Source organism: Notechis scutatus, chromosome 5 (genome assembly GCF_049901735.1).
Source record: "Notechis scutatus isolate UNSWTSFEM ecotype Mainland chromosome 5, rNotScu1.2, whole genome shotgun sequence".
NCBI classification, from domain to species: Eukaryota; Metazoa; Chordata; class Lepidosauria; order Squamata; family Elapidae; genus Notechis; species Notechis scutatus.
Window position 1 is genome coordinate 55639462 of NC_142013.1, and position 144179 is coordinate 55783640.

The 144179-nt window shown below is 38.8% G+C and overlaps 3 protein-coding genes across 6 annotated transcripts; 2 read left to right on the top strand and 1 right to left on the bottom strand.

Moving 5' to 3' along the window:
- The first annotated feature begins 312 nt into the window (after positions 1 to 312).
- PDE9A (phosphodiesterase 9A) lies at positions 313 to 88971 on the top strand. 3 transcript variants are annotated; one of them, XM_087967568.1, is made up of 19 exons: positions 313 to 709; positions 19240 to 19310; positions 23176 to 23253; positions 24096 to 24139; positions 41425 to 41479; positions 44740 to 44810; positions 47478 to 47562; positions 53432 to 53513; positions 54880 to 54954; positions 58211 to 58297; positions 65782 to 65886; positions 68911 to 68993; positions 74128 to 74284; positions 76018 to 76131; positions 76979 to 77083; positions 78526 to 78654; positions 78895 to 79011; positions 83033 to 83100; positions 85399 to 88971. In XM_087967568.1, the coding sequence occupies exons 1-18, from the start codon at positions 533 to 535 to the stop codon at positions 83078 to 83080; spliced, it is 1683 nt and encodes a 560-aa protein (XP_087823694.1). In that variant the 5' UTR covers positions 313 to 532; the 3' UTR covers positions 83081 to 83100; positions 85399 to 88971. The 3 variants fall into 3 exon arrangements, with proteins under 3 accessions (XP_087823694.1, XP_087823691.1, XP_087823692.1); XM_087967565.1 differs by lacking the exons at positions 313 to 709; positions 23176 to 23253; positions 24096 to 24139 and having other exon boundaries at positions 19250 to 19310; positions 85399 to 87737; XM_087967566.1 differs by lacking the exons at positions 313 to 709; positions 19240 to 19310; positions 24096 to 24139 and having other exon boundaries at positions 23234 to 23253; positions 85399 to 87737.
- A 3692-nt stretch (positions 88972 to 92663) lies between these two features.
- WDR4 (WDR4 tRNA N7-guanosine methyltransferase non-catalytic subunit) lies at positions 92664 to 108722 on the bottom strand. Its single transcript, XM_026674008.2, has 11 exons — positions 107905 to 108722; positions 105942 to 106007; positions 105474 to 105617; positions 103018 to 103174; positions 102129 to 102241; positions 100806 to 100866; positions 100124 to 100222; positions 98963 to 99027; positions 97673 to 97856; positions 96836 to 96905; positions 92664 to 94243 (listed from the first exon to the last, which is right to left on the bottom strand). The coding sequence occupies exons 1-11, from the start codon at positions 108024 to 108026 to the stop codon at positions 94068 to 94070; spliced, it is 1257 nt and encodes a 418-aa protein (XP_026529793.2). The 5' UTR covers positions 108027 to 108722; the 3' UTR covers positions 92664 to 94067.
- Positions 108723 to 108730: 8 nt separating this feature from the next.
- On the top strand, positions 108731 to 124587 carry NDUFV3 (NADH:ubiquinone oxidoreductase subunit V3). 2 transcript variants are annotated; one of them, XM_026674010.2, is made up of 4 exons: positions 108731 to 108800; positions 110035 to 110125; positions 117026 to 117685; positions 121100 to 124587. In XM_026674010.2, the coding sequence occupies exons 1-4, from the start codon at positions 108753 to 108755 to the stop codon at positions 121264 to 121266; spliced, it is 966 nt and encodes a 321-aa protein (XP_026529795.2). In that variant the 5' UTR covers positions 108731 to 108752; the 3' UTR covers positions 121267 to 124587. The 2 variants fall into 2 exon arrangements, with proteins under 2 accessions (XP_026529795.2, XP_087823687.1); XM_087967561.1 differs by having other exon boundaries at positions 117182 to 117685.
- Positions 124588 to 144179: the final 19592 nt, after the last annotated feature.

Genomic DNA, 144179 nt, shown 5'->3' on the forward strand with positions numbered 1-144179 from the left:
AACCCTATATAATCTTTACTCCTTCCTTCTTTCTGGGCCATTAAAGCAGAAGTGTGCCTAAAAGACTTTATTTTAACTTTAAGAATTCCAAGTGCTGCTGTACCGTGCCCTTAAAATCAACTCGCTGACTGAATGCCATACTTTTTTTCTCTTATGTCTAGACAGACTGCTAAAAGAATGAATTCTCAAACCTTACTATAAAAATCCTTAACACCAACTGTGAGATAAATGCTGATCATTTGCTGAGTGTTAAGAGCTGCTTTGTGTCAAAGCAGCTAATCAAACCCTACTTTTCTGTACAACCGTGGCACATTGATTGCAGAAAGACTCCTTGATCTGAAGCCATCGAGAGTTGCTATGGGAATCAAGAGGGCAGTCGGCGACAGGGTCTGGAGTTTGGCTCCCGCCTGTTCCTTCACAAGAATGAGAAAACAAATGAAAGGAGGAGTAGAAAAGTGATGGGAAATGCATGCATATCTGAGAGGGAGGATTGTAGTTTGAGGCTGCAGAATGGGAAAGAGTGAAGAGACTTATGCATCTAGAAATAGTGTTTCAGTTTCAGTTTGCTGAACCTTATTTCTGCTGTAAAGTTAATCCAACGAATTACAGTCAAAGTCTCACTGTAGCAAATCTTAGGAAGATGGGATGCAGCTCATCGGCATACCAATCCAAGTGTATTTATCTGGATATTAATGGAAGAATTCAAAAGGTATTTGTTCATTCCTTTCTTGTTCACAGCTACTATCTTTATCTGTTTACGTTTGCATCTAAGTGGATTCATGACCTCACTTTTTAAAAAAAGCTTCTGTATCTTAAGCTCTATTCAGCTATAAGCACTGCTGCCTCTTTAAAGCAATCTTGAAATAAGAATTTAGGAACAAAATCCTCAGGATTTGGACAGCGTGAATGGATACTTGTCTCTTCTGCACAAATTTAGTATGTATGCCATTCTGTGGATATAAATGCAAAGGTTTTGTGTGAATGGTTTTCAGGGTAAATAGAAGTACCTATTTTAGTAGTTAGTAGAAAAATAGAAAGGTTTAAGTAGAGTATTTGGGGGTACATCAATATTATATTGAATTATTTCCTTAAAATGTCTACCTTTTGTAATTATTCTAAGGTACCTAATAAATATGTATTTGTGCATTTGTATATGTACATATACACATACTTAAGTGCATTAAACTTCTATTGTAATTCATACTATGATTTTATGAGTTACATGAATCTATTAATTAAAGAGGGAGCAAATCTATAATAGAGAAAGTGTGGCAAAAATACACTTTTTGTACATATATGACTCCTCTGCTTAATCTGTGATAAATTACCAGGAGATGGGACTTTAAAAATCCAGTTAGTTTCATGACTGAGGTGCTGTATGTGCTAAATCAACATGGCATGTGTTATTAATACATTATTACATCAGCTTCCCCAAATATGTGTGTTCTAAATGTGTTTTAGTCCTGTAGAGAATGGAAAGAGAGAGAAAATACAGCAAGCTGTTTGTCCATTCCTTATCCTGAATATGCTATTAACCATAAAACTAATTTAATAAAACTTTTCTCTGTTTCTATTATTATTATTAGTAGTAGTAGTAGTATTTGTAATTGTATCAGATTTAAGGCTGCAGGATTCTGCCTACTATTCTGGGATATCCCACTAAATTGAAAATAACATTTTTTAAACAAAGCTTGGGACTGTATAATAAAAGACTTTCTATATGTGATTTTATTACAAAATACGATTATATCTTCCCACAAAAAAGTAGTAGTTCAGAGAAGCTTTATTCTAAAGAAAGTGTCTTCTTAACTTCTTAAAAACTTCTTAACAATCAGAAGATGACAAAAATAAATATATTGCCATTTAAAATGATAGAGATGGAAGAAAAGTAAATTTTAGTATCAATGTAAATCTCTTGTTTTCCTTTACAAATTGGGGATTACAAGTTTGAAGCATGTTTGTAAGACATAGATTTGAGCAAGTTGATATAATATGCATTAACTATTCGCAGGCTTTACATATGTTATGATGTCACATATGCCATGCACCTGGCACAGGTACAACAGTGATAAAACATTCCCTGTAAAGTATTTGAAAATGTTATGTAGTGTGAAATAATGGGAATGGCATTTTAAGTTGAGCTTATATGATTTTAAGACTGTTTTTCATTTATTGTCAGTAGTTTTAAGTGCATTTCCAAGCACAAGAAGTATTTAGCTCCTTTAAACAGTAGGATTTGCCCATCCACTGCTAGAGATGGATGCAAAATGAAGCCTTTTCATTTGTCCAATTCCAAATTATGGAATTCTCTCTCCAGCACAAATTGGCCATTTATTTATATGGAATCTGTGACCTATTGTCAAGACGTATCTCTTTTTCCCACTCTTTTAACCCTGACCTTCCATTTTATGGTGTTGGTTTCTGATTTCCTATTTTTATTATTAGATTTTGTAAGGTATTTTTTTTTAATGTTCTGCTGTTTTAAAATTATATTAGTGCTGCTTTAGTAGCCCTTTAGATTCAAAGTTTTAAGTAACTACGTACACAATTATTGTAATATCTGCATTTCTTTTAACTCAAGATCACCTTTACCCGTCTTAGAAACCTACATATCTTCTGCAATATTACCTTAGCAAATGCCTGGTGGAAATTAAGCTAACAAATTGAATTTGACACTCCTTGACAAAGAAAAAGAAAATTTGATTGCACGTTTTTGATCGCATGATAATACACTATTCATCCCCCCACCATAATAGAGAGTTATCCCCAGTTGCATATGCCTAGATTCTCTTGGTGGCTTAAGTCTTGCAGAGGCATATTAAAACCTTCTGGGAGAAGACATATGAGTAGAAGATAGAAAGCAGTAGAAAAAAGCATCAGGGGAACTATAAACCTTATTTTCCGCCTGGTACTTCGAAATACATTAGGATAACAGATCACAGAATTTCCAACCAGCTGGGACTATTCTGATAAAATTTCTAGAAGGTTCTTGGTTATAGAAGGCTGAAATAGGCAGTGTGCCGAAGGGCTGCCAAAATAAGCAACTATCAGCCCGACAAAATATAATTTGCAGGACCATGGATAGTTCCAAGGCACACAGCTTGTTCCAGCAGTTGCTAGAATTGAACCAAATCCTTATGTATTAGATAGAAAACCTATATACAGTATAACGCAAGCTCCATCTCAGGTAAGGATGTCCTTCTAGAACAGGGCTGTCAAAGTCCTGGCCCATGGGTCAGATGCATTATGCAGTGTTTTAGCGAAGGGGAAAAAAGTTCCAATATGTCATGTGACACTGCCATGACGATGTGAGTTTGACATCCCTATTCTAGAAGCTTTGACTCTGAACAAAGACTCATTTGATACTCTACATGGTTTACTGGTGAGACCCAGGGGTGGGTTTCTACCAGTTCTGTCCACCTCTGTAGAACCGGTAGCTCTGAAGAGCAGCAGACATAGAACTGGTTCTATGTCTGCTGACGTTTTTGCCCACTTGCCCACCTGGGCTCTTACCTGATCTTTATTTCCTGATTTTTCAACTTCAGCTGCCAAACGAGGCACAGCTGCAGTTAAAAAAGCAGGAAAAGAGGGCTGTTTCAAAGGCTGCTTCTCTGCACACAGCTGCTGATGACGATTTACAGGCACGTGGCTCGCAGCGTGCAGGGAAGCTCATAAATCCCGAACCGATAGATAACCCTGTCGTATCCCACCCCTGGTGGGACCTACAGCATCTCAGGCAAGAAGGAGTCATCCCTGTGATTTGAGACCTCATGGGACCCAAATTGTGCTGTCTGCTGGTCCACTGGTCAGTGTTTTCTGATATATTTTCCTCAAGCAATTTTGAAGTCAGATAGGAAAAGTGTATGTAATTTGGCTCTAGTTAGTATTGTCTTAAATACATTTCAAATATACTATAAAATCCATAGCCACAGTATTAACAATGTATCATGACCTGCCCAGCTCTACAAACAATTGCCAATCTATGTGAAGGCAGAAACATCTTTTTCACCATGCTTTCTTAAGGACTTCCTTTCTGACAGTCCTTTCTGTCATTTATGTTCTTGGATACCCTACCATTTCTATGCTGAACATTTATAACATATTTCTGCCTTAACCAAAGATTTCTAATGTTAAAAATCAGAATTAAGTTATCTTTGCCTAGTTCTGGAAAAGTCTGAAAATTTTCAGAGAAGATATAGCAATCCCAAAACCTTCAATATTTACCCTCAGAAGTGCAAAATTAGAACGTTATGCACTGTAAGCATCATTTCCTTGAATTTGTAGTATTTTGTCATTTCCTTGAATTTGTAATATTTTTTATATTGTTTTCAAAAAGGGAATGTTACTATCTCATTTTAATTTTTTCCCCTAAAACACAACTCTGGTTTTTACCTCCATACCCCTAGTAGAAATGGTAATACTCCTAGTAGAATTTTATTGAGCCAAACTAAGAGAAAGAGGGGAGGGAGGGAGAGCCAGAGAGAGACACCCTTGGTGTTCTTTGAACTTGGTTTAGTGGAGGGATTCAAAAATTTTTACTACTGGTTCTGTGGGTGTGGCTTGGTGGGCGTGGCAGGGGAAGAATACTGTAAAATCTCCAGTCAGAGGTTAGAGTTAGGGTTTGCCGGTTCTCCGAACTACTCACAATTTCCACTACCAGTTCTCCAGAACTGGTCAGAACCTGCTGAATACCACCTTTGGCTTGCTTGCAGATGTTTCACTACCCAGATAGATAACATTATCAGTGCTAGTGATTACTTTCTATTTATATACATTAGCTTGCCCTGCCAGAGTTGTTCTTCTCGTTGTGTCTTCCCTTTGACAGTTCCTTGATTAGAGGATTGTTTTCTGCTTGGTTGTTTCTCTGTTTGATTGTTTTTCTCCTTAGCAGTTCCTTAACTAGGGTATTCTTTCCTGCTTGATTGTCTGCATACAAACAACCAAGCTCAGAGAGCACCAAGGATTCTACATTTGATCCTGAACTACATGAAGTATATTGTCTTCTACTGATAGATTTGTTTCCAAACCTTGATTAAATGCTTTCTGTGCTGTCCAGCCAGTGTATGGGAATTGGATAGTTAGGTAGCAGTTGTAAGCTGTCTCCTTAAGGGAATGCATCATGGTAAATGTAGTTAAGGTATCCTGGGAAATGTAGTCCATATCATGTGACCACATCTGTAATCCTGATTGGTCACTAAATTGACCCTCAAGGGGTTGGGGGAGGTTTTCTTCATTCTTGCCTGAACTCACGGACTCATGGTAACTGTTTTACTTTTATCGCTACAACATGAGGGAAAAAGGATAGAAGATAAATCATCTTTTTACCTATAAGACAGATGTACAAAGGATTGGTCATTAAAGAAGAACTTCATCACAAATGTGAGTTATGAGGATACCTGATGAACCAATAAAAGTACTTTGTTATGGATGTTTTGTGGAGTTATCTATCTGCATCTGTACAGGATACAGAATAGTAAAAAGATGATTTAATTTGAAATCCTGAAGCCCATCAGTATAAAGACTGTTAATTTGGATTTGTGATAAAGCAAGTAATGTTGAAGCCAGGAGTGAATGAAGAATACTAAGCTCTGTGCCTCAGTTTGAATTGCAGGGAGGCGCAAGAATCCCCCCCCCTTCTCCTTTTCCAATATCCTACGCTCTGGCTTTCAAAGACTATCAAATTTGCCTCCTTCGATCCTTTACTGAGGCAGGATTCTTTTGTCTTTCGTGTCAAGCCAGAAAGGGGCAAATTCCCCCTCCTTTTCTCTTCAGTGAAAGAAGTGCTGTGTCTCAAATTACAACTCCTAACTGGGAAGAGTCAATTTGTAAAACAAAGGGAGGAGCCAGGTTTTACCATCTGCCCTGCTTCTCCCCAGTTACTACCTACAACCTTTTTTTTTCAAATGCAGATGAAGGAACTCTAATCTCTTCTTGTGATTAAGAAAATAAGAAACTGCAGCTACAATTCTCAGCAGTTGGAGAGGGTTTGCCTTTTTTCTCTCTCTTTCTGTTCCTATGTTCAGCAGGAAGTGACCAATAAAGATACCTTGCATTCCTCGTCACCATAGAAACAGCCTGCCACAAGGCAGACCCCTTTGTTTCAAAACTCTATACAAATGCTGAAAGCGTTCCTTCGCTTGAAAAAACCTACAATGACTTCCTTTTTCCTCCCAAGCAAAGGAATTTGATCTTTTTTCTTTATCTATGCAACATATATTTTAAAAAGCCCGCTTGGCTGCTGGGAGGAATTTCCCCCCTCTTTCTCTATCCAACCACAGAGGCTCAGGAAGTCTTGCTGTCTCTGCTGACTTGTTAATGCTTACTCTCCAGAAAGGGGATTTCCTGAATCTTAAAGCAGCGGCTTCTGGGGCTCAAAGAAAAATCTCCCTGAGTTTTCCAATACGTGTTTGCATTGATAATTCCTTTTTTGAAACTATTGTGGACAATTTAATCAATTTAATTCAAGATTAACTGCAACCCAACAGACCTAAGCAAAGCAGCCCACAGCTACATCTGGGGCTCAAGGAGAAATTTCCCTGAGGTTTTTTTTTTTTTTTACACAGTTTCTCAAATTTGACCAGAGTGTTTATCCAATGACAATCCCTTTTTGCAACTATTGTAACAGCGTCTTCCAGACCCTCTGCTGCCACCTTGTGGAGCAAGCAACACTAACAGGCATATTTCTGCGTTCAGCCCTCGTCTTCAGACTTCGCGACACAACCTCTAGTGCCCCCTTATGTTGCAAGCTCATAACGCACTCTAGAAGCAGCCATACTGTGCCTTGTGCTAGCATCACCCAGATTTTGCAGTGCCACCTACGTGCTCCAGTATTAAATCCAGCAGCAATTCTACTTTCTGCTACCAGCTTGCAGCGCACCCTAGTACAAAAAAAGGAAATTGCACGGAAAATCACTAAATTTTTCCAAAGTCACCTTTTACCAATTTGAAACATGGCAACTGCTTCAGCCATGACGGATGTCCCTGCAGTACCAGAGGACTTGAACCCTCCACCCACCTTTGATGTAAACCTGGAGCCTGGTTCCCAAAACCCAGTTTCAGATGTCCAAATCTCTACGGAAGTGGTGATACCTCCGAAAGCCTACGACCTTAGAAAGAGTAAGAAGCTTACCGAACCCATGGAAGAACACTTGAGGAACAATTGGGAGAAGCAATATCGCTGCTACGCAGACTCATGGGCGGAGCTTGGGAAGATCTGTGATGCCCCAAAACACAAGCTTCTCCCCGAGAAACTCCACACATTGTCTACAATGACGTCATACAAAGAGATGACTTGCCCTCACAGAGAAGTAACAGAGAACCATCACTAAGGTGTGGAAGGTTAGACTTAGCAGTCAGTGGTGGGTACAAATTCAACGACAAGCCAGGCAGAGAATACCTACTATGGAAGTCTATTTTCACGAGCACCGCCCAAAGCGAACAGCTGCTTAAATTTCTGTTGGCATGGCTAGGACCACGGTCTAGCTACATGGTGAAACACATTTACACAGGCTTACTTAACGACCCAGACACCACTCTAAAACGAGCGTGGGATGCTTTGAACTGGAAATATGGCGAAGACACATTGATGGAATACTCGCTCCTAGAACGACTTTACAGTTTTCCGTGTATCACCATCCACGAAACCCAAAAACTAGTTTTCCGTGTATCACCATCCACGAAACCCAAAAACTAGAGGACTTTTCCAACATCCTTACAGAGCTGTGAACAGCCAAAGAATGTTCTGACTTACTAGGACTGACTTGCCTTGATCTCTTCATAACGCAAGAAGCAATCATCGCCAAACTCCCAAAAGAAATATTAGAACGATGGATTGTTTTGTCCAACGCCTTTCTGGCCGTGAACCGCAGACAAGACCCACCCTTTGCCTTTCTCCAAGAATTTGTCTTCCGGAAAACAGAGTCCTGCAACAGCTTCAGAAACCTTCGCCTCAGAAGCAGAGTTTACCAACCTAACAGAGACTTCTACTGCAACTCTGGACCTCTCCAACCTCTACTGCACATCTCTACAGATCATCACCAAACATCCACACATAACACCGATATCGACTCCTCATCCACACACAGTTGGGGAGAGAACTCATCAGATACAACCCAATTTAGATTTCCAAATACAAGGAGAATACAGTTTTGTCCTATGCACCACACTTGTCACACACTGAACAGATGCACTGGATTTGCAGCAAAATCACTGACCCAACGAAAAGAGTTGCTAAGGGACTACCAATACTGCTACAAGTGTTGCGTATCCAAACACCCGCCCAAGTACTGCACAGCCAAGGTGCAATGCGACTTATGCCATAGTGACCAACACCCGAATGCGCTGCATCCAGACTCCGAGCCGCCACTGCAGATATCTCATAACCCTCCTTTGGACAAGGAGCCTCAACGTAACACAGAAGCATGCAGGGTTCCTCAGCAGATTGACAAACCACAACCAAAACCAAGGATGAGTGTCAACTGCACGGCACTATGCGCTGACTCACCATGCCCTCGTTCATGTCTTCCCGTATGTGTAGCCAAAGTGTACCCTGAAGGATGCCCTGAAGATGCCATGAAAATGTACGTGCAGATAGACACTCAAAGCACCTGCACCCTGGCCAGACCTGCATTCTTCGACCACTTTGAGGTGCAACAGAATGAACTTCACTTCACTGTATCAACGTGCCATGGACCAAGAAGCATGGCGGGGAGGAGAGCTTCTGGACTCTGCATAGAGTCATTGGATGGAAGTTCCCGGTTCCCACTACCACCCGTATTTGAATGCGATGGGGTACCGAATTATCGCAGTCAGATCACAACACCTGAGATCATAAGTAGCATGCCTCATCTACAGAACCTGGCTCATCACTTTCCCGCTCTAGATCGGGAGACTGAGATCTTACTCTTGCTGGGAAATAATGCCCCACACGCCTTTCTCTTCTCCGAGTCAGTCAGCAGCCCTGTAGATGGCCCAGTGGCCATCAAATCTCCACTAGGATGGGGAATCATAGGAATTGTCAGTGACAATCGGATGCAGGCTCCAACCCAGGCAAATGCCTTAGCACCATCCATTCCAACAGCCTCCCGATGCCCTTTAGCACCATCGAAAACAAGAATGCCATTCCAGACTAAAAGGCTCTGGCAATCAGTACACTTTCGCTAGGATACTCTAAACAGCCGCCAGCAACCTCCAGACATCCACTAAGACACTCTACATGGGCATATGCCTATGCAACACCCTTTCCAACACCTACCCGGCTCCCGTTGACACTGTGGAAGCAAGAGTATCGTTCCAACCCTAAAAGGCCACCAGAAGCGACCACCAGACTTTCACCTTTGCCACCAAGAGTACCTGTACCACCTAAAAGGCCGCCAGAGGTGACCAGCAGACTTGCACCAAGAGGCTGAACTTCAAGATTGAACCTCAAGCTTTGCATGCTTTGCTTTGTTTGATGCTTTATTAATGTTTACTGTTTATCTTAGTTATATAGTTATATGCTATTCAGTTACTATTACTGTCTATTTCTTATCTTAGTTTATAGTTAATTTTTTTCTTCTTTGAATAGTGGAATTTACAATTCCAGGTGGGGAGTATGCTGTCCAGCCAGTGTATGGGAATTGGATAGTTAGGTAGCAATTATGAGCTGTCCCCTTATGGTAAATGTAGTTAAGGTATCCTGGGAAATGTAGTCCATATCGCGTGACCACGTCTGTAATCCTGATTGGTCACTAAATTGACCCTCGAGGGGTTGGGTTTTTTTTTCCTCATTCTTGCCTGAACTCACGGACTCGTGGTAACTGTTTTACTTCTATCGCTACAACATGAGGGAAAAAGGATAGAAGATAAATCATCTTTTTACCTACAAGACAGATATACAAAGGATTGGTCATTAAGGAAGAACTTCATCACAAATGTGAGTTATGAGAATACCTGATGAATCAATAAAAGTACTTTGTTATGGATGTTTTGTGGAGTTATCTATCTGCATCTGTACAGGATACAGAATACTTTCTCCATGGAAATTATACCATTTGGAATTTCTTTATATAACACAATCTAAACTGATTCCCCAACCCCCTATCATATTGGATTGCTACTTTTATTCAACAATTACTAGCTAAAGGACATTTTTATTGTTGAAGAAAATGTGGGAAGGATGTATGTCTGAAAAAGCATGATAAATTTTAATACAGAAACTTGCCAGACAGATTTTTATCTGTTTCATTTATTGATAATGAAACTTTATCAACTGGGACTTGGATTAAAAAAATCAAGGAAATGAAAGTGAGGAGAGTACTTTATTGAATTGGACAATGTTGTGTTCATAAAGACATGATTTGTACAATGTTAATTTCCATCTTTCAAATGCTGTGGTTTTGGAAAGAGCAGGTTAACTGAATTCTCTGTTGACCATCATCTGTTAGTTAGTTAAAATCCTTCTTTCATAATTATCTGAGACATATTAAAAGGTTTTACTTCAAAACAAACTTTAAACTTGGGTCATTTACTGAACAAATATAAGAATTATTCCTACATAATATTGTAAAGGGAGCTTTCATGACCATTTGTTTAGTGACCATTCAAAGTTGCAACAGCAATTCAAAAGTTACTTACAACCACTTCTCACACTTACATCTGTTGCAGCATCCCAATGGTCATGTTTACATGACTATTTCTGCCATGAGTCAGCTTGAGCTGGACATAGTAGAAATATCTGTAATAAAGAAATAAAATGAAAATATACCCTTGCTACCATTGACATTACATGGAATGTTCTATTTCACATAATAGTTAATGACTGGGCTTGGTTTGTTTGCTAAGTATTTGATAGATTTGAAAAAGACTCAAAGCAGAAATCCAAATTACAGTGTCCCTGCTGGTTAATTATCCAACTTCTACTTGAACACATCTGACAAAAGGGAGGAGCCCACTCCCACACTGATTTCATTATCAATCTATTTCCATTGTCAAGAAATTGTCTCTAACATTCACTTCACCTCTTTCAGTGCCTCTAAATTCTTTTTAAACTGAATCCTAAACACAATACTTGAAGTGCCAATGCAGAATTAATTTTTTTTTTATTCAATTCCATACTGGGATGGTATAGATTAGAATATCCTGCCTTGAGCAGGAGGTTGGACTAGATGGAAGACTTCCAAGGTCCCTTTCATCCCAATGACTCTATGATTCTAAATAATAAAAACATTTACCTTTTTTGTTCCTCACTTTCACATTTTATCAGTCAGAGTCTTAGGAGGCAAAGATATCTTTGTTGGATCAACAGGTGGTTCATCTACCCCATTTTTCTATCCAGGAACAAAATTCTATCAGAGTGGCCATTTCTTTTTTAATGTAATGTGACTCTCTTGTAAGGCTATTCCTTTCACATATGTCAAGAACAGCATTTGGTATATTTGAGCTGCATTCAAGCAGCAGACCCACTACTTTTAGATCCCAGAAATATTCCAGTTGCAATTGGTATACTGGATGTGCTTCAAGAACAGTTCCATGTTTTCATGTTTATTTCATGTGTGCATCAAAGCCAGCCAGTACTGAAGGGTGTACATTGTCATTGTGTAAAAAAAGATGATTTCTATAAAACAGCATGTGATAGGTTAAATTACAAGTTATTTTCATGATTCTATAATCTATAAGATACATTTCAAAGTGTTTAGGAAGCAAAATCTTCGTTGTCCAGTGTAACAGTTCCTTCCATCTCCCTTTCCTAGTTGTAAATAAAAATATAGAAGAAACAGACCAGAGGACTGAATTTGGGGGCACTCCAATATTATTTTAAAAATGCCTAGTAATTATGTCTTTATTATGACTGTTGTGCAAGTTTGTTCCTCTAAGTGCTGATCAACCTCTAATCAGACTTTTATAATGTATTTAATAAGTTTGTGCTAAATATCTAAGGGATGCCTCACAAGTTGCTTAGCAACGTAATCTGCCTGTTCCAACTATGTTTTCTGGCTCATCCCTTACATGCAAGAAGTATGTATGTACATATGTAGTTCATGCACTGATAGTTTCTTCCTGCTGTTTAATTGCTGAAGCAGGCAGGACATGAAGCAAAGATCAATGTCTCAACAGGCCAAACTGCATTTTCTTGAAAAGGAAATGTCTCTACAGCACAAAAACATCTCATTAAGGAAAAGCACCTAGTGAGTGTCATTATTTAGCAGTTTTGAACCCTGGTTTGCCCAGCTCTGTTGCAAGACACCACATTGGCTATGCCTGCAGTTGTGAAAAAGAGTTGCTGTAACTTTTGTAGAACATGTTAGAGATTTACTTACAAATAAGAGAAGAAGAGAAATATTAGAAAATTTCAGTCTAGGCTGAAGGAGATGAAGCTTATAAATGAAGATGCTATTTGCTGTAAGTGTCAAGATTTATATATATTTGCTGAACTTCTGTTACATCACCATTGAGATATATCTGGTAGCTTACTAACACATTGTTTGGGAATAGGAGCCCTATACTTTAAAGCTATTTGTGTTTTTCAATTTGTGTGTGTATTGGATTGATTACTCCAGTCCTTTTAATATGAGAGGAATCAATTTTATGTATTTTTGCAATGCTATTCTAAGTATATTTAACAGAGTTAACAGTGAGTATATTTAAAGATAACTTACTTACAAGTAAGTATATTTAAAGGACTTTAACTGTGAGAACAATTAATCAGTGGAACAACTTACCTTCAGAAGTTGTGGGTGCTTCATCACTGGAGGCTTTTAAGAAGAGATTAGACAGCCCCTTGTCTCAAATTGTATAGCGTCTCCTGCTTTAGTAGGAGGTTAGACTAAAAGTCCTTCAAGGCCCGTCCCAGCTCTGCCCTGATTCTGATTAAGACTATGTTTGTGAACATTATGAAATCATCATGTAAATAGTTTTTCCTAATCATTATTTTGACTGGTTTTATTGTTGCTTCTATGCATCTTTGCAGGGGTGGGATTCAAATTTCTTAACAACTGGTTCTGTGGGTGTGGCGTAATTTGTGGGTGTGGCTTGGTGGTCATGTGACTGGGTGGACATGGCTTGCTGACTGGGCAGGGCTTGGTGGTCATGTGACTGGTTGGGTGTGGCTTGTATGTAAATATTGTAAATGTTTATGTAAATATTGAATTTTTTATTTAAAAAAAGAACAACTTTTACCCAAAATCAGCCAAAGCAGGCAGTCAGATTGAGTTGCTTGCAGAATCGCAGATTCACTCACAGATCTACCTTTCTGCAATCTGCTGCCTGAGTCTGTCACATAAAATTTGCTTGCACATTGCAGGCAAGTTGGATGGCCTGCATGTGAGATAAGGAGTGACTGGGCAGGGAAGGGAGGGGTGAGTGGGGAGGGGCAGGGCTAGCCAGTAGCGTGATTTGCCGGTTGTCCAAACTGTGCAGAATGGTAACAACCGGTTCTATAGAACTGGTCCAAACTGGTAGAATCCCACCCCTGCATCTTTGTATTTTCAGCTCTGCCTCTTAGAGTGATCCTCACAAGCCAGGATCCTGATAAAAGAGTACAGAACAAGGATAGGTGTTATGGGCAGGTGTTATTGAGCTAGAATGCTATGTACAAGTTTGTTTTTGACTCATCAAGAGTTTCCTGGCTCTTCAAGCATGTAAAATGCTCACAAATTGCCCAAAGAAGGGAAGATTGCATAGCTATTTATTATCTCCCTTAAATTGGCAGCTTGCTAGTAGTTTGTCATTTCAGGAAACACAAGAACTGTAGCAGCAAGATGGAAACATGATCTCCCCCTCTTTCTAATCTGTTTGGAAGCCTAGAGTGACAATCAGGGCACTAATAATAATACCTGGGCTTCTTTTATATATGATTTGTGCATTTCCAAGATGTATCATGGACAGGAAATATAAAAGGGGAATGCCACTTCATGAACGGATGCAATTTCAGCTCAAGGATTGCCCACTATAGAAATACAAGTATCTCCCTTTTTATTTTAAGTGCAAAGTACAAAAAGGGCTTGGCATTCATTTGTCTGTTAGGTTAGGAACAAATTAAAATACTGAATGTTACTAGCTTCCTTCATTAGTTATATGTGGGAAGAAGTTCCATGGAATGGAGTTGCATTATGTAGCTGGATTTGTCCTAGTCCCCTTGGTTGAACTCTGAACTTCTGAAGTGAGGTCCGCTATATGAGAAGGACTTCTGAATGGCTGTGCCATTGGGGATTTGGTTATGTGAAGCTCCTAAGCATAAACCACAGTTGACAACTAGTCTCTAAGGAAAAAGCAACGTGGTGATAGTGCAGCAGATCCTGTGGCAAGGGTCTAGTGATGCCATGCTAATTTTGAGATATGTAACATTAGCAAAGGGCCTCCTTCAAAGCATTAGGTGGCACTTCCTAAAGTTCATGGATCACGAGATGCATCTAAAAGCATCTTGACTGCAGGACCAACCCCTGAAGACGACTCTTTCAAGATATAACCCAAATGAATATCAACTGCTTTAAACACTGAACAGGTAGACTTCAGTCTATCAAGATATCAATTGATCCATTGAAATTCAGTGAACCTATCCTTATGATCAATGGTGGTATTCTACTGGTTTGGCCCGGTTCTGCCCAGCTGGTAGAGCTGATGAGCAGCGGATACCAAACCGGTTCTCTCCGACACTCTGCTGTTGGGCCCACCCGCCCGCCAGGGCTCCCATACTAACCTTTATTCCCTGTTTTGTAAGCGCAGCTGCTTTGCGCGGCACAGCAGATTGCCACGTGGAAGCTGCTGAAGTGACAGGGAGAGTGCAGGATTGCAGGAGGTGAGTCAGCAAGCCTCTGCGCCTGTGCCAAGTGCACATTTGGTGCATGCACACACATGCAAAGTGTGTGCGTGCATGCAAAGCATGCCCACCAAGCCACACCCACTGAACCAATGGTAAAAATATTTGAAATGCACCACTGCTTATGATACTATCTATCCAATTTTAGCAAGCATTTGCAGATTTAAAATAATCCTGTAAATATTGTAATGAAATATTTCTAAAATTCCTTTAGTGATCCTCAGCTCTCATTATAGAACCATAGCATGAAAAGTTGCTTGAAAGGAAAAAAATGTTAAGTCTGTAGGCTGAAAAGGATTTTCTACTTCATCACAGCTTTTTCTCTGTCCAGAAAAGAAAAAAAAAAAAATAGAGCATATTATGATTGGCTTAAAATAATGTCCTTTATTTCATTTCCTGATATGCTTATCAGAATGCAGCAAGGATTTTATTAGGCACAGTGTTTATCTACAGCATATGCAGATCTTGGTTTTGTTAGTGAAGACCAACAAACCTTTATGAAAATGAATTGCATATCAAGATATTTATGCCAATAAAGTAATATGTTTTAATAGGTTCCTTGGTTTTGTTTAATCTCCACTGCCTATTGCTTAAAAAAGAGGAAACTATTCTATTATCTCTCCCACTTTGGTCCTTAACTAACCATGCTAACTATCTGACTTCCATTTGTTCCAATTATATTGCCATATCTCATTTACTTTGCATTCATTCTGTTCAATGATAATTGATTTCAAGGCTCAGTCCAGCCTATTTCAGAAGTTCATTCTAAGTTCATTAGACTGCACTGATTGCATTCTCAAACATTAGCAGGTGGTATTTTGCCAAACTAAGTATTTTTTTTCTGATAGTACTTCTTGCCAGTTTACTTTCTTTTCTGCCAAGGACTTCAGTAAGATCTGGATCTGATTTATTCAAACAGCAATAACACCCTGGTTTTGTTTCATAACTGCAGCTCCACAGGAGCTACAGAACCTATTGCTGTAATTAAGAGAAAATCAACCATTTTACCTTAATTAGTTTGTACAGAAAAAAAATGTGATAGAAAAAGTATACCCTCGGGACTTTGGTTATCCCAAAAGTGACAATAAATGGATGACGGTAAATGGATCAAAAATAAAGTCATGTTGTCCAAAATGTTGTTACATGGAAATGTTCTAGAAAGGAATGTGAAATAAAGATATCTATAGCACTGTTACATGATTTTAGTCCTAGGGAGCACTATATTGAAATGTATCTGTAACTTTCTATTCTTATTCAACTTTCCCAGTGAATGTTCTTTGATAAGAATGAAACTGCTGGAAATAGAACATGGAAGTTGGCAGTATCATACAGTTCTAAATCACTTCCCTTTCCTATTCACATTACATTTTTAAAATGTTCTTACAGCCTATCATTTTGACTGCTTCTATAGTTCTTGTTCATTTGCTATATCCAATTTATAAATACTTGCATATAGAATGTCAAGATGCCAATGCCAGAATTGTGAAATTGTCGTATGAATGAATAATCAATCAGCTTTATTTAGCCTTGCTAATTTATTACATCCAGTAATTAGCTTTATTGTTTGGCTAAGTTCAGAAGTTGCATTAAATAATAATTTCTTTTAATTGTATACACCACAGTTAAGAATTAGTGTGACATGTGGATCCAGCAGCTTTAAGTGATCAAACTCAATATCTTCCTTTGGGTTTTCCCTCTCAAGGATTTATCTTTGAATCATGATAAAAAATTTCCCATTATTGATTATACTTTTAATCTACCAAATAATCCATATTTCCTCAGAAGAGTATAACATTAATTAAAAATAATAAAACAGAAAAATAATTGCAAACCAATATTTTATTTAAAAGCAATTGTCCATTTCTGAACTTTTTTGCAACTGAATCTTGTGGTGAGATGAATGGCAAACAAACTTAATAAATAAAATATTATTTTTCTTAAAAGTTTAGTGATATCGGCCATACTTTTTAACCTGGCTTTTACCTCAAATAAAGTTCTGGAAATGATATCTATTGTATTCTTGTATACTGGAATCAGTGGTGGGATTCAGCCGGTTCGCATCTATTTGGAAGAACCATTTGTTAACTTTCTGAGCAGTTTGGAGAACCGGTTGTTGAAGAAATCTCCTTCCAACAGCCTTTTGGGTTTTTTTTTCCACTTTACAGTGCTAATCCTGTCAGGAAGGCAGGAAGGAAACATTCTGGTGTGCCTCTGTGTTGTTTCTAGCCTAATCCCTATCTTTATTGCCCTGCTTACAGAAACTGCCTTTCCGATTTAGCCTTATTACATTGTAATAGCTAATGGGGCTTGACTTTCTTAAAGACTTTTTACACTGCTTTAGTGGTTCCTGGCACTGTGCTTTTGGAGTGTACTTCCAAGAGGTAGGATGTAGGCTTGGCACTCTGTTTTTTTTTTTTTTACTGTCTTTCTGGGGGCATGTTATCTTTCCTTAAATCTGGATTATTTCCTTAGGATGTCTTGTGAGGTGAGTGAGACCAGCTGATATCTTTAAGTGGTGCAACTTAATCTAAGGATTGCTTCTCCTGAGTGGGAAAGGGTCCTGGGTGGGAAAGAGTGTCAGTTCATTGAGCACAGGAGTCTGTTGTCTATGGGGATTCTTCAGTCATCCAGGTCATGGTTGTCTCAAAGGTGCTTTTTCTCAAGAGGCAACTGGACTTTCTTGATTTCCAGAAAGTCCAGTTGCCTCTTGAAAAAGCACTTTTGGGACAGGAATCTCTTGCATTTCTTTGGAGTGGCCAAAGCACATAATTGCTCACTGATAGTAATTTTTTTATTAAAAAAAAGGAGGTAGGGATATGGATCCTCCAATTCATTTTAGTTTTCTCTTATGATAACAAGGCTTAGTGTCAGATCCATGTATCTGTCATTTCTTCGGTGGAAGAAGAAAAGGGGGGGGGACTGCTAAAGAAATCCTTTCTTGATGTAACCTGAATATATTTAATCTTATATCAAATTTGTATAACCTACACATGATACAATGAAGGGAGGAAACCCAGATGGCCGGAACCTATCACCTCTGAGAGGCACAGCCAGGAGATGAGAAGATAATAAAAATTCCACAGTGAGATGTGTCCTGGGAACCTCTGGAAAAGTTCGTTCTAAAAAGGGGGTGGGGGGAAATTAGGTATGCCCTGGGAAACTGTGAGAAAGATCGTTCCTTACAAAAGGGGTGGGGGGGAATTAACACACTGGCTTTTGTTTCACTAAATACACATCGAGATAAGGGGAGGGGTTCTAAACTCCCTTATCTCTCCCTGTATGCCTGAGAGACCTTAGACGCTGCTTTGAACTCCTATATGAATTGTCTCATCTCAATAAAGGATTCCTTTTGATATGTTTGGGTTTCAGAAGTTCATTCTTGTTAATTGAATGTGAAAAAGTTCTGTAGCCTGACACTTAGTAACATGGCACTGGGCTTGAAGTTTATATCTGTGGCATGTACTAATTTTATTGTAATCCTGACAAGCTTGGGAGACTTGAACCTGGATCCCCTATATACTTTGTTAATTTGTCTCTTTAGCTTGGCATTTTGTAGCCAAGTGTGCCCACCCACTTTCTGGAGAGCTTAAATGACCTCTCTGCTAAAGGGTTTCACCTTATGAGCAAGAGCTGCCAGCTGATAGCTACCATTGCATTTTAACTATTTTAATTCCTCAAAGTTCTCTGGCACCCTGGCTAATTTATAACTCAGGGTTGCAGGTATTTTTAATCTAATGATTGGTATTTAGGGCAGCTTTTTTCAAGCAAAGAAGCTTTTTGTATTTTTGTACAGATACTTGATTTCCAACAGTTCATTTAGTGACTATTCAAAGTTACAATGGCATTGAAAAGTGACTTATGACTGTTTTTCACACTTACAACCATTGCAACATCCCTACAGACATGAGAGGCCAGGTGAAGTGAAGTGCCCCTTGATGTGAGTGGTATCAAGTTGGCCACACCCACCTAGTCACATTACCACCCAGCCACACTTACCCAGCTGGTCATTAAGGCAGAGAATTGGTTGTTAAATTATTTAAATCCCACCACTACGGGAATACGTTGTACTTTCAAGAGTCCTTACAATGAGATTACAGACATTGATGGTCCTTTACTACAAGAAACAAACAAAACATCATTCTGAATGCAGGGAGCATGATTAATTGGGTAGCATCAAAGTCCCCCTGAATAGACACAGATGCTTTGCAGCTTCATATCTTGGAGGATTGGCAATGCAGATGGTCATTCATCACAATGAGAATTTTATAAACATGTTGGCTAGAAGTGTGTTTCTAAATAGAAAACACAATAAAGGCTTCAGAAAATAAATGGAAAAGAAACCAGATCATGCTTGGTTTGAAACAAAAATCAGACAATAGGCTAAAATTGCCATTACAAGCTCTTTCTCCTTGTTATGTCTTCACTAATTCTCTTTTCTTTGGCAGGTGACTTTCAGCAAGTATTGCAACTCTTCAGATCTTATGGAGCTCTTCTGCATTGCTACAGGATTACCAAGGTAAAAATATTTTCTGAAGACTATTTACGTGAACTACTAAAATTAAATTTCTCCTATCCATGAGTATAAAGAATATAGAAAAATATCATTATGAAATATGGAAAATATCATGTAAGCATATTTATGTATTTTAAACAATGCAAATATTGCTTTTTCATTTTTTCTTAAAAATTGGACCTATAAGCAATAACCCATGCACACTATAAAAATTATTAAAGAAAATGAGAGGCCACCAGATTTCATCACCAATTAAAAATCCAGAATTCTAGGTTTCTATGCTACTGAATTAAAATCCTTACAACTCTGTAAAGAAAGTCAACATTTTTCATCTTCCTTTTTTACATATGGGATTAAGTTTAAAAGAAATGAGAAATGGGTATTTATGGATTCATATTAGAGTCTTTTTAGCTTCTGTGGTGCATTAGCTCTGATAAGTATGAACCTATTGCTTTACCTCGCATCATTATGTTAAAAATGGAAAGGGTGTAAAACTTCTGTATTGATATTTGAATTCTGCCTTAGGCTTTATTCACATATGATAGGCATAAACAACTCATAAATATTCACTGTATTGAAAATTAATATAAAACCAAATTGGCTTGTGTAACCATGCACTTTGCACATTACCCATGTAGTTTCAGTCCCTGATGGTTGTTGCTTCAGCAGCTGTCAGCCAGGGAATTCACCTCTGCTGAGTTTTCCTCATGGTTGATTTTGAGGTTTGGTCATCTAGCTAAAATTGAATTATAATTTAGATTAAAGATTCACTTCAGATGTTCATTTTAATCGTTCATGGTTTTCATAAGTGGTAAATAATATTGAAAAGGTTAGCTGGCTAAAGATTGTTTTTCTAATGGTGCTCTTAAGACAGGAGTGTCAAACTCAAGGCCCGTGTGACAGATCTGGCCCACGGGGTGCTTAATTCTGGCCTGCAGGGCAGCCATGGAAATGGAGAAGGACCAGCCCATGGTGGAGCCGTTTTTGCTGGCAGAGGGCTTCAGGAGGCCGTCCAGGCCGAAAACAGTGCCCGGGGATGTCACAGGCAGCCCCCCCCCCCTGGGCTCCATTTTCGCTGGCAGAGGGCTTGCAAAACAAACTAAAAGCAAAACAAAACAAAAGGAGAAATGTTTCCCATTTTGCATTTGAGAATCCAAGAAGGTACAGGAAAGGAGAAAGGGAAAGAGGAAAGACACAGCAAAAGAAGGGAAGATGGGAAGACAGCAAGGAAGGAAAAAGAAGGAAATGAAGGGAGGGGAGAGAGGGAAGTCCTGCCTTAGCACTTGGCCACCAGCAGATGGCAAGGCTCTTCTGGAGGATAAAGGTTTGGCACTCTCCCTGATCTCACCTTCCTCTGCTGGAGACAATGGATCCCCCCAGCCCTGCCTGGACCACCACAGGTGCCCCCAACACGAGTGATGTTGAGCTGGCCACGCCCACCCTGACCATGCACACCTGCCCCCAAGGTTAAACACAATCCAGCCCTTAATGAAATCAAGTTTGACACCCCTGTCTTAAGACATATACTATTCACATTTGCAACAGGCACTTGTCTCATTTCATCTATATGCAATTGCTATCCTAGTAATGCATGTACCTCATAAATCTCTGCAGTACCCTTAAGCCAACATGTTTTGTTCTTGGTGCTGTCTATGACTACTCACTTTTACTTAATGTAGATCAAAGAATGTCAACACTCTGGACTATTGAAGCCTTCTTTTTCATTGCCACATAAGTTTAATTTAACAATCTAAAGAACTCATACATGGCTGATAAAAGCATCTTTCTCAACACACGCACGCACGCACTCACACACACACACACACACACACACAATTAACTTTCTTAATTTTCAGGTCAGAAATAAAGCTCTAACTGCCTACCCTGAAAAATAGTATTTCTGGTGTTGGAAGAAATGTCCATCTGGGTTCAGTTCCAAGTGGGAAGAAAGACACTGGAAAAATGGAGACTACTTGGAAGGATGGTTTAATGGTGGACAGGACCACATGGTTTTGAGGTCCTGGGAAAAAGAGAGCACATGGTTGAGAGAGGGAGAGAGATTTATTCCCTCTGTTGGGCTTTGAACTTGCTTCCTGTTCCTGTGGCAAGAAATGTATCCTGATTAGTTGTCAGACTCCCATGGGGCCATGCAGGGGTAACTTTGTAGGTTGACTTGAGTCTCAGGCTTGGTTGAATCTTGCTGGGTGATGTAATCTTCCCAGGTACCATGTGGTGAGATGGGTAGAGGTCTAATCTTATTATGTCCCGAGAGTAAAGGTCTTTTGTGTTATGGATAAGCTGGCCCAGCCTTTTGTCTTGTAGATAGAATGGCCCAGTCTTTCTGGGGCTGTTAACAAAGGTGTGGGCTGCTTTCCAGGAACATGTTTCTCCTTTTCTCATCCAGGAAGATATAATATTCTGCCTTTTAATATTTCCTAGAATATTTATTTCTTCTAGGAGAGGGTGCTAATTTTCTACACTGGCATATATGTGCATTTGCAGAGAAATTACCAAAAATGCTTCAAGATGCTCCTCTGAAGAGCTCTTGCAAACCAGCAGTTTTGATTCCAGGTAGACCAGGTAAATGAAAGCAGTATAGGGAACTGTACTTGTTATGTTTTTTTTCTAATCCATTCAATCTGTGAGCATTCTGTTACTTGAAACACTAAAATAATAATATAATCAATTGATTTAAAATAATGTAGGGAAATTATAATAAAAACACATAAAAGATTATCTCAGTATAATATCGGTACTTAAAAGTAATTGAAAATATCTGGGAAAGAAAAGTCTTTTCTTCTAACTGGAAAAGATTCTGGATTTTTATGCTTGCTGGTATTACATGTCAACTAAAAACAGGCTTTTACTCCTGTAAATAAGTGTCTAATAAAGGCATCTTACAACATTTCAAACTTTTAAAATATCATAAAATGTAATGCAAAACCATGCATTTCTTTAGATCTTAGGGTAATATAAAAACCTTTCATATTTTACCATCTGGACTGCTTTCAAAGGAAAGTAAACAGATTCATGCAGAGATATATCATCAACCATATCCGTTGCTTCAGAACATTAGCAGAATTGCATGCATTTCCTTCTTGAGGGAGCAGTAAGAATACAGATCTGTTTCATAACGTTATAATTAACTATCTGAATATAAAGAAGTGAATTATCTGACTATTACAGCTAAGAGATGAAAAAGTGAGTGTATTGTTGTATCATATTTTAACTGAATCATCATTTTCATTTGTATGAATAACAGGGTTCCAATTAACAGTGAGATAATGCACGCAATGAATATGTGATGCAATACCATGAATATTTCTGAAGTCATTTCAGGTGCAGAAAATGCAATTCAATCTACATTTATTAAGAAAAAATGTGTCCATTTTAGACCCACATGGCACTAGGGTGTATGTCCAAAACAATAAGATTGCAGTTATACTTTCTTTTTATTCTCCCTCAGATGCTCCTGCAAAAATCCTAGGCCATTTCTCTATCTGTTCAGCTGAAATCTATATGCATACATCTGTATATTCATTTTCTGCTGAATGTTCAGAGGATACACAAACAATAGTGGGGGTACCCCAAAATTATGATTACACTTTCCACTGCAACATAAGGTATTTATTAAATACGCCAGCCTTTCCTAACCTGGAATTCAGCAATCATATTCTGCCATTTTTGTTTTGACACTCTCCTTCTCTTAAATGATTGTAGTTCTTTGTCTCTTTAAGAAGGCACTAACTGTTTAAACTACCTGTCAAACTTCCCATTTAAAACATGAGATGTTGGGTTCTAACCTGGTTAAATAAAAGCTGAGTTCTAACCTGGTTAAATAAACCTAGCTTTAAACTTTGTCTTCCAGGAATACAACTATTTCACTCTTCACTGCTGATGACTGCATAGTATCCATTGATCCCACTATGCCAACCAATTCTGAAAGGCAGGTATATCTTATTATGGTTGAAGCTAGCTTTGCAGAGTGGAGTTTTTCACTCACCAGTTCTTTTGTATAGGAATACAAAAAAACATCTGGTGAGTGAAAAACTTCACTAATGGGAAACAGCAAAAATTACTATAACAAGTCTAAAGACCCATTTAAACTCAAAACTTATTTTAGTTTTAAGTATTAAAACTAATACTTTATTATTAAAGTATATGGAGTTTTATCTGGGGAGGGAAAACCATTCCACAAAGTATTAGCTTATATAAAAACAAAACATCTGACTTTCTCTGAGGCTTACAATGAGATTACAGACATTGATGGTCCTTTACTACAAGAAACAAACAAAACATCATTCTGAATGCAGGGAGTTTGGGATATGTATATTAATTAGTGGTCAGAAGCTAAGGCTCTCCTATTCCCCAAACTTCTCTTCTTTTCCCAGAACTTCTCTGTTTCTGGTATAATTTCCCATCACAGCTGTTTACACTGAAAGTCACTTTTACCCTTCACACTGTACTCCTCCCAGCCTCAAGCAGACATACACTATTATGTTCCATTAAAGTTTGCAGAATTATATATATGATTAACATGGTCTGATCATAGTCAAGATCTCCTGACTTTATTGAAGGCGAGCAGTTAAACTTTCTTCACTTAAATAATAAGCTCCTGTAGCAACCTTTTGTTTTGCAACATATTATTTAAGTCGGTTTCTAACTGTATATCTTGCCTTTTCTTCAGAAGACCGAGGGATGTGCATAGTACTCCGTGCTTTTTCCTCACAATAGTATTAATCATTTAGTAGCAGAAATAATGTAAGGGTTTTTTTTTCCTTCTTGTAGGACACCTTACAAAGTAATACCTGTGGCCACTGGACAGCAAACAGGTAAATTATATTTTAAACTGAAATAATTTTAAACCCGTATTGTAATATCGTATTGAAATTATATTTGAATTTCACTGATACAATACTCCAATCAGAATTGAAAATAAATTTACTGGGCATCTATGGAGATTCTCAGTCACCTGGGTCATGGTTGTCTGAAAGGTGCTTTTTTTTTAAAGGCAACTGGACTTTCTGGAATTTCTTTTAAGATATTTGCTTGGATGAGAAGCAAAACGTCTTCAAAGAAAAACAAGAAAGTCCAGTTGCCTCTTGAAAAAACACTTTTGGGGAAATTTTCTGGGCATTTGAAGCCCACTAATTTTAATAAGATAAACCCACTCTTGAGGTAGCATAACTGTCCCATAGGATATATCATTTTACAATTTCAATATTATTTTCATGTAGTTGACTCCTCTGTTTGACACACTTATTTGCCACAACACTTAAATTCTACAATGTACTTACATCTTTAATTATATTAAAGCAGGCCCACCATTCTGATACAACTTGAAAAAGTGCAAATTACTTGCAAAGAGAATCAACAATAACCAATTGTTTACATTCTTGTTCATCTTACAGCCCCAACAAGGTTCCGCTACTTAGGACATATCTACCAGTAGAATACATTCTCTCTCTTCTCTGTAGCCTTCTGTGTCTCTCCAAAATTTATTGGTCTTTTACTGGAGTTTGACATGCTATAGTGGGTCTTCCCATGGGAATAACAACAAAGAGACATAATATGAACAGAAATTAGTTGTCACTCTATATTTTGAACCCAAGTATAAAATATTTGCTTGAAAATTCAGACAAAGGAGAAATTCTCAAACAATTGCTCACAAAAACAGTGAGCCAGTAACACTGCTGTGCTGCTGCTGCTACCAGGGGTGGGATTCTACTGGTTCTGTCCACTTCTGTAGAACTGGTTGTTCTGAAAAGAAGCAGAGAGCATACATAGAACCGGTTCTATGTCTGCTGCTGTTTTGGCCCACCCACCTGCCCGGGTTCTTACCTGACCTTTATTTCATCCGTTTTCAACTGCAGCTGCTTTGTGCAACACAGCTGTAATTGAAAAAGCAGGAAAAAAAGGGCTTTTTCAACCGCTGTGCACCCGCACACAGCTCTGCTCAGCTGTCCAGGCAGCTAGATGATGATGATATACACACATGCACAAAATGTAAAATCACCGAACTGGTAGTTACACCGGTCGGATCCCACCCCTGGCTGCTGCTGCTCTTCCTCCTCCTCCTCCTCCTCCTCCTCCTCCTACTACTACTACTACTACTACTACTACTACTACTACTATTACTACTACTATAATTTCTTGGGAAGAACAATCCCTTCATTATCCCTTTCCTTAGAATTTAACGGAAGGATGGGAAACCAGAAGATATGGGTTGCTGAAGAGATTATTACAACTCGCTACCTATGTAAATGTATATATAAGAATATGAGTTTCTTACAACATTTGCTTCTCTTTCAGAAGGTTTGTTGGGAAAATATTTTTATATAAAACTGAAAGTGAACTGACTAAAAAAAGGATTAAGAATTCTGACTTTGCCCATTCAATGGCAAAATACACTTGTAGATAATAGACTTACTTTCTCATTGTTTGCTTTTTCTACATCTGATCAGCTAAAAAGTATGAGCTGATTCTTTTTCTTTAGGCAAATGTGTTTTAAAGACCCATGATACAAGGTGGATGTAAAGTTATCAAGTTACTGTCAGGAGCAAAACAAAAGCCAAGTGATCTCCAGAGGCATGACTAAGAATGTTGGATCAGCACAGATTTATACAGCTGCCTTAGGATGAAGTTCATATAAAATACAAGCCAATTTATGCACTTGGTAAATATGACTTCAGAAGAATCCCAAGGAGTTTGCTGAATATTAAGGATATGTCCTATTAAATTTGTATTTATGTCAAATTTGTAATGTGCCACCAAGACTATATTGTTTAATTATATAGTGACATAGTTCTTGGAATTTTTTTTTTTTTGAAGTGTTCTGGCAGCAAACCCTTTTTCCTAATGTTTTGGCCGAGACACAGCTGTGTTGCTAAGGGGAAAAAATCAAGAATTGTTTCATTGGCTTCTTTCCTGATTGTTGCTGTAAAATTGACACTGATAGGAATCCTTTATTCTTAATTAAACTTTCACTGATTGCTAAGAGCTGTCTGGGCAAATCACCTTGCCATGTTGCCTTTTGCTCGTCTAATTATGTCATTCTTCCACATGATTTTTGCTGATGGACCTTGTGGCCATTGTTTGCGTCAAGATCTAAGCCACTCTTTTGTTCCCAGGTGTTCTGGGGGCAAAAGAGGGCTTTTGGATTTTTATATATCTAGCGCTGAGATATTATGCTTCCCTGGGACAATTTATTATAACAATATAACAATATTATAACAACCCATGGAATACTACTTATATGACTGTCAACACTCTAAGCTAAGAGAGAGCTCTTGAGAGAATAGATGAGGGTTTTTTCCCCTAGAATTCAAGAAAAATAAGTACTTGAGCCAGTTCCAGGATGAGTTGAGAGTAGTTCAGCCAGCACTTCAGGACAGATTTAAGCAAATATTGTTAGTATTTCTAACTGGAGGGAAAGATTCAAATGTTTCAGCACTTCCATGGTCCAGTTTCCTTTGAAGGGACATCATAGGATACTAATAGTGTCTTATTTACAAACATTCATGCTGACAATTGAGGGGCAAATGACATAGCTGAAGCTGTATATCTAAATAACTTCTAAATGCCCTATGCCAGGGGTGTCAAACTCACATCGTCATGGTTGCATCACGTGACATATCAGGACTTTTCCCCCCTTCGCTAAACCAGGTGTGGGCATGGCCAGCATATGATGCCCCCAGCCCATGGGCTGGGAGTTTGCCCTAAGCCTTGTGTGGCTCCACACTCAGTATCACTGTTCTGATTCAGGCTCTGTCTTTCCAAATGACAAGCATTTTACATGTGGGTGGGAACATCTGAATTATCTCACTTCCTTGGGAAGGGAGAAGGAGAAGTGGAAGAACATAAAGCGTGCTGACTTCTAGTCCTGCTACACAATACTTACAACATGTCTGCTGCTAACCACACTGTCAAAGGTGAAATAATAGCTGAGAGCTAGACTTCAACAGGTCAGTAAAATACCTATTTATCTGATTATTCTTACCTTTTCACCCTCTTTTCAAACAGTTGCTTTGTTTGGTTTGAGTTCTTACACAAATGTCTAGAAATTAGTCCAAGGCCCTTATGAAATTAAATGACCCTAAGACTGCAAATTTCTAATTGAGAAATTGTTCCAAGAAAGGGCATTTCAGCAGGAGTTGTCTTATTTATGCAAAAGATAACACTTTTGCCCAGATTCTCTTTCCAAACGCTATAAAAGAAAAATTAAAAAATCCAAACCCCGCCGGATCTTCCTCTCAAGCTGATCACCCTAAGCATAGGAAACTACTGTACCTCTATAGTGAATAAATATGGAAAAGGAAATAGGGGCATCTATTTTTCTTTCTGATATTCATGCACAATCCTGTCCTATTGACTCATCATGTAAGACAGTTCAAGAATGCAATGATTTTTCATGATTATAAATATCTGCATTGTGCTGTTTAAATACTTCCTTTAGTGTGATCTTTCCTGGCATTTTGGAATGACAAATTTGGGTGCACAGGGAGGAAGCCACAACAAGCCATCTAACAAGGTATTTTCTGACATTAGTAACAGTTCTCCAATGTTCTAAGGTCGTCCCCTCCCCCAATAATTTCCCTTAATCATTTAAAATGAATTAAATGCAGGGAATTAAAATGTAGTATAAGCGGCAGGAATACATTCTCATGTTTTTATATAGCTCCTGCTCTGATTGTAACAGAATGCATTCATGAACCACACAATAGATTTTAGTTTGTTGCATTCACATCCACTGGTTTCCTGGCCAAATCTAAGGCTGAGATAATGTGACTTAAGCAAAGAGGTTAAATAAACTTCTTTGTTCTCACACTGCAGGTGTTGCATCCACAGCATGAGCCAATGTAGAATATCATGTACTCATCCTGGGAAGGGCTTCCATTGACGTCAGGCTAGGGACCTTGTGGAGTGCATAGCACACAGTTGAAGAGCAACTAAATTCAAGGCAGTCAGAGGGAAAACACTGCATCTGTTACCTATTAGTAATTTCTGCATTTTTCTCAAGGATACTGAAGGGTGGGGGAAGAATCTGGTTTCCATCCCTAATCCCCAGGTTTGAAAACAATTCCAACAATAAAAAACAATCCCTCAACCAACCCACACACTCCCACAACAAACACTTCACCTCAGGGGTGGGATTCACTTTTTTTAACAACCAGTTCTGTGGGCTTGGCTTAGTTGGTGGCCATGGCTTGGTGGTCATGTGACTGGCTGGGCGTGGCCAACTCAACACCACTCACATTCAGGGACACTTCTCCTTGCCTGGCCTCTCATGACTGTGGGGACGCTGCAACAGTCGTAAGTGTGAAAAACGATCTCAAGTCACTTTTTTCAGTGCCATTGTAATTTGGAATGGTCACTAAATGAACTGTTGTAAGTCAAGGATTACCTGTACAAAATACAAAAGGCTTTTTTGCTTGCAAAAAGCTGCCCTAAATACCAATCATTAGATTAAAAATACCTGCAAGTCAGAGTTACAAATCAGGCAGGGTGCCAGAGCACCTTGAGGAATGAAAATAGATAAAATGCAATGATAACTATCAGCAGCCAACTCTTGCTCATAAAGTGAAACCCTTTAGCAGAGAGGTCATTTAAGCTTTCCAGAAAGTGAACACCCAGGAAAAGCAATCCTTAGATCCATTTGCACCACTTAAAGACACCACTGGTCTCACTCACCTCACAAGATAAGGAAATCATCCAGATTTAAGGAAAGATCACATGTCCCCCCAGAAAGGCAGTAAAAAAATCAGTGCCAAGCTTGCATCCTGCCTCTTGGAAGTACACCCCAAAAGGACAGTGTCAGATACTACTAAAGCAGTGAAGGAAGACCCCGCTCCCCAGATAGAAAAAAGAAACCATGAGACAGGAAAAATTCAAATACAATACAAATAATTAAATCACAACAGTAGCTGTTGCTTGTTAATCCAATTACCAGAACAAATAGACACAGGAACTAGCCAGATTTCTCAACCCAGTTTCTTTTCAGGAACAGAGATTAATCTTTTTCCATCCAAACAAAGCTGAGTAGGGAAAATTATCCCATCAATAAACACAGGATTAAACATCACCAAGCACAGAATTAAATTCACCAAAAACCAGTTTTAGACCAAAACTCAGAAAGGGTATATAAACTCACATTTGAATGTCAATCTTTCTAGCTAGCTAGAAAGCTAGTTCTAGATTGCTGAATGTCACTCATCTTGATTCCTTGTCATTAAAAGCTTCGTTCTGGCAGCTCTGCTTTGTTATTCAATTATTTCTTTAAAGTGCTAACTCCAACAGGGGAGTATTTCCTCCCAACATCAGTGTAAAAAACTTAAAACAACTCTTCCCCTTTAAGAAAGTCAAGCTGTCAAGTTTCCAAGTGAAATGGCTATACATATGTCAATTTCAGGCTCTGCACAAGCAAAGTACCAGCAAAGGAGGAGAAAAAAAACTCCAGAGAAGCTCCAGAAACAGGAAGTCTAGTCCTGCCAAGAATGTACTAAGGGTTAACGGAGAGTCAGTTTCTGTAAGCAACACCAGAATGTTTCCTTCCTGCCTTGCTTACAGGATTAGGCCAGTAATTTCTTCTAACAACCGGTTCTTAGAATGTTATCAACTGGTTCTACCGAATAGGTGTGAACTGGTAGAATCCCACTCCTGCTTCACCTCCCAATGATCCTCACCTGACATGACCTCCCAATCACAAGACCCATCACAAGACCCTCACCTGATGTGACCCTCACCTGACATGACCTCCCCATCACAAGACCTTATAAGCAGAAAAACACAGACACTGACATCCCCTAAATTCTGCTGCAGATGTTATCTAGCCTGGTAACAAAACATTTGGAACCCAACCCACAAGCTCAGAGAATGAACCTTCTCCCTCATCCTATGCCTGAGCTATAGATATTTGCCACTATCACAAACAAAAATACATTACTTTTGAATTACTTAAATCTTGACATTTATGGGGAGGAAAAACCTACAACTGTGGTCCCCCAACCATGGAGAAATCATCGGTGCATGTTTGAGTCAGCAGAAATAGAGAAAAGGTTTGCATGGAAACCACTTGTTGTTTATCACCTTCTTCAGGACACAGTGAGTGGGATAGTCCAAAGAATGGCCTAAACAGATACTTTGGCACAGCATGTTACTTTTGTACAAGAGACTGCCTAACAGGATCATTACTTGTTTTCCATGCATTGAACAGTATCATAGTTGGTCATAAATTCTCACTGAACCAAAAGGTCATAAAAACATCCACTTTCCCACTTCCTGGGCCACAAATTGGATGATACAGATAGCAATGAATTATGCATGGAAAATTACTGTTTGCTGTCAGTGAATTGTTACAGGATTACCACGGATATTTTCACAGCTACGAAGATAAGAATATCTTAACCACTCTAAGGAAGATTGTAGCCAGACACTTTATGGGTTTTCTTTGGAAAACTCTGATGAAAATTCAGAATATAGCAGGCAATTGTATTTGGGTTAGGCCACCCATCCTTTGCAGCAGATTCACTGACTTTCAATACATTTTAAGCTAAATTTTCCTACAGAATTCACCTACACCTTTATGAAAGGATAATTTATTTATGCTTACACCTAAAATCTTTTTATCTAGAGAAAATTACTTTTTTGTGCTGATATATTTTCAGTAAGGACAGATTTCCCTCCCTCCCTCCTTCCTTCTTTCCTTCCTTCCAAAATAAATTCACTGTTCAAATTTTTGCCATGTTGGCACGTGGCTGGGTGCAGCCGATACTAAATCAGATCATACATTTCCCCCTTGACCCTGGTCTTTCCCCCACCCCCTGGATGTGACTTCTCCAATGGGGGACATCCATCTCCAAGAGTCATCCATCATGCTCTCCAATAACCTTCTTATGCTCTGACAACTTTGGGCTGCCGGGGTGATTATCTAGGCATTTCAAGAATGCCTTGTTTTCTCCCACTCCCTTTTTCTGGCAGCTAAAAAGACCAAAGGAATATATTTTTTAGTTGACAATATGCTTTTCCGAATGTTCACTATCACAAAAGCCCTTCTGGAGAGTACTGCAACACTCTCCCTTATTAATGAGTCCCAGACATCAATGTCTCCCATTTATAACCATCTCAAGATTTCTCACCATTGCTTCTATACAGGCAGTCCTATATAGAACTCAACCACAATTGAGCCCAAAATTTCTGTTGTTAAGTGAGACATTTGTTCAGTGAGTTTTGCCCCATTTTTACAACCTTCCTTGCCACAGTTATTAAATGAATTGCTGCCGTTAATAAGTTAGTAACCCAGTTGTTAAGTGAATCTGGCATCCCCATTGACTTTGCTTGTCAGAAGGTCACAAAAGGTGTTTTGTGACCTTCTGACCTTTTGTGACCTTGGGATACAGCAACGGTCATAAATATGAACCAGTTGCCAAGCATCTGAATTTTGATCACCTCATGGGGATACTGCAAAGATGGTAACTGTGAAAAATGGTAATGAATCACATTTTTCAGTGTCATTGTAATTTTGAAAGGTCACTAAACGAGCTGTTGTAAGTCAAGGACTACCTGTATTTTATCTTTAGAATTTAACAACATCACAGAGAAAAGAGTATTGCAACTGTAACAATATTTGTGATATAGGAGCTTGATAAAGCACAGAAACAGCGTTTTTTGTTCCCTCCCTCTACTGCCACAACATTGATATACAAAAAAATCAGAAAATCAAGTCAAAAACAATGTCCAAGGTATTTTTTTTTAATGTACATGGACTGATGTGCTTATATGCAGGCATATTAGGCTACTTTTATTTGAGCTGCAAAAATCTGATCAGCCGTTAGATGACTTGATCTCTGCTTCTCAAAAAAGTAGTGAGCAAGAAAAGATTGATTCCCCCCCCCCCATTTTTAATTTTAACCTACCCCCAATAGAGAGGAGCATCTAAACCAGAGGTGGTATTCAGCAGGTTCTGACCAGTTCTGAAGAACCAGTAGCGAAAATTTTGAGTAATTCGAAGAACCGGCAAATACCACTTTCTGACTGGAGATTTTACAATATCCTTTCCCTGCCACGCCCACCAAGCCACGCCCACAGAACCAGTAGTAAAAAAAAATTGAATCCCACCACTGATCTAAATATATATCAAATGGACGGAATCACCATAGCAATTAAAATTCTGGCATTCTTGCAGATGGAAAAGCAGACTAAATCAAAGCAACAAACAGACTGCATAGCCTACAATTGTTTGCCTATTGGTTGAAAGCATGGTCAAAAAGTAGAGGCTTCTCTTCCTCCCCTCAATGACTTATGACATATTTTACAGCATGAAGAATAACATATAGGTGGAGAAGTGCAACAGGAAAAATACAAGCACGTTGACCTGAATTTGACACTCTGGATTCCAATCATATGTCCCCTATTATGGATCTTTTGATAAACCACAGCAAATATTCCAGCTATGAGTTGGGAGAAAATAATACCTTCCTTTATTGAAGTTGCCAACTTTTTTATGGCAGAGGTTCTGTAAGTTTAATAGGAGAGATACAATTGTCAGATGGTGTCATAGCAGGCAGTGATGAGGAAATCTTCACCTACTGAACTCTCCTTGAAGGTTATATGGGAAATTCACATGGGAACGAGAAAAACTTGATAATACCTAGAAGTCTTCAAGCAGTTATGGCCAAGTTTGTAGAAAACCTTGCAAATTTCAGTAGTTGAAATTGTTCCCGTTTCACAGTTACTGATATGGGACTGTGGAATTGCATAAATAGTTAATGTGGATTCAGGAAAAGAGACCTTTGTCTCTTTAAGGCAACAGGAACTACTAGCTGTATATCTTTACTATGCTGTTGGGTCATAAAAACATACGTCCTCGCTGTTTTATTACATTATAAACATCAGTCTGCAGTTGACTGTTCCCTGGATTAGAATGTCCTAGGACTAAGGCTACATATATTTACCTAGGAGTAAGTCTCATTTAATTCAATGCATGTAGCTTGTGAGTAAATAACTTTAAGCTTTGCAAGTAAATTTAGAAAATGAGAGGGAAGGAAAGTACAATATCTAGGGCAGGGATTCCCCCTCCCTTTGTTTTAAACTGGATTGTTTTTATAGGACTTTGTCATGCTCATGTAAGCATAAACTAGTGCCAAATACTGAGAGGCAGTGGATGTGGGATACACAATTTATTCTTGGTTTGGCCTTTTATATCATCTGGTGAACGGTAAGCAGAAAAAAATCTTTTATGCTACTTTTAATTGAAAGCCCTTTTCATTCTGGTATAGTTGTAAGATTTCTAAGAAAAATAGGGAACGGCTTTCTTTTTGAATAGATGAAAGCTATTTGCTTGGGCTAATCTTGCTACTTATAATTTTGTTTGCTTTATTGAAATACAGAAAATAACTAATCTCTTGCACAGGATGAATCTGTTTTGAAGCTTTGCTTAAAACTTTTGATGATTCACATCCATCATCACAGACGAATCTTTTCAAAAATAAAGATAAAATATACTGTATTTTATATATACGGTGTATATCAGAAAATGAGTTTGAATGAAACGCATGCTTTAAAGCACATAATCTTGAATGTGTTTTAAATAAGTTTAACTCCTCATTCATGTAAGCATTTCATTATTTATTAATTTCAACAATTTCTGCATAATAATATTTCTTGCTTCATGAGAGTAGGTCTAAATATTACAGTTATTTAAAATAGTAACTTTTAATGGAAAATACATTGCTAAAGATAATTTGTGTATATCAGTACTGATCCATAATTTGATTAATCTGAAAGTGTTATGTTTTAAGGGATCACAACTTGCAGAAATTCTAACACACACATATTTATGAAATACAGATGGATGGCTATTCATTTTGTCTTTATATAAGGACCTTGCATTCAAATCCTAGCATTTAAAGGCAATGCTCACATGCACACACATATAATTTTGTCTTTTTATAGCATATTCATATGTTTTATAGCATATTCATATGTTTTATAGCATTTTCATTAAAAAAGAAAAAAAAACAATTGGAATTTCAGAGCTGTAGGCTACATTAGGAAACTGGAGAGATCATTTAAAATGGCAGTGGCAAATCATGGATGTGTCTATTAAGTCACCAGGAAGTTAATTTCACTTGAGGGAGTGTTTATTCATCTGTGAACACTATGTAGAAAGCACAGATTTATTTTTACTACTAAATAACTGGCTTCAGCAATTTCTGTTAGTTTCCCAGACTATCTGGCAAGCCATTATTGAGAGATAGTTTATTAACACCTTTGGTCTGTGACTTTTCTTGATTTCTCAAATCCTGATGAGTGAGAGAATGAACAAAAGATTCTGAAATATCACTTCAACATGCAACAATTAAATAAAGATCAACTTGCATTATTGCAGGGGTTCAGAAATAATCTGAACTTTTGTATAGTATATCAGAAACCTAGTATAACTGATTTTCTCCAATTTAGGAATAAACCTGGATTTTATGTAGTCCCAACTAATGCTGGGGAGATAAATAGGGCCAGATTGTCTTTTTGGCAGATTGGTATTTATTTATGTATTTAAAATATTTGTATAACCACCCATCTTAAACACAACTCTAGGCAGGTCACAACAATAAAATTAAGGATAAAATAATAAATCATAAAATTACTTTTTAAAAAGCAGCACTTCAAGTCCCATAACCCTCTCCAGATATCATCTATCTATCTATCTATCTATCCACACACATACATCTTTTAAAGGATTTGTATATGTTAAAATGCTGCATCAGACTCTTTTAGCCATATAGCTTTTTAAGGTAATTACCCCAAAGTAGCTGTATTGGAAACTTTTAACGTTACCAGAAAAATCTGTGTATTTTTTTTCAATATTTTTTTTTTGTTTCTTTCTTCTTATTTTCACATCATTGAGTGAATAGTGTGGTTCCAGGTCTTTTAAAACAAACACAATAATTTCATATTCCTACTATTAACATTCTTATCTGATTTAATATTATTACATATTATCAATTTTATCATTCAATATTCTCATATGTTACTTTATATCAATCTCGATATTCTTAATATCATTTTTAAATACATTACCATTATGTGTGCATGTGTGTGTGTGTGTGTGTGTGTGAAGTTTTCGCGGGTATTTATATGTATGGTATTCAGCTTTGTTCGGGTGTTTTCCCATCAGGCTTGATGATGGCAAATGAGATTCTGCCAAAAGGTTGCTACAACTTTAAAAGCACAACTATAATGACGTGGGAAAATACCCGAACAAAGCTGAATACCATACATACATACATACATACATACATACATACATACATACATATGCAGGTTTTGGCGTGTTCGAGTCTTTTCCCGTGTAAGATTGAGAATATCTTGGTGACGTTTCGACGAGGTCCCACTCGCCATCTTCAGGCTGGTGCTTTCGGCTTCATGCTTGTGCTTCACTTTGCTGGCACAAGCACAAAGCTGAAAGCGCCAACCTGAAGATGGCAAGTGGGACCTCATTGAAACGTCGCCAAAATACTTTCAACCTTACACAGGAAAAGACCCAAACACACCAAAACCTGCATGCCTGTACTCGTGAAAATCTATGAATATATATATATATATATATATATATATATATATATATATATATATATATATATATATATATATATATATATATATATATATATTATATATATGGATCTTTGGTTATTCGGGTTCTCTCCGCGTAAGATTCAAAGTATCTAGGCAACGCTTGGCGAGGTCCCACTCGCCATCTTCAGGCTGGTGCTTTCGGCTTAGTGCCAGTGCAAGCAGTGTGTGACCGGAGCTGCCATCTCTATATATACAAGTGGTGGGGGATGGTGTGCTGGGCTGGTTGGCTGTGCTGCAGCCTCTTGATTGGTTGATGGAGTTGATGTTGGTATAATGGGCTGTGTAATGGCCTTTTGTTGTAGAGATATCCTGGATCTTGTGCTGTCATCTCCTGGGTCGTTAGCCTCTTGTGTTTTAACGGCTTGGGTAATGGGTTGTGTGATGGGCTTGTGAGTTCTTTTGTTGTGGTATCCTGGGTCTTGCGTTGTATATATAATATATATTATATATTAAACAGCCAGATTAAACAGCCAGATCAAAACCTACGAGAAACTGGAAATTAAAAGAGCAGGAATACTATGTGACCTCCAATTCCTACGCAGCTGCAGAGATAACAATACTACACCAACCTGCTTCAAATTAAAATTTCATCAAAGCACAGCAGCCACCAAACGTATCCTGAAAAGAACTGAAATGGCTCTACTAAGGAACGAGCTCCACAGTAAGAGATTCCAATTAGATCAGTTAAACAAAGATTTGCTAGCACTACACCTGGAATTGAGCAGCAAAATCCACCCTCTACTTTGGGACAAGATAAAACAACTCACAACTTGGAGAGCTGAATCTTCAAGCACTTACAAACAGGCAAAGCTCTTGAAAAAATTAAAGAAATTAGAACATGACAAGAAAACCCCCAACAACTCACAACAACACCTGAAACAATTAGTGTACAATGTTTCCAACAGAGAACTCACCAAAACAGAAACAGAAGTCCTAACCAAAGGATTCAACTATGCTATAGCACCCCAAAAAATCCCCCACAGAATCCATCATATGTGCAGTAGAATCCAGCCTAACTAAATTAAATACAGATGAAGCTGATAAAATAAGACACCAAGTTACCAACATCCTATGCACAAGCAAACCACCAAAAAGCAACTTACAGCAAAATGAAATTAAAGCGCTACAAACCCTGAAAAGAGACAGCAGCATAATCATCCTCCCAGCAGATAAAGGGAATGCCACTGTAGTAATGGACAGAAAAGACTATGAAACAAAATTGACAGACCTACTTCAAGACTCCACATACAAACCCATAAACACAGACCCAACCACATATCTGGAAAAATTAACCAAGAAGAAAATTATAACCAGCCACATAAGCAAAGAGATCCAACACACGATCATACCCAGAGAGAAATCTTCCAGATGCCCCAAACTATACGGCCTCCCAAAAATACACAAAGAAGGCATATCTCTCAGACCCATAGTCAGCTCCAGAGGAGCACCACTACAAAACCTAGCTAAACACCTAGCAAAAGAGCTACAGCCCCATGCTGAAACAGCAGCTTCTCATGTACAAAACTCATACCACTTCTTGGAAATGATCAAAGACCTACACGTGGAGCAAGAAGATCTGCTTGTAAGTTTTGACGTGGTTTCACTATTCACTCAAGTCCCGATAAAAGAGACCCTTGAAATCATCAAAAATAAATACCAACCAGCTAAACACCTCATGGAACTAACAGAACACTGCTTAACCAACACATATTTCATATACAAAGGACAAAGATACAAACAAATAGAAGGAGCCCCCCATGGGATCACCACTGTCACCTGTCATTGCAAACCTGTTCATGGAAGAATTCGAATCCAGAGCCCTGGCCAATGCCATCCTCAAACCCAAACTATGGTTAAGATACATCGATGACACATTCGTGATTTGGCCCCATGGACAAGAAAACCTAAACAATTTCCTAACACACCTAAACAGCGCACACCCCAAAATCAAGTTCACCATGGAAACAGAAACAAACAAACAACTACCATTCCTAGATGTACTAATCTACAAAAAAACAGATGGCACACTAGGACACACCATATACCAGAAGAAAACACACACCAACCGCTACCTCAACGCCCAATCCCACCACCACCCAGCACAGATAAACTCCGTGGCTAAAACACTAATTACTAGAACCAAACGCCTGGCAGACAAGACACACATTAAGACTGAACTATGCACCCTGACTAAAATATTGACAGCCAACGGCTTCCACAAAAGCAAAATCACCAACTTGATCCACAAAAACACACTGAGACATAATAGAGACCCAGAAGATGAACAGACCCATGTAGGGCTGTCCTGCCCTACATAAGAGGCACTACAGACAAAATTAGTAAGATACTATACAGACACCACATCAAGACTGCCTTCAAAACAGACAGAAAAATAGCAGCCATCCTCAGAAACCCCAAAGACAAAATTGACCTGGAAAACCAAGGCATATACGAAGTCCCCTGTGCATCATGCCTGGCCACATACATTGGACAGACCAATAGAAGAATAAGCACCCGCCTGGATGAACACAAAAATGCAGTCAAAAAGCTGGAACACACTTCCTCACTAGTCCAACACATGGAAGCCACAGGTCATAGCATCAACTTCAATGGCACCAAAACCCTAGCCACCATAGAAAATTCCAGCCACAGAATCATCAGAGAAGCCATAGAGATTGAAAAAAGACCAGAAAACATGAACAGAAGAGATGATTCTACCAGGCTGTCAATCATTTGGAAGCCTGCACTCACAAACAAAAAAATCTCCACACCACAAGCCAGGCAAACACCTGGGCACAAACAGATCCCCCCTGATACCTCCAGCTCAAACACATCCCAACCAGGCACCCAGATGAAACCCAGCTTCCTAACTAATGATAGCCGTCCATTTACCCGAAGCCAAGCTGCACTAAAGACCTCCAATAAAGTAACACAATGCTGCCAGCCAATCAAGATACAAAAAGAGCCAAAAAACAGACAGAAGATATTAGAGACACCAATCAAGCAGAACACAGCAAACTCCGAGACCAATAAACACAGACCAAGACTCCCAACCAATCAGGATGAAGAAAAAACCATTCTGGCACAGCAATAGGCTGCCCCAAATTTAAATCTGAAACCACTGTAAAAGTCTGACTCACAGACGGACACAATACAGAAGCCTGATGATGGCAGATGAGATTCTGCTGAAACGTTGCTACAACTTTAAAAGCACAACTATAATGACGTGGGAAAATACCCGAACAAAGCTGAAGGCCATACATATATATATATAGCAGCCATGAAATAGCAACCTATACTCTATGAATAATATTATTTGTTAAAGATGTCAAAATCCAAGTGGCGTACAATGATTTTGCTAACAAAAGCAGGCTTTCAACAGAGAAAACAAGTGGAAAAGAAAAAGAGGCATTGGAAAAGTGTTGACTTTGAAAATAATCTGATGGTAAAAATATAGCCTTGAGAGAGCTTCTGGGAAAAAAAATAACCAACAGAAGAGGTTTGGAATACAATACTTTGAGTAAAAATGTAGAATTGGCCTTGTAACAATAGTCTTGGAGTTATTTAGCATTACATAGAAGGTGGGAGCATAAACAGGCAATCCTCAACTTACAACAGTTTATTTAGTGACCTTTCAAGTTACAACAGCACTGGAAAAAGTGACATGTTTTTCACACTTATGACTTTTGGAGCATCCTCATGGTCACATGGTCAAAATTCAGATGCTTGGCAACCGATTCATGTCTACGGCCGTGGCAGGGTCATGGGATCATCTTTTACAACCTTCTGACAAGCAAAGACAATGGGGAAGCCAAATTCACTTAACTGTATTACTAACTTAATAACTTCTTTGTATCACTTAACAACTATGACAAGAAAGGTAATAAAATGGGACAAAACTCACTTAGCAAATGTCTCACTTAACAGCAGAAATGTTGGGCTTAATTGTAGTTGTAACTCAAGGACTACCTGTAAGGGATCTTGGCTGATCTTGAAAAAGTAAGCATCAGGTATGATGAGAAAACCACTAGGAAAATCTCAGAATTGTAGATAAACTAGGAATTGGAGATGCATCCCAGAAGGTAATAGCAAAATATTTCCATATTATGGAATATATATGAATGTGACTCTGTTGGGGAAATTGGGAATGAACAGAACTAATAGTGCAATATTAGAACAGAACTAATAGTGCAACTGTAAGAGTGACACAGTCTGCTTCAGGCAACATCGAAGGGGAAGATAAATAAAAGCTGTTTGAAAGCTACAATAAATCAATATGGCCCTATTATGTAACTACTGGGTCTCAGATGTGGGGATATAATGAAGGCATGTGATAATAAAATAGTATCAACAACTAAGCGTCAAATGCCTTATACAGGCATCCTGCACAGAGATGCCACCTCTATGAAAGGCCTTTCCATGCTACTAGCTATTTTGAAGGTCTTACACTGTGATGTTTACAGAGGAGAGGAGAGCAGTGAGGAAAATGGCTTTGTATTTCCTTTCTGTTACTTTTGGCATTTTTGTTGCAGCAGGTTCTTGAATAGTTGAGACAAAATGGATATACTGTAGTGCAAAAGTGTGCCTACTTTAAGCATCAAGATTGTCCCAAAGGAATCGATTCTATCAATGGTTAGACAATAAAACATGGTAATGAAATATGTAGATTTTTAGAAAATAATAAATATATAAAGATGTATTCTTTTCTTATTATATCTACAAAATGATTGTAGGATAGATTTGAGATGATAATATGAACTGTCATAAAACAATTTAAGTAAAATATGATTATTTCGTAAAACATGAATGAATAAAAGTATAGTCAAAGGATTGATTAACAATGATATAATTGTATTTAATACTTGATTGAAAATATGAGAATATATACAATGTAATTGTAATTGAAGACTACGAAATGGAAGCACAAAACATTTTGTAAACCAACCGGCACACTGTATGTATATATATGGAAGATGGCTTGATGTTTTTATGTTTTGTTTGTCTATGTTCGTCTTAAAAACCAATAAAAATTAAAAAAAAAGATTGTCCCAAAGGTGCTTTTTCAAGAGCCAATTGGCCTTTCTGGTTTTTATTTGAAGTGTTTCACTTCTCATCCAAGAAGCTTCTTCAGCTCAGAGTTGAAGAGGCCAGTTGCCTCTTGAAAAAACACCTTTGGGACAACCATGACCTGGATAATGGAGAAAATCCATAGACATTAACCATCAAGACAACTTCAGATTCAATGGAATAGAGGTTCCCATGTTATAGCCATGTAAAATTCCTTTGTCACCATGGAGGGGAGGGGGATCTGAAACTAAAATTGTGTCTCTCACAACTGAAAGGAGTTGCCAGTCTATTCAGTGGCTACTTGCAGCCTTATGAGTTCCTAACTCTTTCTCTAACTCTATTGTGGGATGTAACTGGTTTCTTTTTTCATGATATCAACTTTCTTATAATTTGCCATTTTTTATTTTATTTTTAATAGAGAAAGAACAATTGTTTCAGAATTTGCTGGAGCAAGTGGCTGAGCAACTTTCAAGGTAATCCTTTTACTATATAATAATTTTAAAATTAGGGAGTTCCCATAGAGCAGGGGTGTCCAACCTTGGCAACTTTAAGACTTGTGGACTTAAATTCCCAGAATTCCTCAGCCAGCAAAGCTGGCTGAGGAATTCTGGGAGTTGAAGTCCACAAGTCTTAAAGTTGCCAAGGTTGGACACCCCTGCCATAGAGTATTTTGCTTCTGTTCCTGCCCTGGCTCTGAGGCTGATTTGCAATTTGCTTCCTTGGAGCTCCATGGAACTAGGAGACAGGGTTGTTTCCAGAATTGCAGGAACTTTTACCTCACCTCGCCTGTCCTCACTTGAACTTGGTGCTTATCTAGTCAATTTCATAGTAAACCAAATCAGCAAACCTGATCTTCTAGTCAGTTTCTAAATTCCTGCAAAAACTGGCAGTTTTATTTTCACTGCTTGTATAAAGAGTATTCCAGTATACTCGCCCCATCTCACTCACAATCCAACATCTGATTTCAGGGAGACCCCACATAACTGTACAATTAAAGATCCTACCCTACCATGGCTGTAACTAGTGGAAAAATCCCTGGCCGTCAGCTAGAACTTATATGGGGCCATCAGCTTTCAGGCAAAAAGGAGGCATTTGGATAGCCAGAAAAGAGAATATTTGTAGCTCAGGGTTGAACTCTGGGTTCCTTGGTGCTCTCTGAGCTTGATGGTTTTCTTGCAGATGTTTCGTTACCAAACTAGATATAACCTCATCAGTACTAGAAGGGAGTGGAGTTTGATCTTATTTCTATATACTAGTGGCTTACCCTGTCAGAGTTGACCAGTTGCTTCACAAAAAGTGTTTTGATTGGTGCCGGGTCTCTACAGCCTCAGGCAGAGAAGGGCTATTCTGCATCCCTCCCTCAAATGTTCTTTAAAATACAGTTTTCCAGCATTCCTTTAGGAACCTCCAACAAGTAAACTGTGTTTAGTCATCCTAAAAGGAATCCTCTTTTTACTTGGAGCTTCAAAATTTGCTGTTTGCTGGGAAGGTGTGTAGCTAAAAGTCAGTCTACGTTTAATGTACATCTGACTTTGGGGATATTTCTTCATAACGAAACAAAACTTCATTTTCTGTGCAGTTCACACCCCTTGCTTGCTGGATATGGATGTCACAAAGCAAAGCCCATGTTTTGTAATTAACCCCCGCACCCCATTTTGGCTGGCAGAGTGCTGCAGGACCCTGGCCATGCCCACACAGCCACAGCCACCCATCCGGTCATTAGGGCAGAAAACCAGTTGTTACATTATTTGAATCCCACCACTGAGCTTGTCTATAACAAGTGAAATATAAATTGATATAGAAATGCCAACAACATGTATTAGAAACATGGAAGAGAGGAGCTAGCAAGAGTGATATTTTACTTTTCTAAGTGGGACAGAAGTGAGGGCAGTTTTCTTACTCTAGGAGCTACCATAGCTTGGAAGAGAGCGCACTGACTGGCAATTTTTACATTGGTCTACTTGTTATTCAAAAGCTAGCAAGATTGAAAAGTACCATAAGTGTTGTGGCTCTGGGTTTGGATTCTGCTCCTGTGGCAGATATGAATTCAAGTGATGAGGACATGGCAGCAAAATATGAGCCGGCATTGCTTAGTGATTGGGATAGTAACCAGGATGAGGAGATGGATGTAACAAGGGAAGATAGACCTGAAGTAATAGAGTTATCAGGACCTTCGACCTCCTCTGGTTCTTTATCTGATCAGCAGCCGGGAATGCCTGACAGGGAAGGCATGAGAGAGTTTTCCAGTGGAGATGAAAATTTGAAGAACTTATGGTTAGACGTCAGAAACAGAAGGAGGCTGAGAAGACAAACTCAGCTAGAAAGGAAGCGTCGAGCTGCACGCTTCATAAGTGAATAAAAGGACACGGCTGGGCTGGTGGAATTCGCCAGAAGCAAAGTGACTAATTGGGAGTGAAGACATGCAGCAAACTCTCTGAGGCTTGTGATTTACTGCCACGCCAGGATTGCCGGACAGAGTGTGGATTTATTGCTGTGTATTGGAATTTACTCCAGCCGTTCTCTTGTGGGGGTTTGTTTTGTATTTGAACTAATTCTGAAACGGCTGCTTTTTGTTTTGCTCGCCTGCAATTAAAGGGGAGACATAACACATAAGATTGGTTTCAAAATGCTTTGGTGGTTTAGGAATAGAAATGGCGCTATCTTGAAGAGCCCTACTGTATATCCTTCCTTCTTTCCTTGCAGTTCTCAGTCTAATCTGAAGTGGGAAAATGGATAAGAATGAATTAACATTGAAGGTTACAAAGTTATGCATTGGGATTTGCTGCTAAGGAGACATTCCCCTGTTGCATTGTACAGGTGGTCCTTGACTTATAACAGTTCAGTTAGTGACCGTTTGAAGTTACAATGGCACTGAAAAAATGACTTATGGCCGTTCTTCAACTTATGACCATTGCATGGTCACGTGATTTACATTTGGATGCTTGACAACTGACTCACATTTATGACAGTTGCAGTGTCCCAGAATCATGTGGCCCCTTTTTGTGACCTTCTGAGCAAAGCAAAGTCAATAGGGAAACCAGATCCCCTTAACAATTGTTATTAATTTAAGAACTGCACTGATTCTCTTAATAAATGTGGCAAGAAAAGTTGTAAAATGGGGGAAAACTCACTTAACAAATTCCTCACTTAACAGCATAAATTTTGGGCTCATCTGTGGTCATAAGTTGAGGACTGTCTATATACACTTTCTTCATATTGAAAAAGAAAATTGTCTTCATTATAGATGGAGCTTTAGAAAAAAAATGTAGATTTAACTTGAATCAATTTCATAAAATTATAGCCAAAATCATGGCCAGTTTATTATATGGCCTATTCTAGAAGTATAAAACTGTACATGTCTGTAAGTTTATATTTATATCTAGCAAATAAAGCACTCCTAACATGTATACTGATTCCTCCATTTATTTCAGAGAAGAATTGTTTTACATGTCACTCATGGAAGGAACCTTAGCTTTCCTTCTAATCTGAATTAAATGGGGAACTTTTATGGACAGGAGGGGATCCATAGGTTGTGTGTAAGATCCTCATATCAAAAGCTGATCCTTAGCTGGGAAATAATAAACAACTGGACACCTTTAGTTGTTTATTTTTGAAGTATCTTTCAGTGCATTTAGCTATTAAATTTCAGCATTTATTTTCCAATCAACAAATATTATGTTTTTCATGCATATCTTCTTATTTAACTTTGGGACTGTTCTTATTTCCTCTCCAGGGTATTTAAAATTGATGAACTTAAAACTGAAGTATTTAATCAACTGGCAATGCTGGAGAAGAGAGTGGAACGTAAGTTTTTTTTTTTTCTACTAGTGTAACAGAATAGAAACTTTATTGGTTTAATCATCTGACCATATTAAAAATATAAAACCAATACAAGTATATGTAAATATATTTTAAAAAATAGTAAGACATATTCCTGATAAATTGTCACCCTATAATTAACCCCAATCTGATCTAAATAATCTGTCCTCTCCAAAATGGCCTTGAATATAAAGTCTGTGATCTTATTAGTGATACACATGTTCATTCCCTGCAGAAAGTAACATAGTTGCTCCTGGGTGCCCCAATATTTTTTGTTGTTGTCAAATACTCTAAATAACCAGTCCCTTCTGCAGAATACAGTTTGCAATCAATGAGGATATGTGCAATGTCTTTAATTGCTGCTGCACCACAAATACACTGTTTCTCTCCAGACCGAGTTCCATAAAATCTCCCATATCTTATCATGAAATCAGGTTGTTCAAAATGAACATGAGGGCACATATTATGCAAATGTTCTTCAAAACCAAGCTTGAATTTTTCTCTAACAAGCTGAAGCTAGAATAAATTTGTATTAGTGTGAGATTTTAATCTTTTTATGATCATACAGTACCTAGTGCCTTCTTTTTGGCAGGGTAAAATATAGTATTGAATAAAAAGAAGAGGGGAAAACAACCTTTCAAGTCTAAAATTCTTCTTTCTCATCTCACATCATTTGCACAGAAATGTAGTATAAAATCTTTAATCCTGTACAGTAAGTCTATATTCTGCTAAATAACCTGAGAAGATGCTGAGCTGGACTGCAGTTCTAGGTACGATCCTTCCGTTGTGATTCTTTCTCTGAAAAGCAAGATGAAAGCCATGTTCAAAGATGTTCTGAGTACTGTCTAAGTTCAGTGGCAATTTTGCTGAGAAAAAAAAACTGCAATATTCTAAGGTCCTAAGAAAACCTTTTTATTGGATCCTAGAAGTGCAAAATTAGGCATATTTAAAATTCAACTCTTTGGGTGGGAGGTATATTGAACTTGACTAGGCTGAGCCCCAGGAAAGGGTCAAACTTGTCATCAAACTTGAGTCCCTTTGCGCCCACAAGAGATCCAAGTACAGCCCACCTTGAATTCCATTGACTCTTATCTATTGCCAATTTGTTTTGACAGTAGTTCAGATTCTTGTAGAGAGCTTTTGTGTACAATAAACCTATAAATTCACTTGAACTGCCTGGACTCCTGATTTCCTGCACTTGACACATATTTTTTAAAGCTAAAAAAGAAGTGGTACCACAAATTCACATTATCTAATAGCTTTCTTTGTTAAGACCCTTATGTAGTAAATACTTTTTGATTGATTATGTACCATCAGAAAATCAATTATTATACTTTAAATGATAATTTTGAGTAATGGAATTTTTTTATCACTTTCACAATCTACATATAATAAAGGTTTGTGTGTACAAATCACTGCCTTGTAAAAATAAAATTATCAGAATTTGGTGAAAAACAAGGTTCTGATAGGAGGATTTTTCCTTTAAACACTCAAATTCATATGCAAATAGTATGACAGAGAATTACAATCATATGAAATGGTATTCAGGAATGCATTTCATTACATTAAAATTCATTAAAATTATTGTTGAAACAGACAAATGTATAGTGACCCAAAGGACTGAAACTTTCTGTCTTAAATAGCTTCACTGATTTCAATTAATTGATTTTCTTTATGAGTTTTCATATACTGTAAGTTTTTGCACAAATGAAATTTGGAGCCTCTAGCATTTCCATGTAGTGACATGGAAACACAATGTGTTCAAATTACTGCTGAGGAGTCTTAGTTCAATGTACGTTCACATCCTGTTTATCCCCAAGTGAGAATCTGAAATCTCTAGTTTATATATGTCTTTGAGACACATGAGTGGCCATTGATAAGTGAGAAGAGGCCCTGCCTCTCTGCAGAGACTGAAGTATTTGAAAACTACTAAAAATAAAGATTGTTCCAGTTGCTTGCCGAGGTTTGTTGCCAGTGCTGCCCAGCAGGAAACATGCATGCTGGTGTGATGAATGTCCTAGTCAGGCTGAGAATTTATGGCTGAGCAGTTCATAAACATTATAATGCCAGTGTAAAGGTAGTTCCAGCATATGGGAAGATCATTACAGGAAAACTGCCTCATAAAGTGATTCTGTACCAAGAATATCTTGGTTCTATCTATCCTCCTAATGTGCTAGTTAGAACACCAGGCTGAGAAAAAGTTGGTTCAGGGTTTAGTGTCACAGCTGGTGTTTCTATATAAAGAAATATCATGGAACCATTTTTTTTTCATTTAACATGCTGCTAATTGGAAACCCAATGAAATATTGTCACTATATAGTGCTTTGTATTAATATAGTATATAGTAGTGCCACAGCTTGCTGCTTTCATTTATTCCTATTCTAAGAAATAGTCCAGGGAAGCTGAAGAATGGCTGGATGTTGTTGCTGTGGCTCACAATAGTGATGTAGCTGCTTTTCTGCTACTTCTAATGTTGCTCTTAGTATTGTATTATTTGAATGATTGATTCTATTAGCAGCACCTGCCCGTTGAGAAATAGGTTTCAGGTTGAGGGGCTGCTGAATCACTGGCACACTGTTTGGTAGCTTTTGAAATTCTGCTCAATTACTACTTCTCCATGGTAACCCTCCTGTTGTTTTACTTTGTTGACAGTGGAGGGACTGAAAATAGTGGAAATTGAAAAGTGTAAGAGTGACATTAAAAAGATGAGGGACGAAATGACTGCAAGAAGTACCAGGTAAGCTTTGTATTTTGTTCTTGTGAAGAAAGACACTTCTGAATAACCACTTCTGCATTGCGGAAATTTTGAAGATTTATTTAGAAGCCAATCTAGAGATAGCCAGGATAGAGTGTGATGGTCAGTTTAGTCTTGGACATGGAGAGTCAGGGTCAAGTCTCCATTCAGTTATGGAAACCCCAAGGTGGCTTGGTCATTCACTGCCCAATCTACTTCACAGGTTTATTGTTGGACCAAAATTAGAGAAGAAGGCTAACTTGTGCTCTCAGAGAAAAGGTGGAATATAAATACAGTAAATAAATAAATAAATCAGTATTAAATTAATGTTCCCTAGAGCTCTGGGGGAGTGGTAGGATATAAATCTAATGAATCAATAAAAATTGATAAAATCCAGCATGTTTTTAAAATTTATTTAAGTAAATTATATGGCTACCCATCATTTAATAGGGACTGTGCAGCATGTAAGATTAAAATCAAGAGTGGGGCTTGCTTCCAGGTCAATGTGCATAGGACTGCCATCTAATAAACTAAATAATGTCTCATTTTCAATGGTCATTATTCACAAATTATGAAGCTTCTTGGTGTTTTTTTTTTATATCAGCATGGATAAAAGGACAAGATTCACTAGTTTTGTTTAAGAATATATGGCCACTTAATAGTTAACGAGTAACTGGAAAAATAATTCTTGGAAAGATTAACATCTTGGTTTCCCTCTAAGCCATCCGGTAATAAAGACTCGTGCCCTTGGTTTTATGCAGAGAACAAAAAAAAAAATCGGCCAAGAAAAACATTAGTTTGGTAACAGACTCACAAGAAGGAGACCTGTTCTGATACAAAATGTAATCTGAGAAAACATCACAATATATATACAGTAACTCCACTTGCACTATGAGAGAATGTGCGTGTTATATTTTAACTCCCCAAATGAGTTATTTCCTTTTTACGGAAGAAGCCAGTCAACTAATCTGATATATTACCAGGTTTGGAATTGTAATGAAAACAACAGCAGAAGCACCCATTGCTTGCTATGGCGGACTTCATGAATTTAAAAACATCAGGCTGTTCTGTAGCCACCATTCCTCATACAACAAGCACATAAGCAGCTAAACAGATATTTAAAATTATTATGGAAGGAGATGAACAGGAAATTGTTCTGAATCTTAGTCAAAAATGTTGTGTGTCAAATGCAGACTGACTTATATATCATAACCTGGGGTGTGGGGGGGTTGAGGGGTGAGGGGCGAGGGAAATATTAAATTACACTATTATCAATTGTGAAAAATTATGTCAAGATGTGAGACTTTGTACTATATTTAAGTGTGTTTCAGTTAATATTTGTGTTTCTTTGCACAGAATTTTACAATTCACGAAAGACAACATTTGTAGAGTTCTTCTGAACAAAATATTTTAAGGATTTCCTCTTTGTAACCCCCCCCCCCCAAAAAACTTTTCTTTCTACTTGTATCAATTCACTGCCATTTGTCTTATTGGAAAATGCATATACTCTAAGAATGAAATTGAACCTTAATATCTTTAACAAAAGTTAAACCACTCAGCTAGGTCACAGTTCTAAAATCTACTGGCTACATCACCAGTGTCTTTCAAGGTTTCGTTCTGTGCTCTTTCTTTTAATTACATTTAATTTGTCAGCACAGGAATATATTTCTTAGGCCATGAAAAATAGCAAGTATTCAAACCCACAAAGCCCCTATTTGCTTACTCTTGTAATACTCTTTCTTTGTTCTCTCCTTCTTTTTCCATGCTGGGATACATGATGTGATGACCCGTAGTCTCTCAAAATAACCCAAAACCCAAAACATATATTAAAGTCCGGTAAGGCCTTCAACTTAACTTCACTGTTTTATTAGGCACAGTTTAAAGTCACAAAAGTAAATGATGAGGCAAACAGAAAACGAAAACAAACTGCATTGATGAGAGTTCTGAAGCAAGTCAAGATAACTAATCATAAACTCCAGGAAAATAACCGAGAAAAGTCCATGGGAAGAACACCAGCAAAGATAAACCTCTTTCAAGGTGAACACTAAATTGACTCCTGCAAATTCTAACTGCGCAGTTGCAAACTTATATACATAGCTCCCACCTGCAAGCCACGAGGAAGATCATGGTAATCTCCTCTTGAGTAGACCTCGCTTTTCCCTGATCCTCTCCTCCCTGCGTGACCTAGGATGGATAGGGGATGGGCCTGGATCCTCCTCTGACTGCTCAGCTGGCCTCTGCCCTTCCTCAGCCTCCTCCACCATCTCTGGAGCCACACTCCCACTCCCTGTTGGCTGTTCCTCCTCTTCCTCAGAGTCAGTCTCCACCAGGGGCATGACACATGATAGCTTGCCTTTTTGGATTTTACATTGCCCATGAAACTAGTTTGTGGAATTTGCAAAGAGACTTTTCTGAACACTGTTATGTTCATTGTTGTTTTTTCCTTCCATTGTAATACATCAGCTATATTTTCCTTCTCTTGCACACACACACTCATTCCTGCAAAGACTGTACTCTTGGTGCAATTTCAAAAGCTGTATTATATAGCAATCGCCTCCAACCTGTTGGGCACCAGAGGGACCTGTTTTGTGGAGAAAGGTTTTTTAGAAGACCAGAGAAGGTGTGGTTTTGCATGCTTCTTGCATCCTGCAGGTGGGGCTTCACTTGTTTGCGTGACCTGGTTGCTGGCATGCCATGGCTCAGTGCTGGTCCACAGATTGGGGCTTGTGGACCTCTGTTATATAGCATCCACAGCCATCTCAGTTTAAACAGGTAGCTTTTGTATTAGCATCTGAATCTGGTTCTTCAGAACAAACTTAGATCATTGCTATGAATCATTCATATTCATTTCATAAAAACATCATTTGTGTGTGCATATGCACATTCATATGTACGTTGTCCTGAAAAGAGATACTTATTGAATAAAATGACAGTGTTTCATGCTTCCAAGGCAACATGATTTGATATTTTTCTGCAGTGATATTTACCATTTGGGGTAACTAATATTATGCAATGTACAAAAGAGAAGTAAAAAAAATAGTAAGCAAAACAATTTGAACGCACAAAAAAAGGAAAAAAGAAAGCCTAAAGTAACTAAAAATAGCATATACCATTACCATCCTCCAAATGTCTCCATACCATTTGGTTTTTGCAAACCATCCTTGCTCCTCCCACTTCACTACATCACAATCATACTTTGCATTTTGTGCTTTAGCTTTTTACAACATTTAAAAGTTTTTAAAGTTTTAATCCACTCAATCAAACCAAAATTTCTTCTTCTCCTACCACTTGGTCCATTCAGTCTTCATGCATATGTATTTGTTTTGCAACTCCATCTTCATTACTTCATACATAATGTTGGACCATTTGCTAACCTTTCTATTTATTTTTATGCACACTTTTCAACTCCATGTTTGTTTATTCATTGAATTTATATATGCTGCCTCTCTCATTATCTCAACTGATTCTCTGTGGCTTATAGTAGTATGAAAACATAGATCTAAAAATATTAAAAGCATGAAAATTAATATTAACAAGAACTAAACAAATAAAAGATTAAAACCAGGAGCACGGATTGTTACAGGAGTTGACATTTGATTCTCACTCAGTCAAACACCTCCAATGCTTATGCAAAACATTCTATAACATAGGCCTGTTCACTAGTACATATTTTTTTCAGACTCAATAAATATACAATAAACTTCTTTTCCCATATCCATACAGTGATCTAATGAAAAGCAAAACAACCACTAAGTATACAACAGACCTACAGGTCTTCCAACCATAGGAAATATGCTACTTCTACAGCTGGAGACATCCAGTCCCACTTCATAGGTTGCATTCCATAGGTGACTCTCTATAAAGTCCCCCAAATCCACCTCCTGCTTTGTCAGCCTTTTGAATGAAGTTCTCCCACATTTCCAATGTGCTTCCTTCTTGGATTTATGGGCAATATGTCTTTGCTAATTTACTGTATATACTCGAGTATAAGCCTAGTTTTTCAGCCCAATTTTTGTGCTGAAAAAATCCCCCTCGGCTTATACTCGAGTCAGATTCCCCTCTGAAAAAAAAAATGGTGTGGAGTCGCGGCTTCCGGCGGCAGCGACTCCCAACAGCCCCAGCTGGGAAGGGAAAGGCAAAAAGCGCTTTGCCTTTCCCTTCCCGAGGCGGCGGGACTGGGGCGCGCCGGCGGTAGTGACTCCTGACTCAGGGGGCCTCCGAGGGAGGGGAAGAGAGTGACTCCTGCCTCCCGCTGTCATCATCATTCTTCTTCTTTTGGGTTAGTGAATCAATTAAACCTTTCATGATAGTGAGATCGTTTCCCAAATTAATTATTTTTATTTTTGAAATTTACCAGTAGCTGCTGCATTTCCCACCCTCGGCTTATACTCGAGTCAATAAGTTTTCCCAGTTTTTTTGTGTAAAATTAGGTGCCTCGGCTTATATTCGGGTCGACTTATACTCGAGTATATACGGTAACTACTTGCCAGGCCCTTGTCTCCCAATTCCCTTTGACCCAGAAAAGCAGCCTAAACCATTAGGATTTACTGAGATAATACACTGCTGAACTCAGTCAGGATTGGGCCATACTTTACAAAAATAGGGAATAAATGGGCTCCCCCCCCCCCTTTTTTTTTTCTTTTGCAGAAAGAGAAGGAGATGTTTGTTACTTGACAGTACAGAGGAAGCTCCATGGCAAATGGGAAGCCAATGGGAAGTAGAGAAGAGCAGGCACTTATTGGCAGTATTCTCAACATTTAGCTATGGAAAGGGCAAAACCCAAGGACAGGATTGGTCCTTTCAACAGTGCCTCACTACTATATCCACTCCTCCCTCCCTCCCTCTCTGTCTCTGTCTCTTTGAAATCCCTGAAAACAGTGAGTCAGAATGCAAACTCCACTGCAGTTTAGGACATGATTGAGTTGCAAATGGCTGTGCGATCAGCTACCAAGGAATGCAAATTGACCTGAGGATTAAAAGAAGTTAGTTTGCAAATGAAATAGATTGTCCTGTGGTAGAATCCTCCATATCAGCTGCCACACATTTAAATAGAGAGATAAAAGAAGTTCTTATTTATCAAGCAAATTTAACAACCATCCAAAGATGTGCACAGCATTGTTTAATTTCTGTTGCTGTTTGGGTATACATTTTTCCTCATAGCAATATAAGACGCAGAGCACAAGGAAGAAACTGAATGTGCCCTTTTCTTACTAGCTTTGCAAGTGTTTTTATTATATCATTTACTATTCTTTATATTTCAGACTTATTTAGATACTGAGTTTATTTATCTTTTGAATAAAACCAGGATATCTATCTGTTCTTCATTCATCTCATTTCTATCTGGCCTTTGATCCTGGAGCTCAATGGATATAAAGAGTATTCCCTCATCAGTTTTTTCCGCAATAATCCTGTGAGAGACATTGGCAGCTGAGATTGGCCCAAAGTCACTTACTGAGTTTATGTAGCTAAAGGTGGATTGAATTCAGGTATCTTGGTTCTAGTTTAACAACTCAGTTGTTTGCCATTGTGCTGTAATAATAAGTAGAAGAATGGAACTAAGTTTGATTTTATACCATGGCTGAATGTGGTTCATGAAACCTGCACCCTAAAGATTTAAAAGGCACTTTCATGTTTGGCAAACATATCTTCAAATGCTACATTTCTTTTCAAATCTCTTGGGGTATTATGTTATTCATAGGAAAGCAATTTGGTTTGTCTGCTGTGAAAAGGGAGAAATTAATTTTGCAGGAGTTAATCTTTAGAATCAACAACATTTTGATTGTGTCCAATGAGTTTAAATGAAATTATTTTTGTATCATTTATTTACACATTTTCTTTAGATACTGAATGTTGGATTTTGTTTTCTGCACAGGACCAACTACCCTTATAAATACAGTTTCCTGGATGAAAACAACAAGCTAATACCCCGAAGGGATGTTCCCTCTTATCCTAAGGTATAATGTTACGTAGATACATTCAGAGTATCTTTAGACAGAGCTGATCATCACAATAACTAAAATTATTATTGGCATCTTTTGCTTTCCATCAAATAATGCCCAGGAGGTTATTATATGCAGGAAGGAAGATTCAGGATCATTATGTTTAAAATCACTGCCCCAAACCAGTCTTCTTACAAATCACTACAGTAGACATCATCTGGGAAAGAGCTGACAGATGTGACTTTAGATGTAATAGCTCATAATATTTTTTGCTTTAAGATTTCTTTAAAGACAGTAGCAGGACGTGTGTGTGTGTATGTGTGTGTGTGTGTGTGTGTGTGCGTGTGAATGTCGGTCTCCTGAACCCCATGCTTTTGGCTCCATTGGTCATTATGCTTCTAAAATTTGGTGTCAAACCGCTCATATTCCTATGTCATTTTTCATGTTTCAGATACAAAATATGTACCAAGTTTGGACCCAAAACTTGTTCAAACTGAAAAAAAGGGAAGAGAAGGCAAACCTTTTCCACAGTACAGCATCACTTTATTGTCCATGATTCTTGCAGCCCTCAACTATGTTTTCTTTAATAGCTGAAAATATGGTCATAGGCTGCAAAAGATTGCACATCCCAAGTAGATTTATGAATTTGCTATCATCAACATACTTCTGGAATATAATAAATATGTATAATATATAATGTATCATCAATATTGATTCATTTTCCTTGAAAATCTTACTTGCAATTTGTGAATTATTTTAACATTCCTTTAAATATTCCCACTAACAGTTCTGCGAATGGATGCTCTGATAAGTGCTAACACTACCACATTTTCTTGGTCTCCACTGTATGAGTGAGGGTCTTTCACCAGTCCTGAGCCTTATTCATTCTTGGTGCAGCAGAAATCCTTACCAGTATGAAAAAAATCATGTCCCATTATTGATATTTTCCTGCCACTGTTTCAAGCCCCTGCAGGCATCTAACTCTCCTCCAGAGTAATTAATGATGAACCTAACAGGCTTTATGCACCTTGAAGCAGGATTTGTTTATATCAGAATTGGAGGGAAACACTACTGTGACATATGTGTAGCTAAAGACAACTTAATGCTGTCTCACTTAAGAGCTGGGGATCAGATAAAGGTAACATCTCAAGCAGAAAAAATAGGCTGCAAGGACATGTTCCTGTTGTGGTTGCAAATGGGAAAAGGCCCATACTTTTTGTGTTTGGGTGGGTGGGTAGATAGATAGATGGATGTTTTGAGAAGATACCTGATATTTGAAAACAAGCATTTAGCTTAGAAAAAACTGAAGCTGAACCATCCAATTTACTGATTTAAAGATAAACAATATATATTCATAATAAAAGCTTGTTTTTCTCTCCAGTACATGCTTTCTCAGGAGACAATAGGAGCTCTTAGGAAACCAACTTTTGATGTCTGGCTGTGGGAACCCAATGAGGTAATGCAGCACTTTGGAAACAAATTCATGACCTCTCATCCTGTAAGGTTATTTTGTGGCTTTGTTCATGATTGCTTGAGGACTGGGACCTTGAACTTAGTATCATCCAGGAACTGCTCTGAAAATATACAGACAGAGTTCAGTGTCTAAAAGGACTGATTCTATATATAGAGATAGAGTGGAAAAACAAAAGAAATTTCAGCAAAGCAGTTATAATTACAGGATTTCACAAGAGTAGAAGGCAGCAATAGATCACGGACAGAGCTAATGATAGTTTAGCTCTGTCCTTGGTACAGGAAAGTAGAACTAGCTCATTCTCACAGATGGTTGTTGATCTGCCCTTTAAGGTTTTCAGTGAGGCAGAATTTATCTTGGTAACAGCTGCATTTGCAAGCTGCTCTTAGTATTAAGAAACCTCTCATCATGTTCAGCTGCAATCTGTCTTCCTGCAGACCCAGTCAGTTTAGGGCCTAGGCCTTCCCTTGAGAGCAAGACTTTGTCTCTTTCGGTGAGAAAATTCTTCAGGTCTTAAAAAAGGCACTGCTTTCTCATTCAATCCTGCTACCAATTTAGCCATGACCATTTTCCTTTAACATCTTCTCACAATATCATTCTAAAATACCTTTGCCCATCTTTTATATCAGGGGTGTCAAGCTGGCGGCTCCTAGGCTGGATGCATGTGCAGGCCATGCCTACTCCAGCTCCGTGAAGGGAAAAAAATGTCATGATATGTCACGTGATGGCAATGTGATGCCATGAGCTTGACATGTTTTATATTAAAAAAATACCTTACAGTGTTTTATATGATAATATAACTAATAAATCACTGCATTATAAATTGAAAAGCATTAAAACAAAGCTTATTAACAAGATTAAAATTTCATTATCCAAATAAACTACAGTAGAAATAAAGGGATCAATTTAAATTTGATTTGCACCAGCCATTGATATTTCATTTGTTTGATTAAATTTTCTGTTTAATTGTTGAAGGTTCTGCTTTATTTTATGCAATTTTCTTCAAAATATACATTTATGCAAAAATTATTTTGTACCAAAAGATACAAAAAAATTCATGCTGAAGGACTGCATCATTCCAAAATGTGGACTGTTCTGTTTGCATTTTTGGCAGAGGAGGAGGGGTGGTAGTGGAAAAATTAATTGTGTCATATTTCTGCTGCAATTGCTACTGACTTAGGTGATTATATAATTTAAATTTTAAGCAAATATGTAACAGATTTCTATTTCATTGTGTGATTTAGCTAGAGTTAAATTCAAAATGCACCCTCAAAAGGAATATGCTAATATGACTCTTTAAAAAACACCTATTGAAGTTCCCTTGAAGAAGCATTTCAAAAGTAGGGTTTGCATGTCATGCTAAAGCATAATAAGGTTTATTTTTTTAGTTTAGTCTAGATGCTATTTTAGAGCAGTAAAGCTTACTTTGAAACTACATTTTTGTTGGGTTAATTGTTGCAATACAGCGTTAAACAGTGATATGACAATATGGATAGATAATGTATTTATGGTTTCTTAGTTTATGTCCAGTTTATACTCCAAACTGCCCTTTAATCAATGTACTGATAAGCAAAGTGAGTCAATAGAAAATTGAGGGAAAACAAATCAAGAACTTGTTAAAAAGTCACCTGTAAGACTTATTCTACTTGTTTCTGGCTTCTTTACTAAACTATGGTTAAGGCAGATGATGGTTTAGCATGATGCATAAATACATATGAAGTCAAGGCATCACCACAAAGTATTCTTCATGCCTTTATGATGCACCTCTCTTCCAAAAGCTGCCCAAAGGAAAGTTCCTCATCTATGATTGTAATGCACAACCAAGTTGACATGGGAGGAGATATTATGAAAGAATTTGAATCCCATATTGTTAATGCCAAAGTAATTGTATTAATGCTTAAAGGGAAGAAATGTTCAGGTTAAGAATGCTGAATTTTCAGCACTCGCCACTGAAAAATAGAAATTTATATCCTATGACAAGGGGTGGGATTCAGCCGGTTCGGCCTGGTTTGGGCAAACAAGATGTTAAATTTACATCTGGTTTGCTGAACTGATAGTTGAATGACCGCTGGCCCCACCCACCCCACCCACCCCCACCCAGGAGTCTCCACACAGCCCATTTTGGGTGCAAGTAAGTGCAGGGTCCACAGCAGAGGCTCTGGGAGGGTGAAAAATGGGCCAAAACAGAAAATCTGGGCATCTGGAAACGAGCCTGTTTCCGGCTTCCGGAGGCCCTCTGGAACCCGGGGGAGGCCATTTTCGCCCTCCCAGAGGCCCAAGGGAAGCCTCCAGACTCTGGGAAAGGTGAAAAATGGCCGAACCGGAAGTTCTGCAAGTCCGGAAATGGGCCTGTTTCTGGCTTCCAGGGGCCCTCCGGAACCTGGGGGAGGCTGTTTTCACCCTTCCAAGAGGCCCGAGGGAAGCCTCCGGACTATGGGAAAGGCAAAAACCAGCCCTCCCAGAAGTTCCGGTAAGCCATGCCCACCATGGCCACATCCACCCAGCAATCAGGCAGAGAACCGGTTGCTGGGATTTTTGAATCCCACCCCCACCTATGACTGTCATCTTAAAACAACATTTTCCTTGAATGTGCTTTAAACAGATTATTCAGTTTCCTGCTCTAAAAATGAAAGCTAAGTGTTATTTCCTTACAGATGATGTTCTCTTCTGGGATTGTTCTCTAAACAAACTCTAAAGCATGAGTGTCTGATCTTGGTAACTTTAAGACCTGTGGACTTCAACCTTCAGAATTCCTCAGCCATGTTGGCTAGGGAATTTCGGTAGTTGAAGTTCACAAGTCTTGCCAAGACTCCCCTGCTCTAAAGCTTGATTTGAACTGTTTGTAGAACTGGGATTGATTCATTACACAAGAAAATGAGTTTTGTTATTTTTAAAAAAAATATTTTAAAAAAAGTCCTGAGAATTGGTCCCCTGCCATAGAAGAGGGATACTGAATCATGTTGCTGATTTGAACATATGTAAACATCCTCTGTTATTTTGGGGATTTCTTCCTTATTTGTTAAAAATAAAAAAGTATTACATAAAACTTAGAACAATGTATTATATTATAATATATCATTCAGTTATCAACTGGGCTCCCATGACTTGTAAGTTCAATGAGTTTGGGGAATTAAAAAAATTAAATTCATTATTTCTTAGCTGCATTTAATAGGCTATATGCAGTTTATTTTCAATGCGCAAAGAAAATACTTTTAAAATACTTTTTAATTTTTTCCTCCAGATGCTGAGTTGCTTAGAACATATGTATCATGATTTAGGATTGGTGAAAGACTTTAACATCAACCCTATCACAATGAAGCGATGGCTGGTAAGTTGCCCATGGGTTTTAAACAAGAATTTAAAATATTTATAACTACAGATTTATTTGTAAGTCTGCAAAAATATATTCTTAATGTAGACTCTAGTACATGAAATTAAGATAAAAGATAGCTGAATACAAAATAACCTCTGAAAAATTAAATGCCCAAAGTAGAGTGCATACTTAATTCTTGACAACCTGACAACATTGCCAGGTTGTCTATTACAAGTACATGCCACAGGCTATTTTTAAAGACCAGGAACAAACAACTTCATTCTCTATTTGTCCCCAGTCTACCACATGTGACTTCCATTTGTATTGTTCTACTCCATGTTAATGTTTTTTAGCTATTGCTGGCTTGAGTGTTGGTGTCTGGTTAGCTTTACTTTCTTCTAAGTAGCTCCCTGCACTATGCACAGAGGTTGGGATGCTCCCTCACCTGGCTCAATGACTGCTGTCCTGCAGTTCTCAGATTCTGATGCAGTATTATAAGCAATGGTGTGCAAAGAGCATAATGATTATCACATTTGCTTAATATGCATAAGGTCACCGGTTAAAACTCAAGGGAGACATTTTTAGATTAATATTTTCCTTTTCATAAGACAGCTTAGAGAGGTCAGTGGGCATTGGCACAAGATAGCAACAGTTTAAGGGTGCAGTGCTAAAATGTTCTTAGAACGTAAGAACTGCCATGGTTCATCCAATACTGAACTCAATAGTATTTTGAGAACCTTTTCTAAAATGAAAAAAAATTAAATTATGTACCCAATAGAGTGTTGGGTGTTAGTTTACATGCTGCCTTTTAACTGTTTAGAATTTCAGTCATTATTAACCCTATCTCTGATTACAATATGTAGCAGCCCGTAAGTTCTTTTATTTGAGTTGCCTTCCTGTTCCATGTCCTAAATTAATTTTGTATTAATTATAAGCTCTAGTTTGATTTTTACACATGCACCCAATATACGCCCAGCCCCAAAATAAGTCCTAGTTAAGTCCCCACTCACTCCATTGCACCTGGCTGCATGAGGTAGGATGAGGCACACTGGTAAAAATAAAGCTAGGATCAAAATGCGCTTGCGTGCAATGCCCCAGCCTCCATTTCACTGTCAGAGGCTTTCAGAAAAGGCCTCTGCGACTGAGAAACAAGCTCTGGATTGATGTGCATGGGGCTCCAGGTCTCTGTTTCACCACCAGAGGCCTTTCTGAAGGAGGCCAGGGGGCACGGCATGTGTCAATCCGGAGCTCGTTTCTTGGCTGCAGAGGCCTTTCCCAAAGGCCTCTGATTGCGAAACAGAGGTTGGGGGCACCGAGTGCAAGTGACGGCAAGAGGCCGCAGAAGAAATGGTCCAGCAGTGGCCACACAGGCTCTTGCTGGGTGGGGCTGTCGGTGCCACCATCGTGAGATGGACAGTGGAAGACACCCCCTCAAAATAAGACCTAATGCCTGTTTTGGAAGCAAAACAATTAAACCAGGTCTTATTTTCGGGGAAGCACAGTATTTCCCCAAGGTATGTGTGGATAGTATGTGGTGATTATCAGAGTGCGCACAGTATGACTCGGTAAGAAAACCCAGGAGCAAATATAGCACACAGGTTTGTATTTACATATAGTGGTTTTATTCCTACAAAAGCATATATACATACAAGTATTTTGATACAGGCCTTGAACAAACAGCAATCAGTAATCAACAGCACCATGGAAGCACACATGGAGAGAGAGATACGCCCTCACGGGGCCTCTCCTATATTACAGCCTCTTAAAGCGGTAGCAGTCAAATAACCCTGCTAACTCATTGCTACCATTGCATCATCATTACAACATTATAGCATTACAACATTAGAGCAGCTGCTCAGCTATTAAATCATCATTACCCTGACAGTAGTGCTGTATAGTGCTGTACCTCAGCCCTCAGGGAACTCCCCTCTACTAGACTCAGATGGTGCAACTCTCATTACTGAGAAGACTCTGATCCTACAGCGTTGGACTGAGCACTTCCAATCTGTACTGAACTGCCCACCTTCCATCAACAATGAGGCGATTGATAGAATGCCCCAAGCAGATATCAATCATAGCCTGGACACAGGTGGGATTCTACCGGTTCGGGCCGGTTTGAGCGAACCGATGTTCATTTTATATCCAGTTCAGTGAACTGGTAGTTCTGAAGACCAGCTGGCCCTGCCCACCCTGCCTCTCCCCTCCCAGGAGTCCCTATGAGGCTCCCTGTCTGGCTCCCAGGTAAGTGTAGGGTAGCCTCCTGGGAGCAAAAATGGGGCACGGGGGGTCCGGTGGGGCCCCCTGCACCCCATTTTTGCTCCCAGCAGGCCCCAGGGAGGGTTACTAGGCCCCATTTTGGACCTAAGAGGCCTCCCTGCAGCCTCCTGGGAGCATCCAGTATGTCTGTGTTCAGTGTTTAGCCAAAAGAACATTTGGAGTTAATACAGTATTGATTACTGCCTTGGGAATGGTCTAGGTAAAGAAAACTATACAGTCTCCTAAAACCGTTGGAGCTTTAAATGGCCACACCTAGAGCTTTCCTAAGGCACAAGGATTGGCTAATTACAAATGATATCCCTCCAGCCTGAACTGAATTCTTTCTTTATTCCATATCCTCCTCTTCAAAACAAGTAAGTTGCTCTGTTTTTTTCATGCCAGTGTGGTAAGTTCAGAGTGGATTTTGTAGAGAACAGCTTACCTTTAGCTCTCATTCGTTTGCTCAGTTTCAGAGCACACATTACACAATTTCCAAAGCACAATTCAGACTATTCAGCAGTTTGCCTAGCTGCTGCTTCATTACTTCTATTGCTGTTACAACCTTTATAGAGTCCCATGGCCTTTTAAATTTGACAAGCAAAAAACACAGTAAATATTTCTCACAAATATTTCCCTCTTCCACTTTGTGGTTTGATGTTTAACATACAAAATTATGTGCTGTGGCAAAATTGTGCCAAAATTCAGGAAGTTTGCAAACTTGTGTTTTTTGTTGTTAGAAGGCAACTCTTTAATTTGAAGATGGTGGTAAATTCTTGGTAATAAAATGGCAAGTAGAAAGTCTCACTTCTACTTGCCATTTAGAAAGGGTTAGAAAGAATGAGAAGATTAACCTCTGCTTTGTTTCCAATCTCCGTTTCATGACTTGGTCTTCATAAAAAGTAGCTTTGGAATTGAAGCCATATATGTTAAAACAAAATTATTTCTGTTTAAGTACAAGAATGCAAAAAGTTTCAAGATTAAACCAAGGTATTTAACAGCTTTAAATATTTGGGTGTCTTACTAAGGTTTAAGTAGAAAGAGGTTCCAGCTGAAAATATACCATGAATAGATAGAGATGCATGGTAGCTTTCTTTCTTTCTTTCTTTCTTTCTTTCTTTCTTTCTTTCTTTCTTTCTTTCTTTCTTTCTTTCTTTCTTTCTTTCTTTCTTTCTTTCTTTCTTTCTTTCTTTCTTTCTTTCTTTCTTTCTCTTAAAAGGAAGAAGAAAGAGGGAGGGATGGGAGAAAGAAAGAAAGGGAGGGAAGGGAGAAAGAGGGAAGGGAAAGGAAAGTGAATGAGATGTGGATGGATGAAAAAAGGATATAGCATACCCTCAGAAAGTCTAGTAATCCAAAAGATCTTGGATTGTGCAGAACTGGATAAACTCATCTTAAAGTTAAAAGGCAAGGAAGACTCAGAATATTGAGGAATATGCGGTATGGGAAAACTCTTATGAATGGATGGACAATAGGAATAAGGAGTGTAGAGATAAGAAGATATAGAGATGTATATGGATAATTAGAAATGTATGGAATTGTGTATATGTAACAAAGATGCCTCAGTACTGTTAAAGATGATTGAGATGTGGAAAGAGAAAAAAAGTGTAATAAAAATAATAATAATGATAAAAAAGAGGGATGGATGGATGGATAGAGGGAGGGAGGGAGGGAGGGAGAGAAAAAGGAGGGGAAGGAAGGACCACAAACCCTGGCACTAGACGCAGCTTCAGAGGATGCTTTGAAACAGCACAGCGATCCAGAGCTGGAAGGGACCTTGGCTCTGGCGGGATGAGTGGAGGGTCCAGTGGGGAGGCACTCACTGCCTTGGCGAGAGCTCCACCGCCGGGCAGGAGGGCCCGCCTGTCAGCTGTGCTGGGTGCCCCAGGCAAAACTCTTTGTGCTCTGCCTGGCGCCAGGCAGGGATGGCGGCTGGGCACTTCTCCCGGGGTGGGCCAATCCTGCGCTGTGGCCCTGGGAGATTCGCCTCCCCACGTGGGGTTGGGCTGCCCTCTCAGGCAGGGGAGTCTTTGTCGTACCAGTAGTAGGATGTCATTTTTAAAAGAATTGGCTTTGCCTTCGAAGGCAAAGGGAAGGCAGCGACAGGAGCGCCTGAAGCCGAGTGCCTCTTCTGGGCTCCGGTTGCAGGGAGGAGCCCTGGCTGGCCCCCATGGCTGTGTCAAACGCCGGCAGCACGGGGAGAAGGGAAGGCAACAGCGGAAGGTCTCCCGATACGAAGTGCCCCACCAACACTGAGGTCAACGCAGGTAGCACCATATCCGGATATGCAACAAAAGTACTTCCTAACGGCCAGCCCCCCTGCCATTCCCCCCCATTTCGCATGTTTAATATAGACCTTAATTTTGGGGGAGGGGCTTAATCTGATTTTGTGCCTATAAAGCATGCTTGGGCTTCCTATTGGGGGAGGCCGTATTGTTGGAGAAACACGGTAGCTACGCCCATCCAGTCACATGACCACCAAGCCATATCCGCAGAACTGGTTGTTAAAAAAATTGAATCCCACCCCTGCCTGGACACCCCACCATCAAAGACTGAAACCCTACAGGCCATCACCCAGCTGTCCAGTGGCAAGGCCCAGGATCTAACGCGATCCCAGTGGAAGTCTATAAGGATGGCAGTGCAGTGCTTGTGGACAAACGCACTCTGCTGTTTCAGTCCTTCTGGAATCAAGGATCCATTCCTCAGGAACTGAAAGATGCGTCCATCATACACTTCTACAAGAGGAAAGGGAATTGACAAGCCTGCAATAATCATAGGGGAATATCACTGCTTTCCATCACAGGCAAGATCCTTGCACGAGTGTTGCTGAACTGCCTGACTGACCACCTGGAACAGAGTCTATTACCCAAGACATAGTGCAGTTTCCACAAAGAGCGTGGCACTGTGGACATGATATTTGCAGCCTGATAGCTCCAAGAGAAGTGTCAAGAGCAGAATCGTGAATTGTACACTACCTTTTGTCTTTTGACACTTTTGACACTGTCAGTCGCAAAGGTCTATGGCATATCATGTTGAAGTTTGGGTGCCTGGACAGATTCATCCCAATTATACATCAGTTCCATGATGGCATGACGGCTCATGTTTTGGAGGACGGAGAAGCTTCAGAGGCCTTTCCCGTTACAAACAGTGTCAGACAAGATTGCATGTTGGCACCAACTCTGTTCAGCATAATGTTTTCAGCCATGCTGTCAGCCACCTTTCAGAACAGTTCCTTGGGAGTTAGCCTGAGATACAGGACCAATGGGAAACTGTTCAACTTCCGAAGACTCCAGGCTATCACCAAGATAAAGGAGACTGTGATACGAGACTTCCTTTTTGCTGATGACTGTGCCTTGAATGCTGGATCCGAGCAGGAAATGCAAGCCAGTGTGGACAAATTCGCAGCAGCATGCAACAACTTCGGTCTCTTCCCCAACACAAAGAAGACTAAAGTGATGCATCCCCCAGCTCCGAAAGCCCAACACTAAAAGCCCACCATCACAGTGAAGGGACAAAAGCTGCAAGCAGTGGACCAATTTGTGTACCTTGGCAGCACCCTCTCCCACGGAATGACAATTGACATCAAGGTCAACTGCAGAATCGCCAAGGCAGGCTCTGCATATGGCAGACTTCTGACCAATGTGTGAGACTGCCATGGAATAAGCCTTGCTACAAAGCTCAAAGTCTACCAACCAGTAGTGCTAACTACCATGGTGTATGCCAGTGAGACTTGGACTGTATACAGGAGGCAGGCTAGGCAATTGAACCACTTCTACACGACCTGCCTCCGCAGACTTCTGAGGATCCGGTGACAGGACAAGGTGCCAGACACAGAAGTCCTCTCCAGAGCAGGCCTGCCATCAGTTCACACCCTGCTGATGAAAGTCCAGACACACTGGTCATGCCATGTTGCAATGATGCCAGACCATCACATCCCTAAACAGCACCTCTATGGTGAGCTGCCTCAAGGAAAGTGATTGCAAAGGGAACAAAGGAAGTGATACAAAGACATGTTGAAAGCCTCCTTTAAATCCCTGAGCATCGACACCACCTCCTGGGAAATGCTGGTACAGGATCAATCCACCAAGGCTGCCAGACATTTGAAGACAGATAAACAACCACAGCACAAGAGAAGCGAGCACTCCACTAAGCCACAGCTGCAAATGCTACAACAATGGTGCCCACACAGGTGGCAGAACATTTTGTGCCCATATAGGCCTTACCAGCCATCTGCAGACACACCGTGGACAGCCCACAACTTGTTAGATGTCAAGGTGCTCTTCGAACATGATGGATGAACATCATCATATGGTGGTGCTGGTCAGAGTGAACGTTCAGTTGAAAAGAGCAAAAATTGTTATCTATAAGACTGTGCTTTTGGCTTTGTTTCATAGCAGTGAGAGTTAGACATAGAAGAGAAATACAGAAGTTAACATCCAGGTGGCATGGGTTATTTAAGAAATGTGTGTAATAAAAGAAGAGATAGGACTAAAATGGATGAATGCGGATTAAATACAAAAGTAAAATACAAACCAAATATAACAATACAATACCAGAAAAGGGGTGGGGGGCAGGAATACAGGTTGAAGACATAGGAAAGTGTGCAAATTATATTGGTATAAATTTGTGTCTGTTTTATTTTCAGCTTTTAATGGTATTCTGGTATTCTATTTCTTACTCTTTTTCTATACTATATAATGTTACTTAATCCAAAATGGAGTAGTAGAATGGGATTATATACACACCGTATATCCAGGACAATTTTGGTGACTCCAAATGTTTATTATAATCATATTTTCAGTACTTGGTGATTGACCTTTTTCAGGATAATTCTGCATGTCAGCCCCTCCCAGAAATGGGAGGTTTATATTTTCCCCTTTCCACACCACTGCATTTACTTTACAAACTATAGAGATACATGCCAATATTTCCAGTATTTCTATCTGGCCAATTCTATGGCTTTGTTAAGCAGTTCTCTGACTTATACCAGAGATCAGCCGACTGTTATTCAGTAGAAATGCAATATGACCCAAATAATGAGTGGAAACAAGCCTGTATGTAGTAGTAATGCAAACAAAATATATTACTTTCTGTTTTATCTTTTTTTAAAGTACAAAGATAGATTAGTTATAAAATTGTAATATTCTAGAATCTAAAAGGAGGGAATAATGGCACCAAAGAGTTGGTTATTGGGATTTAGTGTCACATTCTTGTTTTCTTTCATCAGTTTTTCCTCTTTATTTTTATAGATGTGTATTCATGACAATTACAGAAACAATCCATTCCATAATTTTCGACACTGCTTCTGTGTTACCCAGATGATGTACAGCATGATCTCACTCTGCAATCTCCAGGTGTGTCTTTCTCTGGCTACTTTTATTCTTTCTTCAGTTCTTCTATCAGAAGAAAAACAGACTTCATAAAACATCATTAAATCCATTAAAATACTCCCCCCCACCCCCGCTACAACAGTATTTTGTTAACCTAATATTGAAAGACCTACTACAGAGTATCTTTTTACACATCTCTGGGATTTTGCTGAGAATAACTGATCCCAAGGTCACTTCAGTGTGTCACTTTTTTAACATTTAAGTGAAGAATTGAAAGGTCTAGTGAAAAGGGGATGGTTAATAACCCTGGCAGTTTCTTACTCTGCAGGAGACATAGGAAACTGCCTTACATTGCATCAGATCATTGGTCCTTCTAGGCCAATATTGTCAACACTGGTTGGCAACAGGAGTTCAAACAGGAGGCCTGTCTGGAGGCTGGAGGTGCCAGGAATTCACTTTCAGATCTCCATCCTGCAAAGCATGTTCCTTACTTCTGAGCCACAGCATTCTGATGCATAAATCAGTAATGGCTCAAGAAGAACCACAGGTTCGCACATTGCTGTTGCCCCCTATGAAATATAAACCAACTTAGATGAAACCTTGTCCTATTTTTTACATTAAAAAAAACCAGCATGAAATTCAAACTTAAGAGAAGTTAAGCCTCTTGATACAAGTTTCTAATGACCTTCTCTCCCCCCCCTTAAAAAATGAAAATACTATAGGTTTAATGTGTCTTTGACTTACAGCAGAGAAAACCAAAGTATCTTGGCTTCCTCTTTCACCTAAATTCAGGGTGGCCAAAACTGCTCGAACTACTTGCACCATTCTCTTGCACCATTTCTTACACAGTACCCTCCAGATGGGTTAGGCTACAACATCCTGAATTCCTAATTTACCAACACCAAATTACTCAACATACTCTATGTCTCAAAACTGTCAGGCTCAGAGTCCAACACTTCTGGTTTAACATTTTTATTGAGTGATAAAATATTGTAAAATACAAAATACAAAAGTAAATATAAAAGTGGGGAAGGTTTGGAGGGGAAGAAAAGTGAGGAAAGATAAGAAAAGAAAAAGAAGCTTGACTTCCAACTCTCTCTGTTGCACTAAAATCAGGCATTTATATTAAATCACAGCTTTTTGCTTTTCATGCTTTTCATATGAACAAGCCATTTCTGTAAAGATCTATCAATCTACTTGGTAAAACCCAAAATCAAAGTTTCACTCTTTTCCTTTTCAAGCACTAAGTTCAGAAGTGGTCTCCAAGTGGAAACAAAATTACTGATGTTCTTTTCTTTAATCAAAGTAATCAATTTTGCCATTTCAGCCAACTCCATCAATTTCTGCAACCATTCGTCCATAGTAGGAATCGAAATGTCCTTCCATTTTTGTGCAAACAATAGTCTTGCTGCTGTCAACATATATAATAACAAAGTTCCAATTTTTTTCTTGAGTTCTTTTTCCATTAGACCCAAAAGGAAAAATTCTGGTTTCATTTTTATCTCCATTTTAAAGATTTTCTCTATTAAAATATGAATCATACTCCAAAATTTTTTCCTTTATCACAAGTCCATCATGGATGATAGAAAGTCCCTTCTTTACTTTTACACTTCCAACATTTATTTAACACTCCTTTTTGCAGCCGTTTTACAGCCGTTTCCTGTTGGGAGGGGGACTTGCAGAAGCCAAGCAAGGGGAAGCGGAAGGCAGACAGCAATGGCTGGTCTGGCGGGCGGGCAAAAGCAGGCTGCAGGCAGCAATGTTGCACATGTGCAATAAGGACTCACTGGGCAGGGAGGGAAGGGGAGGGCAGATAGGGGCAGGGCCAGCCAGTGGTGCGATTTGCCGGTTCTCTGAACTGCGCAGAATCATAACAACCAGTTCTACCGAACCTGTCCGAACCAGTAGAATCCCACCCCTGGGCACAATGGTTAGAATGCAGTACTGCAGGCTACTTCTGCCAGCTGCCTGCAATTTGGCAGTTCAAATCTCACCAGGCTCAAGGTTGACTCAGCCTTCCATCCTTCCAAGGTTGATAAAATGAGAACCCAGATTGTTGGTGGAAATACACTGACTCTGTAAATCCCTTAGAGTGGGCTGAAAAGCACTGTGAAGCGGTATATAAGTCTAAGTGCTATCATTGCACTTAGATATATTTAATTAGTAACACAATTGTTAAATGAATCGGGCTTCCTCATTGACTTTGCTTATCAGAAAGTCGCAAAAGGTGATCACATGATCCCTGGACACTGCAACAGTCATAAATATGAGCTACTTGCCAAGCATCTAAATCAGTGGTGCACTTCAAATTTAGAGGATAAAGGTGAGTATGGGAGCCCACCCAGGTGGGCGGGTGGGCCCAACAGCAGAGCAGCGGGGAGAATTGGTTTGGTCTCCACTGCTCATCGCTGCTACCGGCTCTGCACAACCGGGCCGAACCAGTAGAATACCACCACTGAGTGTGAAAAATGGTCCTAAGTCACTTTTTTCCATGCTATTGTCACTTCGAACAGTCACTAAATAAGCTGTTGTAAGTTGAGGACTATTAAATGTAAGTTGAGGACTATTAAATGTTACCCCAAATATGTAGAATTCACATTTTCATACAGAAGTTAATTGTGTCCATTATATTTGTGGGCATAGATTTGCAACTTGAGTGGCCAATACAAGAACAATTGTGTTATCAGATGAGACTTTTGTCACACAGTAGCTGTGTTTTATTCATTGAATTTAATTAATTTAATCCAAATGTTCTTTTTTCCCAGTTGCAACACTTCCATATTTTCCCATGACTTTTTTCTCGCAGATCCAACATTTCCTTTCCATCCTGTTGTTAATTATACATCACTGCCAGACTTAGATGATTAGCTAGACTGTTGTGCCAGAAAAAAACTTGCTACAGTACATATAGCCACTAAGTGTTGACTTAACTTTGTTTTATGTTATTTCTCTGATACTTAAGTGTGCTTCTGATGTTGTAAAAGCTACATTATGCAAATAATGTACAAAGAAATTATACAACTGTATTTTCTCTCTTTTCTCTTTTAGGCAAAGATTTCCCAAATGGATATCTTAATGCTAATGACAGCATCAGTGTGTCATGATCTGGATCACCCAGGATATAATAACACGTATGTATTCTTTTGGAAGAGAGTTAAAGGAGTATAGCATCTGCTTAGGGAAATGGAATACAATTGAAAGTTTAGCATGTTAAACATGGATCTATGACCATTCATTGCATCTAACTCACCATAGCCAATTTGTCACAGTCAACTTGCTGTGACCAAGTCACCACAGGATGACTCACCATGGCCAACTCATCGTGGGACCACGCACTGCAGGACAAGAGTTACACAAACATCAAATAAATGGTGGAATGGAATCATTAAAGAAAAGATGAAAAAGGAGGGACAGAATGAAATGTGAATGACAAAATTTAAAATATTTTTAAATTTATTTTAAATAATTAAATTGAATTGTTAAATTGTCCTGCAGCAAGTTGTCCCATGGTAAGTTGGCCATGAGGAGTTGTCCTGCATCGAGTTGGCCAGGGTGAGTTGGTTGTAGCAAGTTGGCTGCAGCAAATTGGCTGTGCAATCTTATGCAACATATTTTTGCAGGAATTCCACCATAAGATCTTCCACCCAATTCCTGAGGATGCTGGCCCAAGACATTAGTGTTCTGACCTGGCCTTCGCAGAAGCAAGAAACAGATTCCTCGCAAAGAAAAACCCCTCTTTATTTACATCTTGGGAATTTATTTTATTTATTTATTTGATTTGATTTGATTTGTCAATCGCTTACAAATTATAGGTATAAGTATAAACATGAATAAGAATACAGGAAATAGGTACGAATAAATGGGGACAACAGGACAGGGTGGTAGGCATGATTGTGCACTTATGCATGCCCTTAATTAATTACCGTATATACTCGAGTATAAGTCGACCCGAATATAAGCCGAGGCACCTAATTTTACACAAAAAAACTGGGAAAACTTATTGACTCGAGTATAAGCCGAGGGTGGGAAATGCAGCAGCTACTGGTAAATTTCAAAAATAAAAATAATTAATTTGGGAAACGATCTCACTATCTCACGTCGCCTCGGGAAGGGAAAGGCAAAGCGCTTTTTGCCTTTCCCTTCCCGGCTGCTGTTGGGAGTCGCTGCCGCCTGCCTTTCCCTTCCCGGCTGGGGCTGTTGGGAGTCGCTGCCGCCTGCCTTTCCCTTCCCGGCTGGAGCTGTTGGGAGTCGCTGCCGCCTGCCTTTCCCTTCCCGGCTGGGGCTGTTGGGAGTCGCTGCCGCCTGCCTTTCCCTTCCCGGCTGGGGCTGTTGGGAGTCGCTGCCGCCGGAGCGGCCCCAGTCCCGCGTCGCCTCGGGAAGGGAAAGGCCACGGCTTGGAAGGCCGCCGCTGGAGCGAAGCTGTGCGCAGTCGCGCTGCGCTAGCATCGGATCGGGCGCGCCGGACGGTTCCGACCGAGCCCCGAGCGTCGTCTTTGGTGCCCGCCCAGCGCCGCGGAGCTCCCTGTACCGGGAGAAGGGGAAGACCCCCGGGCGGGGCAGGGAGAGGAGCTTCTCCGCCCACCCTCTTTCCGCGCCCACCGGTGTCCCTCGCAGGATCGACCCCGCCCCGCAGTCACCACCGCTTGAAAGAGACGGGCCGGGGGTGGGTAGAAAGGCGCCGGGCGCCCTTGGAGGAGAAGGTCCCGCGTTCGCCTGTCTGCCCGCAGATGTCAGCGGAGCAACCGCTGCTACGGGAACAGTTTACTGCCATCGCCCTCAAAAGGGAGGCAACCGGACAGGGAATCCGAGGGCAGCGCTCGTTGCGTGCCGGAGGCGACAAGCCCCGCTTGGGTGGACGTGTTTGCCCAGAGACCCCGGACGAAGCAGCAGCAAAGCTCCGCTGACATCCGTGGGCAGACAGGAAGGGAAAGGCAGGCGGCAGCGACTCCCAACAGCCCCAGCCGGGAAGGGAAAGGCAGGCGGCAGCAACTCCCAACAGCCCCAGCCGGGAAGGGAAAGGCAGGCGGCAGCGACTCCCAACAGCCCCAGCCGGGAAGGGAAAGGCAGGCGGCAGCGACTCCCAACAGCCTCAGCCGGGAAGGGAAGGCAGGCGGCAGCGACTCCCAACAGCCCCAGCCGGGAAGGGAAAGGCAGGCGGCAGCGACTCCCAACAGCCCCAGCCGGGAAGGGAAAGGCAGGCGGCAGCGACTCCCAACAGCCCCAGCCGGGAAGGGAAAGGCAGGCGGCAGCGACTCCCAACAGCCCCAGCCGGGAAGGGAAAGGCAAAAGGCGCTTTGCCTTTCCCTTCCCGAGGCAGCGGGACTGGGGCCACTCCGGCGGCAGCAACTCCACACCATTTTTTTTTTCAGAGGGGAATCTGACTCGAGTATAAGCCGAGGGGGATTTTTTCAGCACAAAAAATGGGCTGAAAAACTCGGCTTATACTCGAGTATATACGGTAATTGCATTTACCAACAGAAAGTCCAGGCAAGAGTTCTGCAAGGAGTTAACTGAAGCAATAGTCCTTATCAGCTCATTATGATAAATGCAAGGCTGTGAACTCCCAGTCAGAAAGCTGCAAATTAAGTCAGAGAAATAGACAAACTCAGTTCTGGCAAGGCAGTCTTCATCGCATGAAATACACCAGGAGTAAACTTTGTAGAAATGCGAGCAGTTGTCTGCTACAATCAAACCACTTTTTTTTCCTCCTATTTATACCCAGCCAGGGAGGGGCCATTTAGCATCCACATTTGTTTTGCTTCTCGAGCCGACTCATTGTCCTCCATTGTTCACCTCTCCTATCTGCTCTGCACATATGCACATCTGGAACAGGCCCCAGCTATTCCTCTTCCTCACTCATCTCTGACTCCAAAGGCAGCTGCCTCTCAGGCTGGGAAATGCCAGACGGCCTTGACTCTATCTCTGTGTCTGATGTTGAGCATATACAGAGCCTTCCCCAGGCTCCAGAACTGGCCCAAGTTTTTCCTCAACCTCCTCAACATCCAGGTCTGCTGCCAGCACAACAAATAGTGGAATAGAAAATGCACTGCCTAAATTGAAATGAATAATACTAAAGGTTGTACGTATTATTTTGGCATCAGGGTAAAGAAAAAAAAAAATCCTTTCACCTTGCTTTACAAAAATATACACTAAAGTGTGCTCTTTCATTATCTTCCTGTAGTACATGGTGCCTATGAAACTTACTTCATTCAGCTGATAAATATATACAGGATATTAATTTCAGGCTATTTACATTAAGGTAAAGTAAAGGTTCCCCTTGCGCATACGTGCTACTTGTTTCCGGCGGGCAGTGCTGATCTCCATTACAAAGCCGAAGAGCCAGTGCTGTCCAAAGATGTCTCCTTGGTCATGTGGCCGGCATGACTAAACACCGAAGGTGCACAGAATGCTGTTACCTTCCCACCAAAGTGGTCCCTATTGCATTTTTTACATGCTTTCGAACTGCTAGCTTGGCAGAAACTGGGACAAGTAACAGGAGCTCACTCCATTACGCGGCGCTAGGGATACAAACTGCTGAACTGCCGACCTTTCTGATCGACAAGCTCAGTGTCTTAACCTCTGAGCCACCCCATCCCTACATTACATTAGCAGGATATAGTAATCTGCTGAAGTGTAAGAATTAAGCAAATTAGAGTAGCCACTAATATATCTTTTGAAAGAGGAAGTTAACCAAACCTCAAATGGGAGCACATGGCAAAATCAGGATTTTTTTTATAATATGCATACATTTTATTAGATCTGGAAAAAATAAATGTGATTTACTTTGGCCCTTGGCTTCAAATATGTTTTTAAAGCTGTCTGGTAATGTATTTGTAGAAGTATGTGTCACTCTATATGTACAAGTAAGAAATGTATTTTAAGAAATAATCTTGAGGAAGGAAGTAATATCTTATAATTGGTTTGCGTTACTAAAGCATCCAGAACAGACAACGCATGATGACTGTATCCTTGGGCATGTATCTTTACAGAATTATAAAGATTAATAACAAAAATGTTAATGCATGCACTTTTGTAAATAAATGGCATTGAAATGGCTGATTGGATTGTAAAAAAAAAACCATGAAGGAGCATTACAAAAATGAAATTAAACATTGTAGCTTCCAAATTAGCTATATATTTAATGGGTAAGGGTATTGAAAGTGTACTGTAAACATTTTGCCTCCCAAGTGCAACAGCAGCAGAATTAAATTGCGAGAAGTGAAAAAATGGCATTTGGACAAAAGGCAACAACCTGAGCTTAAAAGGAAATTGTATCAGAAGGTGAATATTAGTGAATGGCGACTACCACATTTCTACTTCCATGTGATTCCATGAATCTTTCTGAGAAACATTGATTCCTAGGACATATCTTGGCACTGTATATGATTTATTGGCTTATGATTATGTCCCGTATCTCTTTTTTTCCCTTGAAAAAGATTGTGGGATTTTTTAAAATAAATCTTACTTCAAGAGAGATCTGAAACAGATGTAACACTAAAGCCCATTATAACTGACTGCCCACTGAATCTTTGTTTCTCTTCTCATATTGGTCCTTTCCTCTGTGTATATTGTTTTAAAAGCTATCAGAAACTCAAAGGTAGAAAACTAAAAGCTTAAAATAAAGAATATGTATTGGAATAAATAGTTACATAAATAAATGCTATAGTTCAAGATCTAAGGCAAAGCAAATTCCCAACATAAAAGAATAAAAGTATATACCTGCATGCACAGGCACTCAGATACACATAGGTAAAACTTGGTTATTTTTGCTGCAGATTTACCTTCGCAGGATTTAGTTTAATCAGCAGTTTCCTCTTTGCAGTCATAACTGCTGTAGCAGTACAGTATGCAAACCTGCACTTCAAACATATGTCTACCTCTTTGTTAGATCCTATTTCTAACTCTGTGATTCTAATTCAAACCTGATATGTACAGAAAAACAGTTAGACTATATGGCTTTCCTGCTTCCCTTTTTTCGCTGCATCCATCAATATTACCTCCAAAGTTTTTCTTAAGAGCAGTCACAAAAACCAAGGATGCTGTGGTGATCTGGAATGGAGAGCAGAAGAGAGGAAATCCATGAAAGCATATGCCACATGAGACATATTAAGTTTTAAGATGGTTTTTCCCCCCCTATCTTATTTTCACATTCTGTTTTCTACATTTCCCCTGGAATTTATTATTTTCCCAGTTCTTTATTTTTGATTTCATTGTAGAAATAAACTAATTTAGCACATTTTTGTTTATGCCTTTGGTTTATTTCAGGTACCAGATCAATGCACGAACTGAGCTAGCTGTGCGCTACAATGATATTTCCCCGCTAGAGAATCATCACTGTGCAGTGGCTTTCCAGATCCTTGCACAGCCAGAATGCAACATTTTATCCAATCTTGATAAGGAACAGTTCAAACGGATCAGACAGGTATGGGTTCAAAGGTAGAGGTTCACAGATAATTGCAACTGAACTCAGCTGGCTTGTCTCAGGATTAAGAAGACTATGCCCTTCAAAGTTATATTTAACTATAATGCTCTAAACTTCTATTGGCCAGGCTTGATATCTGTGAAGATATGAGAGCTGAAGAAGCTTCTTGGATGAGAAGTGAAATGTCTTCAAAGAAAAACAAGAAAGTCCAATTGCCTCTTGAAAAAGCACCTTTGGGATGGCCATGCGTGTTAGAAATACAGTATATGGATGGCCAGAGATTCCCCAAATGTTATTTCCATGGGTTGAAAATTTGAGAGTTTAACATCTGAGCCTATTTTACTGAAATGTCTCACGTGCTCTCTGAAACATATGAAACAGAAAGAGGTCTAGATTTCTGAGCATGCTAAGAGCATGCTAAAAAGTTTTCAGTCTAGAGCTAGAAGGTAAAACCTAGCAAGAAAGCCAGGTTGGTCTAATGGTTAAGATATCTAGAAAGTGGTAGACCATGAGTTCTAGACCTGTCTTAGCATGAAAGCCAGCTGGGTGATTTTGGGCCAGTCATTCTATCTCAGCTCAAACCACCATCACCACCCAGTCACCCCAGGATTGCTGTTATAGGAAAAATAGGACAGGTTAGTGAAGGTTCATTCTCCAAGCTTGTAGATTGGTTTGGAGAATGAACCTTCACCCTCATCCTATACCGAGCTATAGATATTTGCCACTATTGCAAAGGAAAATAGTGTGATGAACATGTTCGCCACCCTGAGTTACTGGTAAAAATAATAATCAGGGGATGGTACAGATCCTGGTGATTAAGAGCAGGTGGAATAAAATAAAATAAAATAATATTCTCCTAGGAAACCTTGATAGCCAGCATCTCTCATCTGAGAAATTCAATAGAAGCATCATCAACAGTCAAACCTAATGAAATAAGTACCTCGTAGACAAGCTGGTGCCTTTAAATTAGATTAGATACAATACACATCATTGTTAGTTATAATAGGAATAATTCTTAGTAGTAATTTAACACAACTAGGAAATGATGCCAGTTTGGTGAAGGATATTGCAGATATATTTGGAAAAATATTATAGTTTTTATGTTATAATGTGTTAATATATTTATCTGGTTTTATTGCAAGTTTTTTTTTTTTTTTGTAAAAGTGCTAAAGAAATGCTAAAGAGAAGATGTATAACATAGCACAGTATAACATAACATAACACACATTAGTTTAAAAAAAATCACATTATGCTTTAAATCACAAAACAATGTAAAAAAAACATGTTATACTATACAGATCCTTGATATTTTGTTAAAGTAGTTCTCAGTTCATGCAAGAGCACCCAAGTCAGATCAACCCTCCTGCCATGTAGAAAAGGAGTTAAAATACATGTACATGTTTCCCCTTGTGTGGCTAATAGAAGTTTCAAGATATTTGTACTTAACATCGTGATTATACATCTGATCCAAATTTGCCTTCCATAGCTTATAAAAAAAGATAAATAGCTCGTTTAGATAAAAATAATGTGCTCATAGCTCATTAAAAAAAACTCCTAGCGTAGAGTTTCAGCAAACTTCTGTTCTATGTTTTTCCTCAAAATTGCTTCCTTCTTCAGAATATGTCATGTCCAAAAAATGGGAAAATTGAACAAAGGGTGATAATATGGAAAGTTAGAATAGGTCTGCTTCAAGAAGCATAAACTGTTTTTTTCTTTTTTCTTAAACAATATAGGGGATAATTACATTAATCCTAGCAACAGACATGGCACGGCATGCTGAAATACTGGATTCTTTCAAAGAAACCGTAGATGAGTTTGCCTATTCAAATGAGGAACATGTAACTCAGGTAAGATGCTTTTCTTTCTTTCTTTACATTTAGCTTTTATTCAGATGGAAAGGATTCTACAACTCGACTTAAAGATCAATAAAAAGAGACAATCTTGCTTTCAGGATTGGGCAACCTGACAATCTTTTTGCATTCCTGGAACCTCCATGCATCCAAAAACCCCAGCCTTGTGGTTTTTTTATCATCTAAAGATGGAAAAATGCATAAAAAAATGATAGTAAGCCTTAAAACTGAGCTTTTCCATGAATTATTTATAGCATCCCTGGAATAGCTTGGCAACCACAGTTCCCATGAAGCTGACCTTGTCTCATTCTGGGCCAGGAATAGTAATATAACTATTTCAGAGCAATCCTACCTATGTGTAGGGAATCTGTGACCCTTCAGATGATTCTGAACCACAGCTTCCCACAGCCCAACATTGGCTATGCTTATTTAAACTTCTGGGAGTTATAGTAGTGAAACCTCTGGTAGACCATAGAGTTTCCATTTATTGTCCATGTTCAAATGCTGAACTTCATATCACCATTTTGTTGAACATCAGTTTTTATCATTTTAACTTTCCACAGTGAACAAGAAAGCAGATGAGTTGAGGACAGGCTGCCTTGGCGGATATGTAAAAATATGCTTTTACTCTCTACAATTAAATGGAGGTGCAGGCAACCAGAACAAAATCTGATTTGGGGGCCCCTCCTGTTATACAGGGAGCATTACAGAGAGCCCATTGTTTCAAACAAATCTTATTGGTTCCACTATTAATTTCACTGCTGACTTTCCACAACAAAGTGGAAGAAATACTGGCAGATAAAATATAAAGATCTCACATTGTAAACTGTTTTGCTGTTTTCAGTTGAAGATGATTTTGATCAAGTGCTGCGATATCTCCAATGAAGTTCGCCCAATGGAAATAGCAGAACCATGGGTGGATTGCTTATTGGAAGAATATTTTATGCAGGTAAAAAGATACACGTTTATCACCATAATGATTTATATTTTTAAATTCCACCTGAAGTTTATTCAATAACAATGCTGCCATGCTAGAATCACAGGACTGTTTCTGTTATAAAGCATAATGAGAGTGGTAGTAGATACCAGGAAAGTGGAATAGCGGCAAGGGCAATCCCCACATAATCTCCCTTTCACATAAGGATCTGCAAGCTCAATTTGTCTTTCCCGTTATACCAAAATTTAGCTAGCTTCCCTCTATGGGAGACAGTAGATGTTACGTTCTGGTTATTGTTACACTAAGATTCAGCAGCCAAGCCGGTTGCCCTTCTGCCCCTGGATGATGGAGTGGGAAGTTTGGGACACCATTTTGTGTCCATTTGGTTTTTACTAGAAAAAATATGTTGGACTGACTCTGTGGGTACACTATATTGAAAAAATGCTTTCAGTAAGATTTCGGTCTAGCTGCACATTGCTGCAGTTTGCAAACTAGAAAGATGATAATAGTCAGATAGTGTAACTATTAATGGAAAGCTGCTTGCTCTCTCTTGCCAGTCAGCTCAGCATATAAAAAAAATTGAAACTCAAGCAAGTCAGACTTGAGGCAATACAAAGCACAGCTAACGAAGCCTAGGTGGGTCAAGTGGTAGGTGCTGTTACATAACTAAGTTAGTTACATAACTAAGCTTGTAAATAAGCCTGTAATCAGTGAAATAATGTTAAGAGAAAGAAAGGAGAGGAAAGTCTGGTAGTTTTTAATAGAATAGTCAAGTTAGTTCTGAAAGATCACTTTACTAGACCCTCTTTTGGAGGCCAATAACCTTGTTGCAGATTAATTGATTTTATACATTTATATTACAGTATGTATAAAAGTTTGTGTGTTTGTAGACAGACATTTATACATACTGTAATATAAATGTATAAAACCAGAAAAGAATAGCAGCTCAGATTATATCTTCTTTCAATTAATCTGCATCACCTGTATATTTATTCGCAGTACTTTTGATGTGGACTTAATTCCTACCTTTTATTTTGAAGGGGGAAAAAAAACTGATGCAGGGCCTAATTTAGTATCTGTCTGTCATTTAGAAGTAGGAACACATCAGTCTCCTGTTTAAAAAAAAAATCCAGACCCACATGAGTAAGAGTCAGAGATGATTCCAGTGGGAAAATGATGCATCCGTAGGAAAGGGTTAGGCCACTCTTCTCTACATTATACTGCTCCATCCGGATATGAGAGGTGGACATTTCGGAGATATTTATGACACAGTGATCAGTTGGGACTCTTGTTCGAAACTATTTATAATTCGTCTCTGGTTGAGCAGCGATTAGGAAATCCTGCCTGGGCTAAAAGGCAGGTTATATAAATTGCATTAGATATATAACTAAAATGTATAAATGATATGGATTGTATATTAACATTCCTATGATACATTGCTATATTTGTTGTAGAGTGACCGGGAAAAGTCTGAAGGCCTTCCAGTGGCACCTTTTATGGACCGTGACAAAGTAACCAAACCATCAGCACAGATTGGCTTCCTCAAATTTGTTCTTATTCCAATGTTTGAAACTGTAGCAAGGGTAAGGGACTTGGAATATATAATGAAACTCCATTTGACCAACTAAAATGGTGCCCTCATTTAATAGGACCACATACTTTTTTTAATTAATATTTTTTTCTCAGGCTTTTATAAAATATAGGTGTCCATTTCCCAGGGTCCTACTCCCAATCCTTCTCTATCGTAAACAATATAATGTTAGAATATTTTTTTAAATCAATAATAAACAACACTGTTCACTTTTCTTTCTCCATTATGTTAGCTTTTTCCAGAAGTTGAAGAAGTGATGCTCCAGCCACTTTGGGAATCCAGAGATCGCTATGAGGAGCTGAAACAAATAGATGATGCTATGAAAGAAATCAGGACAGCACCTTCTCAGGTATTGCTTTATCTTATTTGTATCCCACTTCTTTTCTAACCAGTCCGCCTGCACATAAAACATTTTCTTGAAAAAATTTCTGAAGTGTTTCTCTGACTCATTCTTCAAAAAAGTAGGTCACTTTGCTTTTCCAAACATTATTCAACCAGTGTATGTATGTATGCATGTATGTATGTATGTATTTATTTATTTATTTATTTTGTGTGTGTGTGTGTGTATATAATGAAATCTTATTAGATCTTGCCATGCCTATCTCATGAGTTTCTGATGAGCTTTGATCATTATTTAATTAGGCATCTGGTTCTTAATGCAAGATCACATGAAGCTGAGTTATTATCTGTCGGCCAATTAATAATTTTGATGTATTTGGTAGCTCACCTAATGACCAGGGGTGGGATTCTACCAGTTCACAGCTATTCTCTAGAACCGGTTGTTAACATTCTAAGCAGTTCAGAGAACCGGTTGTTAGAAGAAATTACTGGCCTAATCCTGTAAGGAAGGCAGGAAGGAAACATTCTGGTGTTGCTTACAGAAACTGCCTCTCCTTTAACCCTTATTACATTCTTGGCAGGACGAGACTTCCTGTCTCAGGAACTTCTCTGGAGTTTTTTTCCCCTCCTTTGCTGGTACTTTGCTTGTGTGGAGTGACCATTCAAAGTTACAATGGCACTGAAAAAAGTGACTTATGACCGTTTTTCACACTTATGACTGTTGCAGCATCTCCACAGTCATGAGAGGCCGGGCGAAGAGATGGGTGCCTCAATGTGAGTTATGTTGAGTTGGCCACACCCAGCAGTCACATGACCAGCAAGCCATGCCCACCAACTAAGCCACACCCACAGAACCGGCTGTTAAAAATTTGAATCCCACCCCTGCTAATGACAATTACATAAATTCAGAGTTCAGCAGTCAATATATCTCCCTTGAGTCAAGCTCACATCTAGCTGACTGAATGGGCATGTCCATTCTGTATTCTTGCCATTGACCTCCTGTTTTTGATTTCCCAGTCTACTTTACAGTCTTGGCCTTTATATTCAAATTTATTCCATTCCTAAAATTCATGTTTCTTCTTGGCTTTGAAGCAAAATTCTATTTTAAAAAACCTTATTATCTACATTCTGTTTGCTAAGGACATGAATGATATCAACTGTGCAACATGTATGATTTATTTTTGTTTCTATGTGCTGATCTGTGTGGGACACAGTGGCTAATATCTAGAAGGTCTATTGTTTGTCCACTCTGGAGGTTAGTTTAAATGACAGCTACAGTTCCCAAGAATCAAATTTTATGTTGTGCAACAGAAAGCTGAGCAGGCTCTAGGCTTCCTCCCAATAGGATAAAGTTGATTTTAACTGGCTGCTCCTTCAAACTGAGTAATGAAACAATGGAAACACTAACATAAAGTAGATTTCTGTGATGACCAGTGAAGCCAGCCTACTAATCAAGTAGGCTTGCAGAAGTTATATCCCACTTCTACCAGAACACTTGAAAGGCAGTATTTTGCTTAGGTAGCTAAAAATTCTTAGCAGGAAAATAAAATAAAGGCGAAATATTTTTCTACAATATTGTACAGGGCAACATACATGGTCTTTCCAATCTGTTGCTGTAAGACTTTGGAACTCTTGCTAATAAAATCAGGCTATTCTGTCTGATTTTTGTTGCATTTCCTTGATTTTCAACTTTCCTAAATTTTTCTTTAATCGCTTGTTATGTTTAAGGCTGGATTTTTCTGGAGAAAATTCTCCTTTTTATTTCATAAGGAAACTCCTCCTGGCAGGCTTCACAAAACTTAGGACAAAAATTTAATAAGGTTTGTAGTTCTAATTATTTAGTTACATGGCTTCTTGTCTGATTTCCTCTTATTTACCTAAGCAGTTATTGAAGATTTAAAAAATTAAAATCATGCTTAGTGCTATTCTCAAAGCAGATCATTAAAAAAAATATCCCCCACATGAAAATGTACTTGTGTTTTGGGGCACTTTAACTCCAATGAAGGTCGATATCTTGACAGGAAGACAGGTGTGTAAACATTCCATATTTGTGTTGTCCTTCTTTCTTTCTTTTTAATATATTTTTATTACTTACATATAGGTATATCGAACACAGTGACCATCCTGGCATTTCCTCCACCATACACACCAAAGTGAAAGACAAATAACATATGTACTATTTATACATTGCTAGTCTTGTACAATTATTTTTGACCAACATATTCATTCTAATACATATATAATATCTCACTCCTGATCTACTTAGCCTAGTTATTTCATGTTCCGACTCCTACCTCTTAATTCCAGCCATTAGTAATATCTGTTCCATGTGTCATAATATTCTGTCTCCCCTTTGTTTTTTAATTCTAACATTAATCTGTCCAATTCTGCACAAACTAATATCTTCTATATTATCTCCTTTTCTGAAGGAGTATTTTCACTTTTCCATTGCTTGGCGTATACAATTCTCGCTGCCGTCAGAATGTGTAATATTAGGTATATTGACCCTTTATTATAACCATCTATTATAATTCCTAATAGAAATAGTTCTGTTTTAAATTCTATACGTTGTCCAGCCATTTTTTCTAACCACATCTGGATTTGTTGCCAAAATTTCCTTGCTGTATTACAATGCCACCACATGTGGTAGTATGTACCTGGTGATCTTTTACATTTCCAACATTTCGGGAATATGTTACTAAACATTTTAGCCAATCTTGTTGGAGGAAGATGCCACCTGTAAAAACTTTTATAAAAATTATCTTTTTATGATGTGTCCAATGTCAATTTCCTGTTTGATTTCCAAAGTTTTTGCCAACTATCCAACTCAGTGTTATATCCAAAGTTTTTAGCCCATACCACCATTGTCTCCTTAGCTGGTTCTTCCTCCATTTTGTAGTCTAGTAAATAACATGATTGCAGGTATGATCACCACTCCAATTCTACCCCTTTTTCTTTTAATTCTAGTCTACTTTTCAGTTTGCCTTTTTTGTTTAATATATCTTTATATGAGACAATTTTTTCCCATGTTTATAAGGTTTGGGTGTACCAGTGCTTCTAAGGTGGAGAGCCAGACTGGTATTTTCATATAATTTTGTTGTTTGATTTTATTTCACACTGCCAATAGTGCATTTCTTATGTAATGCCTGTAAAATTATTGATGTGCCGTGCTTGTCCCATACCAAAGAAATTCAAACCACCCTAGTTGGATATCATGGCCCTCTAGTACTAATAATCTCCTATTCCTTAAGGTTATCCACTCTTTTACCCATGTAAGTAGTGTTGCCATTCTTTCTAAATTGCATTTCCACTCTTGATTATTTGAGCAGACTTTGTGAAGTCAGATTGAAATTTGGGTTCAGGAAAGGATTTTGTAAAGAAGTAAGAAACTTTGGGAAGCTTATGGGAGAAAAAGATTATAAGAGTGCTGAAAAATGGAGTTGAAAGCTCCCTTTATCTCTTCTCAAAGCAATCTTTGCAGATTATTTGAAACAATGTCAGCATTGTGAATCCAGTGATTTCCAGTTTTTTAAGCAGTGTGCAATTAATCCATAGAACTCACTTCCACTAGATGTAGTGGTGGCCATTACCTAAAATATTTTAAAAGGGAGCGGGTAAGTTCCAAAATGGCAGAATATTGGATTGCTGTTAGCATAATTGGTCTGATCCAGTGGGGCTCTTGCAGTTTTTATAGATATCTCTGATGTAAACATTATTCACATTTTTGCATCTATCGGTCCACTCTAAACTCACTCCAAAAAATTTCAGACTAGGATAACATACAGGAGCATTGAAATCTTAATTACAATGGATGTAACCCAGTGGTGGGATTCAAAATTTTTTACTACCAGTTCTGTGAGCATGGCTTATAATGGCTTTGAAATAGTCCTTTGCAGGGACTACTGAAAACTCCACTTATCTTTTTGGACTCCACACAGTAATAATTTTATGTGTGATAATTAATAACACAGTGGTTGAACTGTTGATTTGTGAAATGACATGCTTTCAATAAATCAGTTACTTTATTTCAGTTTCAGAAGAAGAATGAAAGTTTGACATGTGAAACCAGAGAGAAATGAAAAGCAAAGCACAAAGAAAGGTTACATATCAAAATAATTTCTACTTATTCTTTGAAGGGTTCTGAATAGCAAATATTTAATAGTCAAATCTTTGAAATATTTAAAATAGGAAATAGTTGTGCTAAAAGAATACAACCAATTTCATTACATGCATACATACGTATCTTCCTATTATGTTATAATATTCCTTTTTGAAGTAAATAGTTTTATACAAAGTGCAGAAAAGGCATAAACATAAAAAGTGTTTTAATAAATACATTTTAAATATAAATTTTAAAATAAATATTAAAAAAATAAATATATAGTAAAGACATGGTAAGAAAAAAAGAGAAATTTATCTAAATCTACTGGTAATATAAGCCAACACCAGCTAGTACACCTTTTTATGTCTTTATATCCTTGCAAATCATTGTTCTATCTTGCCCATGTACTGCTTTATACATTGCCTTTGGTTGCAATATATTCAATTTTCCTAATCAGAAATGCCTTGGGAAAAATCTCAGAATACCTTTTGTTTGGGTCAAATATTAATATAATAAGAGAATCAGTAATAAAAATAGTAAGTCAAATAGTTTCTGTAATTGGCTTATCAATAGGAAACTGTTGCAGCAAATATTGTAACAGCACAGTTAAGAATGGAAGAAACTTAAAAATCACAACCCAATGAAACACAAATACATTCAAGTACCACTGATGTCAGTGGAACCCAAATATCTTTCATTATTTGCTTTAGCTATATTAATATCAAAGGGTTTTAAAACAGACTAGATATGACTTGACTCTAGATATGGCAGTCTTTATCTTCTCGAAAGATAGTCATGCTTGACAAGATTTTATTGAGTGTTGCTTTGTCTATTCTAATCCAGGGGTGGGATTCTACCAGTTCGCACCTATTCGCTAGAACCGGTTGTTAACATTCTAAGCAGTTTGGAGAACCGGTTGTTAGAAGAAATTACAGGCCTAATCCTGTAAGGAAGGCAGGAAGGAAACATTCTGGTATTGCTTACAGAAACTGCCTCTCCTTTAACCCTTATTACATTCTTGGCAGGATGAAACTTCCTGTCTCAGGAACATCTCTGGAGTTTTTTCCCCCTCCTTTGCTGATACTATGCTTGTGTGGAGTGACCATTCAAAGTTACAATGGCACTGAAAAAAGTGACTTATGACCGTTTTTCACACTTACGACTGTTGCAGCATCCCCACAGTCATGAGAGGTCAGGCGAGGAGATGCGTGTCTCAATGTGAGTGATATTGAGTTGGCCATGCCCAGCCAATAACATGACCACCAAGTCACTTCCACCCAGTCACATGACCACCAAGCCACGCCCACCAACTAAGCCACACCCACAGAACCGGTTGTTAAAAAATTTGAATTCCCCCCCTGTTCTAATGCTACTATTTCCTTGGTTAGTTGTGTTACAGAGTATGTCCTCACAGCCATGCTACAGGTAGTCCTCGATTTATGACCAAAATTGAGCCCAAAATTTTTGTTGCTAAGCAAGAAAATTATTAAATGAGTTTTGCCCCAATTTAGCACCTTTCTTGCTGTAGTTTTAAGTTAGTAACATAATTGTTAAGTGAATCTGGCTTCCCCATTGACTTCACTTGTCAGAAGGTCGCAAAAGGTGATCACATGACCCCAGAACACTAGAACTATCATAAATACATGCCAGTTGCCAATTATCTGAATGTTGACCACGTAACCATGGGGATGCTGCAACTGTTGCAATTATGAAAAATGGTTATAAGTCACTATTGTAATTTTGAATGGTTGCTAAACAAATGGTTATATGCTGAGGACTACCTGTGTTTTCCTCCAGTCACTGAAGTAGCAGCACACTATACTTTGCACTGACCTTGTTGCAAGACCCTTTTCATCTCAATCAAAGTGGCATTATCCTTACATTGTCCAACTGCAATGTGGAACAAAAAAAAAATTAAAGAGATTCATGGATTCCCATGGGTTTGGTCTGCCCTTCCACTAAACATCAGGTCGGGATGGGGAGGTGGGGCTTTTTATTTGCCAGGTTTCTGATCCCACAGAGCAGTTCTGTACAACGAGAGGCTTGGCTTAGTGGGGAAAGAGTCAACATACCAACACCATCACTTGCCAACCTTCTTTGTCCTGGGTCAGCAGACTGCCCCAATAAACAATTCTCAAAGGTCAGGGGATCAGGGGAAGTGCACCTAGAGGAGCTTAAAATGGTCAAATGGGCTGGGAATGAGAAGCCAGCATTGTGAGGACATGTCCTTTAAAAACAGCAGAACAACCCGGCCTTATTCTTTGAGCCTAATGTTGTTTATATTTTTAATTTTAGCATTAACAGTTGATAAAAAAGATCCTTTAGAGGTTTGGCAAGTTCATCGAAGCATTGAGTGATTATCAAGCATGGACCAAGGATGAAGCTGAATAATTAACACTACTCAAGCACTTTTCACATTCCTTTTCTAAAGACTAGTATTTTTCCTAATGGGTACAAATGTTAAAGAGCCACCATTGCATATGGCTTTTTTTTAATTTTTTAATTTTTAAAGCGGCATTTTAAATAATATATTCTTTTACCAAAACAAAACAAACAGATGGTTGTTGTAATTATTCCATTTTGTATATTTTATATGTGATTATTTTTAACGCTTTGGGTGATTTTCTGGAAACGTTGGGGTGAGGGTGATGAATTTGTGTGAAGAGTCATTTCAGAAATAGTTAGAGAATATGAATGGGAACCAGATTCTGCCCCACTTTCTGCCTTCTGTCACTTTTCTCACACTTGACAAAACATCAATTTCAGGCTAGCTAAAAAATGTTTTCTGCTTTACTGGTCAGCAGCTGTTCGCAATCAAACAGCTTGAGAGAATTGAAACCTAGGGCTACCGCTCATTGCTTGTTCCTCATTCCATTTTCACAAATGCTGCTTCATTACACTCATTTTTATAACTTGAACTGTTCCCTCTAAAAACAGAGATTACTTCTGAGGAAATTAAGTCTGAAGTCTGCTATTTTTCCAGAAAGGCATGTGGCCTCCAGAAAGATGCCAAAACTTTTTGCCAAATGATCATTTTTAATGTGACTCCCAAAATATAAAATTATTAATTCTGTGCTGTAACCACAGAATTTATTTTAAATTGCATGATATCCTGTGATAAGGAATATTGCAGCTTACTTGTTAAAATCTTCACAGTTGGGAAAATCTCAAGAGGGGATAGAGTGGACCTTCAAAAACAAACAAACCCATTCAAAACAAGATGTCCAAGGCTGATAAACTTGGCAGAAAGGAAAGTTCATGTCTTCAGATGTCTGCCTACATTGGCCAAGAGATTGATAACTATTTTATAAAGGAGAGAATGATTATGGTCCAGTTTGGAGTGGAACCTCGGCTCAGCTAATACATCTCTTCAAACCATGTGTGCTACATTGGGCCAAAGGATACTATTAACCCAGTGCATTGTGCACACATAACACATACAAAGTTAGAATAGGCAAAATAAGCTGTTTACAAAAGATGTAAGTCTGGTTCAAATATCATGTTAAGCTATGATATGGTTTAATTTTGACTTAGTGTAATGTGTGGTCTTTATTATCATTTATTATCCACAGCTAATGGCTTTTGATATGCTCAGGAAATTTGGCTTAACACAATGTGTGAAAAAACTTTGAGAAAATATGTTATCTGACTGGGATAAAATAAGGTAGAAAAAGAACTCAAAGGGTTTCTGTATGGTGCATTGAGTTTTGACAACCGAGTCAAGATTAACCAATAAATGAAAAATCTTGGGGGGGAAAATCTGATGGGCAACATAGAAACAAATGAAATTTTGGCCATGCTCCTTGTAATGTACCCAGTTTATCCCAAAGTTTTGCTTAATTGTATAATAGGCTGCCCTTATTTAGGAGTGGCAATGGACTGTTTTAATTGTGCAGGATTCAATCTGGGTCAGTCACCAGGACCAGAGGTTTTGTCTTTGTTTTAATTGTTGAAGTACTGCATATTGATTTACTCACATATACTGCCCCCAGTCAGCTAGATTGGGGCAGCTGATACCTGTTCTTAAATACAGATGAGCACCAGAAATATGTACAAAACAGGAAAGGAAGGAGAAATACCTCTGTGATGTTTGTTTCAGTTCTTCAAAACAAATGCTTAGAAAATATATTGAAATGGAACACAACGATCCAAGAGAAATAAATATCTACTATCTACCTTCTTCTTCACCTACCATCAAGGAGTTGCTAAAATGAGAATGCATGGAATTTCTGTTCTGAACTTTCATAAGTTGTTCTACTTGTAAATACAGAGCCGCACATAAGGAAGGTGCTGCAGTCCAAGGACATGAATGTTTCTTCTTAAAGATCCAAGCCATATGCCTGCTAGTTGAAATGCTGCTTGCTGAGTCACGGTTCTTTTCACAAAAAAGGAAATATGTAGGTGGGAGCTCAGACTTTTCTTGCACACAAAACAGGATATAAATGCAGCTTTCCTTTGCCAGAAAATAAAGCTGGTTCACTTAACAGAATAATAATCTTCCCGTGTTCATTATGGTAAGATGCTTTGGAGGAGCATACCTTGTATTCAAGTTTGGATTTTAATGTATTTCTCCATGTGCCACTTTCAAATAATTCTCCATGTGTTTGAATGAATGATTTGCTGTTTTTAGTCCATTTCTGCTGATCAAGAATATTGTTTAATCCACCCGGAATGTAGACCGCACAATTATGTAGTCCTACACTCAGTAATTGGCCCACTTCTGAAGGTTGCAAATGTTCTTATTTATGAGTTGTTGTTTGGAGGCACTTATGCAACAAATGAATTAAATGTATTCTTCTAAACAGCTGTAATTTCTTCTTAAAAATGAAACCAAAATGCACTGCTATTACGTTCTGTTATTGAATTTCTGATATTTATTCCAAGTCTCTGGGCTGCTTCCTTCTCCAAATTAAAGCTGATTCCATGAGGGGAAAATGGTTTGAGGCAATTAATAGGCCTTTAGAGGAAAACTGTAAAGAGCTTGCACCTGCATCTTCTATTCATTGCCATTAGTATATTAACTTGTTATTACACTCTTAGTGGCTAAGGCTACCATTCTCTTTTGAGAGCAAAATTCAAATTGTTGTTTATGACCTTCAGCAGCTCTTGTAGGTTAACAGTGTATTTAAAAGCCTCCTTTTTCTTGTCATAATTTTAATTTTTATTAAAATACATGGCCACAGACAAAAAGTTGGAAAATATAACATAAATATAAATAGAATATAAATCTGTGAATTTGTGCCTATGACTAAGTTACCTAGATTACTGACTTTCACTGTTATGACCTAAAATTTGGCCACGGTTTTGGATGCTTTCAGATCCTGGTCATTTAGAAAGTACCACACAATTGCCAATCCAGATCAATCTTGTCCAGGGAGACTAAATCATCAGGACATCAGGAGACATCAGCAGACTAAATCAGTATAATTTTAAATGTTGCGTCATATATGCTAACAAGATACTAATATTTCAAATTCTCACTAAACTACATGGCATTATCTACCTAAAAATTACATGTACATTGATGTGTCCAACACTTCTCTAAGATCATCATAAGCATTTCTTATACATTTTTACACAGATATCGAACAACCAAGGTGGTCTCATACATCCTAGTCTAATTCCTGCTCTATGTCAAACTATTTGTTCTCATGCATACTTTATATTGTATTTTTGCCATGTTCAGTAATCAACTTACAGCTGTGCAGTGTTCTGTAATTCAAACCTATTCACTTTATCATATTCTTTTTCAAAACCACAAAATGTGCAATAAATTTTATTTCTCAGTTACTTGCTAAAGATCAAAAATATGATCTGTATATTTTCTTTTTGGCATAAAGTCACATTAAATACCCCAGATTTAGCTCATTGTTGCCTCTTGTGCCCTTTCAATCAAAATTATAAATTTTTCCAGGTACACTTACCTAGCTGATCTATTTATTTGTTATTTACTTATTTATTTACTGTACCTGCCCATCTCACAAATGTTACTTGGGCATGGGCAGCTTACAGAAGCAGAATAATTAAAACTATATTACAATATAAAAGCATCGTGCTGGAGCAGCCCATCCTCTGGGAATGTCTCTATGTATGCTTTACACACAGAGAGAGAAGTTCCCTGAAGGTGGGCTCCAGCACAAGTCCAAAAGCTTGTAAAACTAAATCTCTGGTCCTGGTGACCAACTCAGATTGGCTCCTGCATGGATGACATGCTTCTTTTTGCTTGGCTTGATATATATGTGTGTATGTTTGAAAGAAGATTAGATAGTAGATAATCTTTCAAGTTCATATCCAAGTCATTTTTCACAAACATATGCAGATAATTTCTTCTCAATAATACAGGTACTTCCTTCAGATTGCAGTTTTTGATGGTTTTTTTTTTCTTCCCCAAAGCGCCTCGCACCAGCTGAATCTTCTGCCTCCGCCACTTCCTGACTTGCTCAGAACACTTGCCCTTATCTTGGCAAGGGAGCTATTGGGGACAGGGTGGAGGAATCAAGCCCAGAAGAGAAGCACCCCTTTTCCTTCTTGTGCTGGTTGGGGGACTTGGCTGGAGAACAGTCCCAGGAGGTTGCTGCTGAGGGGTGCCTGTTTCCAGCTTCTGGAGTAGACATAAACCTGCTCCTTTGCCTCTCTAAGGAGGCCCAGCGTTAGGCTGAAACCCTTGCCTCCCACCTACCCAAAACAAGGAGAGGCAATGCCTTCCTTCGTTTGTTCTACTTGTTGATTGTAAGCTTCTCGGGGCTGAGAAGAATTGCTGCAAAACTGAGTTTCCTGAAGTGGGCTACTAGACTCCTAAATAACCTTTAAAAAAAACAATCTAGTAAAAAGAAAAATCAACCAAAAGAGCAACATGCAAACAAAAGCAAATAAAACACCCCCAGGAGCAAAACAAATTAAAGTTTAATTTGTGTGTATTGTTTAATGGACTGCTAAATTGGCCACACCCACCCAATCATATGACTACCTAGCCATGCCCACCCAACCGGTCCAGGCCCCCAACAGTCTGAGGGACCGTGACTTGGCCCCGTTTAAAGTTTGAGGACCCCGCCCTACCTGCTACATGCTTCTCAGATGTATCTTCTACTTAATTGTTTAATATAGCCAAGAACAGCAAGATGCTGCCACCTAGCTGGGCTTAATTTATATGTGATAATAATTTTATAACTATTAACCTACCTTTTAAACTGCAGATATTGTAAATTGGTTTTAAGCTGGTGTGTTTGTTAATAGTTCTTTTTAGCAATAAAAACAACAAAAAGCATAAAATAATCTGCTATTACCGATTTCGCAGCACTAAGCAAAAGTGCTTCTCCGTCATCTTGTATACCTCAATCTCCTAACTAGGCCCACCTAATTGTAGCTTTTATCAGCTTGGTAGGACAAACATCTTCAGCTTTTGCTTTTAGTTAAAGAAGATGGGAAAAGAATAGGATAAAATTCTATTTTGTTACTAGTTCCAGTTTTTAATATTGTTTTAATGTTTTGATATTTTTTGAAGGAAGTTATTAATAAATCTACTAAGACAAGTGATAATTGAAGGCTGAATAAATGGTTAAATTGGTTTTCCCCCCATTGAATAGCCTTAAAAGGGTCAGAGCATCAAGTATTAGATAGCATGTTCAAAACAAAAACATTACATTCCTTCAAAGCATCCAGAGGGGGTATTCAGCAGGTTCTATTCACCAGTTCTGGAGAACCGGTAGCGGAAATTTTGAGTAGTTCGGAGAACTGGCAAATACCACCTCTGACTGGAGATTTTACAGCATCCTTCCCCACAGAACCAGTAGTAAAAATAATTGAATCCCACCACTGAAAGCATCCCAAAGAGATTAACATTTCCTTCTTTTACACATTTCAACTTTTACAGCCCACACCAGGTTGAGGGTTTTCTGACTTGAGGATAGAGTAAATGTAACAGTATGAGAAGTATACTCCTCATTATTTCAATGTGATTACTTTGTTAATTATAGCAAACAAACAGGGGTTTGATCTGGTAAGTATTGTCAGCCTTCAAGAACTTTTCCTGACATCTTTTACTGCTTGACTCTTGCCGGCTGCCATGGAAAGGGGGGGGGGGGGGATATACAGAATACTTAGAATAATATTAACTCAGAAAATTATATGCAGTCTCAACACGTTTAATTTAAGCCATTCCATTCCACAAAAAACTTCAAAGTGACAAAGATGGGACGCTTTCCTGCGCAACTGAATACACTTATCTTTTCTAGGCCAAGGTCTTGGCATACCAAATGGGTGAGAAACCACCTGAAGATGTACCGTACATGACATTATACACACCTCAGATTGGATGACCAGTCTGGACTCCTGGGGGAGGGAACTTGGGATAATTTTCAATATGTAATTTCCCCGCCTATTTGCCTCAGATCTTGGCTTTCCTTTTGTTGCTATCATTTCAAATCCAGTAAAAGCTGGCTGAGGAATTCTGGGAGTTGAAGTCCACAAGTCTTAAAGTTGCCAAGGTTGGACACCCCTGATCTAGACTCTGGAGATACCACACTGTGTACGAGAACATTAAGCAACCAAACACTTACAGATGGGATACACCCTATTGTAGCTTATTCATCACATACTGCTTTTTAACAGCTATATCCTCTTACAATTTTCTGTGTAAAAGATGATAGATACAAAAGGTGATACACCAGCTGCTGCTAATACTTCTGTCTCAATCCAAAGCTTTATTATTCACTTTCCAATTCTAGGTCAGCACCTCGTAAGCAGTCTCTCCACTCTGCTATGAATCTTCCTCTTCCTCTATCTTACCACCTCAGCTACTGAGCCATGATTCAGAATCTGACTCTTGATCTTGAATCTGACAATGTTGCTTCAACTGAGCATGTGCTTCAGGACTGTCAGCCTTGGGGAAATCAGAATTCAAATGAGACTGTTAGTCACAGGCTCTTCCTATTCAGCTGGACCCAATCAGATAATAAGGAATAACATCCAGGTCTAGACATATACCAAGGGAAGCAGAGCAGTATTCCTTGGTGAAGGTCCTTGTGGGGCAGGGGCTGAGTAATTGCAGCCAGTTTTCTCCAGACATTTAGGTAGCTGCTTTGCTTGCAACCTTTGTTTAAACAACAGCTATTTAAAATCCTAGTTTGTAGCTGTTATTTCTGTTTGTTTGTCACCCTTTGTCTCTTGGACCAGCTGACAACCTGATTTGGTTTTCTGCAAGTCTTAGAACATATTTGAATTAAGCTATTGCTTCTTATTTTGCATTTTGTAAGCAAGCACTCTCTGCTAGGCATTTGAATTACATTGTCTGCTGTTATCAGCTTCTGAGTACTGTGTCTGTGTGTGACCAAAACCTGAAACACAACAACTTCCCAATTCCATCTATTCCTGCATCAGTCCATTTACATCTAATGCTTTCCACAATGATTTCTTGCTTTCTATTAACCACTCGTGCATTCTGAAAACAAAATTCTGAAATACCATCTATAAGACTAACACAAAAAAAACTATACTAAACTACCAACCTGAGCATCGCATTTTCAAAAACACATGGATATTCTAGAACCTGTCTCTATATGATAGGATAGGAATTATGTTTATTGGACATGCATCAAAACATGTGGCTTTGTTCTCCGCATGGTAAAATCTATATTTGTATGAAATACAAATATTTCAAATTGTGATTTTCTTTATGCAAAATAACTGGAAAGGAAAGGAACCCACAATCATCAAATTTTACACTTAATTTTACATGTAACTAATTGGGATTTAAATACACAAAACAAGATGATCAAGTGCATTCAAATTGCTATCACATATACAGCAAAATCTGATATTGTAATGATGATCAAACACTATTCAAAAACTGCAGTTATTAACATATCAAATTGCGAGCTTTGAACAAAAAAAAATGGAAAACTTCACATTGGTTGAATACAGTCTAAAATAGATGTTCCATAAATGTTTATTACTCCTATAATGTTAAAATGAATAACTCTGTGGCAACATGACTACGGAAACATCCTTGGACAGCACTGGCTCAATGGCCTTGAAATGGAGATAAGAACTTCCCCCTGTAGTCAGCAACGACTAGTGGAATAAATTCCGCAAACAAAACTCAACAAAATCTTCAAATACAAAATTCCAAAGATACTTTGGCTTGATCATGAACTATAGCAGTAAGCCAGCTTCTTTCTTATATAACTACAGATAATCCTTGACTTACAACAGTTCATTTAGAGACCATTAAGTTAGCACTGAAAGAAAGTTACTTATGACCATTAATGGACCATTATGATGGTTGCAGCATCCCCATAGTCATGTGATTGACTTTTGGATGCTTGACAACTGGTTCATATTTACGATGGTTGCAGTGTCCCGGGGTCACATGATCAATCATCTCTTGTGACATTCTGACAAAGTCAATGGGGAAGGAAGCCAGAGTGGGTTAACTGGGTTACTAATTTAACAACTGCAATGATTCACTTAACAAGAAAAGTTGTAAAACAGGGCAAAACTCACTTAACACATTTCTCACTTAGCAACATAAATTATGGGCTCCATTGTGGTCGTCTGTCAAGGACTATCTGTATACAGTATATATAGCCTCAACTCCTGGAAAAGATGGGTGGATAGAAGTTTGCCACTATGCAATGATTTGGGTCTATTCAACCTTGTGAGAAAGCATATTCTTGGCTCAGCATGAGCAACTGGATTTGGAGGATAAAGTTCTGTGTTATGATTCTTTTCTAGGTATTACTTGCAACACAGTCATTCAAGCAACATTTTAAAGCCATACAGAAACAAGTTACTTAAAGGCACTGGGATGTGGCTTGTTAATCAGGTTAGTTCTTTTGCAGTTTGTCAGGGGTGAGGTATGCTGACACTAACCATCAGGCAGATTTAATTTCAGTTATGCCTAAGGAAAAGCTTGTTCTCTGTTCAGCTTCTTCCAAACTCAGAAATGTGATAAGCATTGAATACTATCAGGACAGCTCTTCAGTTCTGACTTTTTTAGTCTGTTCACTTGATTCATACTGTGGATCTTTCCTCTTATTTTTCTGCTGGTGAAGTCTCTCTTCTTTCTTTTTTAGATAAATGGACATATTATCAAAAGAAACCTTGTAGATATTTTGGAAGCAGCTCCCTTTGTCCATAGCACCTGCAGAAGATAGAGTAAGTAAGAATTTTAAGTAACAATTTTAAGTAACAGCGCCTGGCAAATCAGTAAATATTTATAAGCAGGGATTTTGTTTATGCCTAAGATGAGAACAGATACTTAAGTCCTTATTCCATGGTATTGCCTACCATGGAAAGAGGAAAAAAAACTATTCCAATTACAGCTACGCAAAGTTGCAGGTTTTGCTTTCCCCACATTTGATAACCTGGCAGCAATAATTCTATCAGATTAGCTAAATTGTTTCCATCCCATTGGTTTATGACAAGTAAAACTTTAGCCCATGCTAGGTAATGATAAGCATATCCGAACTATTAGCAAAAGAACGGATAACTACATTTAGACTACAAACTCTCCAAATTTCTTGCCCTTTTAGTTGCTGCAGTTCACTATTAAGATAGCTGATCCTCCCCAGTCACTTGTAAAAGAAAGAAAATAGATTTGATTAATTAACTAAAACACATATTACTAATAAACAATGGGGAGAAGTGTCCAACAGAGGTCACTATGACATCACTTGCACTGTGATATTGTTGTGCAAACGGCACAAATTAAGTAATTTATATGTGACAAATTATGTATGTCATTTGCATAATGATATTTATAGGATTATTTACTCTTTCCAAATGTCCAGGAGGAAAATGGTAAGCACAGCTGTTATCAGTAGCTATTAACAATCTACTTTTTAAAAAATACATTTCTGATTTCATTAGAGCAGGACTGAGGAATGACTAGCCTGCTGCCTCTTGGTCATATGTAGCCTAAATATTCCCATTTTACTGAAAACTCTCAAAAATCCAAACATGGAAACAAAACTGTAATGCTCCAAAAATAAGCACAGTTTAAAAATCAAAGACCATCTCCCAAACCAAGTTTCACTCATAAATGTTGTAGATCTATCACATGGCTGCTTCAACCTCTCCTGAAACATTAAGGGTGCCAATCCGCCTCAAAGAACTTGTTTGAGAGATTAATTGCTTAACTATGAAGGATTAAAAACTGATCAATATGCATGGTAATTCTATGACAATTTCTCCTTTCTCCCATCTTTTTTGTCAGTATGCATTACAATTGAGAATTTGCTTGGTTCCTCACCAGACAATGTCATAGGAGTGCACTTCTCATTTTGGCAAAGATCAGTACCCATTAGGAGTTTGTGGTAAGCATCATGCAGTTCAAATGTAACTGACAAGGTGAATTACTATTACTATTAATCTTCTCATCATTCCTATCACCCATCCCTTCCCACTTGTGACTGTATGAGTGTAACTTTGTCGCTTGTATCCTTACGATTTATATTGTTTCCTAGTATGATTTGATTGCTTATTGTAACCTATGACTATATTAAGTGTTGTACCTGATGATTCTTGACTCTGTATCTTTTCTTTTATGTATACTGAGAGCATTTGCACCAAGACAAATTCCTTGTGTATCCAATCACACTTGGCCAATAAAAGAATTCTAATTCTAATTTAAGGATATTAACTGGTACTTTACTCAACTACTATGCAGAGCTAAAAACAGCTATCATTATTTATTTAATTTTATTTGTTTGTCAAACATGTACAAGATAACAAGTATAGGTATGAACATAAACATGAACAAAGGAAGTAAATACAGATAAATGGGGACAGTAAGACAGGAATGGTAGGCATGCTGGTATGCTTATGCACACCCCCTTTAAGGACCTCTTAAGAGTGGGGGTGAGATCCACGGTAGACAGTTTGAGATTGAAGCTGTGAGGGTTTGAGGCTGTAACAATGGAGTTGGACTGCCTCAGCAAAGAACATAATCACCAGCTCTACATATCTATTAGTCTTTCTATCTGACTGCACAAAATTGTCATTGATTTTTTATTTCAGCAACTGTTCTAAAAATGGTTGGAATATTCATTCGCACCCATCTTACCCATTTTCAACATGTTACAGCAGAAGAGATACTTTTGTTCCCCTTTAGAAGAGGGAGAAGGAAAAGAGCTATTAAAATGCTGGCAACAAAAAGATATAGCAACCACCATTTTCATAGGCATAGTGACACTAATTAGGCATTAAGAGCAGGACTTATTAACCAGCTCTCTGTTAATTATCTCCAATAATCACTATTATTTTAATGGTCCCCTTTCCTCATCTGCTGATACAGTTAAGATCTGTGCACAGCATTCTACTTACCAGGAGGGGGTAAATCTGAGGGAATGACTCTATTCTGTTCTTATGGTATTCAGCTGTTCTTCTGTGGTATCAGTAAGTTGGGCATTTTAACACTCGATCCCTGTGGTTTAAAGCAGTGTTTCTTAATCTTGGCAGCTTGAAGATGGGTGGACTTCAACTCTCAGAATTCCTAAACCAGCACAGCTGGCTGAGGAATTCTGGGAGATGAATTCCACCCATCTTCAGATTGAGAAGATGAGCAATGAGGCTTCCAGATAACTTCTCCCACCTCCAAGAACCAATGCTCATACAGAAACCAAAGCTAAAACTAAAGTCAGCTTGAACAGATCTTCAGGAATGGATTCTCCAAATCGTAGTCAGACCCTCTGTGTACAGTATTTGTTTGGTCTGTTAAACTCATCTTTCCTACCTTCAAACATTCTCCAATGGTCACATATGTACTTGGACATTTTCACTAATTCTTTCTTGTCAATAATAGGCTGCAAACAAAACAGAACAACAATAGCTATTGACAATTTCATAGGAATCAGGGGGCTTTTCGCACATGGTTGTACCGAGTACAGCTCCCATAATCTTTTGTTTTGCCTGACCCATTTCCATGTTTTCATGAAGGTATACAACAACAAAAAGATATTCTACTTGTACTTTCAGATGAAAAATAAGTGAATCAGGTCAGTGCTTTTTTTTTTCTTTAACAGCAGATCTAGCTTTTTAATTTAGACTGCTGTGTATTGACCCACAATTACACTTGGTTTATAGCTATGCACACATACACATAGGGTTCCCAGCTTGAACTACCCTACACCTTTTTTTCTTTTTCCCAAGTTTAACTGAGAAATCTTCAAACCAAGGTACAATATTCTAACAAACCAAAAGCCCTGCTACCAACAAAATGGCATGACAGATGTGACAAAGAAGTAATATTTACTTATTTCTGATCTTTCTTTTTTTCTTTTATATAGTGCATACATAAAATTTAGTTATGATTTGAACTGAGCTGCTATATCCCACTCAGCATGTTCAATTACATATTGCCTAACAATACTCTAAATTTTAATCTGAGGGATCTATAATGAACTATATTTTCTTGTTTAGAACTAGCAAAACACCAACCATAGAAAAATCATTAAAGAGCTGAAGTATTACACTACAGAAATGCACGGTAACCCAACCACAGTAATTCAGCAATTGATCAGAATCCTTTGCCATCCTTTGTCAGTCTATGATCATAAAAAAAATCTCTCACCTGCCACTGTCCATCCTCAGGTTGGTAGAATAAAAGAGGTATTTGTTGATTCTCCTGAAGTACCCAGAGCCCACCTGTTTCCTCAAACGCAACGTCCCAACCTTTGTGGCTTAAGATTATGTGCTGTTTAGAAATTAAGCTCTGAGCACCGGCATCAAGCTGGAAGATGGATACTGCAGGAATACTTTTAGAAGCAACCAACATTAGTTACTTTTATACATCAGGTTTCTTACATCAAATCAGCATGTTACATCAGGTTACTTACATTAATTACGTCAAATGATTCCCATATGGTGAAGAAAATGATATATCAAGTATATATCAAGGGGTCTCCAAACTTATCAACTTGAAGACTTATAGACTTCAACTCCAAGAATTCCCCCAGCCAGCATGGAACTGAAGTTCACAACTCTTAAAAGTTGACAAGTTTGAAGACCCCTGGTATAGATTAATTCATGTCTAATCATAAGTAACTCTTGTTGAATTCATTTTTAGGTAAATAACTATAGATGTCAACTCATAAAACATTTTGTATTAACGTTTTATAATTGACAACAGAACTGAAACTTTAGAAGCTCTGCAAAATTAGATAAGTTATCTCTAGTGTCAGCTGGTACATGCAATATGGTCACCTGAAGGAATTCCTAATATTTCAAGGAATAATCTCCATTATCTGCTATGAAGTAGCAGAAGTAATTTTACAATGTCAGCATTCTTTAAAAATCTACTATAAACTCTTATTATAATCCCTTAATTCAAATATGTTTCATATTATTCCTATATAATATCATCACTATATCTTAAGTCATTTAATCAATTGATTCTATAATATAGGTAGTCCTTGACTTATGATCAGAATTGAGCCCAAAATTTCTATTGCTAAACAAGACAATTATTAAGAGAGCTTTGACTTATGACCATTAACCAGTTGTTAAGTAAATCATTGCAGTTAAGTTAGTAACATGGTTGTCAAGTGAATCTGGCTTCCTCATGGACTTTTGTTTGTCAGAAGGGCGCAAAAGGCGATCACATGACCCAGGGACACGGCAACTGTCATAAATACATGCCAGTTGCCAAGCATTTGAATTTTGATCACATGACTGTGGGGATAAGTATCAAGACTGGTCATAAGTCACTTTTTTCAGTACCATTGTAACTTTGAATGTTCACTAAGCAAATGGTTGTAAGTCAGCGACTACCTGTAAGTAGAAACTTGATATAAATCAGACATAGCTTGTAATGAAATAATGTAATTGTCTGCTGCCTTTACAGTAATATTTTTCCTCTTACCAGTCATATAAAACGGCAATGTAATTTCCTTCACATTGATAAGCTATTCTTGAGACTGTGTATTTCTGAGGAGGAAAAGAAATGTAAACATGATTGGCAAGAGCTAATTTTTTTATGTGGAAGAAATAGAAGAACAGAAGTAAAAGAAACCTGGCATCAAAAACATACATATCAGGGTTTTTTTTAATAACAAAGACAAGCTATCTCTTATTCACTCTACTCTGATTTCTATTCTGAATTGAGCAAAGATAGCAAGATGAAAAATACAAAACATCTAAGGGATGAGTAGTTAGTATGCAACAATGTTCCTGTACCACTATGATTGGTGTAACCACTAAGGCCGTGATGGCGAACCTATGGCATGCGTACTACAGGTGGCACGCAGAGCCATTTGTGTCGGCACACGAGCCGCAGGAAAACTTACCTCACTGCACATGCGTGCGCCTCACAGCTGATTTTCCGATAAGGAAGGCTTTTTTCAAACCTCTGGGAGGCCTCAAAACAGCCAAAAATCAGCTGTGAGGTGTAGTGCAGGTAAGGGGGCGCAGAGGGGATTGCGCGTGCATGCGCAGGGGGCTTGAGGGGGCGCATTAGCTTCTGGGTGCTGGCATGTGAGCACCAGCGCATGCACAATTTTTGGCACAGGAGCCCAAAAAGGTGAGCCATCACTGCACTAAGACATGCATATTGTTTACTTACAATTTTTAGAATATCAGTACATCTGTCCACATGATGGAAGTTAGTATAACAGAGAGACAGAGTATCTACTTGTCCATGCTTGTCTGGAATAATTTAGCATTCCCCAGACAAAATACTGTCGTACTATCTCTGAGATCAACCCAATAGCATTTATTGAAAATTAGTAAAAAATAAAAGTAAGCCCCCAATAACATGAAGAAACATTTCTAAACACATTTAAATATTAGTATACTCATTTTGTGAAGTAATTGCATTCTATAATGGTTACTTCTCAAAATATTCTTTACCAAAAACCTGTCTTTTATAGAATCAAAAGTTGATTTTCAGTAGCATAAACCTACTCTCAACTTCATGACAGTTCAATAAATTCATTCAAAAAAGAAAACACAAGTGTAAAAAAGCAAGGAAAAATGGAAACATGCAGACTATATTATAGAGAACATCCACACAAAAAACAATTACCTTCTCATTCTTACCAGCTTCATTTATATTCAGATTATTCAACTGAAAGCAATGTAGTTCTTTCCCACTTTTATACTTCCAGAGCCTCAATGTACCATCCTAGGAAGTTCAAGAGAGGAGCTAATTATTATTTTTGCCAAAGGAAAGGCATTGAGACGTCGCTCATATATACACGTTAACAAGGTTGATATCGCATTAAGCTGTAATTCCTTTATCTATAATTGGTTAAACAAGCTATAATGGCTGGGTCCACACCTAACTTTAAGCATAGGTCATGATGTGTAAATCACCACAATGTGCATAATATAATTTGATGAGCAAAAATACAAAGAAACCACATTTTGACAGCATAATTATAAATTCAACCAATGATTTAAAAGCCCGCTTGGATACATGCATATTTATCTCATGTATATTCAGCAATGAATATTCATGATTCCTAATGATTTCTAATAACACTTTACTATATTTCATATTGAGTCAAAGTAGATATTAATAAATGTGGTGTAAAACACATGGGAGAATAATTCCCGACAGTGTTAATCGTTCTTCATGTTTCAGCCAAAAACATGAGTGACAAAAAGATAAATTGAATCTTTTATTTATTAGAGGAAAGAAAAACACATTTTTATAAGCATTTATTAACATTCTAGGTGTATAGAATCCCAGATAATTTACATACCCCGGAAGCAGATAAAAGATGGTCAGGAAAGTTTGGCAGTACCAATATTCTGCTGACAAATCTAGAAAGAAAAAAATAAACAGAAACAAAAGCAATAAAGAATAAAATTATATGTATATACAGCAATGCAAGAAATTTTGTACCGAGACTGATATCTTTCCTTATATTTCTAGAAAAATCTGCACATGAAAAGTTTATCCCAATATTTTTTTTCTTTTTAATAAATTAGTTTTAAATAGTCCAGCAATCTATTCAGAAACTTGAAATACATTCTTCTCCAATCTATATATATATATAAGCAAAATACCACTCATGCATCATCACAAAATATCCAGAACCGTAAAGCCTACAAACTTGAAATTTGGCACGTATGTTCCTCTTGCCTTCTAGGTGCTCACTAAGAAAGGATTTTTCAAAATGACCATCAGAGCATTAGTATTTCATATATTATTATTAACAGGCTCTGGTGCTAAGGAGTTCTATTCCCCCTCCCCACCTGAAAAGAAATCTGTTCCAAATGCAAAACACAAGCAGAGGAGAGGAGTTTCAGTTTCACAGCAGCCACCAGCTTTAGTACAGAACAGTTGAGCTGAGCCATGCTCAGGCTCCTTGCTGTTTCCTTCTTGCTCACACAGCAAATACTGTTTCACTTTCCAAACAGCCCTCAACTCTCTCACACACTGACCACATCTTAAACTTCATTGGAGACTAAGACTATCAGCATGTATGCAGAAAGAAGGATGTGCATGCACATAAAAGAAAATAATAATTCTTTGAAATACTCTTAGATTTTTATTAACAAATGCTTTTTAGGCTACGGAATGTTCTAATGAATTATATGTTAGCTACATTTTGACAATAACAACATAAGCTTTTCTGAAAATTTTAATTCCCTTAGCATCCAACTTATTTCTTCCCAAATCCAAGCTAGAATAGATTCTTTAAAAATCCTCCAAGGAAGTGAACATTTATTATTATTTTTAAGTAGTTTAAAGCATTTCTGATCCCAAGAGATTGATTAGAATACTAACTGTTATTAAGCTAGAGATTAAATATGTGAGGACAATCAACCAATGGAAAAGCTTGCCCTTGGAAGTTGTGGGAGTGTCATCACTTGAGACCTTCAAGAAGAGATTGGACTGCCATTTGTCAGAAATGGTGTAGTGTCTCCCGCTTGGGCGGGGGGTTGGACTAGATAACCTACAAGGTCCCTTCCAACTCTGATTATCTGTTGTTATAGCTTCTTTCTTCTTGTTTCCGTAAGTTAGCAAATAGGAGGAGTTTCCTTTCAATCACACTGAAAACTGCTTTTTGGTTACTTACTCTCTGTGACCCAGGCAAAAGGACACTATAACATGTGGTGCTTTCATCAAACTAACTCGGATCTTCTCATCTCGATCAGCTGTTACAATGTACTGGTCATCAGGACTCAAAGTCTAATGATAACAGAGCAATAGAAATATGATCAATGACATGTTCAGGCATAATCATCCACCCACCCACTGTATCATTTGTTTGGCTTCAAACTGATAATCTGAGAAAGACTGGGAGGAATAATTAAAAATTACTAGTCTACAACGTTTTACAAACCCTTTTACATATATATGCATTTGTCTTAATACGGTAATTGCTAATATACAGAAAATCTTCTAATTTTTTAGTCTTATTTCACAAAGTTGAACTCATTAAGTAACTATGCAGTACACATTAGCTCTCAGCCCAAACTAGCACATAGGGGTGATTCTGAGAGGAAAAACAAAAAGACTTATTCTTTTTTATCAAATTATTTATCAAATTTTAAAACTGCCCATTTCTCTCAGAGTGACTCTGGGCTGTGTACAGATAAAATATCAAACCATAAAAAAACATATATTTTTTTTAAAAAGCATGGATTAATTAAAAATCAGTGTCAAAGTTAATTAAAAGGCAGGGAGAGGACTTTCAGGGCACTAGCCAGCCTCATGCCTGTATGCAGCTATGTGAGTCCAAAACAAAATTTCAGAAAACGCCTTTTCTGGAAGGTCAAGAGAAGAATGTACCACAGGGCAGGAAGAGGGCACAGAAGGCCCTCTTCTTGGACCCTGCCAGTTGGAATTCTTTATCTGACAGGATTTGTAACATACCTTCCCTGTCTGATGTACTAAGATGAAGATGGACTTAAATTTGATTAGCCTTTAATAAAATATATTATCCATTAAAAACTCATATGTACCAAATCCAACAAAAGAGACAAGTGTCCAAGCTCAATTGTTCCTGCATTTTTGGGTTCTGTTATTGAATAAGAATACACATCGCCAGATTTGTCAGCAACCAAAATTTTATCTTCTGCAGATGTTATTAACAGGGAGGTACATCTTCTCATGACAGGTCTGAAAAAAAAATAGGTATAATTCAACATTTTTGAACTTCAGAAACCTAACATGGTCTACATGTGACCAACAAAAGCATAATAGATCTATAACACGCATCATAATCTAGAATTCTAAAAATGATTGGGAAAGATGCCCAAGACACCAGTCTGGAAGCATTAGATTCACAGCAAAAAAAACAACAACCAAAAAAACCTTGCATCACAAGGGTGACATGTGAGGCTTGGCATGTTTGGGAGATTTGCTGATGTCATGGAAAGTGATTATGAAGCCATTGGCTTATCCAAAGGACCTTGCAAAGCAACACAAAAATATTTCTAGGCTGTTCTTCAGCTAGAGTGACAAAGGAAACATACAGGTGAAACTCAAAAAATTAGAATATTGAACTTTTGTTCATTTATTTCAGTAATGCAACTTAAAAGGTGAAACTAATATATGAGATAGACTCATTACATGCAAGCAAGATAGTTCAAGCCATAATTTGTCATAATTGTGATGATTATGGCTTACAGCTCATGAAAACCCCAAATCCACAACCTCAGAAAATTAGAATAATTACATGCAATCAATAAAACAAGGATTGTACATAGAACAATATTGGACCTCTGAAAAGTATAAGCACGCATATCTACTCAGTACTTGGTTTGGGCCTCTTTTGCAGCAATTACTGCCTCAATGCGGCGTGGCATGGAAGCTACCAGCCTGTGGCACTGCTGAGGTGTTATTGAAGACCAGGATGCTTCAATAGCAGCCTTCAGCTCTTCTGCATTGTTTGGTCTCATGTCTCTCATCTTTCTCTTGGCAATACCCCAAAGATTCTCTATGGGGTTCAGGTCAGGCGAGTTTCCTGGCCAATCAAGCACAGTAATCCCACGGTCATTGAACCAGGGTTTGGTGCTTTTGGCAGGACTTTTGCCAAGTCCTGCTGGAAAATGAAGTCAGCATCCCCATAAAGCTCCTCTGCGGAAGGAAGCATGAAGTGCTCCAAACTCCTGGTACACGGCTGTGTTGGCCCTGGACTTAATGAAGCACAGTGGACCAACACCAGCAGATGACTTGGCTCCCCAAATCAACACAGACTGTGGAAACTTCACACTGGACTTCAAGCATCTTGCAGTGTGTGCCTCTCCATTCTTCCTCCAGACGCTGGGTCCTTGGTTTCCAAATGAGATGCAAAAGTTGCTCTCATCAGAAAAGAGGACTTTGGACCACTGAGCAACAGACCAGTTCTGTTTTTCTTTAGCCCAGGTAAGATGCTTCTGACGTTGTTTGTTGTTCAGGAGCGGCTTGACAATAGGAATACGACATTTGAAGCCCATGTCCAGGATCCGTCTATGTGTGGTGGCTCTTAATGCACTGACTCCAGCCTCAGTCTACTCCTTGTGAAAGTCCCCAACACTTTTGAATGGTCTTTTCCTGACAATCCTCTCCAGGCTGCGGTCATCCCTGCTGCTTGTGCACCTTTTTCTTCCACACTTTTCCCTTCCACATAACTTTCTATTAATGTGCTTTGATACAGCACTTTGGGAACATCCAACTTCTTTTGCAATTACCTTTTCAGGTTTTCCCTCCTTATGGAGGGTGTCAATGATGGTTTTCTGCACAATTGTCAGGTCAGCAGTCTTTCCCATGATTGTGATTCCTACTGAACTAGACTGAGAGACCATTTAAAGGCTCAGGAACCCTTTGCAGGTGTTATGGCTTAATTAGCTGATTAGAGTGGGACACTTTGAGCCTAGAATATTGAACCTTTTCACAATATTCTAATTTTCTGAGATTGTGGATATGGGGTTTTCATGAGCTGTAAGCCATAATCATCTCAATTATGACACATCACAGCTTGAACTTTCTTGCGTTGCATGTAAGGAGTCTATCTCATATATTAGGCTCACCTTTTAAGTTGCATTACTGAAATAAATGAACTTTTGCACAATATTCTAATTTTTCGAGTTTCACCTTAAAGCTAAAAAACAAATTCAAGCAGAACACTAAATTTAGTATAACAAGGTAAGGAAAGTGTGTGTCTTTTGAGAGAGTCTTGATTTTTGGCAATTGCCTGGACCAATCCTTGCAGTTTTCTTGGGAGTGGTTTGCCCTTGCCTGCTTTCCAGGCTGAGAGAGAGTAAGCGACCCAAGATCACTCAAGAGAATTCATGCTAAGAAATGTACGGTCTCTAGGTTTTAGCCTAATGCTATAACTGCTTTATCAAACTAACTCCCTAGGGAAAATATGCATAATAATTTCTGTTACTAATGCTTAGATTTAAAAATAAAAATAAAAACATTTTTCTTCCTATACCTTATACTCAGACATTCCCAGGAAGGCTTTGTGCAGAAAAGAATTAATTGTTTGTTGTCATCAGTCAGAACAAAGAACTTCCCTGTTGAAGAAAATGCACAGGCAAGGATAGTATTTGTCTTGCCTAGTGGCTTTCCAACCTCACTAAAAAGAGAAAAAAACATGAAACATTTGGTTCAAAAATAAATCATTTCAAGCACTTCAAATTGTATTTTCTGAGATAATATTTTCAATTATTTTACATCCATCCTTTGATCATTTAAAAAAATTAAGAAACATGGGAAGTATGAGAAGCTATTTCCTAGTATTTATTTTAATTATTTGATTTTACGTTGCGTTTTAACTGATATCATAGTAGAAAAGACACTGCAGAGATTATTTCCCCCAGTTAGCATGATTGTTTGTTTTTTGATATGAGATTGTAGTAGAAATAATATTCTATATACCTGGGAAATTAAACACTCTCACCTGTCTTGTTTTTCTTGAAGTTTTTTGCTTGCAGTACTACAGTCATAAATAAAAAGATCATCATTGCTGTCAAGTAAATGAATATACATCACATAAATATTTTCTATGGAAGCAATCTCGTGTTGAACTCAAAACAGAGCAATGTTCCCTATGTCAATAGGTTAGCAACCTACAGCTCTATTTTTTCCAGACCTAAACCTAATCTCACTTGTTTGCATTCTCAGCACCTATTCCAATTTCTCTGAATCTTTGTTAAAATATGATGCCCAGAACAGAAAATAGTACTTGAGGTAGAACATGATCAATGCAAATATAGTGCAGCAATGTACCTACTGATATTGTTGAGTAAAACTGAATTTGCCTTTTCAGCAACCTTATATTCAACATGGACAGGCATAAGTCAAAATACTTCTTCAAAATATGAACATCAACTCAAATATACCCTATCTTGTTTCTGATTTTTTCCCGTTTCTACTTTATTGTTATTTTACCTTTATTTTTCAGCTTGTATGCTGCTTCAAGTACTCTTTCATCCCACTTCTTTTGTTTCTGTCTTATCTACAGTGTTCTCTCATACTAATTTGTTTCATCTAAAATTTGCAAAGTATTTCCTCCCTCTCTGTCTGCCAAGCCCTTAACATTTGTCAGCTAATTAACAAATACCCAATAGTCTATGTTGACTTACAAATCAGATTACTATCGCACCGTTTGTCAAATTCTATGTGGAAATCAAGATACATTATATTCATAGAATCCCTACAGTCTATTAAGAAAGATAATTTTATAACAAAAAGAATACCTTCACCAAAAAAATCTATGTAGAAATCTAACAATAAATTAAAATGTCCACAAGTTCTTAATATTTCCATTTGGACTCTTAAATGTTTTCCATTGATTAGATATTGGTTAGGTTCTATTAAAATACAGGCAATCTTTTGTGCCTTCCTCTATCCTGGGAATGAAAAAGTGTTAAAGAGAAGACTTTAAGACAAGGATCCCCAAACGTGGCAACTTCAAGACTTGTGGACTTCAACTCCCAGAATTCTGGAAGTCAAAGTCCACAAGTCAAGTTTGGAGACCTCTGCTTTAAGAGGTGGTCAGAAATTTCCTAGGTAGATTGTGCTTGGTAGAGTTTGTCCCCATTAAAAAATGCTTTTGGTGGGTTATTGAATCATTGTGAAAGATAACTACTGCTACCATTGCTGCCTTTTATTAGAAACTGTCAAATGTGGGCTTTGCATTTGTTTGGGTGGCTTTTAGTTACTGACTCACTGGAAGAGCCTAATGCTGGGAATGATTGAGGGCAAAAAAAAAGAAAGGGACAGCAGAGAATGAAGTGGCCAGATAGAGTCAATGAAGCAGTAGGTGTGAACTTAAATGGACTGGGGGGTGGGGATGGTAGAGGACAGGAAGGCCTGGAGGAACGTTGTCCAGAGGTTTGGATGGGTCAGAGTCATACATGACTTTGCGATTAACAACAGTTACTGATGATTCCAAGTCCCTGCAGTTTTCCTGACAAGGGTTTTTTGGTCATTATTTGCCACTTCCTCCTTCCTAAGTCTGAGGGAGGGTGCCTGTTCCAACGTCAAGCTCTGTGCATCAAAACCAGCAGTCTCTAGTCTGGTGCCTTAACCAAACCGGCTCTTTCTTCATGTTAGTAGTGTCATAATTTAAGCCTGCACAATTGATAGAAGCTTCGCTCTCTCTTTTTTCTCCGTATTGCTTTACCTTTGCCTCTTTGCTAAACTTCCACTGTCGGGTCTGTGCATGTACAGTATCTAAACTAGCCCCCACCAATTTGATCTCTTCAAAATATATTGGACTACCATTCCCATGATGCCAATCAGCATCCATCCTGTTAACAGTAATGGAAGCAGTTAATCTACAGGCAAAAAGGCAGGTGAAAGTTTATTTAAACTCCAACCTTTCACACACACAAACACACACGCGCCCTTTCACTCACTTGGCCTCTTTATAATTAGCAGCGAAGAACTTCGTGTCGCCGCTAACCACCATCAGATCCCCGCAGACGAGGAGCTTCGGAGAAACACTCACGACTCCAGCAACGACAGCCGCCTCCATCATCCTGCCCAGACCCACGTTGGGGCGGCCGAGAATCGTCACCAGCTAATGATGTCATTCCCCGGCCTACTAATGATGATCTCAGAAAAGCCTGGCTTGTCATAGAGATGAGCATATCGTTGTTTGGCACTTGAACTGCTAACGTGACCAGAATTAGTCCTTGTTCCTTTGGGGGAATATAACCATCAGAAGATGAAAAGTCTTGTGGATATTTCCAACGGAACGGGGCCATAGGTTTCCATAATCTCGTCTCGTGGTAATAATATGAATGCTCTTGGAGGAGGCGCCATCATAAGGAGGAAAGGAAATGGAATAAAAGGAAAGGAAATGCACTCATAGAGGGGAATATTTGCAGCTCAGGGTTGAAATGAGGGGGTCCTTGGTGTTGTTGATGAAGTTACCTAGTTTGGGTAATGAAATGTCTGCAAGGAAACAAGCAAGCTCAGAGAGCACCAAGAAACCCCACCCGCCATATCGCGCTCAAGACGTCCTTTCCAACATTTTTCGCTGAAGCTCTATCCACCTCCGTCTGGTCTTTGTTTCGAAGTACACGGCAACCTCACCTCTCAAACTAAAGGGAACTCTCAGTTACAGCTCCCGCCGCTACTAAGCAACATAAACACCTCCTACCCACGTGAGCGGCGTACAGTACTTGCCTCGGGAAGGAAGATGGGGCGGGAACCTTTGCGGCCAAAGGAGGAGACGGGACAGGTTTTGGGAGACGCCAAGATGGCGGCCACCCAGGTGACGGGATGCGGTCGTGTCGCCGTGTTTAAGGTAACGGAGGATGAGGTTCATTAAGGAGTTGCTTATGGATTCCGTTTTCCTGTTGGGCGTCCGCCTGTAGCCAGGAATATAAGCAATTGCCCCGCCGTATGTCTGTGCCAATAATCACATTTATTGTCTGTCTGGATTTGACCTGAAGTTTCCAGCTGGTATTATTTGATATTTAGGACATCTATAATTTTACTCGGGGTATCTACTACTATCTAGATGTACATTGTACACGTGGATTATTTTCCAGTCTGCAAGGCGAAGAATAAACTGTTGGCGAGTAAAAACATAAATCAAGAAGGTTTACAATTCTTATCTTATAAATTGTCATGAGTCTCGGCCCACTTCATCAAATGCATAGCTAATAGTTTTGAAGAAAACTGACATGAACACACCCTTGGGGCAGGGAAGAGAAAAAGGGTAATGGTGGCAGGGGAGATAGAGACCAGGAACAGTGTTGTTAAGAGTTTATATGCAGCACCTTGAACTCTTGAATTCAGTTGTGGCTAAAGTGAATTTTATTTTGAAAGTTGTCTGAAACGAAATGTTTCAAGTAATACCGGTTGTATTTCTTTGCTTGAGAGAGTCGATAAGATTGACAAAAGAAATATTTTAATTATTTAGGCATAATTAGGACAGGAATATTCATATCCAAATTTTACCTCTCACAATATTTTATTTATTTGAGGGCGGACCAATTGTAGTTTCTGATGGGTATGACAGCAGTGTCTAATGTTGCTTGGGTCTTGCAGAGTTCTGGTGGAATTGACTTGAATTTGACTTATCAACTCATTTCTAAATAGAATAGAATGGAATAGGAATAGAATAGAATATTTATTTGGCCAAGTGTGATTAGACACACAAGGAATTTGTTTCCAGTGCAGAAGCTCTCAGTGTACATAGTCATTTAACAACCAGGTTACTAACTTATCAACTGCAGTGATTCACTTAACAACTGTGGCAAGAAATGCTGTAAAATGGGGCAAAACACATTTAACAACAATTTTTTTTGGCTCAGTTGTGGTCGTAAGTCAAAGACTACCTGTACATATAGCAACAAGCCTTTTAACTGAAAAGATTTCAGAATTTTTCACAAGGAATTCTTATGTGAGCTATTATCACTATTCCATGCGCTTGTTACTCATCTATGGCTATGTTACTGTATGCCTTACATATTTTTGAAAAATACATGCTAATTAAAAGATTGTTCATCAAATATCTTTTCTGATTTTTATAGGCTTTATTAGAGCAAGCATGGGGTCCAAGAAATATGCCTTCTCTTTATCTCTGCACCAAACCAGGTGATTCTAAAAAAGGCTTCCCAAAAGGTAAGACAATTTAAAATAATTATTGCCAAGAAAAATATTTATTATTGAAACAACTAAGCAATTGCTATTTTTCATATTTTGTAGAATGTCAAGATCCAAAGCTGTTGTGTGGGTTTTGTTATAGGATGAATGTTCTTACTCAAAAGAATTACATTTAAAACTACAATAAAATATTACTGCTCTCCCATTCCATAAACCATAATTCCCATGGGAAAATCCATTAAATAGAAAGGAAAAGAATCACCTGCATTTCTTCTCTTTCTTTCTCTCTCACATAAACACACCATACACAAACTCATTTCCTCATCCATGCAATTCTTACAGATCTTACAGATTAACACAGTTGGAAGGGACCTTGTAGGTCATTTAGTTCAAACCCCGCCCAAGCAGGAGAACCTACACCATTTCTGACAAATGGCAGTCCAGTCCCTTCTTGAAAGCCTCCAGTGATGAAGCTCCACAACTTCCTGCATTGATTGTTCTCACTGTCAGAAAATTCCTCCTTATTTCTAGGTTGAACCTCTCCTTGATCAGTTTCCATCCATTAGGATGTCTTTCAGGTGCTTTGGAAAACAGATTGACTTCCTCTATGACAGACCCCCAAGTATTGGAAGACTGCTATTATGTCTCCCCTGGTCCTTCTCTTCACTAGACTAGCCATGCCCAGTTCCTGTAACCATTCTTTATATGTTTTAGTCTTCAGTCCTCTAATCATTTTGGTTGCTGTTCTCTGAACTTTTTCTAGAGTCTCAACATCTTTTTTATAGTGTGGTGGCCAAAATTCTGCATTACCCTTTTTTCCCTTTCTGCCTGCCACCTCCTGTTCTTAGTTCTGACTCTACAGGAATTAATCTTTAAGCACATTTCTCAGTGGTATCAATGAAAGCTGTTAAAAATCCTACTTGATAGATATATGTAAATATTTTGTTTTTAAACTAATAGCATGGGTTTTCATGGGAGCAAAATAATGAGACTAAATAAATTCTATCTACTCAGTAACTATCATATTCAAATCACATAATAAAAACACAAGCTGTGAATCTCTGATATACACGAGAGGGCTAATATCTAACCAAATATGAAGACTTTCATAAGCCTTTAAATTATCCTTTTCCAATGTGATGACCTCGAGATATGATGGAATTGTAATTCCATGCTACTTTTTAATGCTAGGAGTTATGGACCCAAAATATATGGGGAAGTACTTAATTTTTAAAAAGATTATACAGAAATTTAATATCTTTGTACAATATTAACCAATAAAATTGGATATTAATTAGCAAACCTGAGTATAGTCTTTTCCTGCTTTTGGTAGAACTGTAATATAGGCCTGATTAAATGCTGCTGCTAAGATTCCTTTATGAAATATCTCATCAGATATTTCACAGGATTTTGGTAGCAAAAAAAATCTTTATATGTCTTAAACCACTCAATAGGAATCCATCCATTCCTAGTGTTTTACCATTTCCCATTTTAAAAATTATTTCTTTTACCTACCGGTACCTACAAAGAGAGGAGCAAATAAAAGTTATTTTTGTGTGTCATCTAACTTTAGCAGGTTACCTTTATTTTAAAAGGCCTTATGTCTTCATTTGATACATTCTCTGATTTGCTACATAATGCTGGATAAAAATTTTAAAAATTGACTTGCTGAACATAAACTTGATAGTATAATGGTGTTATATAACTCTATGCAGATCCCGGTTTAAAGGGTAATGTGACTCAGAATATAAATGAATGCCCACTCAGAATATACATGAATGCCCAATACCTTATAGAAGCTTCATCTTTTTGGGGGGTCCATGTGACTACCTTCTACCATTGATGCTTTCTTTATGGATATCACAGGAAGAGCTAAGTGCATGTCCATACATGCTATTCTCAGGCATGTCATTGAAGACCATCTGGAAGTTACAATTGGACTAGAATACAATGGAACACATAATGTTGGATGTTTGCAGATTTTATAACCTGTTGCACAAGCTGCACTGGCTTTCAGTTTCCTTCCAAGTGCAATTCAAATTGATGGTCATTAACTTTAAAGTTCTATATGGTACAAATCCAGGAGATTTGTGAAGCTGCCTCTTCTTGAAGGTATCAGCCATCCCATGCACACTTCAATCCCTTCTCTGAAATATTGTCATCTAGAGCAGTGGCCCCCAACCTTTTTTGTGCCACGGCCCGGTACCGGCATCACAAAATGATCCGCGGCCCGGTACCGGCATCAGCACACATGACAAGGCAAGGCGAGCCGAGCGACCCCAAAGCAAGAGCCCCCTTTTTCGGCTTCATTTGTTCAACTAGAACCCATCCAACAAAGTGGAAAACTTGTCCTTCCACTAAATCCAAATTAAATTTGTTTTCGCTCAGTTTTTTTTTTTTTAACAGCAGCACCCCATCTGACACCCCCCCACCTCACGGCGCTTACCCACCTGCTTGCCTTGCAATGAAAAGATTCTCCCGCAGAAGCGGCGCAACCGACTCCCTGATACACGGCCGTTTGAATTTAATCTTGCGCCTGGAGCGACATGGCCCTGCCCGATTAGTGCAGCCGGGAGCTTGAAATTAGTCAATCAGGAAGCAACAAAATGTTACTCGGCTCACTCTTTCTGTCCAGGGCTCAGCAGCCTGTGTGGTTCTTTTGAAAAATGCATGCCGGCTGTTACCATTCCCTGCCCCCCCCCCCACACTTCCCTCAGGGCTAACTGCCCAGATTGGCTATTTTTTGCATATAAAGTTTTGCGTCTGCCTATATCCTGGTCCTACTCTCTTTTTTTTTTTTTGTTCTGTAATTTGTGAGTTCCTTTTTGGGGGAACGAATGCCTGCTGTAGCAGAACTTTATGCAGTTCATTTTTCGTATTTTCATTTTGGGAGAAAGGAAAGAAGAAAAATTGGAGTCTTTAAAAAAAACTTTCTCATCGAAACAAGATGGCGGCGCCCAGCAAACCGGCGGCCCGGTAGAAAATGTTCCACGGACCGGTACCGGTCCAGGGACCGGTGGTTGGGGACCCCTGATCTAGAGGGACCTAGGAAGTATGCTTTTTCCATAGCTGTCTCCAACTTATAGAACACATTCCCCTGGCAATGTGGCGGGCCCCCACCCTGTTAGCCTTCCAGAGAGCAAATAAAACTGCAGGCATTACAGTAAAGAGGTGGAGCCTGCGGAGACTTATTGGAGCGCATAGGAAGTTTGCTGGAAGTGTGAGTTTCTAGTTTTTTATGTTTTTATGATTTTTATAATTTTATTGAAAGTTGTTTTAAAATAAATGGCCATATAAATCTTAAATTAATTAGGAAATTATATAATACTTTAATTTGATTCTACTGCAAGATACAATGAATGTATGCTGTCTGGGCAACAGTCTCTGAAAAATTTATAATCACAATAACTTTAAAATATTGCCTGCATGTATGCTAGCATTTTTCCTTCACATCTTAAAAAGCTGCTTATTTTCTGCATAGTGAACTATAATATTCTATAAAGCAGTTTCGAACAACCTTTAATATATGTATTTCAAAAAGAAAATATTTATAATGTTAGGGTTTCAATAAATCAGAACTTGAGAACTTAGGTAGCTATTATCTTTGAATTAATACGGCTAGTGTAAAAAATGATTTCATATTCAATTTTCAAAAAATGCAGCATAATTGGTTTTTCTATATCATGCTTTAAAATGTTTATTCTCTATTACAGTTGTATGACTAATGCAGCACAATGTCTATGATGTTAAGTTCTATAACTATCTAATAGTTCTAAAATAATTATTAAAAGCTCATATTGTCTATATCAAAAAGTTTGTCACTTTGATTAGAATGGCTTGAAAAAAATGAAAACAGAGATTAGAATTTATGGGCCAAAAATTGTGGCCATAGTATTGATTTAGAACAATGGGAACGAATTTGGCAAACTAATTATAAACTAATGTTATCAGTCTCCTACAAGAAAAATATTTACAAAATGTTTTATCACTGGCATCTGCCACCAGCGAGATTAGCTAGAATGTTCCCCAAATTGTCAGCCAAATGTTGGAAGTGCAATCATAGCCAGGGAACGTATTTTCACATGTGGTGGACGTGTCCCCAAGCGCGAAAGTATTGGCTTAAGATCCAGGCATGGCTAGAAGAGTTGACAAAACAAAAGATTAAGTTTAACCCAGAGACCTTCCTATTGGGAATGTTGGAACCGGTATGGGACAAGAAGAATCAGCGTTTAATATTACACATTATTACAGCGGCAAGGATAGCTTTTGCCCAAAACTGGAAATCGACAACGGTACCTACAGACCTGGCAGTAATCAACAAAATTCACCAATGCCCAGAAATGATTAGATTAACCATGTTTTTAAAAAATAAGGAAGAAGGAGATTTCTTTATAATATGGAATATATGGTACAAATGGTTGAGAAAAAAAGAAGTAAAGATTTTTAGTGAAAATGATTAAAGAAATTCTAGAGAAAAATAGGAAATAGCATAAATGTGTATATAGATATGTATCTATGTAAAGTAATGTAAATTAATAAATATTGTAATTTAATAATATAAATAAGTATGGATTTAGTAAACAAACTATAGATATATTTGTAGTAAATGAATTTAATTGACACTAATGGATATGTACACTGTTACAACAGGGCTGCAAAATGTGAGAACATGTTTCTCTTTTTTAAAAAAATTTTGAAATTTTGAATAAACAAATTAAAAAAACAAGAACTTAATCTTCTCATGGTTTTGCAGTGCTATAACATGAAGTAAAGTGATAATTTTTGTGTGCTAATAAACGTAAGCATCACTAATATGCATAGATACCTCTTTCCCAGTACATTAAAAAAGCTTTACTAGTTTGTCATCAATTACTATTTATGTTAAAAAAAAAACCAAAGCTTCATATTTTTATTTCGTTGTTTTGCTTTGCATGGTTAAATAGCCTTGAAAACAATTTCTCTGCGTACCTGCCATCTATGATGATAAACATTGTTTAATCAGAGGCACTTTAATTGCACTTGAGTGTTATGGAAAGATTTGAGTAGATAAAATTGTGGTGCCCTCTGCTGAGAAATAACCATTGTTTCTTAACTAATTGTTTAACAGTTCAGTCGCGTCAATCTCTTGGTGATTTTATGGGCAATTGCTCTCCATGGTACTCTGTCAATCACAACTTCTTTCAATTGTTAGATTTTCATTTTTATATTTGATGGTATCAAGCCAGCAAGTTCTTTGCTTGCACAATGAATTTGCACATATGACATGACCAAAATAAATCAGATATAACCTTGCGATTTTACACACACACACACAAACACAAACAGACTTATTGATATATCAAACTTATACACACTTCTTCCTCATAGAGGGGCTTTTATATATATGTTTTCTTTCTGTATATATATATATATATATATATATATATATATATATATATATATATATTCTTAAGTTTTCGCGGGTACTTGCATATATGGTATTCAGCTTTGTTCGGGTATTTTCCCACATCATTATAGTTGTGCTTTTAAAGTTGTAGCAACGTTTCGGCAGAATCTCATCTGCCATCATCAGGCTTCTGTATTGTGTTCGTCTGTGAGTCAGACACAATGTTGCCAGCCAATCAAGACAAAAAAAGCCACAAAACAGACAGAAGATATTAGAAACACCAATCAAGAAGAACACAGCAAACTCCAAGACCAATAAACACAGACCAAGACTCCCAACCAATCAGGATGAAGAAAAAAACATTCTGGCGCAGCAGTAGGCTAGCACCAAATTTAAAACAGAAACGGCTGTGAAAGCCTGACTCGCAGACGAACACAATACACAAGCCTGATGATGGCAGATGAGATTCTGCCGAAACGTTGCTACAACTTTAAAAGCACAACTATAATGACGTGGGAAAATACCCGAACAAAGCTGAATACCATACGTGTGTGTGTGTGTGTGTGTGTGTGTGTGTGTGTGTGTGTGTTTGTTTTCTGAGGTTCTCGCGGGTATTTGTATGTGGGTCTTTGGTTATTCGGGTTTTCTCCCGTGTAAGATTGGAAGTATCTAGGCAACGTTTCGATAAAGTCTCATTCATCATCTTCAGGCTTGTGTCACACCCCCACTAGCAGTCAAAAGGAAGAAGCAGCTGCAAGGTCACATTACTCTGAGAAGCACAGAGCTGAAGACACAAGCCTGAAGATGATGAATGAGACTTCATCGAAACGTTGCCTAGATACTTCCAATCTTACGCGGGAGAAAACGTATGTGTGTGTGTGTGTGTTTCAAGTCTATTGTATATTCTGAATATCTTGTGTACATAGATATATACAGAATATATAATAGACTTGAAACATATGTTGTTGCTTACCACAGTTCAAATAGTTGAATATTGCAACATGAAATACAACATGCAGTTGTGATAATAGGGAAGTGTTCAATTCTGGAGATTGGATCAGAGTATGCCTGACAAAGTTTATAAACAGCCAAGTGTATCAAGTTGATATTATGCTAAAGTTCCTAGAAGAAACATTTGTTAATGTTAATGTTTTATATTTATGTTTTTATGGTATTGTAAGCTGCCCCAGAGTTGCTTTGGATAGTGAGATGGGTGGCATACAAATTTAATTAAAAGGATATATTTTAAAATGTTTTATATTGATATGAAATCTAATAGATATTTTTCTGAAACAGTTGAAATTTGTATCAGTTAATTTCACATATCAGTTATACCAGAATTATATATCATTGTGATAGCCTTGAAAATATTTATCTAGAAATTATAAGCCCTTCTGTGCCAACTCAGAAATTGAAATTAGCCAGCTGGAATTAATACTGAAAGAGCAAACCCAACTATTAATCTGCCCAAAGTAGAGGTTGGTGTTGTTGTTTTTTAAAGCTGTCTCCTAATTCTTTCCCACAATTTACAGATAAGGGGAAGGTCATAACTAACTGTAAACCTGATGCAGCTGTAAAATTAACAGATGAAGATCTGAAAAAATCCTTGGCAATGAAAACTTTGGTAATGTTTCCTCAGAAGGCACAGTTTCCTTTTGAGATAACACCAGTTTTCTCTTCCACAAAAGGCTTAGGGAAGAGGTTAACGGATGAAGAACCATTCTCTTCATCTAGTTCTGAATCAGACTCTAGCTCTGATTCCGAAGACGATGACTTCAAAGAGAAGCCACACAGACAAAAAGAACTCCGCCAGACAACTGACAATAAGCAGTTAGAATCAGATATGATAAAAACTGCTTCACAACAAAGGCCTAAAGAAATACATTTAAAGAGCAAGAACTTAGGAATAGTGAATGCAGAGAGTCAAAAGCCAACAGAAGTTTCATCTGGAAGCCTGGAAGTATCTCTCTGTGAAACTGATCCACGGAGAACTCCACAAAATATATCACAAAATCTGGAACAGGATGAAAACATTACAAAGAAAATGCAAAAAACTAAGATGCAAGAGATAATTTTTGAAGAACCAGTGCCTGAAGTTTCAAAGGAAAGAATTCCAGTGATAAAAAACACCCTGAAGGAGGAGATCATCCCAGAAGTAGAAGCTCAGATTGAAGAACAAAGCACTCCACAGGGTATCACTTTATCTTCTTCTGCATTAGTTCTATTGGTTGAAAGGATTTATAGAAACAAATATATTCTGACTTTCCCATTATTTGAAGTAATGTCTTGAAATGTTTCTTCCCGCTTTCCTAATGTACTTTCCGAAGAAGGCCTTTTCACATTGCTGATGAACTGTTATACTCTTTTACAGTTATGTTCTCTGATTCTCCCATTAAACTTTAAAGATGCTAATGGAAGATTTGAGGAGGGGGAGGAAACAGCATTCTATTTTTGCTACTTTCTCTTGTTTGAAGTGTTAAGAAAACTTAGAACATTCAAAACTGTAATGACCATGTGAAAATGTCTTCATAAAGGAAAGGAAAATTTTGTCACTACTTGCTAAAGCACAAACTATAGACATTTGAGTGACCTGTTTTCAGATTTTTCTTCTATCTGCACTTGCTCGTGGCTTAATGTTACTTTTTGTTTGAAACTTGCTATTTATGTGGTACTTTTCACTCTTTTTCATCCCTTCTTGAACCTTTTGATAGATACATAAATCAGTTCTGGAAGGAAGGAACTTTGTTAGGATGTGAAGAAAATAAGTGCCTGTAGGTCAGCAAAAATGTCACTGTTGGTGATTTAATCATTATGATGCATGTTTGCATCAGATAGTCTGCCTTTCAGCTCCCTTGCTATCTGAATTTTCATTCTCTTTCACTCCTTGAAAATTCTTAAAATATTCTCTTAATCTCAAAATACCCCAAATAAATTCCTAAAGTAAACATAATTTTCTTCATATTCTAAAAATCTTCCCATGAAGCTTTTCATGTTCATTTTTCTATATTTTAAATTCTGTAGTATATATCAATATATTTAAGATCTATTATTTTCAATAATCTATCCATTTATAAACAAAGAGAAAATAATAGATACCAGTTGTAATATAAATTAACAAATGAGAAACTTAACATTCAACATGCATGTCAAAGTGATAAATATCCTCAAAGATTTTGAAGTTTAACACCTATAACACCCCACCCCAAAAATCCTCAATTATTTTGAGTTCCAGAAGGGGGCAGCAGTGCCTGGAAAAATAGTGGCAGAAAAGACATGTCCTGGCTCTCTTTAAGTTTAGCTTGGCTAGTCTAGAAAATTGGAACAGTAGATCAGAGAAGGTAAAATTTAAAGCTGCCTATAAATAACAGTCTATTAAAATGCAATTGTATACAGGTAGAACATTAATAATATAACTAAAAGCCATAGATAAATATTAATAGACATCCAGGTGGAAATCATTTCAGTGGAAGAGGCTTAAATAATTACTAAATATTGCTATAGAAATAGAGTATATTGAACACTGAGGGGTACATATCCAATATTCCCTGTATATTTACATTTATCTAAAATGTTTTAAACACACTTAAGGATGGAAATAATTCAAAAATAATTCAATTGTACTGTAAAAGTATACAGTTAATAAAAGATAACATTCATTTCAGACATTAAAATCATCTGCCCAGTCACTATTAAAAATCAAACTGAGTACTTAGTCTATAAGGAAAGTATCACTAAGAATAATTATGTGTCTATGCAGAACATTTGAAGCTCAAAATTTTGGATTATTGCCCAGGCCTTTGAGATGGTATGTCATGTGTTATACTTTAAAATTATTAATTTTGAAGCATCACTCCTTTGATAATTTATGATGAGGCGGGGTAGAGGGCTAATATGTTGAGTGGAAAACTGAGCCATATAAATTAATGGTAAATGTGTTCTGTTGAGAACTGGAGATGATTAGTTTCATGTTACAACCAGATTCCAATCAATGACTGGATTCATACCATGCAAAATTAATGCATGGTTTGTTTGGCTTTAGTTTTGTACAGTGTGTGAATATATCACCGTAGTTTTCAAGCAGTGGCTTATGCTTAAGTCGTGCTCTGCCTTTATATTCCAGCAAGTAAACAAAACAAAACAATTAACAATATAGATAATAATTTCCATTTATAATAATACATAAACCAGGCTTTTATGGCTCATTCAGCAAACAGCAGCTAAACAAATTTTGGCTTCACCTCAAACCCAGGGATTTTTTAAAATAAAATTTCATTGAAGGGTGAACATATTTGTAGCTTTTGTGAAGTAAAAGAACAATTAGAGTGTTTAACACTGTTTATCTGTTTGATGTAAAAGCTCCTTTGGAAAGATATGGTTCTGGGTTTATAATAGAATATGCATGTTTTGGTTTATATTCTATTGCTAGAAAAACAACTAGCTTGCCTATTTGGTGGTGGAAGCTAATGTAAAATAAACATTGGAGATTCGGTTACATGCATATCTTGTTTGGAAATGCTCATCCCATGTATTTTGGTTTATTACTGTTTTTTTAATAACATATTGGTAATCAGTTGCAACTTAATACTGGATATTCAAATTCTCTTTAACATTATTATATTCTTGAGTGTGTGAAATGTGGATATGTTTTTCACACATGTAAATCATTTTATTTCATTTCATTTTACTGAAATATAGCTTGTTTTGTGAAGAGAAGCTACATCTTTCCTACACTCAAACTTCCCTGAGGGAAACCTTATTGGATTATAAAAACTGTTCATTGCCCATATTTCACAATCATAAGCCTATTTGGTAACTTTTATGTCCAGAACCTGTTCTATGTCACTGTGTTTTTGAGTTACACACTTTCTGAAAAACTTCTATCTCTAAAACTATTTGGTGTCACTCTGTTTTCCTTTAAGCTGTCCTACCTTGTCACTAACTTTTATTCTAACAGCTCAATTCCCAGCATTGCCATCTTATGTCATGTTTCATCTCTGGTGTCCTTTTCTTACTATCTTTTTCTTCAAAATTAAAGTAAAATCCAATTAATTTCTGGGAGATGTTATTTTTAAGGATCTACTTCTCTTGTAGCAATCACCAACCCTCTTCATTGTTTATAATTTTTCCTTTGGTTTTCTGAGTTAATATAGCTAAGAGGAACATGGCAAACACTTAAGATTGTACAGTTACTTTATATTTAAAGAATTTATTAAATAGCTAAATATGGGCTATAAAATGTTGATTTATATTACAACATATCTAGTCTTCCCCAGCACTTAGGTACTCATAACCTATCTGTATGACACATAGAAGCTTTCCTACGCAAGGTTCTGAGTCCTTCACACCTATCCTTCCACTTATAGCTCCCAAATTCCTCTCCCCTCAGTTCTTCCTCCCTCCAAATTGGGAGAAGGTACCCTGAAATGGGTTGGTTTGATTGATAGTTGCAGTCATCACATATTTACCCTACCTTCCCAAACTTAGAATAATTCACAACCGAATGATATGTGTAAGTCTCAAAAAAAAGTTTGTACAATCAAAACCTGATTTTGCTAGGGACTTTGTTTCTGTTCTCTGGGTTTACATTATTCTTTTTCTCCTTTTAGTGGCCAAGCCATCACCTGAAACTGCTCAAGAAACATGTGACATTTCTACCTACAAGAACCTGCAGCACCATGAATATCAACCATTCACTTTTGTGGATTTTGATGTCTTGTTGTCAAAATTCAGGCTTCCTCAGCCATCTTCTGGGAGGCTATCTCCAAGACATTGAACTAATTGTGGGAAACAAATAAATTCCGACAAAACATGCTTGTGAGTGTTATAAATTAATATTAGCATTAATTCCTCAGTTATTGCTGATTGTATGACAAATTAGTTCTAATAATTAATAACTTGATAATTCCCTTAGTTCATGCTACTGTGCAATATCATAGCACACTGGTGGTAAATCTATGTAATCCTGGTTCATAAAATTTATGCAGAGTACAAATTAATTGGTATTGAATGCTGATGAAGTATTTTTAATTAGATTATGGTGAGTATATTTGTTTTGCTAATGATGCAGTTTTAGAAGCATAGTACCATTTGCTGAACTATGTTATTTTATCCTAAAGTAATATATAATTTATAATAACATTCAGTTATTATATCATAAGATATAAAACTAATTGGCTTTATGTTTGTAAAAGCCTGATTCTGAGTATGGATGAATGAGGATGGATTGCCTGCACTAAAGTAAAGGGAATTGGCATGTAACACTGTTCCCTTAATTTATATATGAGATTTAGCCTGATATCGAAAACTTTTTTGGAGATGAATATCAAATTAAAGACTTGAATAGGGGATTATTGACAACAGCCTATTCTTCCCAAAATTTACAGCAAAGGTTCTTGTGAACAGCTGAAGAGGCATTTCTAGGAAGAGTTGTTTTGGTTTCCACTTTGCCAGATCAAGTAAAAATGAATAAAACAAGAAATCGGTTTCTGTAGTTATTTGATAGGTTAAAAAAGAAGAATGTATCTACATTTGTCTCTTAGCACTGCTCATATATCTCCTTAATACAATGCCATTATGCCCTAATTTTTCAATCCCTCACTTCTAGTAAACATAATTCGCGATTCTTGAGATTAATTTTCAAACATGCTTCATTACTAGTTTTTTAAAAAAATATTTTTCTCTACATCAAACAAAAATGCACTTTGTTTTATGCGAGATAATCATGGTGCTGGAATTCTGAGGTTTTGTTTTTGCTTAATTTCATATTTCTTGAAATAACTGAAATAGAGGTAATTGTAATTAGTACAAATTTAAGAGCCTGAGCTTATGCTTCTAAGTATACCATTTTATAATCCACTTACTATTACTCACTTTAAAAATACTAATTAGTTTCAACTTTATTACATAGTTAAGTTGAACTGCTGTTCTTTTGTAGTTTGTATTTATCAATTTTTAAACATTTGGACATCTAGGTCAAATCAGAGCCTTAAGATAAACATAGTTAATTGCTGCTCTTAAGGTCTAAAATCTGAATTATCTAACAGTTAATCTTAAGTGATTTAAGTAAAACATTGCAAAGGAGTGTAGAGTGTAGAAATATTTTCCCCAGAAATTCTTAAGAACAAGACCTGGAAAAGTGGTCATGATCCCACATTCTTCAACACAGGTAGTCCTCGACTTACAGCCATTAGTTTAGTGATTTTGAAGTTACAACAACACTGAAAAAATGATTTATGACACAACTGTTGCAGCATCCCCATGGTCATGTGATCAGAATTCAGATAATTAGTAACTGGCATGCTTTCATGACAACTGCACTGTTCCAGTGTCATGTGATCATCTTTTGTGATCTGACAAGCAAAGTCAATGGGGAAACCAGATTCATTTTTCAACTGTTACTAACTTAACAATTGCATTGATTCACTTAACAACTGTGGCAACAACAGTTAAGTGAATCAATGCAATTGTTATGTTAGTAACATGGTTGAAAAGTTGCCAACTGTGACAACAACAGACATAAAATGGTGCAAAACTCACTTAACGACTAGCAGCAGAAATTTTGGGCTCAGTTATGGTCACGTCGAGGACTATAGTCAAAGAATGGATCAATCCTTATGAGAACCTATGGGAGACTTTTGGAAGGTATGTCTGTTTTGTTTAATTCTATCTCTTTGAATTAAAACCAGCAAGTACAACACATTATCAATTCATTACCACCCCGTTATTAATTATGTATGGACAACAGTGTACTTAGTATTAAATTTTTATTTGTGTTTAGTTCCATCTGGGGAAAAATAAATACACTAATACACAAAATCTAATACCAAGTTTCCAAGTGTGTTTCACATGTATATTTTTGGGATCAATTGAATAGTCCCATTATATAAATTTGATTTCACAGCTACTTCATACTACTTAGTATACTATATTATATTTAGTATAGTATACTTAGATGTACTACGTCTAAGTATACTAAGTATAATATACTTAGATTTCAGCAAGGCATTCAACAAGGTAGACTACAATCTACTTCTTGGTAAGCTAGAAAAAAAGTGGGATAGATAGCATCACCATCAAATGGATTTGTAACTGGCTGATATACTCAACAAGTAATCCTTAATGGTACTACATCTACATGGAGGGAAGTAAGCAATGGGGTACCACACTGTTCTGTCTTAGGCCCAGCATTCTTCAAATACTGGCACAAAATAACAAACTCTATTGGTTTGTTAATTGTATTTCCATTTTAAGTGCTTATTTTTCAATTAATGAATTGTAATTATGAAAATATCATCCATTCTTTTATATACACAGTGCAACATCTTTTTTATAGACTGTCATTTTCAAATCCACTTTTAGCTCCATCTCAGTCTTGTCTGGTGAAATTTGTTCCTCTTCCATAACATCTTTTAAAACACTAACTAGCTATAGCAGTGGTGGCTAACCTTTTTGGGCTCCTGTGCCAAAAATTGTGTGTGTGTGCCAGCACCCAGAAGGCAATGTGTACATGCGTGCGCGACCCTCCCCCCTAGGGCACTGCAACCATCATAAATGTAAGTCAGTTGTCAAAGCATCTGAATTTTGATCATGTGACCATGGGGATACTGCAATGGTTGTGTGAAAAACAGTCAGCCATTTTCTCAGGGCTGTTGGTGACTTCAAATAGTCACTAAACAAATGGTTGTAAGTCAAGGATTACTTGCACTTCAGGATATATTCAGAAGGAGAAGAAGCGTAGCACTTTGGGCAAACGTTTTTCAAGGAAGCTACTGTATTTCATTTAAGGTCTTCATAGGTGGTGATAAAGTATTTGAATATTCCCCAATAATGCTTAAGTAATTGGCTGTGGCAAGACAAAAGGATTAAGACAGAACAGACAGAAGATTAAAATTTGGGTCAAGCAACGGCTATTTCTCTGCACATTATCTTAAAAACTGACTTCATGGATTAAATTAAAATACTCAACTCGGCCCATCTGAAATGGAAAAATGCATATTTTATTGTATATCTCTTTCGGGAACCTGTTGGAATGTCAACATCTTAGTCAAAAATTTGTGGCCTCAGGCAGGTTGGAAATAAATATGTATGTGAAAAATGTATGGAAATTAGAGAAATCAATATTCAAGGTAGATTTATATTTTGTTTTCAGACTGAATTTGACAATAATTGCTTACATACATGACCCAAAGTTCTCCCCCCCCCCCAAAAAAAAAAATTTCCCCTAACAAACTGGTAGAATCCCATCACTTCCTGAATTGAAGCTCAACAATTTTAGAAAACAATTTATAACTGAATGAAAAAAATCTAAAAGTTGCATTTCTTTTTCAATCTATTTTACTAAATATTACTAAGCCTTGAATTCACACAAAATGTATAAAAGTAATTCATATTTGGCAACTGCTGTAGGAATATTCTGTGCTTTCTATTGGAAAATATATACAGTTCCTCCTGCAGAGGAATGGCTAATTAAATTGTGGGAATACACCTTCTCAAAATAATGATGTATTGCAAAAGTACAAAACATTTAACTTGGAAACCTTACTTGGGTTATAATTCACTATATGAACTCTGAAATTTGGCCTTTGAACAAAGTTGTTCTAACGTTCAATAAAAGTTAATAAGAGTACGTCTTCAACATCTTGGATAAAAATTACTGTAATTGTTAATCTCATTATTTATACTGTGCTGATTATTGCTGTTGGGAGGGGGAAAAGAAGGAAGAACTCAGATGTTTACAATGACCTGTAGTTTTGAAATGATATACTCATTTACAACTGATTAAAGAAATATTGAAAAAACTTAATTTTATCAAGCTTTTTAACTTCTCTGTTTATGGGCAGGATATGTCTTTTCAAAAACTTTTTCCTTTTTGTTCCTTTTTCTCAAAAAAAAACTTAGTAACTTAATACAAATATTTAATTAAGAAACTGATAGTAACCGACCTAAGGAAGTCAGTTCCATGTACTCTGGCCATTGTAAGGATCATACTGATAAAAATGAATGCCTGAATTTTCTTGTTCTTTTTTCCTTCTCATAATCTCTTCCTTCTGAGGTTTATCTTTCTAGATTGTATGTCAGTCTATTTTTATTCTATAGCTGCTTTAGATGCCTTCAATAATAAGTGCTGAGAAATATATCGGGTGGGATTCAAAACTCCCAGCAACCGTTTTGCTGCCTGGTTGCTGGGTGGGCGTGGCCATAGTGGGCGTGGCCTACTGGAGCTTCCTGTTTCCGGCTTCCAGTGGGCCTCCAGAGCCCAGGGAGGCCGTCCAGAGGCCTCCGCTGGGCCTCTGGGAGGGTGAAAACAGCTTCCCCTGGGCTCAGAGGCCCTCCAGAAGCCGGAAACAGGACCGTTTCATGACTACTGGTTTTTCCAGGAGGGCCGTTTTTTGCCTTCCCAAGGATCTGGAGGCTTCCCCCGGGCTTCTGGTGGGGCAAAAATGGTCTCCCCTGGGCTCTGGAGGCCCTCCAGAAGCCAGAAACAGGCCCATTTCCAGACTTCCAGAAGGCCTGGTTCTCCCCCTCCCAGAGCCTCCGCGTAGACCCTGCACTTACCTCCATCAAAAATGGGCCACGTGGAGACTCCAGGGAGGGGAGAGGTGGGCAGGGCCAGACAGTTGGTTGAAATACCAGTTCAGCAAACCAGATGTAACTTTAAACCTCCAGTTCACCTGAACCGGTAGAATCACACACCCGGAATATACCAAGAATTTAGTTAATCTAAATAATCTAAATTTAGTTAAACCTTTTTAAAATCAAATATGGCAACATATTTTAGATCTATACTTCACACTGTAGGCCTATATACAATAGTAACTTTTTTTAGTTTTTCAGAAGTTCTGATTTATATTCTGTAATATCTGGTTGTGTCTTCAAAAAAGCATTTATATAGCTGATCAGAAGCAGGGGGACTCCCCATATCACTGGTAGGGAAAATGATACCATCCATGATCTGGAGAGGAAAAGCTTGAACTATGTGCTATAAAGGAGTTCTTTGCTTTTGTATGCAAGGAGTAGAAAAAAAAAGAATGGGGAAATGGGCTGAGCCATAGCTGAGGCAAAGATTTTCCGCTCCAGAGACCTCCTTTTAAAACAGTCCCTCTTTTTTATCCAAAATAAAAGGTCTTATCTCTTGAATAAAATAGCAGAATTCCTGAAAAACACATGAACATTAGATATAATACAGAGAATAACAACAGGAGCTCCCGCTGAAATCAGGAAGTCAGTTAATAGAGATATGATCAAAAGGATAGAATTCATCATGAAGCTGTTGCTGTGCTAATGTCATGAACAAGCCTAAACATTTAATGTACTCTAATATTCACATGGTAAAATTTATGAACGTGAATTAAGAATCCTTTGACATCAACATTGCTGATCATTCTTGCTAACTCATGAACTATCAGTATATAATTTTAACTCTTGCAGAGTTTAGAATCGAAACTACTTTTGGCAGCTTCGTTTTCTTTGCATGATCAATTCGTCATCCAAAATATGCTGTGTCACAGAAGACTATATTATTGGAACAAGTGCTACTAAAATTACAGCATTAATTGTGTAAGAAATACGTGTTTAGCAATTTACGTTCAGCAAACTATGATTTATTAAATCAGAATTGCTTAAGGCAAAAACAAAGTATATTATGCTATAGCATACAATGCATTCAGAAAGTACTCAGATCCCCTTCACTTTTGTCAATTTTGTTATGCTGCAGCCTGATTCTACAGTTGTTGAAATTCATTTTTCCCCTCATTAATCTACATTCAGTACTCCATAATGACAAAGTGAAAACAGAATTTTAGAAATGTCTGTAAATATATCAAAAAGAAAAAACTGAAATATCACATTCGCATAAATATTCAGACCCTTTGCAATAGCCCTTGACGCGGTATGTAGCTCAGGTGCCTCGCATTTCTCTTGATCATTGCTGACATGTTTCTAAGCCCTGAATGGAGTTGACCTGTGGTAAATTAAATTGATTGGACGTGATTGGGAAAGGTACACGTCTATAGAAGGTGTCACAGCTGACAATGCATACTGTAGCAGAGCAAAAGCCATGAGAAGGTTGCAAAAGGTGGTCACATGACCTTGGGACACAGCAACAGTCATAAATATGAAGCAGTTGCCAAGCATCTGAATTTTGGTCATGTGACCATAGGGATGCTGCAAAAGTTGTAGCTGAAAAACTATCAGTCACAACTGTCAGTGCTGTTGCAACTTTGAACAGCCACTGAACAAACTGTTGTAAGTCAAGGACTACCTGTATATGTTGGAATTGCATACAGTATGTTGAATATATATTGATGGAGATTTTGAGAAAGGGAGAAGAGGAATGAGTTTAGAAAAAGATAAAACTAGGGGAAGAATAATAACCTGAACAATCTGGTGATTCTATTCCTGATAGCTAAAAATGCAAACAATGTGCAAGATCTAGTTATGAAAATCTAGGGGCACAGTGAAAAAAAATGGGACTAAGATGAAATATAAGGATACTAATTACAACGTATACAACAACCAGCCTTAGGACTGACAATGAAGTTACTGAAATGGAGGCTAGAAGCTTCTTTTTTAGGATCAACTTTCAGCACCAGTTTGGTGTAGTGGTTAAGGCATCAGACTAGAAACCAGTAATGTAGAACACTGCCTTACAATGCGTAGCATACGGCTCATCTAATTCAGAGTAACTTACATTATTGGCAGCAACTTTATAGGGTTTTCTATATAGGAGTAGAGCCCTGGCTGGGAATAAGAATCAAATCTGGGCCCTAGTCTTTCTGCAAGCCAAGATACATGAATGAAAAACGTCCCTAAGTCACATAGATCTCTTAGGTATTTGTTACTGTTTCACAGAGCTGCATACCTTGGCATAATGCAAACCAAATAATGTCTGAAGTCCAAAGAAGGTTGTGGAGTTCACAATTGTACACTTGCTGCCTTTTCAAACAGGACTGGAGGATTACATGACTTGTAATATGATTTCCTTAAATTGGATGCCAAACTAGATGGCAAGTTGACGCACAGCATTCCAGTTTGGATCGTGCAGAACTTTTCCTGCGCTTCTGACCCTTAAACCACTCATCACCTACCTTTTGTCCAGCAAGAGTTGCTCTCTATGTTGGAACCCTTTTGACAGATGTAACAGCTGCAAAACAACTCCAGGATGAAAAGCACCGATGCACAACCTCATTCTTTTACCATCATATTTCATTTAATCTCCATAACATTCTACATAAGAAATGGCAAGGACTACACTGAAACTCAAAACCCAATTTCAATTGTCAATAAATCTGATTATGCAAAAGTGTGTTTGGGCAAACATGTTTGTGAATCTGCAAATCTGGAAGCACCAGATTTGGTATAGTGGATGGATTGTCCGAAATGATAATTCAAGTAGAAAGGGTAATCAGTTGAAAAGTCCTCATAACTAATCATATATTAGCACAATCCTAATAGTCACATACAGCTCTTACATATTATTCATATTGGAGAAGATAAATTACCCCAAAAATGTGTTCTCTAAAATGAAGAGTACATGAGCTCATGACATTGCATAGAAGTCACGTTTATTGCTAAACTGAGAGCAATACAAAAGTACTCTTTTTACTAGACTGTGAAGACCGGAAATAATATTTTTGTATTTTATAAAACAAAACTGATTTAACTCTGTATATTCTTGATTGTCTTATAGAAAAGTTGAATATGACACCAAAATGGACTATTTGGAGAAGTGGCAATTTAACATCCCTGACTGGCAAGTAGGATTGGGCAGGGACTGGTGTAGGAAAGCATTGTGTACGAGTTCTTCTTTCATAGAAACCTTAACGTCCATTTGAATATGAACAGACACTCAGCATTTCATGAGCAGATTTCTGCTCCCTATGGCAATCCATAGTTTTGCTCCAAAGATTGGGGAAGACCCTACGGAACCTAATTTCACCAGGGGTGGGATTCAAATTTCTTAACAACCGGTTCTGTGGGTGTGGCCTAATTTGTGGGTGTTGCTTGGTGGTCATGTGACTGGCTGGGCATAGCTTGTATGTAAATATTATAGATATATAAGTAAAGATTGAATATTTTTTTTTAAAAAAAGCAACTTTTACCCCAAATCAGGCAAAGCAGGCAGGCAGATTGAGCTGCTTGCAGAATCACAGCTTCACTCCCAGATCTATGTTTTATCAATCTGCTGCCTGAGTCTGCACTGAAAAATAGAAGCTTCAATCCTAAGGAAGGTTCAGCTCTGCTCTCAGGCCACTTCTCCCTTCCCCAACCCCCTGAATACCACCCCTGACTGGGCCTCAGGAAAGCCTCCCGGGCAGGGCGGGAGGGGAGGGGAGGAGCCAGCCAGCGGTGCGATTTGCCAGTTCTCCGAACTGTGCAGAATTATAACAACCGGTTCTATAGAACTGGTCCAAAGTGGTAGAATCCCACCCCTGAATTTAACTATATGGAGGGCATTTTTAGAATAATAAACACATTCCACTCCTTTCATCTTCACAAACAGCAAAGGCACCAAATTAATTTCGTCCAGTGATCCCAAATGTGTGGCCAATATCTAAAATTTGTAATTATAGCCATTAAAAACTGAAGATGTTTAATAATATGTTAAAAACAGGATATTACCAGATATTTCAACTGCATATAATTAAAGAAGGGCAGAAGAGTCTATTTGCATGGTTACTGGGCTACTACTTGTGGTTGTGCACTTACACACAACCACAATAATCAATATACATTTATTTTTTCCAATGGATAGTATCTGTCCTACTTTCAGATGACTTGCAGATATATTCCTTTGCAGCTGTTGCTGGTCTTGTAATAGCATTAGGCTTTAATTCAAGACAGTTACTGCCAATGAATTCTGGCAGCGTAATGTGTTTTGATGTTCCCAAGGAGGCAATCTCAGTCCTGTAAGAGAAGCAGATAAGGAGAACTAAAACAAGAATGATAAACACAAAAGTATGAATCCAGTAATGAAAAAAGCCTTATAAAGTGTAAACATTTCTTTTATGTATGCCTGTATGTATGTTTAGCAATCAATACTGTCTATTACGTTTATTTTTAACAGACTTACTTAGAAGTAAACATTGACCTGTAGAGTATTTTTAGTTTGCATTTCTAAACCTGTCTCCTGTCTGATCAACAGCTTGATGCATTCACCACATTGCACTATACACAACTTGCTGCCAGGGCCACATTAGGTTGATTTCATATAAGACAGATATGTCAGCTTCTCCTTCCTCATTAATGTATGATTAGGAAGATAATCAGCAGCTGAGCAAAATGCTTATTGTTATTTTAAAATCAATTCACTTGATACTTGACATTCAAAAGAACATCACAGCCAAACCAGTAATGCCATTTTGAACAGTTAGTTCTAAAATTAATGGCATTCATTACTTCTAAAATAGCACTGGGTGAAAACAAAAGACAAGAAAACTTGCCTAATCAAAAAGCAGGGAAAATATTTGTAAGAATGGTTTTACATTAAATTACATTAATTACATTACAGACCACTCACATCCTGGACATAAATTGTTTCAACTCCTACCCTCAAACGATGCTATAGAGTACTGCACACCAGAACAACTAGACACAAGGACAGTTTTTTTTCCTGAAAGCCATCACTCTACTAAACAAATAATTCCCTCAAAACTGTCCAACTATTTACAAAGTCTGCACTACTATTACTATTAATCTTTTCATCACTCCTGATTGCCCTTCCCCTCCCAACTTGTGACTGTATGACTGTAACTTTGTCGCTTGTATCCTTACGATTGATATTGACTATTGTTTCCTAGTATGATTTGATTGCTTATTGTACCCTATGACTATTACTAAGTGTTGTACCTTATGATTCTTGATGAATGTACCTTTTCTTTTATGTACACTGAGAGCATTTGCAGCAAGACAAATTCCTTGTGTGTCCAACCACACTTGGCCAATAAAGAATAAAGAATTCTATTAAACACAAAGTGGACTTATTTAAGTCTTCCCATACATAAAATACCCCAGGAAGCAAAAATGCACTGATTTTTTTAATCAGCGGAGACATTCTAGGTCGGGGTGTCTAACTCAAGGCATGCAGACCAGATCCAACCCATGGAATGCTTAGATTTGGTCCGCAGGGCCACCCAGGAAAGAGCAAAGGACCACCTGTGGTACCTCAGCCTGGCCCAGGTCAACCAGATGTTGATCTATAACTTAGTGGCGGCTGACAGTGTGCTGGAGGAGGTTGTGGCAGTCAAAAACAGAGCTCAGCCCTCCTGAGCTCTGTTTTCACTAGCAGAATGCTAGCAAAGCAAACTACTAGCGAAAGTGGCATTTGATCACGAGGCAAGGAGGCGTTGAGAAATGTTTCCTCTTGTGCATTTGAGCATCCAAGAAAGGATGGGAAAGGAGAAAGAGAAAGAAGAACGACAAAGAAAAAGAAGGAAAGATAGGAAGAGCGCAAGGAGGAAATAGAAGGAAAGAGAAAAGAGGGAGGGAGGGAGGAGATTATGAGAGGGACGGAGGGTCTGAGGGAAGTCCTGCCTTAGTACTTGGCCACCAGTAGCCCGGCTGTCCTTTCACCATTCCCTCATTCCCTTGTCTCCTCCTCCTGACCTCTCCTGGTGGTCTCCCATCCTATTGCTGATGATGCTTTGGTTACAAAGCCAGATCTCCTTGCATGGAGAGGGAGTGGGACTCCCTTTGACCCACACTTTGCCCTCCTGCACACACCATGAGCACCCTGACCAAGAAGAGTGAGCATAGCAGCAGCAGCAGCCTTGAAGAGGAGGTAAGCGCAGCCGGGCACCCCCTCGGGGAAGCAGGGCTGGACTAGGCTGGGCTGTGGGGTCCCAGTGCCCTGGGAGCTTGAGGGTGGGCTGGGCACTTGCCCTCCACTGCCTAGGGCTCTGGACAGCCTATGCCACTGTCTGGGGGTCCTCCATATGGTCTGAGAGGGACAGAGAAGGTCCTGTGGAGGACAAGGGTTTGGTCCTCTCTCTGGTCTCACTTTCCTCCATTGGAGACAATGGATCCCCCAGCCCCACCATGAGTGACATCAAGATGGCCATGCCCATCCCATCCATGCCCACCTGGCCCCCCGAGATCAAACACAGCCCTCAATAAAATCAAGTTTGACAACCCTGTTCTAGGGCTGGTCGTCTCATAAAGCAGAATTATGTCAAACCCAAGAGACAGGAACAATACAAGAAAATTTTGATTTATCTATTGTGTACAGCATTTGAAAGCAAACAAGACATATTTATTTTATTACACCAGGCAGATAACAGATAATCAGAGTTGGAAGGGACCTTGTAGGTCATCTAGTCCAACCCCCCACCCAAGCGGGAGACCCTACACCATTTCTGACAAATGGCAGTCCAATCTCTTCTTGAAAATCTCAAGTGATGGCACTCCCACAACTTCCGAGGACAAGCTGTTCCATTGGCAGATTCTTTGGCACCTTCACATTATCTACCTACCTACCTACCTACCTACCTGTCTAATCCATCCATACACTCATCATCTATTATCTATCATATTTGCTTAGCCACCCATTTCATATAGTAATTTTATGTGATATATATAATGAAATGAAATACATAAAAGTAAAATACATAAAAACCAATAAAACCATTAATTTAATTTTTTTTTTAAAAAAAAATGGTGGCTTAGCATTAAGAGAGTGCAACAGTTAATGATCACATTGCCATCTAACAGACTTCACTCTACCATGGAATCCCTAAAATCACTCACAATACTATGGTTTGGCCAACAAGGTTGGGGCAGCTTCACCTCAGGGTGAATGATGTTTCACAAGGTAGGGGATACAGCAGAAAAGACTGTCCTCCTAGGCCCTCCCAGATTAAACTTCTTATTGTTTTACAGTTGTCAGAAATGAAATGAAATGAAATGAAATTATCAGCCATGATCCCTGATAGTGCCAGACCACAGGGACTGACAGTAAGGCTGACTTCAAAATCAGTGGGACCTTAGAGACTCAGGATCTCTCTACTAATAGAATGCACACCAAGATGTACTTCTTCTCTTGTCAACAGAGATGTTGAAAATTCACATTCAGTCAGCCATATTCTTGAGGCTAAAAATACAGTCTTCTAAGGCTCAAGAGCATCCAAACTCTTGAATATGCCTGAATTATAGTGTAGAAGCAACATTTTGCTAGATTCTGTCTCTGGCTATTACTTTATGAATTCCTTCCTGATTCCTGATCCTTGTTGCCAGTTTTCAAGTTTGATATCTTTTTGAATTATGGATTTTTATCTGTAGACCGCATATGACCCATTATTTGCTAGTAGCTCGAAGCTGAAGTGTAGTTTGAATCTGAATGTTATACAGTTGTGATCCATCAAGAGCCATGTTCTATATAAAGTTCTTAGTTACTTCCACCCCTCTGAAACCATTTCTACTGTTGTTTTTATAGCAACGTGAAGCTTAAATAGATTCCCAAAGGTGTTTTTTCAAGAAGCAATTGGACTTTCTTGTTTTTCTCTGAAGACATTTTGCTTGTTGGCTAGAGTCTGCCAAGCTGGAAGAAGTAACAACCAACCTATTCCTTATCAACCTCAGCAAAGGTTCCAAAAGCAAAAAGAAGATTGTTTTACTATTACTAGCGCTTGTCACAAGGCTGAGTCATAATCATTCTTGCCAATTTTGCACTAACAAAATTTATGTCACTGTTTCCCTAGAAGGTAATCCATGTCAGATGGAAGTGAACACCAGGTCATCCCTATCCATCGTGTCATGGAGCACCCTGAAGTGGCTCGTCCCTACGATCACTAAAAAATAACTTCACCCTTGCCAGCTGTCACTCAGAGACTATCAAGGACAGTCTATTCTGGTCTTTGGGAAAGGGAAGTTTAACATCCAGTTCCAACAATTTAAGGGACATCTTCCCCTCATAGTAGTTGAGGGTGCTCTACCTAGTTTACTAGGTTTAGACTGGTTTGCCTCCCTGGGGTTACAAGTAACTGGCATTAATTCCATTAATGACCAGGAGTTAGAAGTCTTAATGACTTTGCAGACGTGTGAACCCCAATTTCTTTCAATCTAGATCCTCAGATGGCACTTATTCGTTTAAAGCCACAAAGAGTACCTTTTGCATTAAATTCTAAAGTTGATGAACAGTTGGACAAATTGATTTCCCAGGGGGTGCTAGAGCCTGTAGATTTTGCTAAATGGGAGACCCCTATTGTGACCCTCTGAAACAAGATGACTCCATAAGGATCTGCACGGATTATAAAAGTACAATTAATAGAACTTTACAAGCAAATGCCTACCCAGTCCCAATTATTCAACATTACATTCACTAGGAAATGGCTCCATCTTTGCTAAATTAGACTTGGCTCAAGCCTAGCAACAACTGCCTGTTGATGATCTGTCAGCTGAAGCCTAAAGCATAGTTACCCATAGAGAGGCTTTTAAATGCAAACACCTACAATTTGGTGTCAGTGTAGCCCCAGGCATTTTTCAATGCCTTTTGGAACACTTGCTGCAAGGTATTCTGGGAGTCATCCCCTATTTTGACAACATTCTCATCTTGGCCAACAACAAAAAAGAACTTTTATTCTGTCTCCGAAAAGTACTAACCTGTTTCCAAAAAGCAGGACTTAAATTGAAGAAAAACAAATGCAAACTCGCTGTTAGCCAAGTAGACTTTCTGGGAGACTGCATCAATGCTGCTGGCATTTATCCCATTGAAGCAAAGGTACGTGCCATACACGCGTCCCCAACCTTTTCTACCCCATAAAGCTTCAGTTGTGGAGCCTCTCCATAGACTTGTAGACACACATGCTCCATGGTCAGGGAAAGGTAGAGGGAATCACTGGCCCCAAATCCTATAAAGTAAGATTGCAAGATGGCTGGGTGTGGTGCTGCCACATTGACCAATTAGGAGGTCATTGGAGTGCCTCTTCAGCATGTGCACGCAAATCATAAATCACCGAACCAGTAGTTACACCGGTTGGATCCCACTCCTGATTTTATCCTTGGGGTGGACAAGCTTCTTCCTTAGTTTATTCTTGGGTTTGAAGTGGGCACGTATGTTGTGTTGGCTAAACATTCTCCTGAGCTTTTTTGATATGCCTGAAATGTATAGAATGACAACGTTGCTTTGTTCATTGTTCTCTTCTTTGTCTATTATGGAGGAGCTTCTGTGGGGTCTTTTTTGAGATTTGATGAAGTCCCACTTGGGATAGACACATGTTCTGAAGGCTTCCTTGACATGTTTCAGTTCTTTTTCTTTCCTATCTTTGCTGGTTGGCAGGCCTTTGCTAGTTGGCAGATCTCAGTGGTGAAGGGTTCTGATAACTCCCATTTTGTGCTCCAGTGGGTGGAGGAAATAAAAATGTAAAAACTGATCTATGCATGGGTGTTTTCTGTAAACTTCAGTGTTAAGGCTTTTGTCTTCCTTAATGTGTACTGCACAATCCAGGAAGACTAAACTATTTTCCATAACAACTTCCCATGTGAATTTGATGTATCTGTCCACAAAGTTGGTATGTTTGGTGAACACTTCTAATTCCTTCCTTTTTATCTTGGACCCAAGTATCATCCACATACTTATACCTATAGATTAAGATGGTCTTCAAGAACCACAATCAGATATAGTGGTTGTGCTTTCTTGACATGCATATCAGTTCTTTGGTTTATTAGAAATGATTTGGAATAAATGCTGTAGACCTTGCCCAAGAATCAGATCTCTCTGCTACTCATTGAAACAATCATATTTTCAGGCTTCATAGTCAGTTTCCCGGTTTGTTGAGTCTTTGTTCTTATTTTTTCTGGATTTGTATAAAATGCTAGGCTCAAATGTGATCAACATAGAAAAATATGTGAACAAGCCATTCCATTTTCTTTAGCTTCTGAAGCTTCTCTGAAAAGCTAAGGAATCAATTCTCAATAAATGAACTAACAAACATGTGGAAAACTCTAAAAAATATCACCGGTTACAGCAAACCTCCTTCCCATGCTGAAGGAAATCAACAACTGGCACATGACCTGAATGTGTTTTACTGTAGGTTTGAGAGAAAACTACTGCCATCCATCTCCACAATCCCCATCTCAGACATACCAACAATAGCCAAGCCTCCTGCAACCTACTCCATCCCACTGGGCCCACCACCTCTGGTGATGACAGAAAATGAGGTGCTAGGTCTATTTCACAGAAAAAAGCCAGGAAAAGCACCAGGCCCAGACAAGATAACTCATTCTTGCTTAAAAGCTTGTGCTGGCCAACTGGCCCATATCTTCACCCCCATCTTTAATAAATCGCTAGAGATGTGCTATGTTCCTTCTTACTTCAAATGTTCTACTATCATCCTAGTGCTGAAGAAACCTTTCATCAAGGAACTGAATGACTTCAGACCGGTCATTCTAACATCCGTAGTTATGAAGACCTTTGAAAGGCTAGTGCTGGCCCACCTGAAAACCATCATGGATCCACTGCTAGACCCCCTGCAATTTGCCTACCAAGCAAATAGATCGACAGATGCTGCTGTTAATATGCACTACATCCTACAACATCTTGAATCCAAAGACCTGTGCAAGTGTCCTCTTTGTAGACTTTATAGTTCAGCATTCAATACCATCATTCCAGATATTCTTCTAACTAAACTAAATGAGCTAGCTGTACCTGATCACACTTGTAAGTGGATCATAAGCTTCCTAACAGACAGGAAGCAGCAGGTGAAGCTAGGCAGAATCACATCTGATACCTGTACAATTAGCACAGGGCCCCCCCAAGGCTGTGTGCTATCTCCACTTCTCTTGTCCCTATATACCAATGACCGCATCTCAAATGATCCATCTGTTAAAATACTGAAGTGTGCTGATGACACAACAGTGATTGGTTTCATTCAAGTCAACGATGAATCTGCATACAGACGAGAGGTTGAACAACTAGTCCTGTGGTGCAACCAGAACAATCTTGAACTAAATACACTCAAAACCATAGAAATGGTGGTAGATTTTAGGAGAAACCCTCCTATATCACCACCTCTTACAATACTAGACAACACAGTGTCAACAGTAGAGACCTTCAGGTTTCTAGGTTCTATCATATCTCAGGACTTAAAATGGACACCTAATATCAAAAACATCATCAAAAAAGCACAACAAAGAACGTTTATCCTACACCAACTCAGAAAATTCAAACTGCCCAAAGAGCAGAAGTGGTATTCAGCAGGTTCTGACCAGTTCTGGAAAACCGGTAACAGAAATTTTGAGTAGTTCGGAGAACTGGCAAACACTACCTCTGACTGGCCCCACCCCCATCTATTCTCTGCCTCCCGAGTCTTCTTTGATTGCCCTGCACAGGAGAATGGAGCTGGAAAGCAGGTTAGTGGGATGGGGTGTGAATAGGGATTTTGCAGTAACCTTCCTTCAGGAGTGGGGAGGGAATGGAGATTTTACAGTATCCTTCCCCTGACATGCCCACCAAGCCACACCCACCAAGCCACGCCATGCCCATGAAGCCATGCCCACAGAAACGGTAGTAAAATTTTTGAATCTCACCACTGCCAAAGAGATGCTGATTCAGTTCTACAGAGGAATGATTGAGTCTGTCATCTGCACCTCTATAACTGTCTGGTTTGGCTCTGCAACTAAGCAAGACAGACACAGACTTCAATGGATAATTAGAACTGCAGAAAAACAATTGCTACCAACCTGCCTTCCATTGCAGACATGTATACAGCACAGGTCATAAAGAGGGCTGTGAAAATATCTACAGACCTCTCACATCCTGAACATAAATTATTTCAACTTCTACCCTCAAAACGATGCTATAGGGCAGTGGTCGGGGAACAGGGGTAAATTACCCCAAATGGGGTAAAACTGAAAATCCTGGGGGTAATGAGGCCGGTCGCGCTGGCGCGACCGTTCTCATTACCCCAGGCATTTTATTTCCGACATTCTGTTCGCCTTCGGTGAATGCTGCTGGGATCGGGAATCAAGGACACAAATGAGAGAAGGGGAGGGAGGAAGCAACGGAAGCCTGTCCTGCTCTCTGGCTCAGCAGCTTCGGTTTCCTCCCGCCTCATTCCTCTCTCAGTCGCTCTCTCGCTCCTCCACCAGCCCAGGAAGAAACTGCTTCAAAGAAGCCGGGGTGAGCGGGCACTCGGAGAAGCTGCGCTCCGAAACCACCAGAAACGAAGGCAGGCAGGCAGAACGGAGGATTGAACCGTGGGCGGCGGGGTGGGGGGTGAACGGGCGCTTTGGAGAAGCTGCGCCGACAGGAAAAGCCACCCTGCCGGCTTCTTTGAAGCAGTTTCTTCCTGGGCTGGTGAGGAGTGAGAGAGCGACTGAGAGAGAGAAACGAGGCAGACACCTGAGGGATGGGGCTGAGGGAGGGAGGGAGACACCTGAGGGACGGGGCTGAGGGAGGGAGGGAGACACCTGAGGGATGGGGCTGAGGAGGGAGGGAGACACCTGAGGGATGGGGCTGAGGGAGGGAGGGAGACACCTGAGGGATGAGGCTGAGGGAGGGAGGGAGACACCTGAGGGATGGGGCTGATGAAGGCAGGGCCGAGAGGCGAGGCTTCTCAGCCGTCCTGCAGGGACTATCTGTCGCTCAGGGTTGCAATGAGGAGGCATTGGCGTTCCCTGAACTTGGTGGTTTTGCTGGCAGACGTTTTATTACCGACTAGGTAACAACATCAGATGTTACCTAGTCAGATAATGAAACGTCTGCAAGCAAACCACCAAACTCGGACTCTTTCTCCCCCCGCCCATCCTTGAAAAAGTGTTTCTGAGTGAAACTGGTCCCTGGCACAAAAAGGTTGGGGACCACTGGTTTACATACAAATAGTGTATGATTTCCTTCCTTTCAAATCAAGGGGGTAACGTCAGCGTTTATAAATTTTTGGGGGGGTAAAAGGTAAAAAAGTTCCCTGACCCCTGCTATAGGGCACTGCACACTAGAACAACTAGACATAAGGACAGTGTGATGACCCGTAGTCTCTCAAAATAACCCAAAACATACATTAAACTCCGGTAATGCCTTCAACTTAAACTTCACTGTTTTATTAGGCACAGTTTAAAGTCACAAAAGTAAATAAGGAGGCAAACAGAAAACCAAAACAAACCGCATTGATGAGAGTTCTAAAGCAAGCCAAGATAACTAATCATAAACTCCAGGAAAATAACCAAGAAAAGACTATGGAAAGAACGCCAGCAAAGATAAACCTTTCAAGGTGAACACTAAATTGACTCCTGCAAATTCTAACTGCGCAGTTGCAAACTTATATACATAGCTCCCACCTGCAGGCCATGAGGAGGATCATAGTAATCTTCTCTTGAGTAGACCTTGCCTTTCCCTGATCCGCTCCTCCCTGCGTGACCAAGGATGGATAGGGGATGGGCCTGGATCCTCCTCTGACTGCTCAGCCGGCCTCTGCCCTTCCCCAGCCTCCTCCACCACTTCTGGAGCCACACTCCCACTCCCTGTTGGCTGTTCTTTCTCAGAGTCAGTCTCCACCAGGGGCATGACACTATCCCCCCCCGCAGGGCCGCCTCCCCGGGACAAGGCAGACGAGGATGTTGAGGAAACTGAGCGTGAAAGTCCTGGACCAAACAAGGAGCATGAACATCAGTGGCATCGACCCAGGTGAAGTCCTCTGGTCCATAACCTTTCCATGCCACCAAATACTGAAATCGGCCCTGCAACTGGCATGAATCTCAGATGCTATCCACTTCGTACTCCTCCTCTCCCAGAGGGGCTACTGGGGCTGGCAGTGATGGAGTCGGTCTATGTGGACTGTCGGCCGAGGCAGGGACTAACAGGGAACGATGAAAAACAGGATGGATACGCATGGTCCATGGCAGGGAGAGATGATAAGCCACAGGATTGATCACCGCCTCGACCGGAAAAGGTCTCAAGTAATGGTGATCGAGCTTTTTCGATGGTCGCGTCGTTGGTAAATATCGAGTAGAGAGCCAAACCCAATCACCGACCACTAAAGGTGGAACATCGCGATGATGTCGGTCTGCAAACCGTTTATAGTCTTCCTTGGCTCTCTCTAGTTGATTGCGGACCATGTGGTGCATGGCTTTTAACTCCTGCAAAAATGTATCCACTGCCAGAACTGGGGAATCAGACGGGGCTAAAGGGAAAAGTCGTGGATAAAACCCATAGTTAGCAAAGAAAGGGGACACACGGGTGGATGCATGTTGAGCATTGTTATAAGCGAATTCTGCCACCGGCAGCACTTCCACCCAATTGTCTTGTTGAGTATTGAGTATGAAACAGCGGAGGTACTGCTCCAAAATAGCATTCACTCTCTCTGTCCCCCCATCAGTTTTGGGGTGATGAGCAAATGACAGACATGCCTGAACCTGCAGTTTCGCGGGTAGGGTCTGCCAGAAGCGTGCTGTAAATTGTACCCCCTGATCTGATACCATGCGGTCTGGTAACCCATGCAACCGGAAAACATGGGAGATAAACAATTGAGCCGTTATCTTGGCTGATGGAAGAACTGCACACGGAATAAAGTGGGCCATTTTAGTCAACATATCCACCACCAACAAAATGGTTGTGGCACCATTCGATGGTGGTAACTCAATGATGAAATCCAGTGAAACTGCCCCCCACGGTCCTTCTGGCGTGGGCAAGGGCTGCAAGAGACCAGGGGGCACACCAGGAGCATACTTGGCTTGGCGACAGATCCCACAGGATGCCACATATCCCGACATATCATGTTTAAGTCTCGGCCACCAAAATGTCCTAGAGATGAGGTGAAGTGTTTTGAACACCCCAAAGTGTCCTGCCGCCGGGTTATCATGACATTGATGTAGGATAAGGCCACGAAGAGGACCTCCAGGCACATAAATGCGATCACGGAACTGCAACAGGTCCCCAATATACGCCCAAGGAGTCTCTTGTCTCCCATTCTCATCCAATTCTTGACGTTGAGCTGCCACAAATGGGTCCTGCCGCTGCGTCTCCTGAATCCTCACTCAAAGGTCCACAGGTTCCTTGGTGACCGCAAACTGCTCCAACGGAATCACCATCCGGGGCAAGATTTTATCCTCCCTTCGGGTATACTGGGGCTCCCAAGATAGGGCGTCGGCGCGTTGATTCCCTCCACTCGGAACATAGGTCACCCGGAAATCAAATCAAGCAAAGAATAAGGACCATCTCACCTGACGCTGGTTCAATGTCCGAGCTGTACGTAGGTGTTCCAAATTGCAATGATCTGTCTGAACCTCGATTTGGTGATGAGCCCCCTCCAGGTGGTGCCGTCATGTCTCAAAAGCGACCTTAACCACCAATAGCTCCTTGTCCCAAATTGTATAGTTGCGCTCTGGAGCCTACAACTTCCGGGAATAATAAGCGCATGGGAACAAGGTGCCTGTGGGACCATAGGCCTGGAGGAGCACTGCACCAACAGCCACATCAGAAGCATCTGTTTCCACCACAAATGGCTGGCCTGGATCAGGGTATTTGAGAATAGGCTGGGAAGCAAACGCGACTTTCAACGCCTCGAAAGCTGCCTGCTCCTCAGCGCCCCAATGGAACTTCTCCCCCTTCTTGAACGGATTAGAAAGGGGAGCAGTCAAGGCAGCAAAGCGGGGAATAAATGTGCGGTAGTAGTTTGCAAACCCCAACAGTTGTTGCACATCCTTAACCCGCTGTGGAGGTTCCCACTCCTGCAACGATAGAATTTTTTCCAGGTCCATTTCCACCCCAGCAGGTGAAATATGATGTCCCAAGAAGTCAATCATGGTTTGTGCAAACTGACACTTCTCACGTTTAGCAAACAGGTGGTTATCATGCAAACGTTGCAATACCAGCCGCACATGCTGCCAATGTTCCTGCAGGGAGTTTGAGTAAATCAAAATGCCATCTAAATAAATGACCATGAATTGATCCAACAAATCATGGAAAACATTGTGTATGAAATGCATGAACATAGCGGGGGCATTGGTTAATCCAAAAGGCATCACAGCATACTCAAAATGCCCATTACCTCTTCCGGAAAACTGTTTTCCACTCGTCCCCTGCACGAATGCGAACCAGACTGTAGGCCCCATGCAAGTCCAACTTCGTAAAGATCTTAGCTTGACGAAGCTGCTCAATCAGTTCAGGGATGAGGGGAAACGGGTATCGATTCCTCACTGTGATTGCATTCAACTTGCGGTAATCACAACACAAATGTAGCTCCCCCGATTTCTTTTTTACAAAAAGCACCGGTGCAGCCAATGGGGAGGTAGAAGGCTGGATAAACCCTTTCCCGAGGTTCTTGTCAATAAAATCCCGCAATGAGGCCAACTCCGGTTCTGACAGGGAATATATCCGACCCACTAGCAATTTTGCATCAGGCAACAAGTCAATTGGACAGTCATACACCCGATACGGAGGCAACTGATCCGCCTCCTTCTCCCCAAACACATCAGCAAAGTCCAACTCCGTAGGTAGATCCAGGTCCACGGGCGTAGCCACACTCCCTGCACAGGAGCACAAGCAATGGTTGGCACACAGCTCCAGACGACCAGACAATCTGTGGATCGTGGGCCTGTAACCACTCCAAACCCAGCACCACTGGAAAATGAGGCAAAATGAGGCACTGCGGCAATGTAAAACACGGTTTCCTCCACATGCTGCCCAATACGCATGCAAAGGGGGTTGGTTGCAGCAACCACAGGTCCCGAACGAAGGGGCCGACCATCAATCGTCTCCACCATTACTGGTGGAGATACCTGTTGCTGAGGAATGAACCACTGCTTGACAAATGAGCATCCATTAAATTGGCTGTGGCCCCTGAGTTGACCAAAGCTGGTATCTCCACCACTCCCACACCAGGCACGAACACACTTGCTGGCAGCACAAGTTGCTTCACCAATAGCGACTGTGGTGATGTCGAAGATGTCAAAGGTGGCGAGGGTGGCAAGGTTGGTGAAGATGGCGGGCCTATGGACTTTACACCTTTACACCCCGACCTGCAGAGCCCCGTAGGCCGAGCGATGCTTATTTCCTGCCACCGCAGGTATCGCTGCTGTGGATGTGTTAACAGGACACTTGGCTGCAAAATGGCCTCGATTGCCACAATAGACCATCACCACAATGTCTATTCTTTTCTACTTGAGTCAGGCGAGGGCGGCCAGCCCCCAACTGCATGGGTTCCTCCAAAGGCACTTCCACCAAGGGCGCCATTTCTTGCTGGAAACAGATACAGTCTCTGTCCGTCATCGCACCCGTCACTGCTGAAGTCTAGCATCAATACGAAGACACAAATGCATGAGCTCCTGAAGGGTGCGAGGGCATTCAGTGCATGCCAACTCATCCAGGAGCTCCGACGACAAATCCTCCTGGAACTGGACTAATAGTGCTGCCTCATTCCATTATACATCCTGAGCAACCACCCGAAAACTAGCAATATAATCCATGAGTGAGCCACGCCCCTGCTTCAACTCTCTCAAATGTCTGTTTACTGTTTGGCTTCGAACAGGGTCTTCAAACATGGCCCGAAACTGACGGCAAAACTCAGCATACTTGTCCAACACCTGGTTGGGCTGGGTCAGCAGAGGCATCGCCCAATGTGCTGCAGAGCCTGACAACAAACTAATCAAAAACCCCACCTTATCCCGGTCAGTGGGAAAGTCCTCAGGCCGAAGGCTCATGTAAAGCTGGCACTGCCCCCAAAATACTGGAAATTGGGCCAGTGAACCATCAAATTTATCTGG

Coding starts and splice junctions, on each gene's coding strand:
- PDE9A (XM_087967568.1), top strand. CDS start 533: ATGCATCTAGAAATAGTGTTTCAGTTTCAGTTTGCTGAACCTTATTTC. Junction 710..19,239: donor TTAATGGAAGAATTCAAAAG/GTATTTGTTCAT, acceptor TTTCTTTGGCAG/GTGACTTTCAGCAAGTATTG. Junction 19,311..23,175: donor ATTGCTACAGGATTACCAAG/GTAAAAATATTT, acceptor TTTGTCTTCCAG/GAATACAACTATTTCACTCT.
- WDR4 (XM_026674008.2), bottom strand. CDS start 108,026: ATGATGGAGGCGGCTGTCGTTGCTGGAGTCGTGAGTGTTTCTCCGAAG. Junction 102,242..103,017: donor TGTCTCTTTTGTTGGATTTG/GTACATATGAGT, acceptor TGTTATCATTAG/ACTTTGAGTCCTGATGACCA. Junction 94,244..96,835: donor CCATTGGAGAATGTTTGAAG/GTAGGAAAGATG, acceptor TATCTTCTGCAG/GTGCTATGGACAAAGGGAGC.
- NDUFV3 (XM_026674010.2), top strand. CDS start 108,753: ATGGCGGCCACCCAGGTGACGGGATGCGGTCGTGTCGCCGTGTTTAAG. Junction 110,126..117,025: donor TAAAAAAGGCTTCCCAAAAG/GTAAGACAATTT, acceptor CACAATTTACAG/ATAAGGGGAAGGTCATAACT. Junction 117,686..121,099: donor AGAACAAAGCACTCCACAGG/GTATCACTTTAT, acceptor TTCTCCTTTTAG/TGGCCAAGCCATCACCTGAA.